We start from the raw sequence: 137,816 nt of genomic DNA on the forward strand, positions 1-137,816 counted from the left end.
AGGGTTTCAAACTAGGGTTAGGGTTTCATATTAGGGTTTCAAACTAGGGTTAGGGTTTCAAATTAGGGTTTCAAACTAGGGTTAGGGTTTCATATTAGGGTTTCAAACTAGGGTTAGGGTTTCATATTAGGGTTTCAAACTAGGGTTAGGGTTTCATATTAGGGTTTCAAACTAGGGTTAGGGTTTCATATTAGGGTTTCAAACTAGGGTTTGGGTTTCATATTAGGGTTTCAAACTAGGGTTTGGGTTTCATATTAGGGTTTTTAAACTAGGGCTAGGGTTTCAAATTAAGGTTTCAAACTAGGGCTAGGGTTTCAAATTAGGGTTTAAAACTAATTTGAAACCCTAGCCCTAGTTTGAAACCCTAATATGAAACCCTAGATGACACTAAATTTCTACACATTAAAAAGTTACGTGTTTTTTTTGGTGTTTTTTTGTAAAAATTTCTGTAAAAATGATTTTTTTTCTTGGAAAACCTAAAAATATCCTGAAAATTTACTTTTTTCCACAAAATATTTTTTTTCTCATGAAAAAGTATGATTTTCTTCCTTGCAAGTTCAGAATTTAAAATATATATATATTTCATTTTTCTGTTTTTCTCCTTTTTCATGCAATGTCATTTTCTTGATAAAGATTTGACTTTTGATAAATGTACACGTTTTCCACTTACCAAGGGAAATTTCTGGTCATTAAAACAAAAAAAATTCCAGCAGTAGATTTTTTTCAAATCCACTGATATGACATTTATGAAAGATACAGAGAGAGAGCAGATCATGTTGTCATAAGAATCTTTATTTGCAACGTTCATGAACTAAAATAATATCGTCAGCGGCGGAAATCAATCCATGTACAAGGCACGGCTGGGCATGGAAAACACACAAATACACTTGCTGATGGATTAATAGCTAATAATCATAACGCGCTTATGACAGGAAAGATGGTAAATGTTTTGGCACTGTGTGTCCACGAGCACATGCAAAAAAAAAAAACACGTGTCATTGTGATATAGGCGGATGATATAATTTAAAATGTCGGCTATGGAAATAGTTTTTTTCTTTTTAAATACAAAAATAAACTGGACAATTTGTGACACTGAAAAGCATTCGCGTCGAACCAAAACAACAACAGTCCGTCTTTCCAGAACCAAAACCAACACAACTTTCTCGTACTCATCCTTTAAGGCCCGGCCTCGCTCGCTAGCTTGCTCCACTTCTCCATCTTGTACTTGCCAGTCCACTTTGGAAAAAAAAGAAAAGAAAAAGAGAAGCAGGAAGGTGTGGCCCATGGATGGAGGTGGCGCCCCCTACAGGTCGTCGCTCTCCACGAGGGAGCCGGGTGGCAGAGGGCTGCTGTCGGGGAAGAAGGCCGCCTTCACGTCCAGGCCGCGCTCCGTCAGGGCGGCGTAGCGGCTGCTGGACGGGCGCAGCGGCTTCGCCTTACGCGCGCTCGCCGGATGCTGCCACTGGCCTGAACACGCCCACGACGGCGCCCGCGATCAGGACGGATGAGATAATGCGCAGACAGCAAGGCACAGGACACAACAAGACAACTTAACTTGCAACTTAAAAACGTTAAAAAATCCCAATACAATACTATGTGCGACTTTTAGACGTGGGATAATATGACTTTTTCTCTTGAAATGTTATGAAATTACTTTGAAAAATTACAACTTTATTGAACAATGAAAACAAAAAATGTAAAAATTTGCTGAAAAAAATATATTATTTGAAAATGTTAGCTGCTTTCCATAGATCATTCATCCATGCATTAATTTTTTCATGATTTTTTCCCCAAAACCTTTTTGCAGAGTACCAAACTTCTGTTGAGGGGGGGAAAAAACATTCGTAACTTTCTATAATGATATTTTTCTGAAAAATTGCAACTTCTTTCATGCAAGATAATGACTTTTTTTTTTATTGAAAATCTTGTTTTCTAGTTATTAGCTTGTTTGTTTGCTTGTTTTTAGAGTTTTTTTAGTATTTTTCTGAAGAAACAAAAAAAAATTGTGTGAAATAATTTTTTCTTATGAAAATATTTTTAGAATTTTTAAAAATTAATTAAAATAATTCATCTTTTTTCACATGAAAATGTTGAACTTTGTCATAAAGTGTGACTTTTTTTCTTGAAAAATGTATTTTTTTTTTTTTTTTATGGAATACATTGACTTTTTCTTCCTAAATAAACAATCAACTTTTTTTTTGTAATATAAAATTTTCCTTGCAACAATATGATTTTTTTCTTTAAGATTTTTGAAAGAATACAATCTTTTTTCTTTTTTTCTAATATTAAAAATTGCTTGCATAAGGGTAAAAAAAAAGTGACGCGTCGATATATTTTTTAGTTTCTTACCGTACACGTCGAGGCGCGCGGTGCTGGAGACGATGCCCGCCTCGTTCTTGGCCGACACGGTGTACCAACCGGCGTCCTCTTTGCTGGCCGGCTGGATGATCATGCACAGGTAGCCGCAGTTGTCCTGGTGCATGCTGGGTGACCCCCAAAATGCAAAACAACACAGTGAGAAGGGCAAGACAAATAAAAAAATTAAAAAATAATTTTCTTTGTTTTTCTTTTCGAGGCGCACACCTGATTCTGTCGGTGTTGTGCGTGAGCGACTCATTCTCGCGCTTCCAGAAGATCTGCGGGTACGGGACGCCGCTGACGCGACATTCCATACGCACGGGGTGCCCCTCGGCCACGCTCGTGTTCTGCAGCTTCTCCGTGAACGACGGAGCTTTGTGCAACTCTTTGGCTGCACGGGGATACGCAGAAAAACAAAACTAAATCCTGTTAGTTCCTAACTATTTTGTCCTGTCTGACATTTATATGGGGTGTAATTTCACAGTTTACCACTAGATGACCCCACACTAGTTTGACCCTGTACATTTGACGTACAAAGAAGACTGAAACGAGCGTTAAATATTTTTGGGGCTTTTTTATGGCTTTAAATAATATTTTTCCTGAAAAATTACAATTTGTTTTCAGAGAATATTGCAACTTTCTTCCGTTAACAGTTCAAAAAATTTCTTCAAAAATGAGAATTTTTTTCACAAAATAATAACACATTTTTCTGTTAATATTAAGACTTTTCTTGAAACATTGTGACATTTTCTTGAAAAAAAAATCTACGGAAATTTATTTTTGCATTATTCTGATTCATCCCTTTTGAAAAATTTAAATGTTTAAAAATTTCTTTGACAGGCTATTATGGCATTTCTTGGAATTTTTCTTCTTCTTTTTCTTAAGTTTGTTTTCCCCAAAAAAAGAAGTCTTGTGTTTTGATTTTGGACTTTTTTTTTTAACTTTTTTTTTCTTGAACTTTTTTTTTCTTTGAACTTTTTTTTTCTTGAACTTTTTTTTTCTTGAACTTTTTTTCTTAAAAAAAACGTTTTCAGTGTAATACTAAAATTATTTTCTTGAAATGTTTTTCTTCCCTGAAAAACGAAAATGTTCCCTTCTTTGTACAGATTATTATCCTGCATTTTTACAAAATCTGAAAAAAACAAACACTTTTTTTGAAAAATTACAAATCTTTAAAAGCAACTTTTTTTTTACAGGTTTTACATGACTTTTTTTTTTGTCTTTTTTTAAAAACTTTTTTATGGAAATACTTTTTTTCCCCTTGAACTTCCTGTTGTAGTTTGAGTTTTGAGAACTAATTTCCCGTTCAATGTCTATCATTATCCTACCTTCCTAAAAGCCAAAGAAAAAGCAGAACACACTTATGAGTGTTTGATTTTTCGCGGGCATTTCCCGAAAATGTTGCGGTCGCGCGCAGGTTTCGACATTTGTGATTCTTTTTTTTTTACCCGCAACGATGAGCTCGAGGTTGAAGGAGTTCTGCCCGGCGCGGTTGCTGGCGATGCACGTGTAGATGCCGGCGTCGCGGGCGCCCACGGGTTCGATGACCAGCGAGTGAACACCGTTCTCACGCACCAACATCTTGTGGGCCGAGTCGGGTCGGATGGTCTGACCGTTGAGCTGCCAAATCAGGTCCGGGGTGGGAAGGCCGCTCACCTGCAATCAAGACAACACTTTTGACTTTTGGCTCTTAATCACGCTGCTGCTCTTCACGTATAGCTCAGTGCTGCCAAATATGTTGTGGCACAACATGGTACTGCAACATTAAATTAAAACAATTTCCAAAAAGGTTTGTGATCTCGTGGGAGTTTTGTGTGAGTGAGTGTGTGTGCGTGACTCTGGCTGACTTTGTGCCATCTGGAATTTTCTCTGGAAAGTTTTGGCTGCCTCGGCACGGCGTGGAAATAAATAAAAGTGTGCTATAAATAGCGTTGACATTCAGACGCTGGGCTGGAATCACAGCAGGAAGACGATTTGTTTTATTACCTTTTGACATTTTCCAAAAGAATTTCTGAAGGCGAGACTGCCAGACGACACGAGAGTGGAAAACAAGGAAGAAAAACAACAAATGAAAACAAACAAACAAACAAACAAAAGTCCCATTGGCATGAGAACCAGTTAAGACGCAAGCAAGAGTTTATATTTTCATCTTGGTGTTATTGGGACATTTATTTTTTATTTTTTACTTATATTTTTAAAATGACACTATTTTCGTACACTGTTTATTAATTGATGGAGTTTTATTATTTAACCAAAGGGTTATTTTGATAATATAATGATCTTTATTATTTAGTCTTATATTTTATTTTGGAAAGATTTTTCATTTGAATAGAATTTTTGGGATTAATATTAGGGATTTTTTTTCCAGCAGATTAGACTTCAATTAATTTATTTATTTGATTATTTTTATTTATTTATTAATATTATTTAATTATAGTAGGCTGGTAATACTGCTATTTGTTTGCATTTTTTTTTTCCAGGTAAAAACCAATTTCCCTATGGATGGCGTCGCAGAAGGTTTTTGTGGAAAGTCGGCTTGTATTTGTTTATTTTTATTGCTATATTGTTTTGTTTTTAGGGTGAGCGGTGGAGGTGATACCTTGCAATCCATGCGACACAGTCGTCCCTCCTGCACGATGAGGTCGCCGGGCGCCTGCAGGAAGTGCGGGCGGAAGTGCCGCTCCTGGATGTTGTCGTTCTCGTCGCCGCTGTCTCGGGACCGCGACCTCGGCCTGGCGGTCCACCAAAAGAACACATCTTCACTTTTCACACACAATCTTTTCACTTTATTCACGTAGTGTTTATTATTACGAGCTAATGTTGTACTGTGAATATTTAGCTGATTTGTACACTTGATCTGATATGCTGTGTTGTGATTATTGTCAACTTCCTTAACATTTTAACTGGATTTCATCATCATCATCATCATCATCATCATCATCATCATCATCATTCTGTCAACAACCACTTATTCAAGAGAGCAAAACACAAGTGCCCTCTCATTAGCACAACAGGTCCACAAAAGAAGTGTGACGCAAGTCGCTGCAGGCCCTGACACGTGTGCACGTGCGCACGTGCGCACGCGCGTGTGTGGTGTGTGCGTGTTGTTGTCTGACTTGTCTCGAACCTGCGCATGTGTCCCGGCGCCGAGCGCTGGCTGCGACCTCGCTGGTTGACCGCCTGCACCATCATCCTGCCCGTGCAGCTCACTCGGCCCTGTGTGTAATACAGGCAGCAGTCACCAGACGGCGCTAGCGAGCAAATAGCAAAAATCCGCGATAGAGGGAGAGCAGAGAAATAACGCCGTTTATCGTGGATGTGCTGCAGGGTTAGAATAGTTTGGGATTTTTCATTATAGCTATTTTTTTTTATAGCTAGGTTTTTTTGGGGGTTTGTTACTTTTCATTAGTTGAGCTTTTATTCGTTTTATTTTATTTATTTAAAAATAATAATTGGTAGGCTGCTACGCAAGCACTTCCAAATATGGACATGTAAACAGAGCAGTCACACATTCACACCTATGGACCATTTAGTTTTAGTTTGTCATATCTTTAGACAGCTAATATTGATATTTTTTTCTTTTAGGAATATGCATCAACAGTTTTCTTTTTATGAAAGAGCAACATTGACAGATTCGTCTTCCTTTTAAGAAAGTGCAACAATATTTGTTTTCCTTTTAGAAAAGCACCACGTCAACAGTTTGCAATTTTTCAGAAAATTGCTGCATGAATATTTTTTTCTCTTTAGGAAAATGTAACAATGTTTTTGTTGTTTTGATTTTCTTCTTTTCGGGATTGTCATGTTTGGTCTTCTTTTTACGATAGTGTAGTTAGTAGAGGTGGGAATCTTTGAATGTCTCACGATCCGATTTTTGGGTGTGCGATCCCATTCAGAATCGATTTTCGATTAAGAACGATTTTTGATTCAAAAGGATTTGATCGACAATGATTTTTGCTTCAATTTATAGATGTTCAAGAAATTGTAATGATCTACTCCAGTCGGACTCGCTAATGCTAATTAGCGCGCTACTCGCGGCACTTTTATCACTCAAAAGAACGGCTCCACGCTGCAAAAAACAACTTTTATTGAAATCACTTGATCGTGACTTTTTCCTTCTACTCTCTAATGTGGCTACAACTTAACAGTGTATCAGACCGCGTGGAACCACACTGCCCCCAAGTGGCCAAATCGGGTACAACATGAACAGCGCTCCCAAGGCACACATAAACAAAGGGAAGACAGTATAAAATAATTTAAATAAAATCGATTTTGGGACATTTAAAATCGATTCTGAATCGTACTAAATCAGAATCGTGATTCTTATGAGAAACGATTTTTGTGCAAACCCCTAGTAGTTAGGTGTTATGTTTAAGAAAATGGGGCACTTTTTTTCTTTTTAGGAAAGTGAGAGAGCTCATCCTTGGTCCGTCTTCTTTTTAGGAAAGTGCACATTCACGCCTCCAGAAAAATCACACCTGGATTCGAACGTTGAACCTCACGAGTGTGAGGCGCACACGCTAACCACTACACATCACGACACCCTGCCGGGAAACACGTGCGGAAAGTACTCCCGTGGTGAAATGACGAGGCGCGTTTTTATCCTCCCACCTCGGGGTTTCCCGCCATGATGGTGTAGTTGCCGTCGTCATCGAGGGAGGCGGCGGCCGTGTGCAGCGTGCACGTGCCGTCAGCGGCGCGGCCGATGCGGTAGTGCTCGCTGCGCTTGGAGATCTGCTTGCCGTCTTTGAACCAGTACACCTGCAACACGCGCCGCGTCACGTACATTTCAAGAAATACCAATATTGGACGTTCATCTCCGGTTGACGTTTCCTTTTTGCCTGTGCTGACCTTTGGTTTGGGCTCTCCGTGCACCTTGCAGCTGAAGGTGACGGGCATGCCTTCAAACACTTTGTAGTGTTTGAGCTTGTTGTGGAAGGACGGCGGCGTCCCGTGGCCGGCCGCGTGCTCCTCGTCGTGCTGCACGTCGTCGTCCGACTCCTCCACCGGCGAACGCTCCAGCCGGAACTCGATCTCGCTGATCAGGCGCTGCTCGAAGCTGGACACCTTGTACTCCTGACGCACGCGCACACACACACGCGGGAAAAAAAAAAGTTGAGTTAGCTCGATGACTCATTAGCGCCATGCTAGCGTAGCGACATGCTTGGACCTCAAAAAGCGCCCGTCGCGACTTCCCGTCAAGCAAAGCGCTGAGCGTTCTCGGTGCGAAAGAAGCAGGAAGAGCGGTTACTTTGTTAGAGGTTCGAATGGATCGATCAGGGACAATGAAAGCTTTCACGTGACAGGGTTGTGATGAATACACAAACCGGAGGCTGTTTGGCGCCTATGAATGAACAAGACCCGTTTGCCGGAGGTGACACATTTGCATCAACAGGCCACTTGACGGAGGCCTCCGCTCCATTTTAAAATGTGTATGCGCTACACACACGCACACACGTGTCCAGAGTTCATACACCTCATCAATGGTCAAATTGAAATACGCACATACGCACGCAAAATGCTGTGCAAAAGTATTGGGACACCTCCACAGGAAGTGTAAATGGGAGAAAACGCTGAGGAGGAAACCGTAAAGACACGGAACATACACTATATGCAACGTGCAAAAGTATTGGGACATCAACAGGAAGTTAAAATGGAAGAAAACAAGATGGCAGACACCCTAAACGTACACTTGCTGCACTATGCAAAAGTATTTGGACACCAATGGACATACAATATATTGACTGGAAACAAGTATTGGGACACCTACAGGAAGTAAAAATTCAAAAATATTGATGAAAATATGCAATTTGTACAGTTTGCTAATACGCAAAAAAACCAAAACTGGGACACCAACAAAAAGTGAATCATGTACTTTTCAAAAATATTGGGACACCTACAGGAAGTGAAAATGTGGCATCGGACTGTATACTATTGTAGAGGTAGTGGGACACCAAGAAGAATTAAATTGCGCACTACAAGTACTGTGCAAAAGTATTGGGACACATACTCACATGAAAATGGCACAAAAAATGGCATGGGGCACCAATAAAACAATTAAATGCACAATAGGTGTACTGAGCAAAAGTATTGAGACACCGACAGGAAATGAAAATGTTAGAAAGCGTGGAAACTGATGATTGTGCAAAAGTATTGGGACAAGATCAGGAAGGGAAAATGGAGTGAGAAAGTCCCCACGCGATCCCTGCGTCGTCGATTCAACTAACGTGTATGAGTACCTGCGTGACGGGCTCCTCCTCAGCGTCCTGCGCCTTTAAGACGGTGGCGGCGTTGTCGGCGCCCAGCAGCCTGCGAGCCATCTTTTCCTCGTAGGTTAGCCTCTGCAAGCATGGATGCATTTGAGGGGTCAGCGCGGGTTAGTGCGTAAGTAGCGCCGCGCAAACACACACACTGAGTTTAACACTGTTAGTAGCCGGATGTTAAGGAGGCCCTGCTGCTGTAGAGTGGGCGTGGCCACACGCACACACGCACACACACACACGCACACACACCTGTTGGCCATTGCTGACGCGCTCCTCTTTGAAACGCAACTTCCTCTCCAGGTCTTGGATGACGGCGTCCTTGGAGCCTTGGATGTCCGAATCGGAGGCCATGCGAGGGGTGCGAGGGGCCGGAGACTTCTTGGGGAAGGCTTTGCTGCAGACATAAACACATTTGCTTAAGCAATCTTATTAAAATTCAAAGAAAATTAAGTCTACTAGACTAAAAATAATATTAGTAAATCCACAAATATACTTGGCTACTAAGCGTGCATTTTTTAAATTTAATTTTAATTTTAGAGGGAGGCCAGAACTCTTTTGTGCTCGTTAATCGTTAAACGTTAATCTAGCCATTGTACAGGACTGGTACACACATTTGTTAATGGAAAAAAATATATAGAAATGTTTACATATTAAACTATAATTTATCTTGCTGCTGTATTTCCTTGTTTGAAAAGCATGCAAATAAAAATGTACTATCATAAAAATCCATTTAAATAAAGGCAAAAAAAAAGCATTAGTTGTAAATTATTATTATTATTATTATATGTATTTTTTATTATTTTATTATTTAAGTATCTTGCTCGTAAAAAAAAAAATCAAGTAAGCTTATAGTTTAAGCCATTTAAATACAGACAAAAATTACAACAACAAAAACAACAACAACATAATTTTAGCAGATATTATCTGTATTATTCTTTATTATTGCTATTTTTATTCAATTTAAAATATTGCTAATAAAATCGTTTTTTAAACACAATTAGCAAGTAGGCTTATATCTTAAGCCATTTAAATACAGGCAAAAATTATTTTAAAAAAACAATGTAATTTTCGGTATTATCTATATTATTCTTTAATATTATTATTATTATTTAGAATCATGCAAGTAAACTTACTCTCAACTGAAAATTAACAAGTAGGCTTGCTGTTTAAGTAAATTAAAAATAGACAGTACTTTATTTTTTAAAGTTGCAATATTATAATTCATGAGTGTTTCCTCGCAGCCTCATTATTTTGTGGATTTTTTTGGGTGCAATTTTCAATGATTTTTCTTTATACTATTGTACAATGTATTATTATAATTTTTTTTATCTATATAGGCTATTGAACAGTGAGAAAATATTAATGCCTGTATAAAGTGTTTGGTGAGCCTTTTAATAAATGTAAAAAAAAAAATAATCTGACTACTTGGCAGATTTCATCTATTGCAGGTACTTTTTGGAACGCAACCCCAGCAATAAACGAGGCCAAAAAAAAAATCATGCTTTTTTGTAGGATGAGTAAATTAGACTACTTTATCTGAGTCCGCACAATTAGGCCCGATCTATCCGCCCACTAACTGGCTTTTATCAGCTCCAACATTCCAAAGCGGGTCGTCTTATCTCTGGCAGGCCAAAGCAGGAATGCCAGGATGAAGGGAAGGAAGGGAACTGATGAATATTTACTGCCATAAATTGTTGGAAGTGCATAAATAAAATAGTTCACAGCAAAGGAATGTAGGCCATTTTAGAGCAATCTACCAAATGAAAGAGGAGAAATAATGATTCTGCCTTTTTCCATTCTTTTATAATGAGTAGTAGAAAAAAGTCGCTTGCTCAAAATGCTGCCATCTACTGGCGGTTGTGCATCCACGGAGTCGATCCCACCCCCAGTTGTGACCACATCAACGAAACGCATTTGGGAACTCACACAGTGCCGTTTCCTTTGGGGAGGCCCAGCGCGTTGACTGTGGGGCTACCCGGCATGGTGGGCGTGGCCGGCAACACCGAGGACAGGAAGCTGGAAGCCGGAGACGGCGGGACGGAGGAGAATGGCGAGGATGCGTCCGAGAGGGCGGGGGACACGCACGCGGGCGGGGGAGGAGGGAGCGGCGGGGGAGGCGGAGGAGGAGGGAAGTCCTGGGCGCCGCCCGAAGGCGAAGGTAGGTTAGCGGCGAAGAAGGGCGGCGGCGGGGGCGGGAACGAGGGAGAGCCGGGGGAGTCCACGGCCTTGGAGAACGGCGGCGCGGCCATCTTGCCGAAGGCTTTATGCGAGGTGGGTGGGGACAAAGGGGACGACAGGCTGGAGCCCGAGGACCCCGAGGAGTGGGGGGCGTACCCGCCGCCGACCCCGCCGGGGTTCTGGGCGGCGATAAACTGCTTGGGCCGTGCGTAGTTGAAGGTGCTGGCCTGCATGGTGGTGCTGCTCTCCAGCTCCTGGAAGGAGGGGGGAGGAGGGAGGGGCGGAGACGGCGAGTCGGACGGGGGCACTTCCTGCGGGGGAGGCGGGACTTCCTGGCTGTGCTGCTGCCAAATGGCGGCTTCCTGCTGCTCCAATAGAATCTGCTCCTGAAGCTGCTTCAGCTGCGACGCGTTCCTGCATGTAAACAAACGGAAAACATACCTTCATCAGAATTGGCAGAATTCAAATAGCTTTATTGACACATCTGTCCAGAACAGAACAGGAGTCTGCCAGGTTGACTCTTACGGCATCAGGTTTTCACAATTTAAAAGAAAAACAATAAGGGGGAGGGGAAAAACAACCCTAAAATATTATAATATAACACTCATTAAATTCTTGACGATAATGTGTTCTATGCAGCCCGACCAGTCTAAAAATGGAATTTGGCCAAATATTGCATTAGTGGAATGTGAGTGAAGCAGCAAAATCCAGCAGATTTTATCATTATCAAAGGGCGGCCATTTTGCCACTTGCTGTGGAGTGAAAACAACCATTAACAGCTCAGCTTCAGAAAACAGGGAAGCTGTGATTGGTCGTTGCCTGAGCCCTGAGCAACTGTGATGTCATCTTCAGTCGACAGCAAGTGGCAAAATGGCCGCCCTCCGGATTTTGCTGCATAACTCATATTCCACAAATGTAATATTAATCAGAATGTCATGTTTCGACTAGTGAGGTGACATATAACATATTATTGTCAAGAAATGTTTAAAGTCGACTTTAATTAAAGCATACAGTGAAAACAACAATACAGAAGCACGGCACTGTATTAGCATTTGTGCTATCATTCTTCATTCAAAAGACTTTTGCCGTTGCGTATAAGACAAGCAAACAGACTCACAAAGTTACATCGCCAACTACTGGCCTGGCATGCGCAGTGCAGCGTACAGAGGTGGCAAATGCAGGTCCAGGAAGTAAAAACCCTGCCACAGTTTGGCTTGAGCCCCTAGTGCTAGGTAGCTAGCTAGCTCCCTAGCAGGTAAACGAGCACCACGGGAGCTAGCTAGGGAGCTAGCTAACTAGCACCAGCCAAACTGTGGCAGGGTTTTTACTTTCTGGACCTGGATTTGGCACCTCTGGCAGCGTATTTGATCATTTCGACAGTTTAATTGCAAACAAATCCCACAGGTCCTCGTCATCATGACGCAGCCAGTCAACTACGCTCAAGAGGTTGCAAAGCTTCACCATCGGGGCCCAAAACACACTTAAACAATTAGAGACCAAACATCAGCAGTGACACACGAGTGGCAAACAACAGGAAGCGCTGGGGCGACGCTCATCCCCTCCGTGCATTGTCAACACGTTTTTAGCCGCTCTTTTGTGGACAGCGGCAGGCTGATAAGATAGCAGCGCTGCGCCGGCCTTTCCTTCGCCGTCCCACACGCAGACGAGGACATTCGAACCGTACTACTTCATCTGCTCCAGCCTCCCCCCAAAACAAACGCAAATTACTGTATTTTTATAAATAAGAAAAATAGTAATAACATATTTAAATGGAATGTAAAGAAATTAAACCATTTTTGTCACTTTTTTTTTTTTTTGCTTCATTTCTGCAGTGACATTATTTGCTCTTTGTAGGACATAAAGAATAAACGCCCGTGGGAATTGTTGAATTGTCTGTCTACATGTGTTGCTCTACTGCAGGGGTGGCCAAGTTGGGTCCTCGAGAGCCACTATCCAACCTGGCTGGATAGGGGCTCTCGAAGGACCTAACTTGGCCACCCCTGCTCTCCTGTGTTCAAATATGCATTGCTTAAAGGGCAGTGTTGGGAACGTTACTTTGAAAAAGTAATTATAGTTACTCATTACTATTTTAAAAAGGTAACTGAGATAGTAATTGAATTACTTTATAATAAAAGTAACTTGTTACCACGAAAAATAACTATTTTCACTACTTACATTTTTTTTTATCAAATAATTTTGACTTTTAAAAAATATATATATTATTATTACGATTACAATAACAGTGTTTCAAATATGGGTAATAATTAGTTAGATTAGTCCGTTTATGAATTCCCAACACTGTTAAAGGATCATAACACCAATGCTATTTGTTAGCCTGTATATGGCATTTCCCATTATATGTTAGCATTAAGATAGCGGACTTTCTCGAGCGAAAGGTATGTTCTCTTTTGACGATGGGCTCATATTTCCAAAGACTTGCAAATTGGATTTGAATTGTGTTTTGTTTTTTTGTATTTCTATCAATTATTCTTACTTTTTGTTCATGGTGGCGATTATCATGAAAAAAAAAACTGGTCAAGAAACATCTCAAAACATACTAAATGTGCGTGAATATGCCAGTGTATATTATTTTTTGACTGTGAATTATTTCTAGTCGTCGTCGTCGATTATTTCGTTTATGTGTTTAGCATGAATAACCAGCGAGCCGAGCAACTGCTTCAGTTGTAAGTGAACACAAGAGGATTTATGACAATAAACATGAATGTAGGTCAGTTTAAAGTTGGAACTTTCAAACTAAGATAAGTGTCTGTTGAGTACAAGGCACATCCCAGAGGTAAAGATAATCAGGAGTCCCCCAGGGTTGCGTTCACGTGCCCCTCTAAATCTTTTCCAGATGTCCGACAATCACAACCGCAAAATCCTGCAACCCTGAAAATTATTTTTCTAACAATCCTGCATCCCAATCTTTTTTTTTTTTTTTAAACCACACGCTCGCGTCCATCCAGCATGTATATACATTAGCTCCTTGCATTCCCCAAAGAGCGAAAGAGTGCTTTTACTGGAATCGTTTGGCAGCTGGCGGGCGTTCTGCAGCAACTCCATTTCCTTTTTTGGCTGTGCGCGAGCGTCGTCAACACTCGAGCACCAGCGGAGAGGAAACTTTTTCATCGCGGCCTCGTCTCGCCCGACGCTCCACATTCAACACAGAAAACACATTCAGCAACTACGTCCATCCATTCGTCAATCTGTCCATCCATCCAAGCATGCCACATCCGTCCGTCATATAAGACGAGGAAAAGCTATTGATCCAAAGCGTGTCACATCATTTGCCCGAAGGCAAGGAAAAGCTCACGATCCAAAGCATACCACATCAAAAAACATGAAAGGAAGAAAATAAATGGGTTTATTGTAAGCTTTTCAATAGTTTAGAAAACCCATAAAAGCCATTACAAAAACAAAACAAAGCCGCCGTGTGTGATTATAAGGTCCGCGCTGCTCACACGTCCCGAGGCCTCAACTCAAGGCAAGTGTTCCTCCGTCGCCACTGGCGACGCAGCTGTGTTTGCGCTCTGGGGCCGGGCAAGTCGCTTTGAAGGCGCTGCCCTCTGCCTGCTCCTCATTCCAGCTGTGACACCGCATTTCGGTCTCGCTCGGCTTTCAGTATAAATAGCTGCCGCCGCATCGGCGCAGCTGGCCGCCTCTTTTTACAAGCCAGCTGATGACAGGAAATGTTGGGGAGGGGGGGGGGGGGGGGCAGGTAGTTGATAAGTGTGCACGACCGCTAATGAGGCCGTGCTGGATGTTTGCAAACAAAGCCGGTCACGCCAGAGGCACGAGACAAGTGGTGCATTCGGGGGTTATAGGAAATGTGAGTGTTCACTAGCAACAGACTCTCGAATGTGAGTCAGGCGTCGCTAAAATGCTGCCGCAGCTGATTCGGGCCTCGGGCAGGAAACGCGTCATCATTTCCCAACAGCATTTTGACACCAATCGCATCCGTCACTCCCAAAGACTTTTGCGTACGTACGTCCAGTCATGACGCCTCATGATTAACGCAGAGAGCCTTGCGACTTTTGGCAGCCAATCAACAAACAAAGTAAAAGTTGCGGTTCAATATTATGGAAAATAAAGTGTATTAAGTAACTGTACAAGTAAGCAATGTATTAAAAAAAAAAAAAACAGCAACATAATTTTAATAAAAATAAAATTGAAAAACATCAAATCAAAAAGAACATGAAACACGAAATACAAAAATAATTTAAAATATAAATACATAAAAAAAAAATGCAATTTTATTTTGTAAAAATAATAGGAAAATTAAATAAAAAAGGAGGTAAAGATGCAAAAAATGTACTTATAAAAAGAAAAAAACTATAAAATAAGTAGGAAATATCGGCAATACAAATAAAACAATATATATTAATAAGTAAACGTAAAAAATCTATAAAATATTTAAAAATAAATTTAAATGTAAATACAAATAAAACAAATAATAATATACTATACAGCAAAAACATAAATACAATGGAAACCCAAATTAAAACATCCATCCAACAATTCATCCATCTAAAATACAATGAAAACAATAAATAAATACAAAATAAAAAAAATAAAAAAAGAATACAAATTAAATATTCGAATTAAAAACACAGAATACTTAAGTAAAAAAGTAAACAAAACAAAAACAAAAAAGTAAAATAATAAAAACAAAATGTTTTTTTAAACAAAAATATATATGTATAAAAAAAATAAAACAATTAGTTATGCCGTAAGTGATACAATACAAATACAAACAACTATTTTTAAAAAGGGGGGGACTATAATAAAATAGTTGTGATCAATTCAAAGCCCTGACAATCAAATGACCTGAATGAATGAGAACGCAGTAACCAAAAGCATATCATAAAATAAATATTCATACTAATAATAAAGGGTGCATGGTTTCATAACCCCCCACCAATCCACCCCCGAGCCAGCACTGCTTAAGCTCCCAAATATGGTTCCATGTCTCATTCAATGACAAATTTGACCCTGAAAATAACGGCTGCAACTTTTATTGTTTTTTTTTATTAAAAGGAACGCTTATGTAATGAAGTCATAACTCATCTGAAAGTGGGACTTTCAAGCCTCACCGACAGCTTTGGCAAGAACTCTGCTGATAGGAATGTTCCGGGACAATCTTGGCTGACCGTTGCCCTCCTAAACATGGGACGCTCAAGATGACACACATTTGATCAAACACAAAAGTTTGATTTCTCACTTGCCTGCCTTGTCAGCTGACTTGGAAAAGACTTTCTCTACCGAGGCCCATTTCCAAAAAAACACCCCCCCCCCCCCCCCACCACCATTCCCTTCAAAACCGCCCCTTGGCTCTCTGCGGCCTCTAATTGCACACACACACACGCGCGCGCACACACACATTAAATAGAACCAGACTGTTTTCCTTTCAAAGGCAGCACAGAAAGCCTTTTTCTTCCTTTTACGTCTCACATTTCACGTCCACCGCCATCCTTCTGCACCTTCATCCATCCTCCACCTCTCTCCCTCAATCACACAAGGAATGCCCGACACATTCTTGTCCGGATTGCAACGGGACAGCATCTCCATCAAATGGGATTAGCAGCAGCAGCAGCAGCAGGAGAAGGAGGAGGAGGAGGAGGAAGCACTTAACAGAGTTTGTTATGAGAAGGAAAGCAAACAAAGCGGGGACGCTAACTTTTATCTAATCCAAAACACGCAAACACAGGAAACGATTTCAACTTCATCAAAGTCCAAATAAAGGCACGTCAGCAGGAAGCACAACTCGACCCGCAACTTTCAGTCCAAAGCAAACGATCGGGATGGCTTTACCTTGGGAGCGTTTGGCGTCCTTTCCGTGCAGGAGCGTGCAGACGTCTGCGGCCCTGTCAGGTAGGAGCGACCTATATAGAGAGCGCTCGGCGGCCCAGACGCTGACAGACGCGCTCTGGCTCCCTCCCTCCCTCCCTCTCTTTCTCTTTCTCGCTCTCTCACCCTCCCGCCCTCCGCATGAGTCAGGCTGTCTGCCAGGCAGGCCCTCTTCATCCCTCGGCCTTCACAATAAAAGAACATTTAAGAGTAAAACATATTCCCTGACACGTCTCTTGACTATCTTTTTTTCCTGCATAAAAGAGCGCAAATGGTTCAACATCTATCGATCTATGGAAAGCAAACGATCATAATCCAAAGCATCCCACATCGCATTCTACTCCTCTAATCACAACAAAGCACGTTCAGAGTAAATAATCTTTCCTGCGAAGCCTCCAATCACTTCACCGTCTTTGTCCTTAAAACGGAGCTCAAATGCGCTCGAGTTTGACGCGTGACAGCGTCATAATGGAAGACGGATTGAAGGCGTCGGTCTCAAAAGTCTCATGTGACACGGGGCACGAATGCAAAGACGCACGAGTCCTCCTTACGGTCCATTGAGGGTGATTTGTGTATGAAACATCATGGTTTTGTGTGACCCGCGCTGCAGTTTGAGCCAAGTGTCACTTTCATTGACGAGAAGCACGAAAAGTGGATGGAAATTTCTAAAGTATAACTAAAGAATCTATTGCTGTCTTTAAGAGGAGACACTCGTGATCCAAAGCACACCACATCATACGTGCAACATTTATACAAACAAAAACATCTAATCCAGAGTGAAAGTCTGCGAGCTTCGGTGTGCATTCAACAAGAAATACACGATGTACGTAAAACATAGTGTGGGACAAATACTACACGATGTCCACCGTGCTTCATGTGTTCAGAATTCAGTTTCTCAATTTTTTTTTTTTTTAAACAATACCTTTAGGAGTGACTCATTTCTATTTTTGGCTCCCAATAACAGCCCCCCCCCCGCTTTCAGTGTTTTCCAGCCTGTTGATGAATCAGTGTTGAAGGACCCCGATAGGAGTGGGGGTCTGTGTGTGTCTGTGTGTATGTTAAGGGGGGCGGTGTCAATATGTCAAGTAACATGGGGGGGGGGGGGTCTCTGAGTCATTGCTATTGTTGACTCACTACAGTAGGCAAGAAGCCAGTCAAAGCGTAAAACAACACACGTTCATCAGACCAGCAGCTGCGACCAGGCGTGACACAAGAATACAGTTTGAGATGTGAATCGGGAGCAGCGATATAAGGACTAAAACAGGATTCAGGGTCCAACTTGTTCTAATCAAGACAAGAAACACGATTCCGATTTGAGAGGAGGGTTATCAAGGAGATTTGTAACAGGAGGAGGGGCAGGAACTAGGTTGAGATTTGTGGTCAGGATTAGAGTCAGATTTAAGATTTGGATCAGATTCAGACCACGGAGCGCACAAGTGATCAGGAATCAGATCAAGGAGCAAAACAGATTTGAATTGGTGCGAGGATCAGAATTAAGATTGCAAATCAGAATGAGCGTCGGAATAAGAATGCTGTTTCACAAAATGAGAATCCGGATTAGTATTGGGCTCGAAATGAGTTGCATTAATGAGAATTGAGGATCAAAATTGAGATCAGGATCAGAATCAGGATTAAGACTGACATCCAAATTGAAACCTGGAGGGGTTACAGATAGGGATTGGGATCAGGAACAGGATCAAGACTGAGATCAGAATTGGGACAAGTATCGTGATTTACATTCAGACTATGATCAGAATGGGTATCCAGACTAAAATCAGAACTAGGACAAGAATCCAGATGAAGACCAACATCAATTTCAGAAATAGGATTTAGACTAGATTGACTTCAGAATTGGAACCAGGATCAAATCCAGATTGTGGTCAAGATGAGGACAAAGATTCAGATCAGATTCACATCCATTGTCAGGATTAAGATTGAGCTCATGATCAGAACCAGGATTAAAATATCATGGCGCCCGCAACTATCCTTGCACCTTTTGTTTACAAATATTATGAATTGGTCTATAATCCTAATTTGGATCAAATGAGATTCCTTTTATCTGTGTGTTACCGGAATGTTCTTTCCGGGGAACCGCGGCGTCCGCTGTCTGTGAGCAGACCGTTTAGTTTCCATGCTGTCAACTCGCAAACATACGAGTCCACCGAGGTCTTCCGTGACCTGCTTCCATCGTACTTTTCACCAGCCCCCCCTTCTTTCCCCCCATTGCCCCCCCCCCCCTTCTCCGCACAGCGAGGAAGGTCAGCTCCGACAGCTCTCTTCCTTTTTTGGAAACTTTCTCCATTCCACGCAGGTCATTCTAGCCTGACCGACCAATTGCGTGCCGAGTTGGCCTGGCGTCTCAGCCAATCCCGGGCCTCGCATGTCCATTTAAGGACTGCCCATCTCTCGACACAGGAGGCCGATGGGACATGATATGATTTTTCTTGCCTCTCGTTCAGCTTTTCCGCTCCCCTCTCGGGCCTCTTTCTGTTGTCTTCCTCCGAGGAAAAGCGAGCCGCTCTCACTTTCGCTTGCTGGCGAAGCCACAAATCCGAAGCACACATGCTGCTGATTTTGCATACAAAACCACAAGCAACACCTCAGCGAGGGAGCTATTGTTAAGACTTCATTAGGGAGTTGATTACTTCCACTTCCACAAACACGCCGTGAGTCACGACGCAGTTATTCCACCGATGCCTGGCAGCCTCCATCAGCAGCACGACACAAAACAGAGAATCGAATGCTATTGTTTGCAACAAATTTCGGTCCTTGCATAAAGAGGAGATAGGTAATCCGGATAGAATCGGAATTAAGATCAAAAATTGGGATCAGAACACAGGATCAAGATAGAGATCCGGATCAGGATCAGGAATAAGATTGAGATAAGGACAAAGACACGAATCGAGAATAAAATTAAGATCAGGATCACAGCAACTATCAGCATCAATACTAAAACCAAAAATCAGGACCAGAATCAGGATTAAGATTGTGAGAAGAATAAGGATCAGGATTAAACCAGATCTGATAATATGTTGATAAAATTGAATTTTAGGCCCTCATCCATGGATCGGTATATTCTATCCCGGTATTTCAAAACTTTGCTGGATGGGATCAGAATAATCCTAATCCTTTTGGATTGAGATTTCCAAATCAGGGATAATGGAAGTGACACTTAACTATTGATGAGTACATGTGTCACTATAATATAGAATCACACTCTAATACTATGGGTTTAATTCAATGCTGTTTTTCAGGATCAAACTGATCCAGATTTGGGATTTCATTTTTGAAGTACCCAACACAGGCTCAAATCCGGATTCAAAGTAGGATTGGATTTCCAAATCTGGATTAGAATCTTCAAGATTACTTGTGGTTTGAATTTTGGATCAGATCTGGGTTTAATCCGGTTTTTATTTGAAATCTGGGCCCTTTGCTATTAGCAAAAAATCTGCGAGTAATTGATGCCCACCAAAAATGGTTATAATTGCCTATAGATTTCACAGGATGGGCACGTTTTTGAATGAGTAACGGAGGATAAATGACCCCAAAAAGTCTGCAAACTCAAATGTTGAGCGACAACTTTGCGGGGGTTCACTGTAAATACACATGAAGGCGGCATCTGGCAGACTATCCTGGCACACAGAAACATTGTCATGGCAGCGGAATGCTTTTGTTTCCGGGATTCCCCCTCTTTCCGTTTTAACCCTTTCACAACGCTATCAGATCTCCCATCGGCGCCTCCCTGGCGGCGGGTATGATTCCCTTCCCAGCTCACCGCCCTCCCCCCAGGGTGCAGACAAGCAGCGGGGGGGGCAGGTACTCACAGCTTCGGTTTGGGCTTGGTGGGAAGTGGCGGGGCCTCCCTCCCGGGGGATGGAGTCAGCCTTCCAGGGGTGGGGGGTGAGTCTGATGCGACCCGGATTGGAGTGTGGTCAGATCGCGGCGGAGGAGGAGGAGGAGGAGGAGGCGGAGGCGGGGGTGCGGGTTCTGCAGGTGGAGACGGTGGAGACGGTGGAGAGGCGGGCTGGCCATTGGGCACGCAGCTCATCTCCTCGTGCCTTTCCTCGCCTACCGGAGGCCACAGCTCCACTTGCTGAGGCGGCATCTTGGGTGGCAATTCCAGCAGGCTGATCTCGGTGGGCGGGGGCGGGGGCGGGGGCGGCGGCGGCGGGGGGAAGGACGCCCCATCCTCCAGTGCCGAGCTATCTCCAGACACGCCGTTACTGGAGGAGGAGTCCTCGGCTCCTGAGGGGAAATAAACAGCAGGGAGAACGGGAATATTTCCTTTATTCCCCCTCTCATTCTGGCTTTCATCTAACGCAGTGTCTGTGTATCATCTCATCTGAAGCGGCCCCCACTCCAAGATCAGGCACTTCCTGTTTAGTCAAACCTCCCTCTGACTGTGTGACGCACTCACTTTTGCACAAAATGACCCCAACATCGGGTACACGTAATGATCCAAAGGGGTGGAAAATTTCCCTTACAGTCCCTCAGAATTCTGATCTCAGTCTTGATCCAGGTCATGATCCTAACCTCAATCCGGATTCTGATCCAGATTAGGATGTAAACTTTAATCCTCATTGTGATCCTAATTCTGATCTCAATCTTGCTCCTCAATCTTTGGTCTTGGTTCCAATGTTCCAATGTCCTGGTTCTAAGGTTTTAAACAGATTTTGCATTCTAATTCTGATTTCAATGTAAACCCTTTCCTAATCCTGCTCTCAATCTGATCCATATTCTGATGTCAATCTTAACCCTGATTCTGATCTTAATTCAATTTTCAGTCTGGATCCCAGTCCTGATTCTGATCAAATGGGATTTGTTTGATGGAGGTTATGGTTCCACTCCAGTCCTGTAAGCCGTACTAATGGAGGTCAAAGACCGCACCAGGCCTCAATGCAAGCGGTCCGTAACGGTGACAAATGGAAAATACAGGTACCTCTATCGTCACCTTCACCCGCCTCTGCTATGCCTTTAGCTATGCAAAAGGGCCAAAATATTAGGGAAAACCCAGCATACGATGCAGTACACTACAAACTACAATCAGAATAATAAAAAGATTGTTCAGTTACTACTTCTACAACTTTAAATGAAAAGGGAACATTTTCATCTTTGTAAAGACCCAATGTTTTTGAACAGTTGTCATAAAACAGGTGTATTTAATGAAGGGTCCCACGTCACCCTCCCACACAAGCCCGCATTGAACTACCACAACGACAGACTCGAAAACGATGGACGTACCTGCTGTTACAGTGAGTTGGGCGGAGCTGTTCACTGAACCGTACGCGTTGGAGGCGGTGCAGCAGAACAGGCCTCCGTCTTCCGGAAAGGCCTCGGCGATAACCAGGGTGCAAATCTCATCTGAGGAAAACAAAACATTAGAATAATATCAAGAATGTTAAACAGCTGGAAGAAATGTACTGTGGATCCAAGTAGATGTTGCGGGGTCCCACAGGGATCATTATTAGGGCATCTAATGTTCTCGATATACATTTATACCTAAGTTTTTCTCTTTTCTGTGCTTACTGAGCTGAACCCTGAGATCCTTTTAGGTTGGCTACGTTTCATCCCCTTTTTCTAAACTACAAATCTTTCACTGCACCACTTGACTGTGTGGAGTGTAATTGTCGCCCTCAGGGCTAAAGCAGTAAAATGGAAACGAGACACCGACTGCAACGCTGACACGCTATTTCTTTGCGAATGAGACATGACAGACACATGAGACGTGTGGTATTGGAGGTCGGCAGCTTCTGTCGTTTGCACATGGCTGAGTCAAAACAAGTGTCCGTGCAGGTGAGTCACAGTCTGAAGCGCAAACACCTGAACACCGAAGAGTGTGCCTTGTGGTGATTCAGAGTATTTACATCGTCTGGCTACACCTTGGGACATTAAGCCAGACAGACGATCATTGGACGTACCTGACTCCGCTGCAGATCGAGGCTCTGATGCACATTTCATACCAAGAAAAAAAGAAAATATTTTTTATTGGTCAAGTATGTTAAAACACACAAGGAATCATATGTGGAAAAAAAAGCTGTTTTAACTGACTTGTGATCAATGAAAAACAAAAGACATGCTGAATGATTAGTGTAGAATTAGCATTAGCATTGTTAGCGTTCAAAGGTAAAAGTTACATACTTTTCTGGAGAATCCGAAAATCCGGGGAGTCCATGATCTCCTCGCCTTGGCGGTACCACTTGACCTGCAGAGGCGGGCCCCCACGGACCCTGCACTCCAAAACCACCACCTGACCTTCGGACGCCTGCGCGTCCTGCAGCAGCTGGATGAAAACAAACACAAGTCATCACATTGTAGATTCATTATGATAGGTTCAGAACACCAAATAATTACAAACTAAAAATTCAACGGCAAAATGACAAACATCAGAAAAAAAATCTCATAAAAATGAAAAAAAATTATAATTTTTTTTAAACAGACAAAAACAATAACCCACAAATCTAATGACGATGATGATGGCAAGAAATTAAATGTAATCTGAACATTAAAAAAAAGTCTAAAAAGACTAAAGAGAAACTTTTAAAAAGGTGGGTGGGAAAAAAAGAAAAAAGACAAAAATAATTTTTAAAAAACTGACAAAATCAAAGAAAAATCTGGAAAAAAAGACAATTTAGGATCGCGAACAAAATAATCAAAGACCCAAAATATAAAACCTGCCAAAAAATGGACAAAAACTGATAAAAATTTTACAAACAAACAAATACATTACCAAAAAAAGTAACAAAGATTCTTACAAAATCTGTCCAAAAAAATAATAATTCCAATTAAACGTAGGAATAGGAATAGGAATTTGAGTTACATTGTTAGCGTTATAAGAACAGCACTCTTAGTAGTCTTTTTTGGCTGCCAATTTACGACGACAAGGTAAATAAAAAAGTGATGTATTTCGACTTACTTTTGTGAACGTAGGCGGACCTGAGCCATCGCCGCCGTACAGTGACGACACCGGACTCTGCGTCTAAAGGGACCAAACGCAAACACACAAAATATCTGACAGCGTGGGCCCTGAATCGCCATTTTGTAACCCGGCGCTGATGGATGACACTCACCCGCTGCGCAGGCTGCGACAGTGACTGGACCAGCGTGGAGCGATGAGGGAGCACCTCCGGGGTTTTGGGGGACGACGAGCGTATCGTCAGGGACATGGAAGTCGTTTTCTTCTGCAGTCTAAAAAAGAAAAGGGATGACCTTTTTTTTTTCTTTTTTTTTTGAATAAAACATGAAGAGTAAAACATATCTAAAATGCGGTTATGTTTTGATGCAGATGGAATGCAAATTTGACCCAAACAGTTTTAAGAGCCGGGGTTCATAGCAGCGTGATGATCTGACGTACACAGGCATGCTTGCCGATCTGGACTTGGACGGCGAGCCTTCTCCGTCTGAGTCTGATGATGACGCTCCTAAAATGAGACGAGAACAACGTTCGATTTGTGTTTTTATTATCATTATTTCCTCCATCATTAAACAGTTTTCAAAAGTTCAATGCACCACTGCACTCTAACATTCCATCAATTTCATTTTTTTCCCATGCAAATGAAGGCAGCAAGTGACCTTCGATGTAAACCTCCGCCGAGGTGTTGTCGGCCCCGAGGCTGTTGGATGCCACGCAGGTGTAGCGTCCCGTGTCGTCCTCAAAGGCCTCGGCGATCACCAGCGTGTGAAGCTCGCCATCTCGCCAGATGTGGATGTCGGGGGAGTTATGCAGCTCGCGACCCTCGCAGAACCACCTGGGCCATAAACGTAACGTCATCAAAACATTCAGCATTTAGTAATAAACTTGATTGTGTGAATGCTGGAAACGTTCACACAACCCATTTCAATGTATCGTATTTCAATCCCATTGACACTTTTAACATCATAGATTTATATCATTCCCAAAGGGATACTTGACTCATTGAGCCATTTTCAGCAGTAAAAGTTCATATTTTGTCCAGAATAAAATTTTCATGTATAGTTAATACCTTTAAAAAAAAAAATCCCACTTGCCGTCGACTGAAGATGACATCACCTGTGCTGAGGAAGCAGGTAACGACCAATCACGGCTCACCTGTTTTCGGGGTTTGGTTAGCAAACTGAGCCATGATTGGTCATTACCAATGTCATCTTCAGTCGACGGCAAGTGGCAAAATTAGTTTTTAAACGTATTATTTGTTCATGAAAAATATTCAAGTTATCACATTAACTCATTTGCTCCCCAAAACTTATAAAAACATTATATTTTGGAATATTGTCCCCAAAAACGATTTATACGTTTTTTAATGGTTTTTTTATGCTAGAGCAACAGACGGCTTTGATGCAGACTCTGAGCTGAAGAGAACGCTTGAAGCAATGGTAGTTATTACAAAAACGGCCAGCAGGGGGCAGCAGAGTATAAGAGATCAACCAGGGCCATGTTGCAAAAAGCTCTTTTTGTTTTAAATAAATTTGTGAATAATGATGAAACTTAGCTATATTCTAATGCTAATTGCTACAAAGTAAACAGATAAAAATTTACTTTTTTTCCTGATGAAAGAAGAGACTCTAATCTTTGTTTTGGTAGGTTCCATGTTTTTATAGCAATAGAACACAATATTCTGTGGGCCTTGCAAAATCGGTCAAAATCCAGTAAAACAGCCAGGAGCGAAGGGGGTTGCTTCAGTGAAAATGGCTGCGAGGGAATGAGTTAATTATAGAGAAAATATGATCTTCTTATTGTTGAAAATGGCAGTGAGTCAAGTATCCCTTTATACACGTACGAAAATGTCCATATTTTTCACCAATACCATTCAATTTCATTCACTGTCATGCCACATGATTTCATCATTTATATCACAAGTATGTGGGCAAGGCGAGCCACAGTCGCCGAACACAAAATGAAAACGTTCAAAATGAGTTTTCTGCACGCCACAACTCACACCCACGGCCGACCTGACTCCAGTCCAATCACGTCACTCGCTGGGCCACGCCCAATAAAGTCACACATCTAAACACACCAATACTACAGCACACACATGAAAACAAACACCGGATCCGAAGACAGAGGCCTGTCAGTCTGATAACTCAATCACATCCTTCACATACACACACACACACACGTACACACACACACACACCTGCCCACGCTCGTCTGAGAGTCAAGTGGCAAACGCCGGCAACGCCCGAGGCGGAAGCGCATTTGCGGGAAGCAGATACGCCCTTTCTCCCGTTCCCTCCAACCTTATTATAGGTTGATTTATGCGCCCGTGAGTGTAAATCACTTTGATCAATGTATGGGTTATTTAAAGGGACAGTGTGCAACCCTCATTCACCTTGTTTTACTGTAGGTACTTTTGGTTATAAAGCAGCCATACACAAAAAAAAAGGTGTTGTTTATTATTTTCATCAATCAAGCTAACTAACTATTCAATCATTCAATTGGAGCCCATTTCTTGTAATATCTTGACCCAACCCCCTTTTCGAGTTTGGACCAACAAAATAGTCAGACGACACTTCACACTGCGGGACTGACACCTAACAGCGTGGGGGGGAGAAAGTAGCCGTGGTGAATTAGTCAGGCGGCGAGAAAGGAAAAATGTGGAAATGATGATGACAGGTGGAGCAGAACACGGCTGGGCGTGTTGCGCCGTCTAATCGCGACAGGAAGTGCTTAGACTTGGCCGACGGTCTCATTTTAACACGTCAGGCTGCGTGTTAACACAATAGGGAGCAGAAGTGTGAGGTGTTTTCATATGAATGGGCAAAAAACGGGAGTGACAGAAACCATTTGCATTACTTTTTGTTTTTTTTGTTTTTTCCATTTTCGTTTGTGAATCAATACAGAAAACCCTGCTGATATGTAATTGATTTTTCGACAATTTATTAGCCGAAAAAGTCACCTTTTCGTGAGATCCAAATCATAGCATTTTTGTCACAGAAAAATGGTCGATAAAAACCTTGGTTCCTCCATTAATATGAATTGAAACATAAAACTAGAAAACAAATAATTGCCATCCTGCCTTTTGATCACATGCGAAGAGTGCATGCTAGCATGAGAAGCTAACGCTACGTCTTCTTCACTCGCAAACAGAACTCAAAAAGTTGATCAGCACTCACTCCAGCTGAGAATCCACATTTTTCCACATCTGAGAGCTACTTCTTGGCAACTGATTAGTGCGAAGGGCGGCCATTTTGATACACACTGCTCAAATTATATTCCATCATATTAGGGCTAGGGGACACCAATCGGCTAACTCCGCTAAGTCGACCACAAACGTTGGTGGACACGAAAATTCCTGTCGATGGAATAATCGATAAAATAAGATTTTTTTGTGACAGCCTTAGTTTATGTGAAGACTTTGATCAGTTATACAACATTCTTAGAAAATCACAATTAATGCCCCATCATTAGTGATCTATTTTTCAAACAGGCTCTCGGGCTACCCATGCTGTTGACCTCTGCTCTACTGTATTACTTTTTTCAAGTGACAAGTGTATGCTAGCTCAAGAAGCTAATGTAGCAATCGACATAAAAGGTTGGACTCAAACAAACGGAACCAGACGCAAAACAATCCAAATTAAAGTCAGTTTGCCAAAAAAGCTAAATGTGTGCACTCGGACAACTCTTCGAACGCGACGGGCTAGACGTCGACAGCTGAACTGCCGCAACGCAGCCAACAATAACGTCCCGGATTAATCAACTTTAATGGTCCGGCATCATCGCAGATAATTACTCAACTAAAGTCTGCGAGAAACAGATGTTGGCTTTTATTTCCGTATGGCGTGAGGCAGTAAACCATCTATCAAAAAAAAGAAAGAAAAGGAGGCTCATTTGTAGAGGAAGGGAGGGTGCGTGAAAGTAAAGGTGGAGATTCTTTTCTTGGCCCCGGTGTAGCCTTACCACCCATTTCCTGTGCACACAAATGCCATTTTGAAAGCTATTATTCAAGACATGGTGAGTGAAGGGCCTTTCTCCCCCACATTGGTGAAACACACACGCAAACGTGGAGGCCATCTTGTTCATCCAACATCCTGTCAACATGCACACAAACAAGTAATGTTCCAAACCAAACTTCTGTGCTCAAAGGCCACATTGGATTTTCCAACCCAAACACGTGGGTATTTGTAGATGAGCTATATTAAAAACAAACGTTATTACGTGGATGTAAAATATGGCAAATTGTGCCGTGTAATTAACTGGAGTGGCCCGGATTGGATCGTGTGATCAAAAATCATGGTTGAGCACGTGATTTTCAGCTGATGGCTGAAAAACTAATTGAACTAATATTTTTTATTCTATTGTTTACAATAAGAAAATAAAAAAAAATCACAAGCATTTTTTAAAGGTATTGAAAGTTATTGTTCAAGACACAGTAAGTGAAGGGCTTTTTCCCTCCACATAAAAAAAAAAGGTTAGCAAATGTTAACAGTTTTTATGAGTAAAATTACATTATCATCAAAAGTCTCTAATATGTTTTTAATTATTTTTAATTAATAAATTAACCAATCATTCACCCTTTAATAACTAAATATACATATTAGTAAAAAAAATATTCATGCATTCATTATTTATTTATAAATGATAAAGGGATAAATGAGGATTTTTTTTACATAAAATAATAACTAGCAGTAAAATAGCAGGTTTTTTTACTTCAAATAATTGATTTTTTTATAATTAAATACATTTAAAGTAATACAATAAGAAATATGTGCGTAACCATGTGCATATTTTTATTTGATCATCATACTTTAGTAAAATAGATATATTTAATTTATTTTATTGGCTAACTTAATTAAAATTAATTATTAATAATATAATTGTATTATTATAATTTTTAAATAAACAATTGTGAGGTTTAACGTGCACTTTGTAACTCTTTTTTGTTAGGACATCGTCTCGGTATGACCTTGCCGATCCGTCCATTTAAAAATTAAATGTGGCCCTTGAGGGAAAAAAAAAAAGTTTACCCACCATCTAAACCAAAACTATCTAAAAACGGTTGAAATAAAATACGTTTTTGTGCACTGGCCTTCCGAGTGCGTGCAAAGAGCCACCTTGGCCTGCACTCACCATGCTTTTATTTTTGCCGCCGCTAACGGAAAATCCGCCGGAGCGGCTCTCTTCTTTCACCGCAAACCTAAAAAGCATCCTGTGCCAGAATGTGGTGATGAGATCTGGACAGGAAGCGTGGGAGAACGTTCACAAGCAAACACACTTCACATAATCAATGAAGGATGCAAAAAAAAAATAATTCTGGGACGAAGAGTTATCCGTGTTTGTCTGTTGTTACGCCAGCGTTGTGAAGCGCAGCTAACCGCGCAAGTTCAAGCAGAGTGCAACTGGACCTGCAGAGCTCGTCTTTAGACTTAATTACAAACTACAATAGAGACGTCCAAAGAGAGAGAGCGAGAGAGCGCGTGAGAGAGAGAGACTCGGTTTCTACTTTCCACCACACTCAAGTAGGCTACAGTGGGACTTTGGTTTTCCTCATATTTGTATCAGTTTTCAACGTTTTTTTTCCAATCTGAATTTTGAACCCGATTTTTGTACATCCGTTTGGTTTTAAATGGTTCAAGTTGGCAAGGCACGTTTTTATTAACAAGGCAATAACCCTTCCTATCTGCTCGTTAACACTCGGGAAACGTCGGCATAACACATTCTGTCAAATGTCTGAACTTTCAAAATAAAAGCACATAGTATAAAAAACAGTTTCACAGTACTTGGACCAAAGAGTGGCTTATTAAACCCAATAATACTCATTAAACAAGCACAAAACTGCTCGTTCTTTTATTTTGAAGGCCTGAATTTTGACAGGATGTCACACCAATGTTGCCCCAACTTGTGCAAGTGTTGCCAAGCAGACCAGGAGCCTTTTTGTTACCTTGAGTTGTTAATTAAGGCTCACATTGTGTGGTACGTCTTGCCCTATATTGAACCCTAAGTTTACACAATACAACATAAAAGTTCCAAATAATAGTAAAAGTGAGGTAAAATGTTGATTTATCCACTTGATTATTCATGTATGTAATGCTATCCGGCCGCTAATCCTAACTAGCTAATCAATCCGTCACTGACCGACAGCTGTTTTTCTGGCGATGATGGAAACTTTGAAAAACTGATGGAGTAAGCAGCAACGGAATTGCCTGGATTCCACTTTTACAGATTACCTGGTACTTTATTTATATAGCGCTTTTTCCTTTATGAGAAGCGTATAAGACTTTTACCATTTGGTCAAAAGTGCCAAAAAAAGATGCTAGCACGACAAGCTAACGTAGCAGGCTCTATCTGAGAATCCACTACTAATGAAAATGAAGCCTTACAAACTTTAACCCAGCGATATTTCACTACCTTTTGATCTCAAGTGACAACAACTAATGTCAGGTTAAACACTACAAGATAAACACCTTTAACACTGTTACTGTTTACTAACAAGTAACAAGCAGATGCTAGCGCAAGAAGCTAACATGCCGGTACTTTTCTGCGTCGTTACTCTGCGCTCCTTTTTGTCAAATGGCGCAAACAGCTGATTCAGATTAAACTCCTTTATTTACAGAAAGATGGCAAGTTTTTGATCACATGTGACAAGCAAATGGCGGCTAGCGTGATATGCTAACATAGCAGTCTGACGTTTTTATTCCATGATCCTTGCCATCAAACGGCACAAACAGATGGACTCAAATGCATCGTACTAAACCTGTCACAACAAAACTGTCATTTGTCTACAAAAATCTGCTCAAATAGCAACAAAGAAAGCAACATTTGCGTCTCTGATCTTCAGCTAACATGCTAGGCTCATTAACTTGAAAGTAACGTATCACAGATTTTTCGGCACTGTCTGTAATTATTCTAATAAGGACAATCACAACTTGTGCGTCACAGCGGGAAAAAACGGACGCCAGCCAGAGATGATAAATGCAGGAATGCAGCACAGTAAAACAGAAGAAGACGTTTCATGACAGACGGAACGCATGCAGCGAGGGGTTCGGAGGTCAGGCGGAATATTCTGGACTTGGAGGACAGCTGCGGAATGACGAACTGGGATGCGTATGCATTGGATCAAGCGGCGCTAAATCGGAATTGGCTGCTAAGACCTGAAGATTCATGCAATATCCATGGGGAAAATCAAGGACCCAACAAATAATGCTCGCATTCTGGCAAAATTAATGAATCCAAAGTCAAATGTATTAACATCCATCGATCCATTTTCCGAACCGCTTATTTACAATTTAGCAAAGCAAAACAATTTGTAAAAAAAAAAAAAAAAAGTAAAAATAAAAAACATCTCAAAAATATCAACTGAAGGTTAAAATTATTATTTTTTAAATAATAATGCTGGACAAAAAACACTGGAATATTATACAACAATGATGCTAAATTATTTGGGAAAAATACCCCCCCAAAAAAATATTATATATATATATATATTTTTATGTTTTTTTGTTTTAATCTAAACATATCGGACAAAAATCCTAAAATGAAATGGATGAAAAATACAGACAACAAAAATATTTGATTAAGATAATGGAAAAAATACGATATTATTAGAAAATATGAAGACATTAGATGAAAAAATGTAAAAAAATTGAAAATCAAAAATATTATGCAAACTAAAAGCAAAAAATAAGTTCGTTTTTTTTATACAAAAATATAGCGTTTGACAGACCAAAAAAAAAAAAGCACAAAAATATTAGACAAGAAAAATTATAAAAATGGTAAAAATTAATACACAAATACAATGTTAAAAAATACTATTAGCCAAATCAGCCAAAAACCACACAAATATCAGATGAAAACTACAAAAACGTTAGTCAAACAAAACGATAATGACAATTTGAAAAGGTAATATGAACCATCTGAAACATTATCATAGTTTGTGTGTGGGTGTGCGTGCATGCGTGTGTGTGTGCGTGTTCGTCTGCGTGCACCTACATTTGTGAGCGTGGAACGCGCACACTACTAAAATAGTGACAGACATATGCAGCTGATCTACACACACGCGCACACTCGTGTTGCCAGGCCCCATCGCACACAAATACGCACGCACGCACGCATACGCACACGTACATACACGCCAATAACACTAACATTCCAATATGTGAACCTGCAAATCTTTGCATTTAAACTTGGAAACAGGCCTTCCAGTTTAATCTAAAAGCGCCACCATAGTACAGTTACTCATTCATTCATTTGCTTGAATAGCAATGATGACTGTTAAGAATTCAAGCGGCCAATATGATCAATATAGAAATTAAATACTCAAAATATCAAGTATTCTGCCGAAATGTGACATACCTGAGCTGCAGTGCTGCTCCCTAAGTCAAATTCACAGACTCGCAACCACACACACACACAAAACACAAAACACACATTGAGAGTGACACATGCCCGGACTGACTGCATGGGTGAGGAGGGCGGGCAAGGGAGACCCCCCCCCCCCCCCACACACACACACACCCCACCCCCGCCTTATCCCCATCCGCCTCACCCCGAGTCGCCAAATTCCACACGGGATGAAAGAAGGGTTGCCGGAAAAGATTTGTACAATATCAAAGAGAATAAATCCAATTTTGGATAATGTTCTGGGAAAAATATGCATCAAAAATCAAAGTCAGAGTTCAAGCCATCACCACAAGCTGGCAAATCGCATGAGAGTTTCAATTTGTTAACTCCACTTTCTTCTTTTGCTTCTCTTTGGACAAACCTTTAGGTACACTTGCATAAATTAATAAGGGCAGATATATAAAACAATCTCTAAAACAAAATTAAAATTATTTATAATACAAAAGTCCTGGGAGAAAAAAATACCAAAATAATAATAATTTATAAAAAGCTAGGAAAAATTATTAAAAATACTGTAGAACAAATATATAAAAATATGAAAATGGTAGGAAAAATGTATTAATAATTTAGTGAGTGACAAAAGAGTTATTAAAAATAACATCTAAAATAAAATATAAATACTTTTAGAAATACAAAATAAATTGCAAAAATACCAAAAATATTGAGAAGAACCGATGGGGGGGGGGGGGGGGACGGGGTTATTATAAAAATAAAAAAATTAAAATAAAAAAATTAAAAATATACAATTGGTAGAAAATTTATTTTTGAAAACATTTAAATTATTTTTAATATAAAATATTGGAAGAATAGAAAAACAGAAAATAACAGAATTTTTTTTTTTACAAAAATACCATCATATAATAAAAACATACAAATATTAGAAACAAATAGAAAATTAAAAAACTAATAATGTAGCAAAAACAGCCAATACAATAAAAAGCAATATCTAAAATTAAATTAAAAATATTTTTCAAGAACAACAAAAATATATTTTAAAAATAATGTACAATATTTGACAAATAAAAAATACGGTATGTATAACTACATACATTAAAATCCATCCATCCCCTTTCTTGTGCTTATCAGGTCTTACAAATATTTTGAAAATATTGTATATACATAAATATACAAATACACAAATATAAATAGTTCTCATTGTCAACCATCTTCTGAGGTTAGTGATGACCATCGAACAGGAAATGCCATTAATTGCAACACAGCGGAATCTGGCTGCGTACGAGCAATACAACTGACCACGAAACGTACAAGAGGACACGCCAGCGTCCGTCCTGCAAATGTGTCAAATCCCGCAGGCCACAAGGAGACAGTCCTCTTAAGGACGCCACCGAAATAGATCCCGGGATCAGGCCCCATCTAAAAAGACCACTTTGGCGGGGCGGCACCTGGCAAAAACTGGACAGATGGCTGCGGCCGTGCTGCTTCTCCACATCAACACGTTCGCATTCACACTCCTGCTCTGTGTGCGCACACACAAGACCATCGAGTGATCCTAAAAACCATCTAAAAGTGAACTCTCTTCAGTCAGCACATAGAAAATCGTTTTGGTGGTTTGTGTGCTGCTCTCTGGTTCTCTTTCTGTCTGTAGAGGATTACATCCATTCACACACAAGTGCGGCGACTTCTATTTCGCTCAGGGGAGACCCCCCACAGCGGGATTATTTGTGGAACTTGTTACTAGGAGGGGCCACACTCACAGCCGTGTATCTGTGGAGTAGTTTGAGGTGCTAAAAATAAGACTCGGGGGGTTCCCGGAGTGCAGTCGAATTGTCTGGATGAGTTTTCTTTCTTTTGGGATTTTCGTAGGCGTGCGCAGTTAGGAATTTGCATTTGCGCCGTTGTGGGAGTGAACACAGCCAGGTGGTTTTCCGGCCAATCGAAGCGGCTCGTCTCATTTCCCATTCCCTTTAAATTATATATATATATATATATATATATATATATATATATATATATATATATATATATATATATGTATATATATGAACTACAAGAAAACAATCGATCGTCTTGACACTGAGCGCCTGCAAGCTAAACAGACCGCGGGGGAATCGATTTGTGGTCGCGCCAATGCTGGGAGTTCTTTACAGAGGATCGTTTGGAGAACTCGCCAACTTGTTTATAAACATCTCAGGTTGCGTTTTCCAGATTCCCAGGCGGTCGCTATACATTCATGCTTGGATCCAACTACAAGCGGAGGAATTCTTGTGTCAGCGGGATGACACTGTTGATGTGTCCACTGGCTACGTACTAGTGCTCTGACCAAAACTGGTCTCAAGAACACATTTTGTGGGTCTTGGTTTTTTACCTTGTAGTCAACCCCAAAAGTCTTGGTCTCGATCTTGGACTCTGGATTTTTTTGTTGACCAGCAGTGATCTGCTATTCTTCAATTTAGGAGACGTGCTAGCTAACATGTTATATTTTGGTTGTATTTTGAGCTAAATCCACAACACTGGCAATTATTTTTCATTTTTAAATACGATATTTTTGGGATAAGTCGCACCAGTCATGAAGAAGAAGAAGAATATCTGAGTTGCTCCAGAGCAGGGGTGCTCAAGTTCGATACTCGAGAGCCCCTACCCTGTTTTCCTTGTTTCCCTCCTGCAGCACAGCTGAATCTAATGATCGGCTAATCTGCAAGCTTTGCAGAAGCCTGATAACGATCCTGATCATGAATCAGGTGTGTTAGTGGAGAGAAACATGGAAAACAGGCTGGATAGTGGCTCTTGAGGACCAAACTTGAGCACCCCTGCTCCAGAGTATGTCACATGTTTTGGGGAAATGTATTCTACAAAAACCGAGAACAGTGGAGCTCGGACTGGCACCCAAAATAACCGTTCCCTAATCATGTTGACGGGAGAGAACAAGTTCTGGTTGGATTCAAAACTTCCGCTTCTAAATATAGAAAATATTTCCTTTTTAGCTTAAAATGGCTTACATTAGAAAAATCCCGCGTCGCATTGTGGCCAAAGGTAGAATCCTGGTCGGTTATTTCGTCTTTTGGTGCTTAAATCGTAAATCCTTGTGGCCAGTGCCGCATGCTACATAAATGTCTTCTTCTACTTTTGTTTGCCACAAGCTAAAGAAAGTGGCAGGAAATAGTAATGCACCAAAATACTAGAAAAGTTCACATTTATATTTTCCGTTTCTTTCTTTGCAAGACTTTTTCAATAAAATTTGATTTATTTCCAAAGTCGCCTGTTAACTGCCTAATTTATACCCTAGTGACCCAAAATAAAAACAATCTGTAAAAACACAATTAAAAAAAGAATGCATTTTACAGATTTCACAAAATGTGCTTTTTCCATTTGAACACTTGATTTTTTTTTTTTATTATGAAGAAAATTGCTTCAAAATGTGTGTTGAGCATTCGAGGTTGCATTGTATTACAATAGCCGCTAAGCTTGGCCTTGGCGGAGGTCGTTCTTAATGCGGCTCTGGACTGCCAATGTGGAGCGTTCACACACATCTTCATCTGCTCATAAAACATGCACAGACCCAGCATTTTTTTTTTTTTTTTTTTTTTTTTTTTTTTTTACGGCTGTATAAAAGATGTCGAGACACAAAAGGCAAAGTGGCAACGCGGCTCCACATCAAACGCCGTCCTCCCGGCAGCCGGCACCCAGGAAAAAAAAAAAAAAATCAAACAAGTCATCAAAGGGCGCATTACTGTAAGCTGAATGGACGTAAAGTCACGCAACAGGTGAGTGCGAGCAGATGTGGAGTGAAGCCGAGTTCAACGGCACAAAAGCGAAGACGTCACGTTGGCCAAGTTCGCCGCTTCAACTGTCAACTGTCATGTGGCTTCCATTCTTCTTGTAACCAGCAAGTGGCTGCTTGACGCTTCATAGGCCCAGACTTGCTTTTCGTGCTGCTTTGTCATCGCGCGGTCACAATTAGCGCTCAAAGTCTCCTTTCAAGTTTACGACGTTTAAGCCTCAAAGCGTTTCGTGTCACTCTCATGTCCGCCATCCGTTTGCTGGGCGTGAGCTATGTCTTTTTGGTTCGGGGGTTGCAATTTGTCAGCATCTGCGACAGCCACAGCGAGACGCCGTTAACGTTGGAGATTCATTCGATCGCTGTCAAAGTTCAAATGCAGTTAACTTTGGAGCTTTAACGCTTTAAAGTCAACCTTAAACATTTCGTGACAATTATATGTTATATGTGACCTCGCTAGTCTAAATATGACATTCTGATTAATATTACATTTTGTGAAATTTGAGTTATGAAGCAAAAATCCAGCCATTTTTCTCCTTCTCAGGGCGGCGGCCATTTTGCCATTTCCTGTTGACTGAAGATGACGTCGATGTTGCTCAGGGCTCAGGCAACAACCAATCACAGCGCACCTGTTTTCTGAAGCTGTGCTGTGATTGGTTGTATATTTAAACACCAACATTTTTAACCGAACCGTATACTAGCTTAATGCTAACATATAATTCAAAATGGCTAACAGAAATTAGCATGGATCAGTGGCGTCAAACTAATTTTGCGATTCACCTCGTCAGGCTGTTATGACTGTGAAAATTATATAGCTACAGTGAATACAAAAGAGAGAAGCAGGAGAAGTCTCGCCTCGTTGGGCGAAACTTCGCACCCCGTCTCCAGGCGACCTCGGGGGAGACGCGACTCGAGTCTATAGGACGGAACGGATTCCACCGTCACGACTGCTGTTAACATGTCGGCGCGAAATAGCGATGGGCGAGCATCCGAGTTTTTGTTTTTTACTGCCGCTATCTTTACGCACATCAGTTATCGCGGTGGTGAGACGTAAACAATACGTCAAAGTGACAGGCTCGCATCCACTCGCTAAATATTGGCGGATTCTATATTTGACAAAAAGTCGTGCGATTACATCTTTCCACGATCGTGCAATGAATAGATAAAGCCTTGTTTTGTTTTGTTTTGAATAATCGGCCAATTAATCCGTTCTCGTCCTATAAGAATCCGTATTGGTCTGGCCCTGGCATGAACTGTCTTCCAATTGGGAGTGCGAGCGAAGCATGGAAGCACTCACTCACTACTTGGACGTCAAAAGCCAAATGACATCAGGGCTTGCTCTGATTTCCTTTTTTTTTAAGAGGCAAATTCTTTGTGTTTCCTCCTGTAGACATGAGAAGGAGTTCAAGTGAAGACGTTTTTTGGGGGGGGGGGGGGGTCGTTAAACGAGTCAGCATTACAAAGGGGCTGCGTCATGAGTCAGCAGCCGGTCACCTGCTATGACTTCATTCCTCCGTTCCACTTCTCACTGCTTGAGGCCATCTGCTCGTCACAACACATGGCTCTCGTCTGTGTGGAAGCAAATGCGCGGATGAAGAAAAAAAACAAAAAAAAAACAGTCATCCATACACTCCGAGTGAATAAATGCTTTTTTTCTAATTTAATTAAAGCCGCTGATGCGTAGAATCCATTCGGGATCTAACGCCGGTGGCATTTCGCGGAAGCGTCTCTTCCAAAAGGTCATCCTCGCTTCAATGGGAGTCAATGGACGGCGAGGCGGAGATGACAAGTTGACAACGTACCCCGTCACCCCCTCGCCGCCCCTCCCATGTTGTGTTTGCGTTGCGTTTAGCGTAATGGCACGGAAGAGCATCAGACTGAAGGAAAAATAGCAACCTGAGTGCACTATAATTGAGCAAACTGGATTTTCTGTCTGCTCGGCAAAATATGCTAAATCAGTCAGCAAACAACCGCAGAGTAGACCACACACAGAGTAGAGGTTGAACAGATAGTCGACTTTTGCCAATTAATCGTAAAAATCTGTCACTTCAGTCTGCTTCATTGATTTAAAAGTCCTCTATTTCTGAATACGTAGTTTTGACATATTTTTTTACTATCAGTGTACTGTAGTGCAAACATGCTGTTGTATTGTTGTGCTTTTATTTTGAAGGTCTGACTTTACAGGAAGTTTACACTGATGATGGCCGAGTGTTGCCGAGCAGAGTTGTTGTTTGCCTGTGGTTGTGAATTAAATACCATTTTAATGAATGAGGACAGGCTTCCCCGTTTGGCCAAGTGAATTACAAAAATGGAATTACAAAAACACACATCTTGCATTGCACAATGAATGGGAAAAAAAAATCTGCAGAGATGAAAATTCCCCATATGAACAGCAATGGACATGTCCTTACACAATAGGATGTATGCCTCACGCTGGCTGACTTCATATTCTGACTAATGACCGCTTCGACTTTTGTTAGGTTTGCGGTTGTGGGGGCTATTTCTTGTGAACAACCACTGTGCATGCTGCTTTGCTCTATGGCGGTTGGTTGTTCCCCCTTCCAAGAAAATACAGCAAATTACCATTGAGCTTATCCAGGTCTGCTAGATATTATTTTGACTGTAACAAAGGGAGACAAACTGTGGCTGACCAAATGAAGGCCACGCCCAGGAGCCTCTTTCAGTGACTTTTTCAAAGCTGCCATCCACTCCTTCCTTTTGGATGTAACAGAAACGGCACTCGCTCACGCCACAACATAATAACTATCATTTGCTGAATACTACTAATTGAAGTAAGATCTCACTCCGCTGCCAATATAAAATATATTATTAGTGTGTGCTTTTATAGAAGAAAAGTGAGACAAAAGCACTCTGAAGATGTCGTTCGTTCGAGGAAATTGCTGCACACGCTAGCAGACGGACACATTATAGTTTGCTGCCCTCTAGCGGTCATAATGCGGACGTGCACTCCAATAGATTGACATGAGCTCCTCCTTTCCATAGACAGACAGACAGATAGATAGATAGATAGATAGATAGATAGATAGATAGATAGATAGATAGATAGATAGATAGATAGATAGATAGATAGATAGATAGATAGATAGATAGATAGATAGATAGATAGATAGATAGATAGATAGATAGATAGATAGATAGATAGATAGATAGATAGATAGATAGATAGATAGATAGATAGATAGATAGATAGATAGATAAATAGATAGATAGATAGATAGGAGCAAACTTATTTTAGATGATGTCACATAAGATTTAGGTTTGAAATAAAACATCTTGGGAGGAGCTGGAGCAGCTACTATGACAGTTTTATATCCATAGATATCAGTTGGACATATGATGTGGTATACTTTGGATCATGAAATGTACCTTTCCATATATAGATGGATATCGGACATACTGTATGATGTGATATGCTTTGAGTCACAAGCTGTTCTTTTGCAGATAGAGAGATAGCTGATGGACATCATGATGTGGTATGCATTGGATCATGAGTTGTTTTTTTCTTCTCACTTTAAGGAAAAATGAGTTAAAACTAAAAAAAAACTATTTTCAAGTTTTGGGATCTGATCTAGATGTAAATAACTAGAATTAAAAGGTAAAATAGTGATCACAATTGCTTGTTTTTCACCCGGGGTCATCCCTGGTTTTCATGTTGGTCACACTTCTGACAAGTATAAATATCTTCACAAGGCAAAACACACATCTGTGTGTGTGTTGGGGTGGGCTGACATGTCTGGAAACAAGAGTGCAGTCTATTTTTAGCGTGCTGTGAATAACTGGGGTGGGGGGGTGTGTGTGTGTTTGACGAGTCGTTGGTTCATACGTCTGTATGCGAGTGTGAGTGTCCTCAAAAATGGAACCAAATCCAAAACATAAATTACACGTGTGCATTTCTTAACTGGATCCGGTACCAACGATACTGTACCGTTGATAGAAATAGCGAGCGAGCGAGCGAGCGAGCGAGCGAGCGAGCGAGTCCGTGGACACGAACACTTTCTGGCTCGGCCTTATCGCTGTTGGACGGCGCAACGTTTAGTCTGGACTGTATCACTGATACCGGCATGCTCGCTTGGCGGGCGGGCCGAAAAACGTCTGCGAGCACATTCTCATGTCACTGAATTGTGATTGAAGTCCAGTAAAAAAAGAGTTACACCTGAAAAATCGAATAGTTTAAATAAATAAGTCAGAAAAGCATTGATTTTACGTGATTCACATTTAAGTGTTACAGTACTTGTTTTTTTGCCAAATAGTGAACCCACATTCAACTGCTTGCAATGAAACCACAGTAAACTGCTCTGTGTTGCTTCTTTTCAAATAATGAACTCAAATGCTTAAAAAATAGTGACCCGGCAGTTGAGTGTACAATTTTGCTTTCTGCCAAATAATGAACCTGCATTTAACTGCATTGCTCTGCTTCATGCCAAACAATGAAACTGCTCATTGAAATGCTTCCACTTATTTGCTCTTTTCAGCCATTTACTGAACACCAGGAGAACTGCAAAAACACAAACACAATAAGCGCACTGATTCAAAAGCTGATGTTGGCCACAGCTCACGCCAAATCAGCCACATTCCACACTATCCCTGGCCAATAATGGCATTTAACTGTCTTTGCTAATTGTCAAATAGTGAACCATTTTTAAACTGAACATATTTGCTAGTTGTCAAATAGTAAATCTACACTGAACCACTTGCCAAATAGTGAACTCACATTTAACTAAATATCTTTGCTAATTGCCAGATAATGAACCCTCCTTCAACTGAACATCTTTGCTAGTTGTCAAATAGTGAATCTACACTGAACCACTTGCCAAATAGTGAACCCACAGTTAACGCTTGTGTTACAACTCCCGGCAAAAAAAAGATGTTGAACTTGTGTACCTGATGAGTGGGAGTGGATTTCCACTGACTCTGCATTCCAGACGAATGGGGCTGCCCTCCGCCACTTCCTGACTCTTAAGCTTCTGCACGAAGCACGGCGGTGACAGGGGTCCCGATACGGCTGGTACCCCCCCAGCGTGTGGGTTTTCGGGAGCGGCCGGCGCCCCCTCTGGAGGGCCCGCTTGCTGCGTCCGTTCCGTCTGGCAGGAGGCGGCGGGCACAGCCGGGGCCCCCTGAGGGCCCGGCCGCTGGTTCCCGGGTGATAGATATCCGCTATCCGGGGAGGACGACTCCCCCTCCCCCCCATGCTCCAGGTGAGAGGAACCTTTAAAGATGGATGACAGCTCCTCGATGAAAGTAGCGGCGCGGCTGCAAAACTCCGAGGCCGAAGACGCGCGGTCGTTTAACTCCAAGCCTTCGTGGAGCAGCCGAGGTTTATCCTGCTTGTAGACCGGCGGGACCGGCTTGAGGCGGCCCCCCTTCTCGGGCGAGGACGCCTGACTAACAGTTGGGCTGGTGTCATCCGTGCTGGAGGTTTTAGTTTCCTGGACAACTTCACTGGGGGTCTTTTGGGGGTCCAGATGCAGATCCTCAGCCGTTTCCTCAAAAGCCTCCCAGGCCAGGTCCAGACTGCGGTTGATCTCCTCGGCGCTCAAGAAGGCGGTGACGTCGGGGAAGTCTCCGTCGCCGGTGTCCATCTCTGCCCGGAGGGCGGCATCCCCCTCCAGGGCGGTGGCGGGAACACCTTCCGCAGAGTCCTTGAGCAACAAAGAGATTGGGGGGAGTGGCTGGTTCCAACTCCCGTCCTGCATCCTGCAAAACGGCAAATCTGTTAGAATTGCAAGTTGGTATCATTACTGAACACATTTCTGCCACTACAGTGTGGCGCTAGCTAGCTAGCTAGCAATGCCCAAAAATGCATCTTCTCAAGTCCCAGAAGCGTATTAGGTCGTGAGCTAGCTACTAGCTAGCCTAGCTATTGGCTAGCTCCTCTCACCGCGGCGTGGAAAATCACCTGACAACATTGTGGGATTTTTTTCAAGCCACTGGAGGCTTTAAGCAGATATTTTTCCTGGCTCAAAAATTTTGGATTGTGTAGGCTTAAGAAAGATGCTAGAAAATGAAATGTAGCATCCATTTTTTTCAGCGGCACTTGGAAAGTATTCTAAAGCTTCCATTTTATATGTTGGCTTAAAACACTGAAACTAAAAACATGTAGACCACGTGTGGGCAAATAATTTTGCATTGGGGCCATGAAAATGAAAGGTTGCCAAGGGTCAAGCTAACATGCTAACGGACCGTTAGCATGTTAGCAGCTAACCTCAACCATATCTTATTATTTGTCATGTATTCAGAAAAAGCAAATTGTCTCCTTTCACGAAATTGTTACGTGTGTAAAAATACACTTTCTTTTAAATGTTATGAACTTATATCTTACACTTTGAAAATGATAACATTCATTTTGTGCACCAACCGCAAACTCATATTAGCCGTTATTAGTCATTTATAATGATACAGTATGACTTCTAGTACACCTAATATGTACAGTATATGAAACTGTAAATTGGTTTACAGTATTACCAGGCAAACATTACGACCACTGTTGTCATTTTTGACTAGCCTCTTTTTAGGAAAAATATTTTCTAGTTTCTGAACATATCAACTGTATGAAAAAAGTTGCCATGTTGTAAATGGAGGTCAGTGCTTCTGATCGAGGGAAGGCTTCGCTGACCCTGAGCCGTATGAAAGGTTTCGACTGCTCCAACACATCAACATTAACATCTTATTTATACACCGAGATGTTACTTCAAAGATGGCCTATATAGATTTCTTTGCACTTTTTGGCAACCGTTTGAACGCGTGGGGTGTTAGGAAACAACCGCGGACGTCTCGCTCCGTGCTCGGGTAGCCTCGTGGCGTCCCGAGGAGCAGCTGGTGTTATTTTTAAACCCGCCGGGGCCGTGCCACAGGCACCGTGACGCCCGCCTCGGACCGTGGGCCAAGCCAGGGGAAGGGGGGGCGGGGTGGTCCTTGAACTTCACATGGAAAGTAAAAAAAAGTGGCGATGGTGTTTTTGAAGGCATAATGCAATCGCTATTGAACGCAGCATCCGTGAGATGGAGGACAGCATTAAATATGAATGTGGAAACTTTCACACGACACCACATGAAACCTGCCGGACCTCCAGCTATCAATGGCGAAAACGGGCTTCTGACATATAGAAAAACAAAAACATTCATTATTATTTTCACTTTTTTTACTGGCAGGATTTCCATAGGAAAGGCTTTTGATAGCAGAATAATCATTTATGTACACATATTCGTCTGTGACGTTCGGCACTCAGCACATGAACTGTCACTTTCACGGCCTACCACAACACATACTCCGTTTACATGTACATACCCTGTGACCCATAATCGATGCGGCAAGCCGGGCGAGACCGTCTTGCATGCTTACCCGTTAAAAAGTGTACTTGACGAATATATTCGTCAATGGTAGTGAACGAGTTAAGAGTAGGTCTCGATTAAAAAATAAAAAAAATTCGATATTGAATCGATTTTCCTTTTTGATCCTGATATCGATTCATAAAATCATAAATCAATTATTTTAATTTCCTTTTCTCATAAATTTATAAGAAAATTTAGTTTTTTGTTGTATTTTACTGTTTTCTTGACATTTACTGTTCACGTGAATTTAAAAGTATTTTCTTACATTTATGAAAGACCTGACTAATTGTATTTTAGGACAATTCAGAATCTTTTTAATTTATATTGGCAATTATAGAATTTGAATTATGAAAATATTTTCTTCTCATCCTTGCTAATGCCAATGTTTGTGTAACATTTAAGTCATTATACCACTAATTCATTTAACCAGTTACTTTCTCCACAAAATTGAATTTGGAATTTAATGTTTGCGGCGTTTTTATTATGTGCTTGATATTTAAGAAGACTTGATGCTCCATAAGTAATCAATATCGGATTGAAGTGAAGTAAATCGAATCGAACTGATCTCTTGTGAATCGATTGAGGGAATTAGAATCAATATACAGTCCTAGTAAATTCAAGGTTTAGTCACTAAAATTCCATGGAAAGCGGCCAATTAAAATTTTTTAAAAATTATTATGTGATATAGAGTAATTGGGGAAAAAATGTGTTCTTGAACATTTTGCATGTGGAACAATTAAAGTAATAATAAAGCTGTAATGTTATACCATGAGAGTTGCCTCTTTTTTTTTTTTTCATCCCAGCCCTTAGACTAAAAAAAATAAACCTTGCCTGACCAAAATGTTAAAAATATGAATAATCCCAATATAACACACACTCGCCTTCAAGTGAGCTTCTCGTCCAAACTTCCTTCTTTTCTTGCGTTTTGTCCTTCCAGTTTCGTCTCGGGAATGAGAGCCCAAAAAGGAAGAAGCGTCCCTGTCCTTATTGGTCTGTATTGCCAGCTAGCGAGACCACCTCTTGGGTTCGGGGTCCGACGTGTCTCTGCGGTCGCCGGCTGGATCTGCTCGCTGAGTGTGTGCGTGTGTGTGCGTGTGTGTGTGTGGTGGGGGGGCTAAATTTGGCTTCCCCCGGCTCAGGTTTCACTGCCGGGCTACTGGCAAGGAGGGAGTGCGGCGTTAAGGTATTGCACCTGACAGATGATTGCAATGTGTCACGTAAACAAAACACAACCGGTGTACTCGCATCAGCGGACAAGTGAGAACGCAATTCAAGTGACGACACCATCCGTTATGTCACAGTGTTAGTGTAGTGGTTACGGGGTTGCCTAATGCTTTGTTTAGCGTCTAGCTAGCCACACGCTCCACTGTGTTTCATCTGTAAATGGGCATGGGGGGGAATTTTTAGAAACCGTGCCGTCAAGCTCAAATCCAGATTAGGCCCAAAAAAAAAAAATATATATATATTTTGGTCATAATGTACAGGGTGACCCGGAAGTCACGTGTACAATTTGGAGTAATAAAGCTTTACCCGTGCGGGTTATATAGCTTCAAGCGCAAGATTATCATACTTAGCATCCCGAAACGTAAATTGTACGACACTTATGAGCAGTGTGGCTGCCGGAAAGCTGCCGTCAGGGCACGAAAAACTGCTTGCCAGGCAGCCATTTTGCAACTCTTTGGCTATAATTTCGGGCCAATATGTTAACAAAAATAGTGAAGCCTAAAATGTAAAATGCCGATGACAAAATGGGGGGGTGGGGGGTTCTAGAGCTATTTTTGGAACACCCTAAAGATCTGACATACGCATGAAATGTTATAATGTGGCCACAATATACGTACAATACATACCAATTTGTGTATAATCGAGTATAATCCGGTTAATCGTCATCACACTATAATGCAGATTTTTTTTAAATTGGCTTTATACGAGCAAGTTCCAAATTTAAAGTTAGACTAAAGTGCAATTCACAGTGTGTATGTGAATAATAGGTTATTTTTTGTTTTTTCACAAACGGGACGCCGACATACGGAGAAGTTCACGGCTGGCCTCGAAGAACCGATCACCAATTTTGCCAATTGATACCCATTGAGAGGTCCAGTAAAAGACTCAAGGCTGACTGAAATTATTCTCGGCCTGTTCTCAAAACGATTATTTTGGATTCTTATGTTAATGCTGCCGGACGCTGGAGTCGTCTCCATGGCAACGAGACGATGTGTCCTGGCATGCCGGCTGGGACCGAGCACACAAGACTCCCCCGCAGTGATAGTCCATGTGGATTCAGGTTGCCTTGAAAGGCATCTAAGAGAATCTGGGTAATGTTTGTGACTAAACAGATTTCAACGTTCTGTCTCCCTCTGTTGGTCATTGTTTTTTTTTTGTCATCAACAAATTGTAGCTGTTAAGTGAATTCCGTTGCACTGATTCCATTTTCGTACAAGATGGATGAGTAAATTAACGGATGATAGAAAACTAATAGTCTCAAACATTTCTTTATTGAGTGGCAGGCTTAGCTGGGGGAACCCCGCCCCCACCCCCCGTCTTAGTCCAATCCAAACGCTGATCCGCAGCACCGGTCGAGGGGCTTCTACGCTTGGCTGCGGGGCAACTGTGCCCATATGAGGAGCATCCCGGGCCTCAGAAAGACGACTTTTGGAGCGCGTCCAGCGACACAACAGCTCGGGGGGTGGGGGGGGGGGGGCTCGCTTCTCGTCTATTTGTGGGGGCCACGCTATCACATTTGGTGCTCTTGCTAAGCTATTCCCGGTTCTCCGTCAACCTGCTGATTACACTGGAGTGGGCTCGAGATAGGCCCAGGAGGAATTTCCTGTGTTAAACACGCACGCATTAAAAACGTGTCTACTCGTCATCGTGCCACAAGAGTGTCAAACGGTTAACGTTTTAAAATAGACGCATGAGTTCACTAGAACGTGCATAGCCGTTAGCTTACTTTATCTGCGCGGGTGTAAGAATAGTGCAAGAATATTTCTATTCTTACACTACATATCGACAGCATGACCTCCGGGGTCACAGATTGTCTTGACATGTACATAACGTACGTACACAAGGGCTCTCGGATGAAATTTCAGGAGAAAACAAAATGCGCATTTAAACTGAAAAATGATGTCAAGTATACATTGAAAAATAGCACTCAATAATGTCGTCAATTTTTTTTTAAATATACAGTAAGGACAATTAATATGTCAAAGAATTAAACCGCTTTGCCACATTTTTGCTTCAACATTGTTAGCATCCAGCTAAACTGACTTATCTAAAGCATAGCGACGTGACTATACTTCAACTTCTTCTTTTTTTCTTTTTTTTTTAAGAATTGCTTGTTGTGAAGTGAGTTGAGTTTACTGCCACCTTGTAGTGCTAGAAGCAAAAAAATGTTTTGCTCACAAGTCAAAGCAAAAAAAAATAAAAAATCAACTGAACAATGCTGGTATCTCAAAAATTCGGTTCACTTGTATGGCAAGGTATTAAATAAATATTGCCATAGATTTTTTAGTGCAATTTCAAAACAAAAACATTCCAAAATCACGTTAAAGCGAAATCATTCCATGCGGAAACGGCTCACCATCATGAAACCTTTATTTGAAAACCGCGCAAGCCACTTTCTAACATTACCAACTGCCATAAAAGCGAAGGTTAGCCGCCGCGTCATAAAACTAAAAGCGAGTCACGCTGACAAGAAAGATGTCAATTCTGTCACAAAGTGTTGGTTATAAACAAAAAAGGGACGCCGCAATCCGTGATGCTCTGTTTGTGAGTTGTTAAAGGACATGTTAGAGAAAATGTACCTCGTAAATACTTATATATAAATATACTAAAATAATAAATTACACAACCAAGTCAGTCTTCAGTCTGCCTGTTTATGAAAATGAGGTTAGTACTGCATATCGTTAAATGAGCCGGTGGTGATCTTTGAGCAAGCGCCATTCATTTGCAATCTGGACGGAAAGTTGATTAGACTGGCGCAAAAATAATAATAATAATAATAATTTGAGTGCCAAAGATATTTTAATGGTGTCTGGGCTGCTGAAGCCCAAAATGACATCCGCTTCTTTGAATTGGCTCTTGTTTTTGAGGTAGCAACATTTTTTATTATCTTTTATCTCTTGTCGCTTTCATTTGATGTTTAATTTTGTTCGTATGTTTGTTTGAATAATTTTTTCTATCTTCTCACAAGTTCACTTAGAATGCGTTTCCCTTCATTTAATACACGCTTAAAGAAACATTGATATGCTTTGACAGTTTACAAAATGTACTTTGATTTATCATTCCTAAAAATAGTGTTTCACGTCACCTGTTTTTGCATTTGTTTACTATTAATATTGGCTTATTTTCTGAATGTTTGCTTGATTTTCAAGTGAAACAATCTGCATATAGAACGATTGCTGTCTTTCACAATATTGCATCAAAAAAGATCCCCCCCCCCATTTCCGACATGTTATGAACCAAACTAGCCAATTAATGTTTTCTGCATTGTTAAATAATGTGCTGTTTTTTTATTATTATAAAATTGGTTCCTTTTATCCAATTTATTGATTAATCAGAAAAAAATACATTAACAATATTTGTTAGTCTCTCAGCCCAAGTTTGTGTGTCAGAAATTCCTTGCCACCAATGACTACTTTCCTATTTGCCAGAGCTTTGGCGCCATCTAGTGGTGATTACCGAAAGAGCACAAAAACACACAAACAGGTGTTAAATGTTGAATTTTTCAGCGTAGAGTTGTTGAGTTCATCCGGAGAACGTTAGAGATCTTTTTAAAACACTTTTGAAATTGTTGAAATAAAAATAATTGATGTGATTGAATTAAATTCCCGCCGAGTCTTTCCTGCTGTTTTTCTGCCCGGCACACACGTGGCTGTTCACTTGCGTCTTAAAAGTGAATCTCTTCTGACAGACGTCGCAGCTGAAGAGTCTCTCGCCGGTGTGCGTCCTCATGTGCATGGTGATGTACGCTTTGGTGGAGAAGCCTTTATTGCACACGGGGCAGGTGAAGGGTTTCTCTCCGGTGTGCGTCCTCATGTGCGTCCTGACGTCCCGCTTGCAGAAGAAGCAGCGGCCGCACACCTCGCAGCTGAAGGGTTTCTCCCCCGTGTGCGTCCTCATGTGCGTCTTCAGGTGCGCTTTGGTGAAGAAGCGTTTGGCGCACACGGTGCAGCTGAAAGGCTTGTCGGCAAAGTGCCGCTTCATGTGGATCTTCAAGTACTGCTTGAGGGAGAAGCTCTCGCCGCAGATGGTGCAGCCAAAGGGTTTCTCGCCGGAGTGCGTCTCCACGTGTGTCTTCATGTCCGACTTGGTGGAGAAGCTTTTGCCGCACACGGCGCAGCTGAAGGGTTTCTCTCCGGTGTGCGTGCGCATGTGTCGCTTCAGCGTTCCCTTCAGGCTGAAGGTTTTGCCGCATTCGGCGCAGATGAACTGCGCGTTGTCGGCGGGCTGCGTCGGGTCGGCGGGCTGCGTCGGGTCGGCTCTTGGGGGCTTGCGGGTCGGCTCAATCTCGGAGGAGTGCGACGCGGCATCGTCGGCGTCCGCTTGCGATGAGCCGCATAGCTCGCCGTCGCCGTGCGCTTCCAGCTCGGCTTTGGTGGAGAAACTTTTGGCGCAGGCCGAGCAAGCGAAAGGTTTTTCCAGAGAGTGTGTTCTCATGTGAATCATCAAATATTTCTTTACGGGGAATTTTTTAGCGCAGATGTCACAGTTGAATGGTTTCTCACCCGTGTGTTTGGCCTGCACGTGCACCTTTAAATCTGACTTCCTGGTGAAGCTCTTGCTGCAAAACGAGCACGCAAACGGTTTCTCTCCGCTGTGCGTTCGCATGTGCCTGTTTAAATTCCCCCTCTGGATAAACGTTTTGCCGCATTCGGTGCAAATTAACGGGTTGTTGTCACCTTTAGGGTCCAAAGGTTCTTTGGTGTCGTCGCTGTGCTCCGTGTCGGAAGATGTGGACATCGGGTCATCTGATAGTGGGGTGTCTGCTTGTCGTCTATCATCTTTCGCTTCAGTTCCCGAGCTTGTGCCGCCTCGGTTCGCCTCGCCCCGGCGAGCGCTCTCCTCCTCACTTTTCACAGCAGAGCTGGTCCACTCGTCATCCTCATCCTTATCTTCTTCTTTAACATAGGGTGGCGCTGTTGGCTCCTCCTGCTGCTCTTCTTCACTTTCCACCAACACCTGCTGGATGTCTGAAGGACACAAAGGACATGTTAGCACTTTGGAGGGCTTTTATTTTGGAAATCACAAATTGCTACGTACTTGGTCATAGTCTGGGTTTGGCTTCTGTCTTTGATATAGTAAAGGATTGAACCTTATCACCAATAGCAGAAAGAAAAAAGAAAGTGTGTTACAGATGCTGCGGTGTATTTTTTTTCATTGTTTTGTAGATCTTTTAGTCTTTTATAATAACTGTTTGAGCTTATAGTAGGGCCAACCAATTAATCGGTTAGATGATTTAAACAGCCAGTATCAGACAGCTATTAAAAAAAATCTAAAATCTGCCAATTTTTGCTGACATATAAAAAAAAAATTTTTTAAAGTCAATTTGTCTCTGTTGTAAAGTTAAACTAATTAGTTTAGTATATTAGTTTGAGTGCATTTTCAAAACAAATAATGCGATGGTGAGGGACTCCTTCAAAAGTGATTTGTTTGTTTGTTCTATACTTTTGCGATTTTTTTATGTTGTATTGTTATGGAGTGTTGTGTGTTCAATTTTAAACAAATAAAATAATTTATTCGGGGGGGGGGTGTTCGAATTAGGCTGTCATAAGTATAAATGTATTAAGATAAAACATACTGTACTTGTATAATGACGTCAGTTAAGGCGACAATGAAATTACCGTAATGCACACACGCAAACCAAAATTGTGGCCGCAAAGTGCAACAAATTACTCAAAGTAAAAATTAAAAATAAATACAGGCAATGCAGCGGAAGTGTTACGATTGGACAATAAGAGGACGAACTAGAGAACAAACCCGACGCGTGTAATCCAACTTGTGGCTTGAGAACGGCGTCAAGTAGTTCGCGTTGTCGTTCGTTTTCCTCTTTGGTTCGGCAAAGTTCCTCCTCGTAGTCCGCGATTGTTCTCTCGAACAGCTGGAAGATCTCCTCCACGGCCACGTTAAGCCGCTGCTTCACCAGCTCTCGCAACATCCTGACTTTACACATATTCACGGTTCTAAAGGCGTTAGCTAGCCAACCCAGCGCTGTTTTGACAACTTCCGCCTTTTCTTCTTCGGTGGTGGATTTATGCTGTAGACCGCGTTGCTGCCGTCTCAGGTTCTTTTCATTTCCAGTTTTTATTTAGTGTACAGTATTAATTTTTTTTAATGTTCAATGTCGATTTATCTAAGGCATTTTGTTTGAGCTGGAGTCGTTTTAAGTGGTCTATGAATGAAGTCGAACTGTGGTTTGTATTATATTTGTCATTGTTTCTCATTTTTTTAATGTTCGATTTTGTTTTGGGGAGTGGCTTTAAAATATATACAAATTTATTTTTGTCAACTTTTAATCAGTTTTTGCCACGTTTTTTGAAATATCTTCCTGCTTTTTGTGTGTTAGTTTTTTTTTTTTTATCATTTTTTTCCCTGTCTTGTCCATTTTTTGCCATTGTCAGATTTTTGTAATGTTTTTGCAATGTTTAAAAAAAATACATGGTAAATGGACTGCTTTTTATATAGCCCTTTAACTACACCCTATGGCGCCCAAAGCACTTTACAATGACTCCCATTCACACACACCAGTGGCCGACTGTGATTATTGTATTTTTCTATGCTTTTTAAAAATATTTTATGTTGTTGTTCTTACTTTTTATGGCACTTAACTTCAGAAAATAGCTCATTGCATGGCATCCATAAACCTGTAAAATAGTTTTGTCTCCATCTAAATAATATTAGTGGTGGGAAAAAAATGTCGCAATAAGTCTCACACAAACACACGAAGATGAACATGTAATTATTAAACAAAACAGCATTTTTTTTTTAAATTTCTTTAATTTGTTCCAGGCTGCGAGCGTCATAAAACATAAACTGCACAGATAACGTTTTAAGTCACACTCTAACACTCCTGGCAGTCACACAAGTATAAATAGAAGTTAGTCAGTATAAAATAAAACTTTAAAAAAAAAGCAAGTTAAACCACTCACGTTTTTTTTTTAAAGGCGCCTGACGCGTGTTGCACGTAACAGCACATCATTAGTCATTAATGTTTGCTGAAGCTACACTTTGTGATTACAGTATGTTGACAATGGAATAGTCATCCAGGATACAAAAGAACTCATGACGACGTGATTATGATGTACGCTTAATACAAACACAAAGAGTTGTAAATGCACATGAACCATTCATCGATATTCTATTGCGCTTATCTTTGTTGGGGTGGCAGGTGAGAGGCGGGTTACAACATCCTGGACTCGTCGCTGGACACATATTGCACTTAAAAAAAAAAAAATCAGTCCTACTTCATTCAGAGTTGTGATTTTCCAACCATTGTGTCAGTGATTGTCACGTGTTGTTGAAGTTTTTGTCTGCTTTTTAAAAATCTTAATTTTAGTCTGTCGTTTGCTGCTTCTTGTTCAGTTTTTGTAGTTTTGGTTGTATTTGTCAGATATTTAAATTTGCTGCCTGCTTTTTAAAGACCATCTAGTTTTTGTTCCAATTTGTATGTTTTTGTCATTTTTGGTCAAATTTTCAGCCTTTAGTCATTGTGTCTTTTTTTGGTACATTTTGTAAGTCTAAAAAATTAGTTTTTTGTCACATTTTTCATATTTGTGCCCCTTTGTTCTTCTTGCCTGATTTTTGTTTGCTTTTGTCATTTTTAATGATTTATTTAAAAAAAAAAATTTTTTTTAATTATGACATTTTTATCCATATTTGTCACGCTTAGCAATTTTTTTTTAAAGTCTACTTTGGTTGAGTTTTTGCCCAACTTGTGGCAAGTTTGTGAGCATTTTTCATATTTTTGTTTAGTAATTTCCCCCCTCATTTTATTTATTAATTTTTTTACATTTTTGTCTACTACTGTCCATATTTTCATAGTTTGTAAGGGTTGACTGTCCAGACAACCAGTCCAGGGTGTACTCCACCTTTCACCCATAGTTCAACAAATATATACAAAACACTAGCACTTAAAACAGATTGACAGTCCGTCTGAATGACCATTTAAACTCCTGCAGTGTCGTTAGTGTTGTTTTTGTATCCGGTGCATACGTGACTGTAGACTTGCGTCTTAAACGTGAATCTTTTATGACAGGCGTCGCAGCTGAAGAGTCTCTCGCCGGTGTGCGTCCTCATGTGCATGGAGACGTACGTCTTGGTGGAGAAGCCTTTATTGCACACGGGGCAAGTGAAAGGTTTCTCTCCGGTGTGAGTCCTCATGTGCGTCCTGACGTCCCGCTTGCAGAAGAAGCAGCGGCCGCACACCTCGCAGCTGAAGGGTTTCTCCCCCGTGTGTCTCTTCATGTGCGTCTTCAAATGCGCCTTGGTGTTGAAGCGTTTGGCGCAGACGGAGCAAGCGAATGGCTTGTCGGCAAAGTGCCGCTTCATGTGCACGCTCAAGTAGTGCTTGAGGGAGAAGGACTCGCTGCACAGCGTGCAGTTGAACGGTTTTTCCGCCGAGTGCGTTCTCATGTGGATGGTCAAGTCGCCGTTTCGCGAGAAGCGTTTGCCGCAAACTGCACAGCCAAAGGGTTTCTCTCCAGTGTGGATTCGCATGTGTCGGTTCAAGGTGGCCTTCTGGACGAAGGACTTGCCGCATTCGGAGCAGATGAAGCCAGTGTGTTGTGCCGCGGCGTCGCGTTTGGAGTCCTTTCTGAGGTCCGCTTCCGAAGAGTGCGCCGTTGTTTCGTCCGCCTGCGATCCCCCGCATTCTGCGTCCGTGGCGGCGTGCGTTTCCAGTTCTTCTTTTGCGGCGAAAGCCTTCCCGCACGCCTCGCAGCTGAACGGAAGATGGGTGTCGTGCTTCCTCATGTGTGTGATCAAATATCTCTTGACAGGGAAGTTTTTGGCACAGACGCTGCATTCAAAAGGCTTGTCGCCCGTGTGCTTTACCTGCACGTGCACCTTCAGATCCGACTTGCGGGTGAAGCATTTGGCGCAGAACGAACAGCCAAAAGGTTTCTCCCCAGTGTGCGTTATCATGTGTCTGTTTAAATGGCCCTTGTGGTAAAAGGTTTTCCCGCATTCGGAGCAGACAAAGTTATTATTGTCGCCGTCCCCGTCTGGCTTCTTATCCGCCTCTTTGGCGTCGTCGCTGTGCTCCGTATCAGAAGAACGAGACATCACGTCATCGTCGTCCAGATCAGAAAGTGGAGCAAAATTGCTGACAACTTGTGACTGGACCTGCCCGGAGCTGCTGGTGGCTTTTTCATTCTCCGTGTGCGTCGTCATGTGCAACGCGAGACATTCCCGACTGGAGAATCGTTTCATACAAAGCGAGCAGGCAAACGGTTTCTCGGAGACGTGCGTCCTCATGTGGTTGATGAGTTTGTACTTATCTCGGAAGCCTTTGGTGCAAACCGAGCAGGAGTAGGGATGCTCCCCTGTGTGGATTCGCATGTGTCGGTTCATGTGATGCTTCAAATAGAAGGTTTTGGAACAAAAGGAGCAAGCGAAGTGTTTCTCTCCCGTGTGCGTGATCATGTGGATTTTTAAGCTTCCTTTGTGTGCAAACCTTTTGCCGCATTCGGAGCACTTGAATTGTTTGTTGTCTACGTGATGTGTTGCATCGTCTTGGGAAGTTTTTTCCAAAGTTTCTTTGGCGCGCTCGCTGTGGTCCGTGTCGGACGAATGTGACATCACGTCGTCCATGTCTGACGGTGGAACGTCAGCTTCTCTGTTCTGCTCACGTTGACCCTGATGAAGCCTCTGGGCTTCATCGTCGTCGTCTTCGCTCTTCACAGGCACACCGCCGGGCAGCGTGAACGAGGTAATGTCAGCCTCCTCATCCGGCCTTTTTAGCTGCTCCCCATCCTGACCGCTCCACGCTTCCTCCTTAATGTGAGGGGGCTCTGAAGGCTCCTCCTCCTCCTCCCCAGCTTTGGAGCGCCACTTCTGTTGCGCGGAGGGAGCCTCTTCCTGACTCTCCACCAACGCCTGCTGGATGTCTGCACCGCACCAGAGACACAGCAATTAGCAATTAGAGTTGAGGGTTTTCTCACTCTCATCACACCTTGTCTGGGTTACTCTAACAGTCTCATCGTGAAGAAAACTTCAATACAATGGTATGTTGAAACTAAGACAATTAAGAATTAAAAATTGAGAACATCACATTAGTCAACAGCAAGTGACAGTAATAGGCAAAATGGCTGCCCCTGAGACTGATAAAAACGTGTGGATTTGTATGCTTAATTCATATTGCACATAGGAAATATTAATCCGACTACTGTGTTTAGACCATAGGGTTGCATAGAACATATTATTGTGAATACTTTTTTTTTTTACTTCCCTTCCCCTTTAACTAAATATTTGTAATTAATCAACATTACTATATGTTGTCTATGGTATCAATCTGTTAAAAATAGGACAACAATTAAGAAAGGTCACACTAAATTTCTACCTCCATTGACTTTGCGTTGAGATGTTGGCCAGAAATTGCATTTACACTGCTTAACAGTAATAACTTTCTTAGGATTTGTCACAGGTAAAATGACACTTGTATCACTGAGATCGTCTTGATCAATTAAGCTTTGAAATGTTACCCACATAGCCAAATAACGTGAGATTTCGCACGTCTCTGTCGTAAATTAGCACATCATACCTTCCGATGCTGTAAAAGCACGTATCCAAAATGGCGGACTGGAACTAACCACTCCAATCCGCCCTTAAAGCAAGATTTAAAGGCTATGTGGTAAGAAAATAAGTTAGCTAGCTATTTAACACGTGAGGTGAAAATGTCAAGCAAACCTGTTGCGTGAACTCCAACTTGAGGTTTGAGAACTGCGTCCAGTAGTTCGCGTTGTTGCACGTTCTCCGCTTTCGTTCGACAGATTTCCTCTTCGTACTCCGCGAGGGTTTGGTCGAACAGTTCAAATATCTCCTCGATGGCCACGTTTAGTCGCTGCTTCACCAGCTCGCGTAGCATTCTGACTTTACACATTTTCCACACCGTCCAAATCCCGCTAGCTGTCCGCCGTTTAGCTATGTGATGCTAACTTCCGTCTTTTTCTTCTTCGGTGGTGGTTTGTACGGCAGTTAACATTCATGGCGGCACGTTGCTGCCCCCCCCTTTTTTAATTTATTTCATTTTTTAATAACAGATTGTTTGACGAATTAATCTGTGATATAAACGATTGTTACATAAGTAACTTTAAGTTTTTGAATAAAGACACTCATCAACTGTTCTTTTCCTCTGTAATAGCTAACAGTTCTTAGTGTCTAAACTTAAAGTTAAACTATAACGATTCTTTGTATGCACCACTACAGTATATCATTATTTGTGTGTTTACTAGCATGTACATTTTATTTAATTAACAATATAGTAACCAATTGTATGAGATTAAAACAGTGCATTATTTAAAATACTCACCCTTGGATTACATGAAATAAAATTAATAGAAACTAAATTAAAAATATCTCTAAGAAAACACGCATAACAGAAACAAAAGGTGAGCTACACAAATAGTCACAAAGCACTTTTAATAAAAACGAAATGGCACACACACTAATCACAAAAGGGCATGTACAAAAAAAACAATAGATTAAATAAAGTTGCAAGCGGTGACGACTGGTCCCTTTCACCCACTTTCTCATGGTGAATCCTCTGAATGATCTTTAAACACCACTTTGATCATCAAACACATCAGACACCACTTTGTCAAAATGCGAAATCTTGATGAAGACGGCTGTTTAAATATCAATTTTATTGGAATAAGGAAATGCTTTGGTGCATTCACCTGCACTACAAATTTAAAATGGCAGGAAAACAAGTGGCTGACGGTCAGTGATGTATGATTTATTTTTTTGCAAGTGAGACATGACAATAAGGTGCCTTTGAGATTTTTCAAAATGGCCGCGGCATCCATTACTGGTGTTTGTCCCGCAAGTACCAAATGCTTGTGTCATCACATTCTTTTTATATTGGTGAATCTTTTATCGTCACCCCGGTTGAAACTTCTCAGGAAAACCGGAGCAGGTGAAGAGTTTCTCCCCACCGTGCGTCATCATGTGCCTGCTCAACGTCGCGTTACCGACAAACGTTTTGCCGCACACCGAGCAGCTCGCGCGGTTTCCGTCACCTTCTGTTGCCTCGTGTTGTCTCGCGTGCAACACGAGACATTGCGCGCTGGAGAATCTTTTAGCGCAAAGCGAGCAGGTGAAAGGTTTCTGGGAGGCGTGCGTTTTCATGTGTATCATCAAGTATTTCTTTAGAGTGAAGCCTTTGGCGCAAACCACACAACTGAAAGGCTTCTCGTCCGTATGCGTGGCCATGTGGGTCTTCAAGTCGCACTTTCTCAAGAATCGTTTAGCGCAGAACGAACACGCAAAATGTTTCTCCCCCGTGTGTATGATCATGTGCGTTTTCAGCGACTTCTTATAGGCGAACGTCCTCCCGCACTCGGTGCAAACGAAGCGCTTTTTGCCGCCCTTAACGTTTGAAGATTCTTTGGCGCCATCTCTGCGATCCATGTCGGACAACGGTGACATCATGCCAGGCATGTCCGACAACGGAGGGAAGTTGTTGTTGTTGTTGGGCGAGTGTCCATTTCCAGCGGCTTCTCTGTCGTCCTCATTTTGACTGGCATGAAGCTGTGACGATTGATCTTCGTCCTCTTCTCTCTTCACACGGACGCCGTCGCCGGCGGGCCATGTGAGCTGGCTGACGTCAGCCTCTTCCTCCAGCCTTTGAAGCGGCTCCCCATCACCTTGACTACTCCACACGTCCTGCTCTTCTTTTTTAATCAGGGAGGGCTCTGCTGGCTCCTCCTGGTCCACGCCAGGAACCTCTTCTTCACTCTCCACCAACACCTGTTGCATGTCTGCACCACACAAGGGAAGCACACGCACGTTTGGACAAATATTACAAAAGATTGGCTCCGGAGAATCTTGAATGATTGATTGAACTTTTCATTTCCAAGAAGCACAACACCAAAGAGGAAGAAAATATATGACGTAGGTGACGTTTTGACAGCTGAGCTACTTGTATTTACATAAAACACGAATGATAGAAATGTGACGGAAAAGGTCAAGTAAACAAAGGTAAGGTCGCCAAACCTTCTCTGTGTAGTCGAACATGAGGCTTGAGAAGAGCGTCCAGGAGTTCGCGTTGTCGTTCTTTCTCCTCTTTGGTTCGACAAAGTTCCTCCTCGTACTCTGCTATCGTCCTTTCAAACAGTTCAAATATCTCTTCGACGGCCAAGTTTAGCCGCTGCTTCACCAACGTTCTCAGGATTCGGACTTTACACATTTTTGTACACAATCACAGACCCCGATCGTGTGTTTATGTTGCTAACGCCAACGTCTGCAGTCTGGCTAACATAGGGCGGCAACCTAGGCGCTGACCTATGACGTCACGTGTATGCGACACAGACGAAAGGACAACATTGCCTGTGGCAATCCCCAACCATTTACCAGCTGGATTGGATAAGGGTTACAGTCAGATATGTTTTGCCTCGTCAAAAACTACATTTGGTATATTCTTAAAAACATTCTTCCTATTCATAATTTGCATTTCATTGAAGATCTGGAATTCACTAGGGGGGCATTGAATAATAGATATCTGATTGGTAAACGTGACCTCATTTATTCGAGGCAAAATGACGTTGGAAATAATCTGTAATGCAATTTTAACTCAGGAAACCTGAATTACAATATATCTCTATGTTGCTTCACCAGTCACAATTGTTACAGACATCTTGAATGAAAATTCAAACTATTAAAAATGTAATAACACTAGTCAGAAGGATGTTGAAATGTACATTTCAGACGATATTTCTTGTAGCAGAATTTGTTTCTAATATAATTGCTGAATTTATTGTTTTAGTTCAAGTAATTTTGCTGGAAGAACTAGTACTTTCCATATTAATATTTTCAATTTACACTGATTTAAAAAAATAAATAATATATTGTCAGTTACAATCAGGAATTAAGTACTTCACAGAATGCTTACATACACCATTAATATACATACACGACTTCTTTACTTGAGTAATATTCAAAAGTAACAGTAATTTGGTACTTGAATAAAAACATTTGCTTCTGCACTCCTAGTAATTGGTTTATAAGTAAGAATAGTCATAAACAATTTAACATGTATGTTGATATTTTCAGAGAAGCACAAAGACGTTATGCGATTGTCAACTTATAAGTGAAATTTAATCATTTCCCAGCACTGTGGTTGGTAATCACTGACAATGTGGTCGATCGTGTATTTGTAGTTAATGGTGGAATGTAGCCATTTATGCACATTGCACAACCCAGACAGAAAATGAGAAAGAGGAAGGTAAAAATTTCGTAGAATCGTTTTTATTATACATCAACAATGGATACATTTGTCTTAAAATGATAAAAACATTGATATATAATTTCCAGCTTCAGCTAAATCGAGTTCACGTCATAGCAAAACATGTTTATTCATCATTAGAAATATTTTGGCACAGAGTGAAACATAATTCTCCTTAAGCAACTTACAGTAATCCCCGCCTATTTGCAGTTCACTCGTCACAAATTCACCTGTTTGAAATTGTTTTTCTGCAGAAGCAACACCCAGTAATTCCCTGCAAAGCTCACCTTGTTGTGCTTTTTGTAACACCCAAAGATGCCACAAGATGTCACCAAAGCCTTGTTTAAATAAGAATAGATTTCAACAAAGTATGTTGAAGTGATACATCTCGACTAATGTACAAGTTTTATATGTCGGCCAGTTTTAGCCCGGGTGGTTACAGCGAGTCTTCTCCACATTTACATGGACACTTGTAGTTATTTTTCAAATAATTTGTAATCCATTTATTTGTTAAGGCTTCTAAGAGTAATGTTGTAAGATGAGTTTTGTGGTGTATGGTGGTAACTATAAACTAATTCACTCGCAGACATTTTCACTGAAGCAACCCCCTTCGCTCCCGGCTGTTTTACTGGATTTTGATTGAAATTGCAAGGCCTACAGAATATTGTGTTCTATTGCTATATAAACATGGAACCTACCAAAAGAAAGATGAGAGTCTCTTCTTTCATCAGGAAAAAAAAGTATATTTGTATCTGTTTCCGTTTTGCAGCAATTAGCATTAGAATATAGCTAAGCTTCATCATTATTCACAAATCTGTTTAAAACAGTGGGGAAAAGACACTGGCTGATCTCTTATACTCTGCTGCCACCTGCTGGCCGTTTTTTGTAATAACTACCATTGCTTTAAGCGCCCTCTTCAGGTCAGAAGCTGTATCAAAGCCTTCTGTATGCTCTCGCATAAAAAAAACATAAACAATGTATAAATACGTTTTTGGGACCATATTATATTTATATTTTTCCCAGAGCAAATGATTTATTATAAGCATTTTTTTCCTTAATTTTTTTTGAGGGTACCAAAACCAACCTGTGAGAGGCAGCATTGCGCCAGAGTCACTGTTGGCTGTCAGTGTGACGTTTAATGTGTACGGTGAGCGTTTCCTGACGGGAGAAACATTTGCTACAAATAGGGCAGACGAAAGGCTTCTCCCCCGTGTGTTGTCTGAGGTGGACGCTAAAAGACGAACTGCCGGAGAAACCTTTGCCGCAAACGGGACATGTAAAGGGTTTCTCCTCGGTGTGTAATCTCATGTGAATCCGCAGCGACGAGTTACAAGATAAACCTTTGCTGCAAATCGGACACGAGTAAGGTTTCTGGCCGGTGTGTTTGCTCATGTGACTTCTCAGGCCGAACTTATCTCGGAATCCTTTCCCGCAAACCGAGCAGGAATAGGGATGCTCGCCTGTGTGGATTCTCATGTGTCTGTTCACGTGATGCTTTAAGGAGAATCTTTTATTGCAAACGGAGCACGCGAAAGGTTTCTCTCCCGTGTGCGTGACCATGTGATTTTTCAAAACGCTTTTGTTGACAAACGTTTTGCCACATTCGGAGCAGGTGAAGAGTTTTTTGTCACCTTTGGAGTCCGAAGGTTCTTTGGCGTTGTCGGTATCCGAGGACTGTGAAATGTCATCCACATCCGATAGCGGCGCCAGGTTGTTTGCTCGCGAGTGGAGGTCTTCGCCGTGTTCTCCATCAGCGTCTGCTGTGGAGCGCCGACTCGAGCCGCCGCCCCCGTTTTCCTCATTTTGACACCACGAGGACTGAGCGCCGTCGTCTTCGGTCTTCACGTGGACAGCAGACAGCGTGACCGTCGTGATGTCATCCTCCCTCCACACATCCTCTTCTTCCTCTTTAATGTGGAGGTGCTCTACCCGCTTCTCCGAGGGAACGTCGTCATCTTGACTCTCCACCAACACCTGCTGCACATCTGCACCACATATGGAAAGCACAACAATGTGTTAGTTGGGGGATATACTTTTTTTTTTTTGTTATATAGTGTCTATTAGATAAGTTGAGAACTTAAGTGCAGTCCACACCTTTACATACCAATGTTTCATGATACACTTAAGAGTTGAAGTGATAAAGCCACAGATTTGTTTGTATTATTGTTCAAATCTGTATTATGACTACTGTTTACGTCACACTTGTTTGGTAGAAAATGAACCAGGAAATGCATTCATATTTATAATGTAAAATATGTAAAATGATGACGCGCTGTATTTTTGTCGTAATGCTGATTATAAACAAGCAAGTCAAAATGGTGGCTGCTTAACAGGCAATTGCAATGGCGGACTGGCCAACTTCTCAATCAAATATAAACTATATGATTGTGTGAGGTGCATTTGTAAACGAACAAACCCGCTTCGTGCAGTCCGGTTTGATGGTTGAAAACATTGTCGAGAAGCTCGCGTTGCCGCTCGTTCTCCTCTTTTGTCCGACAAAGTTCTTCCTCGTACTCGGCGATGGTTCTTTCGAACAGTCCGAATATCTCTTCGACGGCCACGTTAAGCCGCTGCTTCACCAACGCTCTCAACATTTTCACTTTACACATTTTCACACACTTGCAGTGGCTCTCTGATTCGCGATGGGGTACAAAATGTGCCCTTTTTTCTCGTCTTCGGGTAGAATTGTGTTGTTTATGTGGGTTGTGGTGTTGACCCAAAACGCCCACGTAGGCAGTTCCGCCCAAAAAGCAATACTGCGCATGCGTACATTGGGCCGCCATCTTTGGCAGAACTACGGTACGCTACTGGGGGTAAAACACAAATTTGCGATTCTCACACATATTCATATGAAAATGTATTTAGGTTAGGTTAAAAGTAAAACATTTTAATATCTGTCTATGTGTATCACCTTTACCATCGTTCTGCAAATTATTGTCAACGTTCATACTTTGTTTTATATATCAAATCAAACATGCCAGATTTGATGCATTCATACCATTTTTTAATACTAAAATTGGTCAACTTAAAAGTTTTTCTATTCATTGCCAATTTGGTTCCATCATTAAATAAATGTTTGTTTCTATTTTAGAAATTGTAGATTAAGTATTTGTTGACTAAACAGCTTAATATTTTTTATGTCTAGTTAATTGTTGTAATTTAACCACAAATAAAAACGAGAATATTAAAAAAAAATTACAATCTCACACAAATAACAAGAAGAGTACACCTTGCTAGAAAGGCAGAAATAAGAGGTAAGACAATACAGAAGTCTTTCCAGGCAAATGTATTCAATTTATGACAAATACAACCAAGAAATTATAACCAGAAAAAGAAATAACAAAAAAGTGTTGTGATGGAATTATCCAATGGTCCGAAAATGACAATTTATTTACTACAAATAACGTGTCTTTGTTTATCTTCCATGCCAGCAACGTCTACAAACAAGCAGAACAATTAAAGTTTTTTTCCACTAGATGGCAGAAGTTACATGATGAACTCGAGCCCTCGACTGTGATGTCGAAAGCAGGTGAAAAATGGCCGCCCTGAGAGAAACGGGTGGATTTTGCTGCTCAATTCATATTCCACAAACACAATATTAATCAGAATACTGTGTGTATACTCGTGTGGGCACATAGAACATAGAGTAGAGAAATGTTTTGACTATAAATAAAAAAAAAAAATATGGATTCATCTACATTGTTTTAACCTCAACTCATCACCACGTTTGAATGTACGGACATGGCGTCCGCATCCACGCCGCCGCACCGATGTTTGTCCAGCTGATACTTGTAGGAGAACCTCTGAGCGCACACGTCGCAACTGAAGGCCTTCTCCCCGGTGTGCGTCCGCATGTGTATCATCACGTTCTTGTTGCTGGAAAACCTTTTGGGACAAAGCGTGCAGGTGAAGGGCTTGAGGCCCGCGTGCTTGACCTGCACGTGGAGCTTCATGGCGGACTTGCGGGCGAACCCCTGAGAGCAAACGGAGCAGGTGAAGGGCCTCTCGCCTGTGTGTTTGACGCGGACGTGTATCTTCATGTTGGACTTGATGGGGAATCGTTGAGGACAGAAGGAACATGCAAACGGTTTCTCCCCGGTGTGCGTGCGCATGTGTATCTTGATATCGGAGTTTGTGGAGAATGTTTTAGCGCAAACCGCGCAGCTGAACGGCTTCTCTCCGGTGTGCGTCCTCGTGTGTCTGTTCAAAGTTCCCCTGTGGAGGAAAATTTTCCCACATTCGGAGCAGATGAACTGTTTGTTGTTATCGTGACGCGTGATAGGACCTTTGGGGTTTTTAGAAGTCTTCAGAGGTTCTTTTGGGTGGTCGCTGGGATCAGAGTCTGAGGTGAGTGACATCATGTCATCCATGTTTGTTAGTGGAGCAAAGTTGAGTGCTTGCGAGTGTTCTCCATCGGATTCTCGTGTGAGCCCACCGCCTCGGTTCTTCTGTTTTCGACTGTGACGAGGCTGTGGGGACCGACTTTTGTCGAATTCACTCTTCAGGTGGACACCGGTGAGCGCAAACGTGTTGACATCAGCCTCCTCCTCCAACGCTTGAAGCCGCTCCCCATCTTGACTGCTCCACATGTCCTCTTCTTCCTCTTTAATGCGGGCAGGCTCTGCTGGCTCCTCTTCTTGACTCTCTACTAACACTTGCTGCACATCTGCAACACACAAGGAAACAGATGGATTAAGGTTTTGTTAACGGTTCAAAAATATTATCCTGGATGCGGAGATGATTTTCCCAAGGTTCAAATTTACTCATTTTTTCCCATACCCTCATTTTCGGACCTCTTGGCATATTTTGTTTCTCACAGAGAAATATGTAACATCCAAATAAATATATCAGTGCATCATGAATTAAACATACTTTAATTATTCTTAATATCTTAATTTTTTTTTACACATTAACAGTTGAATGCTCACATTTTTTTGTCTCAAAGAGTCTGAACATAAAACTAACCAAACGCACAATGAATTATATTCTATTCTATTCTATTAATGTGGGATCGCTAAGCCATTCATCTAAGAACATTTCCCCATTATTGACAATTCTGATCTTACGCCACAAGTCAAAACGGAAGAAAGCTCTCCGCTCATTGGAAAGCATTGGACTTTAGATCGTTGTAATTTGATTTGGGAAGATTATTTTGATTTCAAAATGTGATAAAAATGTCGTTTGACTACTATAACAATCTAGCAATACAATACGCCGTTTGATTTCACAATGTATAGCAAACATTTACATTGCGGAAATATTAGAAATGCCCGGATGTTTTGTCAATTAGCGTGTTGGAAGTGAAACCACCTGAAATCGTCCATCTTGTTGAAAGTTAAGTGTTTGAGAGTGAAACGTGTCTTTGTACTTGTGGTTCTTGGGCAATTCACGGCAAAAAATAGTGGCGAGTTGCCGGTTATGGCAAAATAACCCCTTATTTGACCCACCATGAAAGCATACCACATCATATGTCAACATCTACCTATGGAAAGTAAATACTCATCTTTATAACATATTAGTCAACAAACCTGCTTGGTGTGATGGAACTTGAGGCTTGAGAACCGCGTCCGATAGTTCGCGTTGTCGCCGCTCGTTTATATTTATGGCTCGACCAAATTCCTCCTCGTACTCCGCTATGGTTCTCTCAAACAGTTCAAAAATCTCCTCGACAGCCACGTTTAGTCGCTGCTTCACCAACGTTTTCAGCATTTTAACTTTACACATTTTCACACGATAACACGAACTATCTATCATGTGTTAAATATATGCCTTTTTTCGCCTTGTGGTTTGTGACAACTCAACCGAGGTGAAAACGATTTCCGCCAACAAGCCACACTGCGCATGCGTACACCCCACCGCCACTACGGCATGCCCTGTGAGACAAAAATAAAAATAAAAAATAATAATAAAGTAATTGACTTGAATTAGAGCTAAATTATATTAATGGCATTGGTAAATGAGGGCCAAACTGAAGAGAAGAAAAAAATTACAAACTACTGTATCATATTCTTCATCGCTCATGAGATAGAGTTGAAAATTTAAAGAATGTCTAATATTTTCAGGAAATTAAGTCATGTTATACATAAACAAAGTTGTTTATTTCAATATTAAAGTAAGACACTTTTCATTTTGGCTCAGCAACATAACATTATTTATGAATTTATAATGTTTTTTTTTTTTTTAACCATGTAAGTTTTTATCTTAATGTGTCTTCTCAACAACAAACAGAGACTTTTTTACTGCCCCCAAAATTAGCAACCTTATTTTTGCATAATTGCAACTTTAATATCTAATTGTCATGTTTTTTTAGTGTGGTCCAAATAATGTTGAAATTATTTTTAAATTTGGGCACATCAATTCTGATTAGTTTGCTGTCATGAACCAACTTTTTAAATCACATTTTACTGTACACAACTTTATTCTTATAAATTACATGTAAAAAAAAATCAACACAATCATAATTCTTTTTGACTACTTTTTTTCCTCAAAAATATTCTACTTTATTCTCTTACTTTATGATTTTTATATAAAATATGAAATCAATGTTTTTCCATTTTGGAAGAAATGTTATTTAATTAAAAAAAACATTTTACTTCACAATATACTTTAAATACATTACAGTATGAATGTACTTTTTTAGGGAGAAAACTTTATAACTTTATTTTCGCATTCTTACAAAATTGACCACAAAATGCTATTTAAACATATTTGTTGGTGACATACATATATTAGAATGTGGATAATCTATTTTAGCCACTCTGCAATCAGCACGTTAGTGTTTAATGATAGCAAATTAATTTTATATACACTACCACCATATGTTAAACATTTGTCATATGTAGATTAACTCAGCAATTTTGTGATAATACAAATGCTTTCAGATTTTCAGGTAATGCACTTGGGTCTGCACCAGACATTGTATATATATTTTTTCATTTAAAACATGCAAAAATTTAACCGTCAATAATTGCATACAATGTGAAAACGATTTCTTAAGGTCCGGCATCTTCATGTGTCTCCTCATGTGCAAGGTCATATACTTCTTGTCGGCGAAGCCTTGGTTGCAGACGAGGCAAACGAAGGGCTTCTCGCCCGTGTGCTTGACGCGGATGTGGATCTTCATGTCCGACTTTCGGGAGAAGACTTTGGCGCAGAGGGAGCAGCTGAATGGTCTCTTCCTCGTGTGTGTGTTTTCAGGTGGCGGATGAAGTGGGACCTGTGCTGGAAGGTTTGGGCGCACTGGAAGCAGTGGAGCCGCTCGGGGTCGTCGTGCGTTTTTGGGGGTTCTTTGGTGTCTGTCTCAGGAGAGAGCGGCATTTTGTCGACGTTGCCGACTTCTTGCGACTCAGCTTCTGTTGCTGGATGAATGTTCTCTCGTGTGTAATATAAGCGACGCCAAACTGGAGCAGCTCTTCGTACATACCATGCAGGTGAAATGCTTCCCGCCCGAGTGTTTCTTCAGATGCCTTATCAAACCGGCCCTGTAGCGAAAGCGCATGGTGCAAACCGAGCAGGGGAACGGTTTCTCCCCTGTGTGCACCATCATGTGCTTGATCATTTCCGACTTATCCCGGAATCTCTTGGTGCAAACGGGGCAAGCGAAAGGTTTCTCCCCGGTGTGTATTCGCATGTGACGGTTCAAATTGCCCTTCTGCACGAACGATTTGCCGCACTCGAAGCAGATGAACGCATTGCCGTGGTTGCTGTTGCTTTCCACGGGTTCTTTCGGGAGACCGTTGCCGTCTGCCGGCCGACTCGCTCTCTCGCCTGTGTGCGTGGTGATGTGCAATATGAGACATTCCCTGCTGGAGAAGTTTTTCTTACAAATGTAGCAGGTGAAGGGTTTGACGGCCGTGTGCGTTCTCGTGTGCATGATCAGTTTGTACTTATCGGTGAAGCCTTTGGTGCACACCGAGCAGGGGAAGGGATTCTCTCCCGTGTGGATTCTCATGTGCCGTTGCATGTGATGCTTCAAGGAGAATCTTTTGGCGCAAAAAGAACAAGCAAACGGTCTCTCTCCGGTGTGCGTGATCATGTGGATTTTCAAGCTGCCCTTGTGGGCGAACGTCTTCCCACATTGCGGGCACTTAAAATCTTGGTTGTTGTTATGATGCTTTGTATCACTTTTAGACTTCTTTTTAGCCTTGGCAGGTTTAGCGTCGCTGCTGCGTTCAGCATCAAAAGGCATCGCCTCGTCCATGTTGGACAGTGGAGCAAATGAGCTGGCGCTCGGAGGCTCCGTCCCACTTTGACTGCGTACGCCATCCTGTTCGCGCTTGACAGGGGCAGCCGTCATCATTAACGTGGTGATGCCGGCCTCCTTCGGACCCTGGCTCCACTCGTCCTCCTCCTCCTTTTTAACGCAGGGGGGCTCTGCTGGGTCCTCCTGCTGCTTCTGCTCAGAGTCACATGGAAGCTCTTCTTGACTCTTCACCAGCACCTGCTGGACGTCTGCCATGGTTTAAAAAAAATAAGACCAAGATAAATAATTTCAAAACTTTTGCCACCATTATATAACCTGTACAACAAATTTTTTTTTTTAATAAAAATCTTTTAGACAGGGGAGGAAGCATATTTTACAGAATTTTACCCAAATGTCGACTATAAACATGCAAGTTAAAATTGTGAATGGCATGACTGACTGCAACGAAGCAGTCATATGAAACAAACGATACATACACACACATCTAACAAACGTGAGATGAAATTTCGCTAGTAAACAAACCTGTTGCGTGCAGTCCAGTTTGATGCTTGAAAACATTGTCGAGCATCTCACGTTGTCGCTCGTTCTCCTCTTTTGTCCGACAAAGTTCCTCTTCGTACTCCGCGATGGTTCTCTCGAAGAGTCCGAATATCTCTTCGACCGCCACATTTAGTCGCTGCTTAACCAACTCTCTCAGAATTCGGACTTTACACATGTTTACATTCAAACTGGTAGTGCTGTTGTACGCAGCAACTCACTAGCTTAGCGACGTCGTGTTTTTAGCTAGCTAAGAAGCTAATTTGAGTCCGTTTATGTTATCAAAGACGATTTAACACGTCGTCTCCGGTAAACTCCATACATTTATATACGGGGGGAAAGGAGAGGCACTGTTTAAAAAAGTAAAAAGGTTCTGATGGCTCCAACATAACACAACTGTGGTTACCCAGACTGCATCTGCCAATAAGCCACAATGCGCATGCGTACAATACCGCCGTCTTGAACTATAGCAACGGTGCGCATTTAGGGACAAATAAAGTGAATACAATGAATTAAAATGTATTATACATTTGTCTAAATCTTATTTTACACCTCCTAATAATAAACATCAATGTCAGTAGTCAAATGTTTATAAAATTGAAGAAAAAAATTAATTGTCAGGTCTTGCCATGGCGTCAGATTTACGGGCTTTATCTTCTTCGCCCGCCATTTATGACAGAAATTAGAAAACATTCAGCGACACTACATAGACGCTATCTTCAGGAAATTCACATGAAAACCGAAAATCCTCCATGATATCAACATTCCCAGCAATACTGCAATAATTTGTATTTTTCTGACATTACAGAAAAAGTTATTTACATAATAATCAATTAATAACGAATTTTTCAATTTGGAGCTTTGAACAAATCTGTGGGGTGGGATGCTTGATAGTTTATCCCATTTCCTCTTCTTCTAACAGTTTATTCTTTGTTTTTTTCCCATCAGTTTGTGGCACCATGCTGCCTCTTTGGTCAATCCTGGTATTACGGCAGACTAGTCTGAGGGACGAGACTCGCAATAACAATCAAAATTGGGTAAGATCAGAATGTGTGTACCACGTTTTCGTTACTTTGCGTCATTGTGTTCCCCAGGACACTTGTGCTTGTTAACATGGCACTTCCGAGTGAATTGTTTGTCGCACACGTTGCAACTAAACGGTTTCTCCCCCGTGTGCGTCCGCCTGTGTCTCATCATGTCCCCCTTGATCGTGAAGCCCTTGTCGCAAAATGAGCAGGTGAAAGGTTTCTCCCCCGTGTGCCCCCTCATGTGCGTCATCATGTTCCCCTTGCTGGAGAACCTTTTGGCGCACACAGAGCAGGCAAAATGTTTCTCCCCGGCGTGCATGCACTTGTGGGCGACCATTTCCTTCCTGCAGGAGAAGGCAGCCGGACAGGCGGCGCAGGAGAAGGGCGGGGCCCTGCTGTGTTTCTTCAAGTGCGTCAACATGTTCTCCTTCAGGGAAAATCTCTGGTCGCACACCGAGCATGCAAAAGGCTTCTCTCCAGTATGCGTCCGGGCGTGCCGCGTCAAGTGCGTCTTTGTGGAGAACGTCCCGCCACACACGGCGCAAGAAAACGGCTTCTCGCCCGTGTGGGTTCGCATGTGCAGCAACACGTTACTCTTCGTGGTGAAGCGTTTACTGCACACGGAGCAAATGAAGCGTTTCTCTCCGGTGTGCATTTGGGCGTGCCGTGTCAAATGCGCCTTGGTGGAGAACGCACCGCCGCACACCGAGCAGCCAAAGGGTTTCTCGCCGATGTGACATCTCAGGTGAGAGAGCAAGTTCTGTCGGTGGCGGAAGGTTTGAGTACAAACCAAGCAGTTGAAGGGTTTCTCCTCGGCGTGGCAGCGCATGTGTAAGAGCAGGCAGTCCCGACGGCTGAATGTTTTGCCGCATGCCGAACAAGCAAAAGGTTTTTCCCCCGTGTGGCATTTTATGTGGCGGTTTAAAATACCACGGTCGCCAAACACTTTCCCGCATTCGGAGCAGCTGAAGAGTTTTTTTGTTATGTCATTCGCCTTGGGAGGTTCTTTACCGCCATCGCTGTGATCCGTGATGTCATCAGACGAGTGTGACACCACATCGTCCATGTCTGACAGTAGAGCAACGCTGTCTGGTTGTGATCCTCCTCCCCCATCTTCCAATCCTCTGCTGCTTTTCTTCTCCTCACTCGCGCTGCGACCAGCTTTGTCGTCGTCCTCACTCTTCACAAGCACAATAGTCAAAGGAAAAATGGTGTTGTCAGACACCTCCTCTTCTTCTTCTTCTTTAACGCTGTTTTTTTTTGTCTCACCTTGACTCGCCATCGTCAAGGGCTGGAAACCTGCATGACACACGGAAATCAAACTGCTGGTTAGAAACGGGTAGTAACAAGCTGTATTCACAATAGTTGAGTCAAACTAAGGTAGCAGTACTAGTTTTATAGTATTACTTGAATACTATTTTTGACTGCTGTAGCCACCGCTGGCCCTCAGTGTAAAACAGAGTTCATTTTGTATTTTGGGACTTTTTTTTTTTGTAACATAATTGTATTGTTTTGATATTATTACCTGACATACAGTATAGGCACCAAGTTTGTGAGTGTTTCTTCCTCATTTGCCTGATTTTGTCACGTGTATGTATTTTGTTAGATTTTTGTCAAATGTTGTTGCGTGTGTGACTTTCGGCGCTAGTATTTTACAGAAAGACTTATTTTCTTTCAATTTATTATAATGTCTAATTGCAATACAGAGCTATTTTTTCATTAAGAGAAATTAAACCAAAAAAATGTGTGGTAGTTCCTTGGGGGATAATACTAGATAATTATTTGAAATTTCAAGTCATTTCAATTTGATAAAATTATTGGTCAGAACAGAACTCCAATTGCAGCGACGTAACCTAAACGTGTACGTAAATCGAAAACGCACATCTCGTAGTAAAGTCCTGACTGAAACGGTTTGTAATTTATTGGGTCACATTACGGGAAAGAATGATCGTGATAGTTTTCCCTACACAATCTCAAACACAAACTGACCGCATGGATTTATGTAAGGTCGTGCATATACTAAAATAAGTCTCTGTTTGCAGCTAGCATGCTAAGTTAACCGGAATGCCTACCAAGTGTAAGAAAGCAAAGCTTGCATAAACCATTATTTTCCTCCTCGTATGTGTGTGCCGAGTGGACAAACAAACACAACAACAATAATTCAAAAATATTAATAAAAGTAGTACAGACGTTACGGCGGTGTCTCTGTTTGGAAGATGTGTTGCCAACTTCCGGGTTATTCTTCTTCGGTGGTGGCATTTACATCATGGTACGTCGCCGCCATATTGAAGAGGTACAGTACTCGTTAGGATGTATGGATAATATAAAATATAATATAACACTGTATAATAAAACTCAAACACAAAAGCAAATATGTCTTTATTTTAAGCCAACAATTGCTGTATTTTTCAATTTCATGTAAAAAAAAAAAAAAAACAAGTAACAAAACTAAGTAAACCAGTCATTTGTATTTGACTCAATCTACAGTTCAGACGTTTCCTCCGACTCCAAATGCTCTTCAGTTTTCCCCGCTTGGTCATTTCTAGCTTCGACACTCTCGTCTCCCTGGCTGGTCATGGTGGCGTCAAGTGTGTCCTGCTCAGCAGTGTCATTCTGAGGCTCGGCGCCCTCATCATCCTCGTCTTCTACGTCCATCTCAAAGACACGGAGGTGACTCAGATTTTCGCTCAGCTGCAAGGCGGAGGTGAACAGAATGAAAGACAAGTCACCAAAGGTGTTAGGATTCAGTTTGTGGGCAGTAATCCCTGAATATTAGTGAAAGAAATAGCAAAAAATACATATTCACGATTTTTGGCATTCCCAATTTTGGCATTCCCAAATTTGCGGATTCATAATAAGAGTAGGTCAATTTGAATTGTGAAACCCCAGTCTGCGGAGTATCACTGTCGCCACTCTACGCGAGGTTGGCGCTTACCACGCAGGCTACTTCTCGGATGCCGTTGACTGCGACAAACTGAGCCTTCATGCCCTCCAGTTCCCGCCACTGATTTCCCAGCACCAGACTTTGGCAGGGAATGCTGTCGCTCTGCTGGTCCAACCTGAACACGCAAGTAGGAAATGTTACATCTGAGCATTGATAATACGACAACGTCAAACCCTAACCCTTTGAGATAGCGGTTGGCATTAAAGGGGCAGCACACCTCAAATTGGGCGTCCACTTGAATTCACTCTCACAGTTCAGGGTTGAAGAGAGCGGAACCTGCGCCAGGACACTGCGACTGTTGTCTTCTTCTGTTCCCTGAAGGATGACAGTCAACATCTCGTCGCTATAGAAACGAGCATCCAGGCAGCGGTAGACGTCGTGCGGCCTGGAAGAGACGACCAAAAAGTATAAATCGGAAGAAATGACGGCCATCGCGCTGGGTCGGGATATCACCTCTCTCTCGGACACTCACCGGGGCTCTGCGCTCTCGCCTTCTGAGGCGTCGAGATGGTGGCTCAGGTCGAGAGACGCGACACTGTTGGGGATGTGTCTGCGAAAAAACACTTTTTGTAAGTAGGACGGTTACATTTCATACTGTAAGTCCGGTTGGTCTTCACATGTCGAGCGTCTGCCTACAGCAGCTCCTTGCAAGTTTTTTTCCCCATCATTTGTCAAATAAACAAATCAATAAAATCGACCAATCACAAGCCTGAATGTCTAAAGTTGGGTACTTGCACTGTAAGTCAAACTACCATTTGATATTGGAAAATAAAAACGCTACCTGTTTGGGTCGCTTCCTTTGCGTAACAAGTAGAGCTTGTGCGGCAAAACGTGCGGCATGCAGAACACCACACAGTGCATTTTGGCCTTCTTGTCATTCCACCTTTGGAACACACACACAATCACATTACCAAACACAGATTATTATAACAGCTTTTATTCAAATTTAGCCATTTTCAATGTGAGCAAAAGTATAGGAGAAAGTGTACATTAATGAATGTCTATGCACAATATCAGATTTTTTTCCCCAAGATAGCATTTATACTATTTAGATGTGTAAAAAGAGATTTAATTAAATATGATCACACACTCTTATTAATCACAACAATTTTTTTTAATTTTGCAATTATTTTTTGATATATAAAATACAGATGAAACTTAAAGGCTAATAAAAAAAAAAGGAAAAATTCTAAATAAAATCCAGCAATGTTGTTGATTGGGTGTGTCACATTTTAAGCCTTATGAAGAGTAAATTTAGGGATTAAGTGTGATTATTAAGACTTTATTTTTAGAAAATGTTGTGTAAATCTTAAAGAATCCGCAGATACCCGGTTTATGGACCCTCCCCCTGAAAAAAAATCCCAATTTATAAAAATTATATTTTACAATTTCCATTCAAATGTATTGTGAGTAAAACTATATATGCATTGAACATTTTACTTACAAGGATGGAAGCTCAAAAAGTCGCTGCATGTTTTCAGAGCTAAGGGTTAAAAAAAAAAAAAAAAAAAGACAACATTTTAGATATTTAATCATAAATAATATTTGGAATAATGGATCGCGTTCACGTGGCGAGAGAGCCTACCGCTGCGGCGCTGAATACAGCGGCAGAAAAGCAGCCTGTTTCACAGACTTCCCAATAACTTCCTGCACAGAAAACCACAAAAGTGTCATTCTCATTTTGTCCCGCAAGACGATCGTCAAGCGAGCAAGAATCAGTCAGTGGTCTCACCGCAGGTTTCTGCAGACAGAGCTCGATTACATTCTCCATCATCCTTTTGACAAAATGCAAAGACTTTTTGGGAAAGGAAGGAAACAGCAGGGGGCTCGCTGAAGAAAAAAAATGATCACAATGTGAGCTTTTTGCAAATGGGGAAACAAAAGAAAGAATGCAAACAATATGTAGAAAATCACTCTTCAGGTGCGTGCTGTCCTGTAGAAACTTGAGCCACTGGTTGCCCTTGGTGCTGGGTGGAGATACGAGGTCCTCGTCCTCATCCTTCAGGTACTACCAAATGTCAGGAATCAAGCAAAACTCATTTCCGGGGCAGAAAACACTGACGAATCCCTTGTCTTAGGCTATGACGTCATCTTCATGCGAAGGGATGTTGACAACATGTCGCAAAGCTACTTACCTGACCGACCCGCTCTACATTGAAGTACTTCCCTTTCCGATCAAAGAGCTGTTCGTTCTGTGGGGAGAACGTGACACTCAAAAAACTTGAACATGAATTACCCGCAAACTTTTTTTTTTTTTGTTTGTGCCGCCACCTCGCTGAAATGCTCCGAGAGGAAATCGGCGACAAAGGCAATGTCCTTCTGCGTCATCTGAGGGCGCACAATAAAAATAGTATGAAATTAAAGACGAGGCCAATGAGTCGTCAAACTAAAATACGTATATCTCACCTTGTTGAGTTCTGGAGGGACGTGCTCATCGCACATTCTTAGCATCGCTGCCGAGAGAAAGAATAACTTCAGTGTGAGAAATAAAAAAATACAGATCTCCAGAAAGATGAATTGCTCTTCTCGGAGGATAAAGAAAATGCACCTGTGAATATTGTAATATGTCTGCATGTGCGCCACTGTTTTTTTTTTCAAATACCTGTTGCTAAACGGTTATAAACGTAGATGCCACTTGCTAGCCCGTCTATGGCATTTCCCATTATGTGTTAGCATTAAGCCCTTTGTTTTATGTTTAGTTTGAGTGTAAACGTCAACCATGAGGCAATAAACAGCTTGAAGCCTCTTTTTTGAAGACTTGTTCACTTTCTGACAATAAAAATAAAAAAAATCACATATCTCGAAAAAGTCAGGTCACTCGTACCTCAAAAATGTTGGATACAAATAATACAAATAAAAATACAAAAATCTACATACCCACATACAGCCAACGGAAAAAGGCTTTAAAGTTCTTCATGCTCTTGTCGATCACTCTGCATGTCAAAAATGGATCATCGAAAGCGTTGAAGCTTCAAATGAGAGTTTAAAAACTCGATTATTAGGAAAACAACCAAGGAACTTACTGCAGGAGTTCGCTGGTTTTTAAGGAAAAGGAGCCCACGGCCGTGATGGCACCTTGAAGCAAAACATTGAAACTGTGTGAAACAAACATTTGCGCTCATTTGCTGCGTGAATGTGGCATGCCACCTTCTATGGCGGCCGAATCCAGGCCGAGGGGTTCGAACTTCTTCTTCCACAGGGACATGCCTTTCACCTCGCTCAGGTGGTAGAGCAGCGCCTCGGAGCCGCTGCCAGAGAAGCAAGCGAGGGGTTTGCTGGATGCTGTGAAATCGGAAAAGGGGGGGGGGGCACTCCTACCTTTGGAGGTGGCTGATCACCAGCTTCTGGATGCTGGAGTAAGATGACTCGATGGTCTGGCCGAGCTTCTTCAGGCCCTGCAGTGGAAATGGGGGGGGGGGGGGGGCAAACTTGTCTACTCATGTAACAGGATGCACCAAAAAAAATTCTCAAGATGTACTTTGGTGCCAGGAAATTTGACAAAAACATGATATGAATCGGGGGAAAAAAAAAATACAAAAAATAATTGAGCAGGATGCTGGGTTTTTTTTTTGCAGCTTTTCCTAGTATATCTTTTTTTGTCCTACCTTTTTGCTGACCCAAAAAATTTAAATTATCTAGCAAAAATATGACAAAAAAAAAACTTGTCAATTCAGCAATAGGATTGTAACAGACTACACAGCATTATCCGACTTAAAAAATGAATCATTAATGACAGAAAATTACAATTATGTGGCGAAAGAAATTGACTACAGGACAGATATTCCATGAAAGAAAATCTGACTAAAACATTTTAATAAATCTCATAAAAAGTGACGAGAATCTGACAAGACAATATTATAATATTATTAAGAGAAAAAAAAGACAAAAAGCCATCATACTCTCGTACAGATTTGAGTCAGGCAAAACGATAAAAAAAAAATAATAATAAGGCAAACAAAAAAATCTCACAGAATCTGGACATCTGTTTTAAAATCTGATTTAATAATCTGATTTTTTTTTTTTAAATACAAATACGTGAGTGATTTTGGCATGATTTATGGACAACTTCAGACAAAAAAAATAAAAATACGGATCAAAATATTTAGCATGCCATGTCTCCTGATACGGCAACATGTTTAAAAAAAAGAAAAAGAAGAGAAAAAAAACAGCAACCAATGGCACCAAAGCAGCACTTTTCCTGCATGATAGGTAACCTACTTTTTCCCGCCCATAGGACCTCTCTTACACTCACCTTGACAGTCAGCTGGTTCATGAGAAGAGCCTGCAATTCAGGACTGGAAAGTAAAAGTAGCATGTTAGCATTCTACCTAGCACTTGAGTGTACTACAAGAAGGAACTTAACTGTCCTCACCTGGACTGTCCCCAGAGAAGAAGCTCCAGGAACTCGTCTTGCACCTGCGTGCTTGTGTTCTTTTCCTACAGTTAAAAACAAACATAACAGGAGTTCTTTCCGTGGCATAACGAAACGGGGGGGGGCTCAGCCTGAGCCGACCTGCACAAACTTGGTCAGTCGGAGGTCCATCTGCATGAGGATTTCCTCCCAGGCCTCGCACATGCACGTGAGCGACAGGTGCAGGTACTGCAGCAGCGTGGAGATGTGGGTGAACTTGCGCGCCATCCTGGTGAGCTCGGGAAGGCAGTCGGACAGCAGGCCCGTGTCCAGCTAATCAATATTGTGGTGATCATCATCATTAACAAGAATGATTTGCCCAAAAACAATTTTCAATGCAACATGACACTTTAAAACGAATGGAATGTTGTTTTTCGAAAAAAAAAAAAATTTTTAATCCAATTCATCCATGAATTACAAATGCCACCTGAAAACTGCCTCACCTGAACAAAGCAAATCTCCGCCTGGTCCTCTGCAGACTTCACCTCGGTGATGACGGCCAGAGACTTGAGGTCACTGGCCAGACTCAACGTGCGGCAGCTTCCTGAAACCTGCAAATCAAAGATGAGGTTAAAACTGATTTTCTCGTTATAAAACTCTCGTAATGATAAATGGGGCCATCTTCAAAGAGTTAAGAGTTGAAGTTCTAGTTGAAGTTCATTCCAGCACAAACGTCTTACTCCGGCTAACGTTGCAATCTTGTACATCCCGTAGGCGTAAAGTTCCACGTGGCCGGCGTGTCCTCCGAGGACGAGTATGTTCAGCCTACATTGGAGGCAAAAAGAGGCTTAAAAAACCAACAACAAAACAACAACAGCACTACGCTTTGTTGTTGGAACATAAACGCATAGAGTTACCGGACTTCTCCAAGGAGGTTCATGATCTCGTCAGACTTCTCCTCACTGCAAAAAAAAAACCACATTCATAATAACATGACTGCATATGAATATTTCAATTCGGCTTGAAAAACAAGTGTCAAAAAATGGGTTTACCTGAAGAGCTTTGATGTTGTGCTGTAGCTGGAGGAACAAAAAAAGAGATGTTAAGTGAACCTGAGGAGATGTTTGTAATCAGTTTGTCTTACCTCTTGGGAAGGGAGGCTAATTTGGGCAGAAACAGCTTGGATTCATCCTCTGACTGATAAAAGGATCCGAGTGCACTGGAGCACATTGACAAGAATGCAAAACGTTAATATCGTCGAATTCTTGAATGTCTCTAAATGTACTCCCCCCTTTTGGATACCTTCAAGGCAAAGCTGCCTACCTGCTTTCCTCCGTCACCTCCATCCAGTGCATGCAGCTGACGGGGTTCTGCATGTGGAACACATGCAGGATCTCCGCTTTCTCCACACCGCACAACACCACCTGATTCGTGTCTCCAAGGCTGAAGGCCAGAACTGACCGATCAGGAGAAGCGGAGAAGGAGAGAAGCGGGAATTCATCATGTTCACTGTAAATTGACACAAGCGTTGCTCACTTTTGCCGTCAGGTCTCCAGGCAAGTGCGGTGATCTCCTTCCCGATGTGCTCGCTGGGGGCCAAGCTCCAAACCCGCTGGAAATTGGTCAAGCGGTGCAGCAGCAACTACAATACAACAAAATAACAATAAATAGAGAGAGTGAGGGGTGCAAAACGGTATAACACATCCATACCGGTCATTCTTAAGAGTACCTCTCCAGTCGTGCTGGCCAGAGCGATCAGATCTCTTTTGGGGGACCATGCCATACACAGCACGGGATTGGGAAGCTGCTTCTTTCCGACTTGCCGGAAGGCAGGCATCGTTTGTGCTACATGATGCAAAACAATACAAGAAAAGCATTACGTGATTACTTCTCTTATATTAGTTGTAAGACTAAACCCGGTTGTTATGCTGATATCTTAGATCTTACCTTTATTGTCCTCCAACGTTACGCACAGAGTAAGTTTTGATTGACGGACTTATATGAAAGAAGAAACGTCGATTTTAGTTTTCTGTTATTAACGCAACTCGCTTATTTTTGCTGCTCCGCGGGCAGCGCCATGTTCTTTACCCTTTGACCAATCATCGTACGGCAACGGTAAGCGGGAAGGGACATGTTTGCTCATGAGCAAAAACGCAAAATTGTGGAAGGTATTGGTTTAAGGTTAGAAGCCGTTAACTAAATACTTCAGTAACTAAAATCCAAAACATAGTCTTGTTTTTTAAACACAAATCTATGATATTTGACGATAGGGATAAGGCTATTATAGGAACTTGGACTCGGTACCGTGTGTGACGTCATATTTGTGCGACACATGACTACCACTCACAGAAAAAACAAGGGTGCTGGGTTACTCCGACGTTAAAAATGTGTAAAGTCCGAATGTTGAGAACGTTGGTGAAGCAGCGACTAAACGTGGCCGTCGAAGAGATATTTGAACTATTTGAAAGGACGATAGCGGAGTACGAGGAGGAACTGTGTCGAAGCAAAGAGGAGAACGAGCGACAACGCGAACTACTGGACGCTGTTAACAAGTCTCGGGTTGGACTTCATGGAGCAGGTTTGTTTACTATCGAAAGCAACCGGTTGCTCATATTAGCTGTTTCTTCATCATTGAACAATGATTGCTTTGACAAATTAGACCCAACACTTATTGTTAAGATTCTTATACACTATTTGTGCTTATGTCTGTGCCTGTAGACATCCAGCAGGTGTTGGTGGAGAGTCAAGACGAGGTTCCTTTTGACCATGCGCAGCAAGAAAGGGGCTCCAATGTGCATGTTAAAGAAGAAGAGGAAGATGTGCGGCTCAGACCGGATGCGCAGCAAGAAAGGGGCTCCAATGTGCATGTTAAAGAAGAAGAGGAAGATGTGCGGCTCAGACCGGATGCGCAGCAAGAAAGGGGCTCCAATGTGCATGTTAAAGAAGAAGAGGAAGGTGTGCGGCTCAGACCGGATGGGGGGGCTGACATCACATTGACTGAGGTCCCTGTGAAGAGTGAAGATGACGACGCTCCATCCTCACTGCTTCATCACAGAGAGGAGAACACAAGCAGCAGCTCAAGTCGACACTGTGGAGGATCACAACCACACAACTCTGCTGCAGCTTTGGACAACACAACGTCACACTCTTCTGACACTGATCTTGGCGATGACACCAAAAAGACGGATAAGAGCTCTCCCGGTGATGTCAGTCCGTTTATCTGCTCCGAATGCGGCAAAACGTTTGTCCAAAAATTCACTTTGAAAAGACACATGAGGATCCACACAGGGGAAAAACCTTTCAGCTGCACTGTTTGCACTCTGAGCTTCTCGAGGAAGTCGGAAATGACCACTCACGTGTTATCGCACACGGGAGAGAAACCTTTCAAGTGCGCCGTGTGCGACAAAACATTCTCTGTGAAGAAATACATGATGGCACACACGAGGACGCACTCCAGAGAGAAACCTTTCACCTGCGCGATTTGCGCAAAAGGTTTCTCGGCAAAAGCGCATTTGAAGATACACACCAGGACACACACTGGGGAAAAACCTTTCAGCTGCGAAGTTTGCGACAGAAACTTCACGAGGAAGCCGGAAATGATAACGCACATGGCGACGCACACGGGCGAGAAGCCATTCGACTGTTCCATCTGCGGCAAAAGTTTCTCGGCCAGGAAATATTTGATGAGGCACATGAAAAGACACACAGCGGGGAAACCTTTTACTTGCGCAGTATGCGCTAAAAACTTCTCCAGTAAAGCATATGTTATGATACACATGAGGACGCACACGGAGGAGCTGTGACACTTGTGATAAAACATTCACATTTAGGACCCAGGTCAACAACCATGTGTGTACTGGGGACAAAAATAGCAAGAATAACAATGCAGGACGTCACGTACAGTTGCATGTCAATTAAGTCATATCTTGACTACTTACAAGTAGGGCTGAATGATTTCGGGAAAATAATCTAATCTGGATTTTTTTTGTCCTCAATATTGCAATTTAATTTGCAATATTTTTTTCAACATCCTTTTCCCATGTAATTATTTAACACAAGCAATACATGAATCTGTATTAAAATATAATTATTAAGTTTTCATCTCTTAGGTTAGGTTTACTCTAAAGTAAAGGCAAATGAACCATGAATTAATAAAAGACAATTTATGTACTTCAATTAGAGTTGTTGGTAAACATTTTGACTTGCAGTAGATTACAACAATAATGCAATCAATTGAACTATTCAGAAGTAATAAAATAAAAATAAAAACAATATATTGCATCCACAATACAGTGATATTTCTTTTTAATCACTGTGTTGTGGATCAAATAAATCCAAGTGTGTGTAAGAGTGTTTTTAGAAACTTGTGTTGTAACAGCGACACAAGAAGATGGACTGATATATTTAATTAATCTCAGTATTTCTGTGATCAGTCAGAAAAGCGAATTAAATTGTACGTTAGAGCCAAGAAAGTCCGTGCCGCTGCCGCCAGGTGGCAGTGCTGAACTACATTGGCGCAGAGAAACCTTAGATGGTGAGGACATGCCGACGTAGCCGCCATCTTTAACCGGGAGACTGATTTCGACTCGGTTTGGTTAACATCAGCTAGGTGAGGCAGTTATGATACCAGGTGGGTAACTTAGAACTGACGCTTTCGTAAAGTTACGTCACCACCTTAAAAACGGAGGAGACCCTTTGAGATGCTTTTATGTGCCACCAGACGATGGCAGCATTGTAGCACAGTAACCATTAGCTTGCTACCTCCACCACCGAAGAAAAAATAACCGGAAAGTAGCAACACGTCGCTATGCTGAGAGCTAGCGTCCCTGTAGAAAACAAAAATGTGTAAAGTGGAAATGTTACGAGAGTTGGTGAAGCAGCGACTAAACGAGGCTGCGGAAAAGATATTCGACCTTTTTGAAAAGACGATCGCGGAGTACGAGGAGGAACTTTGTCGCTCGAAAGAGGAGAACGAGCGGCAACGCGAACTATTGGACGCTGTTTTCACGCCTCAATCTGGGCTAGACAAATCAGGTTTGTTTAATTCTTGTCTTTTTTCGGGCTCTCGTTATATTTCTATTTGATCATTTAATACACTGGCAGCGATTTCTCATTGTTTGCGTGGGCGGCCAGCAGAGCGAGCCGAAGTCGAGTACTTACGCTCTAATTGTATGTTGCATTAATTTAACAAACATGTAATCTACTCTCACTTCTCCAAACTAGTCATTACTGACATTAAAATGACGTAAAGCGAATAGTAACAAATAAATACAAAAATCATTCTTATTTTACATCCTCTTTAACTTGTCAACAGTACACGTTGTTGACGGACCAAGTCAATGTGACTGATCGAGTGAAAATCTCATTCTATTAAACACAGGTTTTATAATGGGACTACTTCATGCCTTTTGTCCTTTTACGGCCAAAGGTTCGCTTGTATCTATGCCAGCGGCATATAGACACAGAACAATTAAATGCTCATCCAGAATAAACAGATTACAAATGCCCACATTTAAAAAAAAATAATTCAAGTTAAGAGAAGTTGCTTTTTTTATTTTTTATTTTTTTCCGTTTTGTTTTGTTTTTGCTTTGTGTCGTTATCGTCTCAAATCTCGATACTGCTACCTAATATCGGCTTGATACTCACAATCTTTCTATTCTGTAGACACACAACATCCGGAAGAGGTTCCCCCTGAGCCACAGCTGGGGTGGAGCTCCCTTGTGGAGCAGGAGGAGCCAGCAGAGCACCCCCACATTAAAGAAGAAGAGGAGGACGTGTGGAGCAATCAGGATGGCGAGCAGCTTCCAAGCCCAAAGGAGGCAGATGTCAGCAGTTTACCGCTGGCTGGTCGTCCTATGAAACATGAAGACAATGAAAACGGAGCTCACTCCTCCCAGCTTCACCACAGTCAAAGTGAAGGGAACAGATACTCCGGCAGAAGAAAACAAGCACACGCTCCACTGTCCGATATGGACGATCACGACGTCACGTCATCCGAGACGGATCGCAGCGACGACGCCAAAGAACGTCCGAAGCGCTCTATTGGCGGCAAAGGCGACACCGCGCATCGCGCCAACAACCGATTCTTCAACTGCTCCGAATGCGGCAAGACATTCAGCCGGAAGGGAACTTTGAACCGACACATGAGGACGCACACCGGAGAGAAACCTTTCGCTTGCTCGTTTTGCTCTAAAATCTTCTCTCTAAAGCATCACAGGGACCGTCACATGCGAATACACACCGGGGAGAAACCGTTTTCCTGTTTATTTTGCCCTAAAAGATTCCGAGACAGGTCCAAAATGATGACGCACATGAGAACGCACGCGCCTGAGTTGCCGATTTCCTCCAGTCCATCCGCAACAACAGAAGCTGACAAAAAGCACTTCCAAGCTCCTCACTCACTTTCAGACAACCTAGCTCCACTATCAGACCTGGACGACGCCATGTCAAACTCTTCCGGGAGCGAGCACGGTGTCGGTGACGACGGCGACGAAACTGACAAGAACTCCAAAAAGTACATGTGTTCCGAATGCGGCAAAATGTTCGGCCGCATGGGAAGTTTGAACCGACACATGGCTACGCACACCGGAGAGAAACCTTTCCCTTGCTCAACTTGCGCGAAAAGCTTCACTTCTAAGGAACACATGAAAAGACACTTGATGATCCACACGGGGGAGACACCCTTCCCCTGCGCCGTGTGCGCGAAAAGATTTCGAGATAAGTGCGAAATGATACTGCACATGAGAACGCACACGGGCGAGAAACCCTTCATGTGCTCGGTTTGTCGCAAGTGTTTCTCTCGGAAGGCCGATCTGGTGTTACACATGAGAATGCACACGGGCGGACATTTCACCTGCTCGGTTTGCCATAAGAGATTCTCCAGTAAAAAGTATGTGATGATACACATGAGGACACACACAGGGGAGAAGCCGTTCGGTTGCGACGCGTGCGACAAGAGGTTCACGTATAAGTACCAGGTGACCAGACACAAGTGCGTGAGTTCAGACGCATCGGAGGCGACGTCACAATCAATTTTGTTGACCGACGATTAGCTGGGATGATGTACAACGCTCACATGAAGAAAGTTTCCTTGCAGATTCAAAGCAGTTATGATGTTCATAATTATATACAATTCCTTGGGAATGCACCCATACCACTTGTTTTTGTCCAATTACTTGCATATCGATACTGGCAATCATGATGAAAAGTTTCTTGTTGTTTTTTTTTAAAGCAAATTTTGTATATATATTTAAAAAAAAAACATGGCATAAGTTATTCTCATAGCACTTTTTAGAATAGCAACTTGTCATTACTGATATTTTTAACATCCGACAGCATGTTTAGCTAACAATCTGGCCACATGGTCTCAATCGGACCACTAGGGGGAACTAAAGAGTACATAAGACAAAAAAGACCGTGAAGTCTGGTGGGTATAAACTATGGACTTACATATGACTTGACTGTCATTAGGACCCTGCGGCTCGAGCCAAAGGGTAGCCATCTTACTTTGCCACGTTTACTGACAGTTTCCATATATTTTTCACTGATTTTTTAGTTTTTTTTTTATCAGTGTGTGTTTTACGCTAGCATCCCTGTATGGGGTTATGAGAGCCTTGGAAAGAGCAAACTCAAACTTTGCATCGACCATTCAGAGTAGTATGGTCGGTATATTATCTCAATATTGTGAATTGAATTGCGAATTGCAACAAGTAGGAAAATGGATGCTATGTAACCTCTGAGTGACCAGTGGCCACTACAAAATAAAATGTGTGTTGGGGGGGGGGGGGGGGGGGACTATAATAAAACTCCTTCTTGAGAATACTCCAAGTTATCTGCCTAAGGAGAGTAGAATTTGCAGTTGGCTTAAACTGTTGCTACCTGTGTCTATCTTCAACAAGCTCCTCCTATCCATAAGCATCGGCATATGTCGGGTTGATGAAGTGGTATCGGTATGTAGTAGCTGCATGTTTACAAATACTGGATTGATATACAGTATCGGTACCGATACTGGTATTGGTCGCCTATCGGTGCATCCCTACGATTTCTTCAACCGTGATTGTACTTAATGAATATCATAATTTCTCATGTTATGGTTTTAAATTAAAAATACAAATGTGAAACAGTGTGTGTGTATGTAATACTTTAATCTGTGTGTCACTTTTTGTGAAAGGTGTTAACATAAGTTAGTAAGTATGTTTTGTACCACTTTTCACAGAGTATATGAAATAAAGAATCACAACAGTCTACAGTAAATCCAAGAAAAACCAAAATTAGAAATAACGTTTGACATTTTCCCATACTTTGACTTATGATTGTTTTACATCATCTGCAAGTGACTGTATAGCACAATTAAGTAACTATTAAGAGTAAGAATACGTATAATGTGTGTGACAGTCACGTCAATAAAATCAGTACTTTAATAACTGTGTTTTGTCCCCAAAAGGATACCGTAGATACTTCTCAAATATGGCGACCGCTCAACGCATGCGCACTGGTAATGAGGACCTTCGAAGCTAAACTTGGCCGCACGTTGCTCAAGTGAAGCCTGAAAAATGTGTAAAGTTCAAATTCTGAAAACGTTGGTGACACAACGACTAAATGTGGCCGTCGAGGAGATATTTAAATTATTTGAGAAAACGATAGCGGACTACGAGGAGGACCTTCGTCGTGCAAAGGAGGAGAACGAACGGCAACGCCAACTACTAAACATCGTTTACACGCCTCACGTTGTCTCACTCCAAGCAGGTTAGCGCACGTGTGTAGGTTTAAAATAATAAGTTAACAAGTGAATAATGTTAACGCTCACGCCTTATTAATATTACTGAAGCTTTTTTTTTTTTTTTTTTTTTTAACAATGTAGTTTGTCGAAGTGGACTTTCCGTACAATTTTTGAATGACAGTCCCAAATCTGATTGGTTCGCCACAGTTGCATGTGATTCTCGATGCGTTAAAATTGTTTTAAAGCGTAGGTATTTTTTTGTAGACGAAAAGTAGATATACTTTTAAAAAATAATTGTATTACATTTATATATATTCATTAATTATTGCTATTACATTAATGTTTAGTTACTCAAAAAAATCCATTCTTTTGATGCCTTCCTCCATCCCTAATGTCCTTGTTGTGGATACAGCCTTCATCCTTCTATTCTTCCTTCCTTTCTACCTCCCTTTTCCTCCATCTTATTTTTTACTTTAAAAAAAAGTACTTATTTACAAATGTCACATTTGTCAATCATGTTCTTCTTGTCATGCAGAGAGGCAGGTGGTGCCAGTGGAGCATCAAGAAGTAGAAGCTGTTCCCTCGAAGCAGCAGGAGGAGCCAGCGGAGCCGCCCCACATTAAAAAGGAGGAGGACATGTGGAGCAGTCAGCATGGGGAGCAGCTTCAAGCGCTGGAGGAGAATGATGTCCCCACGTTCACTTTGACTGGTGTCCATTTTAAGAGCGAAGACGATGAAGGTCAGTCCTCACAACTTCATCACGGTCAAAATGAGGAGACGTTAGATCAACACGTCACAACAGAAGAACACTATGGAGGCCTAAACTCACAAACAAATGAATTAGCTCCACTGTCCGATTTGGACAATATGATGTCACAGTCATCTGACATTGATCATAGCGACCGCACCGAAGAAACTCTGAAAACTAAAAAGAAATCTGATGGTGATAGGACGCATCACACTGACAACAAGAACTTCGAGTGTTCCGAATGTGGGAAAAGGTTTTTACACAAAGGAGCTTTGAACCGACACATGACAACGCACAGCGGAGAAAAGCCTTTCATCTGTACCGTTTGCGCCAAAGGCTTCGCCTTGAAGGCCAACTTGAAAAGACACATGCCGGTCCATTACGATACGAGCAGCAGCTCGACTTGGGACGCGACGAGCGTTCCGCTCAGCTGCTCGGAATGCGGCAAAACGTTCGGCCAGAAGTGCAACCTGATCACGCACATGAGAACGCACACCGGGGAGAAACCTTTCGCATGTTCATACTGCGACAGAAGATTCCACACGAAGCTTCACGTGAAGAGACACACGGCCATTCACACCGGGGAGAAACCGTTTTCCTGTTCGTTTTGCGGGAAAAGATTCCGAGAGAAGTACGACATGAGGAATCACACGAGGATGCACACCGGTGAGAAACCTTTCAACTGCTCCACGTGCGCCAAATGTTTCTCTCGCAGGTCGTATCTCAGAATACACATGAGAACTCACGCCGAGGAGAAAGCTTAGCGCTGCAGTAGCTCCAGTCAACGCGAGACAATAGAAGCTGATGGAGAACAATGCGAAGATCTCCACTCGCAACAAAAGAAACTTTGCTCTACTTATGCATATGGATGACAAGATGTCACGTCAGCAAAATTAGCAGAATCCAAAGTGACTAACGATAATATATTTGCTGCCAACAAGTGTTATGTAATGAAGTCTGTGATTGTTCATTCAAAATTATTAGAGATTGGCGAGTACCTACCGACACAAGGTATCTATATCAGGTCTATACCGGCCTTATTTTAAGGTATCAGGTACTCATGGAGGCTGTCAATACCATCCACTGATACTTAAGGCAAAAAAAAAGAAGTAATTGGCGAATCATCATCTGTCAGTAAGAAAGAGGTCTTTTGTTCGCAATTTTTTGTCATTATGTTAAGCATAATTTTATATTACCAGAAGTACTAGGGGTATTGGTGAGTACTCCAAGAGTGAATACATATTCATACAAAAATTAGTTAGAAAAACAGGTATAGCACATCCCTATTGTTGGAGGATGCTTTTTCTTCGTTTGTTTAATTTCGGGTAGTGAGAATGTTGGTTATCTGAATACAGGCTGGAGACGATGAACAGTTCCTTCAAAGCTTTTATTTCTGCAGAATATTCCGGGCACAAATGAGTTACAGACAATGGCTGTAGCAGCTCACAAGTGCGAAGTTTACAGAGGACTTACAACATTCTTATACTATCTTGAAGGGCGGTACCGCAACGTTTCCAGTAAACAGTTCATCAAAGTTAACTGATAAGCCGGACGTGCAGAGATACGCGATAACACTTAAGGACACATTCGGCCACAGAACAGAGCTCAACTGAGGAAATGAGGAAGTTATACAGTCATGACTAAATCTGGGCAGAAGACACACCTCACTATGCATAATAAATGACCACATACTCATCTGACGTAGCAGTAATGTGATGTGTGCTGTGCTCAACATAAAGGAGCTCACCCAATTACATTTGTCAGAAATTCTCCACTTTCCTTTTAGAATTGATGTTTTCTATGTTGCAAAATACTCCCACAAATTTAACACAGTGTTCATCGTGTGTGCACTGAAAAATGTATTTTACCTTTTACCTTTTTTTTTGTGTGCTTTACTGTATCGTTGAGAATTAAAGAGATCTGTGTGATAAATGTTCTGGCTAAAGTCCTGTGTTTGCTTTCAATCCGAGCTGTAACATTAACAAACGTAAAACAAGGATGCCATTTACGCACCGTGTTAACAGAAACCAGCCAAGTGCGATATTGCTTTCGGCACAATCGGGGGCAACGTGAAACTTCACACCCGTTTCGACCTTTTGTCATTCCCTTACACGCAGGTGCTGTTTAGTACTACTACTAATAATAATGCATTCGATTTATATCGCGCTTTTTGGACACTCAAAGACGCTTTACAGTGGAATGCGTTATTCATGCATTCACACGTTCACACTCTGGTGGCGTTAAACTACTTAAGTAGCCACAGCAGATCCCTGGTAAAGCTTTTGGTGGAGCACGTGAAGCAGGATGTGATTTCACACAATTCCAGAGATTTATAGAAGACCTGTGTGAAGACCGTGTGAGACGCCACCCACACCAGGAGACATGAAAAGTACTCTGAAACTTAATTAGAAGTAAATACTTTGCAGTAAGGAGTAGAAAGCACAGGTAATCTGCTTTCAAATGAAGGGAGTAAAAGTAATCCGTAAAATCAACCCTCCATAAAAGCAGGCGTGAAAAATCTACTTGGGTAAAGTAATGCAGTACAGTATATGCCAGGAACCTTCTTCCTTTGTTGAGCAGCCGACTCGCTTCCTATCCAGTGGAAGTGGAACAGCCAAAGGGGCGATATGGGGGTCGCTGATGACGACACCAAGGTGCGAAGTTTCACATGTACACCCACTTCTCCCACCCGGTTGTGTTGGAAGCATTTATTGCTGTCAGTCGGAGGAGGCCGGAACACTTTCACGTTGGAGGTTTTTGAAAGGGGGTCCAGGGAAGCCAATTAAACATAAATACCATGCGCATGCCCCTAAATGCCAATACGAATTAAAGGCTTGCCTGTTTTAAAAATTGTTATCTTCACAAGAACAAAGATAGATTTTGTCAAGGTAAAAGGCACAATATTTTGAGAATAGTCATTTTTCTATGATGAAGTCATAATATATGATATTAGTCAAAGTGCAAGTAGGGACACAAGTAATTTTTTTAGTGAATACAAATATATATATTTAAAATTAAAACAAATGACTAGTAAAGCTAACCTAACTTTGCTACCTAGCGTGGTGACGTCAGAGTGAAGGGGCGGGATCGTAGACGCAAGTAGGAAGTATCCTGAACAAACCGCCCCCTTTTATATCGAACTTGCTGAAGTTTAGCAGAGACGTAGTGTGGTCGTGTGAAAAAAACGTGCAGCAAATATGTGCAAGATGAGAATCCTGAGAGCGTTGGTGAAGCAACGACTCAACTTGGCCGCGGAGGAGATATTCGGACTGTTTGAGAGAACCATAGCGGAGTACGAGGTGGAACTTTGTCGAACCAGAGAGGAGAATGAACATCAACGTGTGCTGCTGGGAGCCGTTGCATCCACTTTGCATCAAGTGGGGCGACGCGCGGAAGGTTTGTTCTTTTTTTTTAAATGGATTATTATTATTATTTAAAAAAAAAAGAATAACTTTCAGCCACCTTAACATTTCCACAGTAAGGAATCTTGCTGAAATTGCTTGGGAGGAGTTGTTTTCTATTTATTATTTTTTAATTTGTTTTTATTATATGCTGCTTTTTAACCCATTATAGCACTTTGAGATTTGATTTAAAATGTAAAGTGCTTTACAAATAATAATAATAATAATATTACCACCCTTGCTCGTCTTCTCACGTAGACTAATAGAAATAGGAAGTATAGTGTAATGTAAACTGTAAAGTATTAGTAAGTGTAAAGCATCATAGTAAGAAGAATGTGAGTGTATTTAAGTGTGAACTCGAACCACTGGAAACATTCGATCTTCCACCATAACTGAGCCGCTGTGGTTTAACACTGGAACGTGGGCACTGCAGTAAAATTTAAATATTTTTATTTAATTAGACCAAAATAGTGTGACTTTGAACATGCGATGTATTGCATATCTGGAGCCTCAAAATGTTTCTTGTTGAGAACAGTTCACATTCCCACACATTTATTTATTCATCAAGTAGAAGATGTGAACAAAAGCATTTGAGCTGATTTTGTTGTTGTTATTGTTCACGTCCGTCATTTCTGTTTGCTTTCTTTATGTCACGCCAGACGTCCAGCACGAGTTGGTGGAAACCGCGAACGAGGTTCCCTCAGAGCATCAGGAACGCAGCTCCAAGGTGAAACAGGAAGAGCCAGCAGAGCTCCCCTGCATTAAAGAAGAGGATGTGTGGAGCACTCAGGATGGCGAGGCTGATATCGCCACGTTCACAGTGAGCAGTGAAAATGCCGAAGCTCAGTCGTCACAGCTTCACGAGGTCAACCAAGTGGCAGCAGGCAGCAGCTCCTCCAGTCAACACACGTCAAGCGTCCACTTCAGCTGCTCCGAATGCGGCAAAACGTTCAGCCAGAAGGGCAATCTGGTCATCCACATGAGGACGCACACCGGAGAGAAACCATTCGCGTGTTCTTACTGCGACCAAAGATTCTACACGAAGCATCACGTGAAGAGACACACCACCATTCACACGGGCGAGAAGCCCTTTTCCTGTCCGTTCTGCGGCAAACGATTCCGGGATAAGTTTGAGATGATAAAACACACGAGAACGCACACGGGCGAGAAGCCGTTCATCTGCTCGGTTTGCGCTAAAGGCTTCTCTCGGAGATCGTCGCTACGGTTACACGTGCAACAACACTCTGAGGAGGATCGCCTGACGCAAAACGTCACCTCAGAAGCCGATGGAGGAAAGGATTCGGACCACGGGCTGGTGCACTCTTCCAAAACTGATCACAGTGTCTCCGCTAAAAATGATTCTAACGGTGATTTGATATACATCATCAACAACAATCAACTGAATTGCCCTATATGTGGGAAAACATTTGGCCAGAAGTGTAGCTTGATAAGACATATGAGAATACACACGGGGGAGAAACCCTTCTCCTGTTCGGTTTGCGGCAAAAGCTTCCGGGACAGGTTCGAAATGCTGAAGCACATGAGAACGCACACCGGTGAGACGCCGTTCGATTGCGGCGTGTGTAAGAAGAGATTTAATTTTAAGGTGCAGGTCAAGAGACACAAGTGTACTGGAGCCAGTGACAATGCAGGAGGGATTGGGACTTTCTGACAAGCTCCGATAGTTTGATTAGGTTTGTTCACACTTTTCTAACTTGTATGGACCTTTTCATGATGGAATAAAAATTATTGTTGTTGCATAAGTACAGAGCTATGACATTCATGTTACTTCAACGCTTCCCAAAGACATAAAAAAGAACGGCTACAATAATCGCTAGTTTGGCAACAGACCGTCAATAATTTCAGTCATCCTTGAGTCTTTCACTTGAGCTCTCAATGGCCAAATTGGTGATAAATTCTTCGAGACGAGCCACCAACTTTTCCACCTTGGTATCCAATATTAGAACAGTGTCTCAGAAGTCTCATCAAACTGCCATTGAGTTCACTCGTCGCCTGAGTCTGAGTGTTGACCTCACGCCATATGATGACGTCATAGAAGGGCTGGGCGATTATGGAAATGTTTTAATTCATATTAAAATATCGATTAAAAAACATGATTATTCATTGCTTCAAACTCAACTTTAACTGTAAAATTACAGAAGCGTATTTCATTCATTTGAGATGTGTTTTTTTTTCGAGTATTTTTTTGTGTGCAATTATTGCAAAGCAATAGGTGGAGGTAGTGAGCTATTAAGTCTGTAAACCGCCGTTAAACTCAAAGAGGAAAAAGACGAGGAGGAAGAGCAAGCAGTACACCATGAGTTTTGTTTTGTTTTATTTAGTGGACAGTGGGACGGGGTTGGTATACTTGGGGCCGTGGGAGAGGGGGATAAGATCAGTGTGTGAAGGAAGCAATTTAAAAAAAAAAATTCTGGGGGGGCGACTAAGCTGATTTGTAGAGGTGGAGACGTGAGTGCTATTGCCACACACACACGCACACTGTACAATAGGGGGCGGTATGCACCTGAGCGTTGCTTGCAATCCGCCAATAATTGAAACTAAAAGAAGAATAAGATCAGGCAGACTTCTTGGCTGTGCTCAACCGTTGCTGTATTTCTAGCTAGCTTACCTTCACCGTTGCCAAAGAAGAGACATAACTTTACGCGAAACATGTGTAAAGTCACAAAGCTAAGAGAATTGGTGAAGCGGAAGCTAGCCGTAGCTGTCGAAGAGATATTCGAGCTGTTCGAGAGGACAATTGCGGAATACGAGGAAGAAGTCCGTCGAAACAAAGAGACGAACGAGCAACGGCTTCTTGAGCAACTACAAGATGTTATCAAGCATCGTGTTCAACCGCGAAGAGGTACCTAGCTTGTCACTCTTTCTATTTTCTAATTTTCATACTGTAAGGTTTATTGAGCGAGCTAATTTGTCGTTATTCGTGAAAATATACAGGGCGATTATTTTTTTTTTCAAAAGTATCGTGATATTTCCAAAAAAACAATATAAATCTATAGCTTGGACACATGTGTTGTGTATGTACCTTCAAGTTTTTATAAAAAATTTTTTTTACAAGTGCTCAAATGTAGCAACCACCGTCAGCACGGACAACATCAAGACGATATGAGATTTCCTCCCACATTGCGTTATCGGTGGTGGCCGCATTGACTACTGATGAGTTATTAACATTATTTTTCAGTTTCAATTTATATTTTAGCCGTTTTGGATTTAGTTATAGCAGTATGGCTCAATGAATGGGATTGTCTATTGTATCTGTCTCACACTCCTGAGAAAATAAGGGAGTTTATGTGTCTGGTATCTGTCTCTTTCGGAAGAGACAGGCTGATGTATGATTGTTTTTCTCTAATCTGATTTATAGCTATGGGAACTTGCAGAAGGGAGGAGAGAGGAATTCTCTTGTTTTTACTGAGTTGCAAACAAATGTACTGTGGGCTGATGGGAGGAGACTTTTCGTATTCTCCCACTTTTGAATAAGTATTGATGCCCCACGTTGGACGGGACAGACAACCTGATAGAACACGGCTTCAGTGTCATCAGCCTTTTGTCATCAGAAGCTTCTGATAATTATTTACTTCTTCACCAGGATCTTACCATTCAGTTAATTGAACACGCAAAGAGTACAATACTTAATATTGTCTACTCTAACACTACTTGTAAAACTTGTGGGGAAAAAACCCCTCAAAGGTGCGTACAACACGGTTCTAAGCTAGACTTTTTCATTTTTTAATTATCCCGTAATGATTTTGGTGCATTCTTTTTGAATCACTTGTTAAAATGAGGACGTGAAAAAGGGTGTTTGAAGTTGTTGGAGGATGCTTTTTCCTCAGCGTGTTCGTTTAATTTCGGGTAGTGAGAATGTTGGTTATCCGAATACAGGCTGGAGACTGTTAGAAAACGATCTTTGTTTTCCGCGTGCTCCCTAAAGTTGTTTTCAGAATCAGAGTTGAGATCATGTGAACAGTTTTTCCTTCGAAGGTTTTATTATCAGAAATTTCTGAGACACAGCCAAGCTCACTCAATCAGTGATTTCCCTCAGTGTGTGTCTTTACAGCGGACTCACAGCATTCTTATACAATATTGAAAAAGTAGTACAAGCCTCCTACAGGAGACAGCTCCCCCCTCCCTTAATCTCCCAGTCCTGTGAATAATGGAAGGGAGACAGGAGAAAACAGATAAGACTTTGACAGCCTCATATTTCTGAGTTCAACCCCAGATCTGTCCTTTAGACCTTAGACCTGATGACCTGTTGAGCAGAAACTCTTGACAGCACTTAAACATACACATCCTCAGATTAAACACAGGAAACCTTTTAACACATTCCTTTTCCCAGTTAAGAGGAAGGAAGAATCTTCACTCATCAAGCTTTACTGAGTTAACACAGTTATAGCTAAAATCTACACAGCTATAACTAAAATCAAAACAGTTAAAATTTAAATTGAAACCGTAAAATGTTAACAAGACTGAAGAGGGTCTTCTGCCAGATTTAGTCATAACTGTTTTAATTTCCTTATTTCCTCAGTAGAGCTTTGTTCTGCGGATGTATCTTTGTGAGTGTTATCGCAATTTCTGCCAGGTGCCGTCATGACTGAAAAACCTCCTCTATTCCTCAAATGGGCCATTGTCTGTGTTTGAATGATGTGTTTGAATGATGTATTTGAAGTCAAGGTGTTTGAATGATGTCTTTGAAGTCAATGTGTTTGAATGATGTCTTTGAAGTCTTATCTCATGTCCGGTGAACTCCAGGTGGGCTGTTTGCTGGGGGCTTTGTGGTGCTGCCCTTCAAGATAGTATAAGAATGTTGTAGGTCCTCTGTAATCTTCGCACTTGTGAGAGGCTGCAGCCATTGTCTGTAACTCACTTGTGCCCGGAATATTCTGTAGAAATAAAAGCTTCGAAGTAACTGTTCATCGCTCTCCAGCCTGTATTCGGATAACCAACATTCTCACTACCCGAAAGAAAACGAACACGCGGAGGAAAAGATCTGCCTCCACAACAAGACGATGAACAGTTCCTTCAAAGCTTTTATTTGCAGAATATTCCGGGCACAAATGAGTTACAGACAATGGCTGTAGCAGATCACAAGTGCGAAGTTACAGAGGACTTACAACATTCTTATACTATCAGAAGGGCGGTACCACAAAGTTTCCAGTAAACAGTTCAACAGAGTTAACCGGGCATGAGATAAGACTGCACGATAACATTCAAGGATACTATTCAGACACAGAACAAAACAACTCTTTTGAGGAATAGAGGAAGTTATGCAGTCATGACTACACCTGGCAGAGATAGCGATATCATTCAAGGATATATCCGCAGAACAAAGCTCTATTGAGGAAATTAGGAAATTAAAACAGCTATGACTAAATCTGGGCAGCAGACACACTTCAGTAGTGAGAATGTTGGTTATCTGAATACAGGCTGGAGACGATGAACAGTTCCTTCAAAGCTTTTATTTGCAGAATATCACATATAGAGCACTTTAAAACCACCCCCGCTGTTTTTTTAAGATGGAACCCATGGGCAGCAGATAAAATGAAAAACAGCAGAGGCCCCAAAATTGAACCCTTTGGAAACCATATGTTCCGTGTTGCGTGTTCAATTAACTGAATGGTGAGATTCTGGTGAAGAAGTCCCTTTGCAAAGGTATCATTATAACAGAAGCTTCTGATCACACAAATGAAGTCACCCAAGCAGTGTTCTGTTCAAAAGTGTGTCCTTCCTTCTCCTGCACATCATTATTTATTGAAAAGTGGGTGAATACGAAAAGCCTCCTCCCCTTCACAAAAAGGCAGAAGTTCTGCTCCCTCTTTCCCAGGAATACAAATCAGATTAGACCTAAACAAGAATAAATCAGCCTGTCCTTGGACTCGACCGACTGAGACTGGTACAAACTCCCAGGCAAGACAGACAGATAAGAATACAATAGACAATACTATTCATTGAGCTACACAGCTATAACTAAATCCAAAACGGCTAAAATATAAATTGAAACTGAAAAACAATGTTAATAATTCAACATCCGTTATACATGTCAATCCATATTACACATATTCGTCCGATGACTTTCTTTTTTGGGGTGACATAGTTTGTGGGTGTATCATCACAAATCATTTGAGTCGGATGACCTCTGCCGAACCACTCAGACTGACTCACCAAACCCATGTTAGGAGCCACTGCATTAAAGGGACAGTGTATAGAATTTAGTGCCATCTACTGGTGAACTAATAGACCGCCAAAATTTAGAGAGGCCACACTTTGCAAGACTACCGCTAATTACTACTGTTGGAAAATTAATTATTTGTTTTCCCGTGTTCATAATGTTGATTATCAAACTCAGACAATGAGATCGGTGAAATCAGGATTTATTTTTACATAAGCTTATGGACACATGAGATCGGCTGAACTCCGCCATTGTTCTCCCCATGTGTGTTATTCCTCCCCCGAGCAAGTCACTAGTATCCATCCGTGACTCTTCAAACCCCTCCTCCGTCTTCTTCGGCCAATCCTCTCCTTCTCAGACAGTCACATGATACATCAATACAAACGAACTGCTCCCCCTTTCACAATGATGTTATTACAGAGATCAGATAAGAGTTGAGTTGTTCTTCAGAGCAGACCTGCTGGCGCCTAGTATAAACAAAGGGATCTAATTAACACATTCGCTCTGCAAACCCCCCTGACCACATTTAAATTCTCACACAAAACTATACTGAGTAAATCAAAGCAATTTTGTCCACTTCTAAATAGTAATATTATAAATCAAACAGTTATAATTAAATTAATTCACTTCACTACTCTGGCGAAGTTCTTCCATTTCAGAAAGATGGCAGCGAAACATGGCAGCCTCCTGTAAGGTGCGGCGCAACTGATGTAATATATTTAGTGGTGACTGGACCTACATTTTATATTCAATCTACATACACGTGATTGGGATGAACATTGACACTTACGTATATGATAGGTCTGTATGATGTCAGCGCTAAAAAATTACCCCCTTAAAAAACTCAGTAGTGATTTAATGCGCTTTATTTTACTACGTTTCACACATCTTAATGTCGTCATTAAAACGGAAAGCATAAATCGTTACAAGCCTATGTGTGTGCGATGCCGATAAGAAATAAGGGTGTATGTAGTTGTCGATTGTAGTGATCTTGGAAAGGGACAGCATGCGGCCACCATGTTTGAATATCTCTCACCACTAAGTTCCCTCCAAAAGGAAATTATTCCATCCTAACATCATCCACCCCATTTCCAAAGAGACAACATAAATCTTGTGAAGAAGGTGTGCGGTTCGAAAATATTTTTTTCAAGCTTCTCTTCTCTTCCAGTGTATTTTCTAAACACAAGCAATAAATGAATCTGTATTATGATAAACAAAATTATTTTTATGCATAAATGTTTTGGTCTTATAGGTTAATCTTACAGTGAAGGCAAATGGAACCATGAATTAATATGAAAAACGGTGTATTTATTGACTTAAATTAGAGTAGTTGATTACAGTCTTTACAAAATACACACAAGTCCACCAAAAATAGCACCGAGTGTGTTGTGACTGTAACGAGATGGCCATTAAACCTGCTGGAGTGGCGAGTGGGATCAATACTGTTTGAGCCATTGATGCCTCTGATAACACCAAGATCGCTTTCCAAATTGAAACATTGATTCGCAGAGGTGGGCTTTCCGTCAAATGCTGCCAGGTCACATAAAGTCTGTCAATGGACTGACTATATGCCACGGAGGAGGCGGGACTTCCAACTTCCGGGTTTTCACGCATCAACTTTGTTTCCGTTTCCGGTTTACGACGTGTGGGCCGCGTCCCAGTACTTGCGCTTCCGCCTTTGTGCCCCTCGGTTGCGCGTTCCCGTCGACGGGTGCGAGGCTGCGAGTGTGTAGTGTCTGTCTGTGTCTGAAGCATTTCAGAGAGCCGAGACGCCCTCCCGCCGATGGGCGGGGAGCTCGCGGTTGGGGGGCGCAGGGGTGGGGATGCGAGTGTCGGAACGCGGCCAGCAGTGGCTGGAAACGGTGCTGATGTGTAAAACCCGGAAGTCAGAAGTCCGTGGCATCTACCCCATTTGTCACTGACGGACACGCCCAATTTGCTGACGAATGATGGGGAACTTTGAAAAACTGACGCACTAAGAACCGACTGAAATGGTTTTCGTCTCCACTCACCGGCTCATTAACGACGGACCTTCTCAGTTCGTCACTGACTGGTTCCCGTTTCGCTCACGACTAGCAAACGCGTACCGCATATCTTGCGTTTTTGTTCTCGGGTGTGAATACACCGTGCTTCAAGCGTAGAACAGGAAGAAATAACGCTTGAATGTCGTGAGTCAACCCTACCTGTGTTTGTGTTGGCTGCTAACTAAATCTCGGTTCCCATTCTCCAAGCTGCTCCTTTTTAGGTCGTCACGGCCGTTAAAGGAAGCTGGCTGTGTGTTTTTTTTTCTTCTAATTTTATTTGGCTGTGTCTCTCCTGTGCTCCGCCCGCATGACATAGTTAGTACGTTAGCGACGCCAATTGGCTGTCGCCAAGACAAAGACAAAGATGATGATGACGCAGAAGATGATGATGACGACGATGAAGATGACGACGATGAAGATGGCGAAGAAGAAGAGGAGGACGATGAAGATTACGAAGAAGAAGGTTTGTCGGTCCTGAAATAGTGGTGACGAACTGTAATTTAGCAATAATGGACGCGTGGTCAAAATATCGATGACAGAGAGACGGACTTGTTGACAGCCCTAAAATAGTGGTGAGGAACTGTAATTTAGTGATGACGAGAACGCGGCTAAAATAAGCATGACAGAGTGACGACAAATTGGCGGCGACGGACGGGTGGCCCGGAAGTTGGCGAATGACTGACCGGCAAAATTTACTGACGCGCCAACCTCTGCTGACTTATGTTTATACGACACTTGTTTAGTAGAATTGTTTTTTGTTTTTTTAGGTTGTAGTGAACTTGTAAGACTACAAGTCAAAGTGTTTAAATAGATATTTAAAAAATATATTTGATATTCATGCTTCACTTGCCTTTATTTGAGCATAAACCTTTCCCAAGTGGAGGAGTTCATAAACCTAACCTATACCAAAATATTTATTTAATGTATTTTCAAAAATAATTAATAATTAATAAATAATGTATGAAAAAATAAGCGGGGGAGAAAATCACAGTTGGATTGTTTTTCAAAATTGCTCGGTGACCCGCTTCAGCAAACGGGGAGGAGGGAACCCTAAACTCTGTTGAACCATCATCACATTTTCATTTTGCCACCAAAAGCATTTGAGAAATAACATCCGTCCATGATGTTATCAATAAACTTACTTGTCACAGGCCACACCAAATTGCAAATAATCTTTTAATTCACACAAAATTATTAAATCAAATTTCCCACTGCTGTATTATCTGAAGTGAATCTTCTGTTTCAATTTAATTATAACGGTTTTGATTTAGTTATAACTGTTTAAATATGGACACAACTACTTTAATTTACTCAGTAGAGCTGGGTGAGAATTTAAATTATGTGAGGGGGGGGGAGCTGCTCTGCTCACACATTCCTGAGTCATTGTTTGGGGGGAGCAAATGTGTTTTACAACCGGTTGAGTAGATGTTTTCCAACAGATCTCATTTCAACAAGAAAAAAACAAAAGGAGCAACAATAAAATAACCAAACTTTGGCTGATGCCTCAGAAAATGAATTGCAAGCTGAATGTGATCTTCAAAGTTGAGGCTGTTTTCATCTGTTGAGAGGTGAAACTTCCAAAACTTTTAAAGGGTTCAAATCTTGGACGATGGCCAAACAGTTCCAGAAAATTTCAGGTTCATATCTTTTTTTCTAAGGTACTGGTTGCTATGGACATTTGAAAGCGTACCAAAACTTTAAACCCCTTTTTCTCAAAACTAGGGATTTCAACATTACAATTGCTGAAACTGAATTAAGTGCAGAATTCGAATATACCAATATCTTAATTTTGATTTTTTTGTTGGGGCAGGACCCTTTTGCCAGAAACGTCATTCATTCATTTTGCATTCATTCATGTCATGTAGGTGCACGGCATGCGAGGAAGGATAGAGAAGACGAGGTTTCCTCTGAGGAGCAGGAGGAGCCCCCGGCAAAAAAGAAGAAGGCCGAGGGGAGGACGGGACTCAGGTCAAGTCAACGCAAGAAAACAAAAGCTGGTGGAGGATGCAGAGAAGATCTCCAGTCTCCAGCAGGCTACTTGGCGCCAATATCTGACACGGATTACATGACTTCAAACTGTGACAGTGACAATGCCAAAGAACCTTTGGAGAGGAAGCAGAAGCTGAAGTGCTCTGAATGTGGTGATCTGTTTGCCCACAAGGACGATTTGGATAGACACGCCAAGACACACACTGGAGAGAAACCGTTGGATTCCGCAGTGGTCGGGAAACCGTCAAATACTGTCAAATCTTTTACCTGTTCAGTTTGCATGAAAAGCTTCCCGAGTAGGGATATTCTCATATCTCACATAAGAGCACACACCCAGGAGAAGCAGTCGGCCGCCGCCAGCTCGAGTCAACAGGTGACAACAGAAGCTGGTAAACACAGTAAAGATCTTGACTCGCAACCAGACCTCTTGGCTCCGGTCTCTGATATGGACGACGTGACAGCCGATTCTTCCGACTCTGATCACGGCGGTAACGGCAAAGAACCTTTGGAAACAAATAAGAAGTTGAAGTGCTCGGAATGTGATGAAATGTTTGTCCACAAAGGAGATTTGGATAGACACGCGACAACACACGCTGGAAAGAAAGCTTTGAATAGCGCGGGTGCCCCTAAACCATCCGGCGCCGTGAAAACGTTCGATTGCTCAGTTTGTAAGAAAATCTTCACGAGTCGAGACATTCTCAAGTCGCACATGCGAGTACACGCCGAGGAGAAACCGGTGGCCTCCACCAGTCAACAAGTGGTGACGGAAGGTAAAAGTCTTCACTCCCAACCAGGGAAGTTGGCCCCAGCCACGAAACCATCCGTCACCGTGAAAACGTTCGATTGCTCAGTTTGTAAGAAAATCTTCATGAGTCGAGACATTCTCAAGTCGCACATGCGAGTACACGCCGAGGAGAAACCGGTGGCCTCCACGAGTCAACAAGTGGTGACGGAAGGTAAACCTCTTCACTCACAGCCGGGGAAGTTGGCTCCAGCCACGAAACCATCCGTCACCGCGAAAACGTTCGATTGCTCAGTTTGTAAGAAAATCTTCACGAGTCGAGACATTCTCAAGTCGCACATGCGAGTACACACCGAGGAGAAAGCGGGGACCTCCACAAATCAAAATGTGGTGACGGAAGGTAAAAGTCTTCACTCCCAACCAGACAAGTCATCACCAGTCGCGAAATCAACCAGCACTGTTAAATATCTCAACTGCTCAGTTTGTACGAAAAGCTTCACGAGTAACAACTTTCTCGTGTCGCACGTGCGACGAGTACACGGCAAGGAGACACCGGTGACCTCCACGAGTCAAAATGTGGTGGCAGAAGGTAGAAATCTTCCTTCACAAGCAGACAAGTCATCAGCAGCCACTAAACCATCCGGCGCTGTTACAAGTTTCGTCTGCTCAGTTTGTAAGAGAAGCTTCTCTAGCAGCGACTTTCTCACGTCGCACATGCGACTTGTACACGCTCTCGAGAACCCGGCGGCCTCCACTAGCTCAAGTCCAAATGTGGATGTGACAAACGGTGAAAATCTCCACTCACAACAAGGCAAGTCATCGCCGGCCACTAAACCATCCAGCGCCGTGAAAGCTTTCGTCTGCTCCGTTTTTAAGAAAAGCTTCACGAGCGGCGAGTGCACGTCGCACATGCGAATACACGCCCCAGAGAAACCGGCGGCCTCCACGAGCCAACAGGTGGTGACGGAAGTTAAAAATCTTCCCTCACAATTGGACAAGGACGGCGTGACGTCAGACTCATCTGATGCCGATGACGACGCCAAACACGCTTCGGAGACTAACAGCAAGTTGAAGTGCTCAGAATGCAGTGAGATGTTTGCCCACCAGGAAGACTTGGATGGACACACGAGAACGCACGTTGGGAAGAAACCTCCGAATTCCGTAGGTGTTACGAAACTCTTCTACACGGTTAAATCTTTTACATGTGCCATTTGTATGAAAATCTTCACGAGTAATGACGCGCTCGTAACGCACATGAGCATACACACGGGCAAGGAAGAGTCGACCTCCGCCAGCTCGAGTAAGCCCGTGACGGTTGAAGTGAACGGAAAACACGACCTGCCGTCTGAACCCGAGAGTCTCTTCGCTCCACTGTCCTATTCGGACATGACGGACTCGTCCGGAGATGACCCTGATGGTAACAGCAGTGTATCGCTGGCGACGACCAAAACCTCTGAAGGTGAAGCGCACTGCAACAAAGAATCGAAAGAGACAGTGAAACCGTTTGCTTGCTCGGTTTGTGATAGAAGCTACTCCAACAAGGGCAACTTTATGCGACACGCGAGAGTCCACGGAGAGGAGAAATCAAAAGCCGGCGAAGGATCACAAGCGTGCAACGACGCTGCAGCTCGTTTGAAGACCAAGAAGTCTAAACGGCATGTGAAACACTTGAAGTGTGGACATTGTCAAAAAGGATTTGGCCGTATTAGTCATTTGACTCAACACTTGGAAGTGCACAGTCTGGAGAAACCTTTCGCTTGCCAGTTTTGCGATGAAAAGTTCAGTTTTCCTGAGACGATGAGGATGCATGTTCAGAACCAACACCAAGGACAAGGTGCGTGCTAGAAAATTCCGAGACAGGACCCGACGGGATTTTGGGAAGCGTTCCATTACAAAATGTATGTCAGACATTATATTTTTTGTACATGTTCTTATTGACATTTTATTTTTATGTATGTAGAATATGCACTTGTTTTAACTTGGGGTTATGAAGTAGCCTTGATTTTTTTTTTTTTTTTTTTTTTTTTTTTTTTTTTTTTTTTGAACTTGACTAGTTGTGATTAGTGTGTATGTCTTTCACTGTCACTGGCTATAGATTCATTTTTCACTGCCTATATGTGACTTGTGCTTACGTGTTCCTAGCCTCTCACTTTGACATTTCAAATAGGCGCAATTGCAACCCTAAGAAGGCGCAAAACACCAAATTCTGTGACTCCGTACGTACATAAGCCGCCCTCGCTGCGCCCCATACGCAAGTTGTTTTTACGTTGCATGTGAACTTAAAACGCGTGGTTTTAAGTTTCAACTCCGTATTGGAGAGCAAAATCTGTACCAGTAAAAAATAAAAAAATAGATTTCGTTTAGATTGGCTGGTCCGTCTCCCTGGCAACGGCCAAGACTGGATCTATTTTGATTTGGATAGTTGACACCTAAAAGCAATTCGAACCTCTGCCTCTCTTTCGAATGTGAATCCTGAAAAAGGAGTTAGGGTTAGCTTAATTACAAATTACACAATTTGTGGGGCATAAATTTAGCACAAAAAAATCTCAAGATGTTGCATGGAATCTAGCTTTTACATTTCATTCCCATCCGTCCTACGCAGTATGTTTCTTGTATTCCACTGTTTTATATCCTTCACGCATGCGTTTTGTCGTCAATAAAGTCTTACTTTCTAAAGTACCATGTTTTGGGTTTGGTGAAAAAAAAATATTGTCTCTGTACACTGGGTTAAACAAACAATTTTTAGGTAGCAGCCTTTGAGACCAAACGAAGTTTCCCTGTTTTTAATCAAATTCGGGTGAATTTAAAGCGGCTGAACGGAGAAAATTTTATTTTGAATTGCTACGAAAAAATGAATTACAGGATGAATAGTCCAATAAAAAGGCTATAATTGTAAAGATATTTTGGGGCAAATTGTTACTAAGAGCAGCGATAGACCCGCTTGTTGTTTTTAAAGAGTTTGATTGCAAGTTACTTTTTTTTGGGGGGAGTTTCTATAAAAATTTGTGAGCCAGTGTTTCTCTTCACTCTTTGTCTAACATCTTTTTTTTTTTTAAGTGCATACTGTAGTATGAAATAAAAGTAGTTGCACGTTAAGTGAATTTTAAAATGTTATTCCCTCTATCTTGTATTCAGGAAAATTCACTTTTATTCTTAGAAAATCCACACACACCCAACAGCATCTGCACTTTGAAGAAGGTTTACGAGATCACCAAAGAAAAATCCCGCTGCTCCAAACTACGCGGCTGAATCCTGATTTGATTAGCCAACAATATTAGCGCGTTTTTTTCTCTCCTGGCCAATATTTAGCCGGTTGTCTTTTTAACACAACACAAAAGACAAACGTGCTAAAGAAAAGATGATGACATTGACGTGAAGTGTGGTAGGTCTTTGGTTGTAAAATAAATTGCCCCCATGCAGTTCAAGACCTTTTCGGCGAAACCTTGCATTTTTCACAAAACTCAGTACACAGATGCGTGCGTTGTTAACATTTTTTTTTTATTCACAAGACAGCAGACGGAACAGAAAAGCAGCCTGCGACTCTACCGCTTCTACCTGGACTGACTTGGGAAATTTACATGAGTAAACTTTGTACAAGATAAAAAGGGTTGTGGTGCAATGGAGCAGAAATGTCACGTGCTGGGGTTTATTATGATCTAGAAATGTCTGACGCGAGTGAGAGGCAAAAGTTTCAAAAATACAAAAACACCTCAAGGAAAATGGTGTCACCCACTGACGGTTTGATTATTAAATATGTTCTAGCATCAACTAATGGCAAAACCCACTTTGGTGTAAACTACACAGAATTAAAGATAATATGAAGCAGCAACTTACAACCAAAGTCCCTTGGTTTTTTTCTCTGTTTTTGTACTCGTGTCACCTTCAAGACACCAACGCGTTAACTTTTCCAGCGTGGGGCCGCTAATCCCCAAACCGCCATGCTTTATTTTATCCTTCTGCAAAAGTGCCGTTGTCTTAAAAGTCTTATTAGGGGGGGGGGGGGGGGGGGGGGGTACGTTTTTGTGTGTGGATGTAGACTACTGCACTGTCCTGCCTTCTCAGAGCCACCAGAAGCGCACGTAGACGATGAGCATGATGAAGAAAACGCCGCCGGCCGCCAGCTTGGCGTACGTGGAGCGCGTGTTCAGGTATTTGGCGTCGCTGCGGTACTTCTTGGACAGGCTGGACAAGTTGCTGGCCTTGGAGTCCAACGCTGGGGGGGGAGGAGGAAGAAGAAGGCACAAGAGGCACATTTCTCAAGTTTCTTATTAAGTGGTGCCTTAAGACATAAGTGAGCTCACTAGCTTTTTTTCCCTTTTTTTTTTTTTTTTAACTATGGTAATGTTATATACCAATGAGTATCTTTTAGGAAATATTTCCCTTCATTGCTTTGATTGTTGGCTTCCTGGAATTGTTTTTATCCTGAGATTATAAAAAGTACGTGTTGAGTGATGTAACAACAGATTTTGGTCCTTCGCTGGCTTATCTATTTTTTATTTTTATTTTTTTACCTGAGAGCGCCTCTCCTCTCTGCAGCACCTCTTCGATGTTGGCCACCATGATCCTTTGCACATCCTGCAGCTCCGTGTTGATGCTCCCGAGGTTCCGCCGCGCTCGGCTGTCAATGTAGGTCTTCTTGGTCTTTTGGATGTACGTATCTGCCACGCGCACAGTATGCGTCATTACTCGAGTGGGTACGTGACAGAAATGTATCTTAAGTTTGTTCGCACAGTTGTACTTTTATATGAAACTGTTTGTTTTCAAACATTTATTGATGCACATTTAATGTTTAACTTATCTGCATTGCATTTTACTTTTTAGAGCAGTATTAATGTTCAAACTGTACATAATGCTTAAAATATATTTTTTAGTAATCAAACCAAGTGTTTCTGCAATATTATCCAAATAATAAGGTGGCAAGGATATCATGACCTGGGGGGGGGGGGGGGGGCAATTGTCCAATTAGATGCCGGATTTTGCCACCCATATATTTATAATAAAATTTAAAATAGTTTCATTATAAATAAATAAGATAATTCATGCATCATGCATTTTTAAAATCGTTTTTAGAATTGGAATTAACCACCTGTTTAATTTATAAAATGTACAATAGCTTATTTTAATAATAAAATATGCAATTTCTTCAACAATTGTGGGATACTTAAATAAAGTATGCATTTTTCTTCATGTAAAATATTCTCATTTTGAATAAATAATTCATGCCTATTTTTATTCTATTTACAATGAATTTAATTAAATCCTTAACGGCTTCGTTGAAAATGTACAAAAATATTCGCACACATTCTTTGCATTATTTTTCCACCATATTGAATGTTTAATTTATAAAATAATGCATATTCTTTTATTTGTAACTCATTTAATTGTAATCATTTAACCACTTATTTTAAGTTTAAAAAAAATCTTACAAATGTGTAGGTTATTCATGTTTAATTGTAATCAATTAAACAATGTAAATGTGTTTTTTTTGTAACTATTCTGCTTTTTTTTTTTTTTTTTTCTTTACTATTAATACATTAGCTAATTATTTAATAGCATGTACATTTGTTTATTTGACTAATCTTTTTTTAGTTTATGATTGGCATTTTTATTAATTTTTTATGATTCACAATACGATCAACCAATTATTTAATGAGACGAATGTTTAAAAAAAAAAAAATGGGCGGGACAGTTGGCTATGAAGAGTTGAGAACACAGACCAATGAGTGGTCCCGAAAACGCCAGCATTGAAAGTGTTTCGCTTACCAAACTCGATGAAGGAGTACGGCCGGGAGACGGTGGGCACCCTCTTGCCGTGCTGCTCGTGGAACTCGGCCTGCAGGTCCTCCAGGTAGGCGAAGGCCAACTTCTTGGGGAAGCTGGCTTCGCAAAGCACCAGGTAGCACACGCCTTTTTCCAGGACGTAGCTGCCGGCAAAACAACAACCATCGTGACATCAAGTAACCAATTGCAAATACTTTGGATACGGTTGTTGTTTTCCTGGTGGCGACTCACTGGAAGGACATGGATCCGGCCTCTAAGGTGCAGCGCGTGGGGCTTTGCTCGTTGAGTTTCCTGAAGAGCTGCTTGGCTTGACTCTGGTACTGCTGCAGGTCCCGGCCCAACTGCAACATACAGCGCACACACACATGCTTGGCGGCCTTGAATGCATCACAGTAACCTCCTTGTCAACACGAACTGGAATGCGGCGCGTGTTCAACTCTCGCTGATGGTTCGCTTTTGTTCTGTCGGAGTGTCCTTGAACATGTCACAGAAGCGCCACATAAAGGATTCTGTGGGCGTCTTTAACTGTCTACTACTTTAATCCCAGTATTTTGCATTTGGGCTGTCGGAGCATTTTTGAATGCGTACGATGTTAACACAAAAAGGATCGTTTAGAGAATTATAAAACAAACAAAAATATTAGTTTACTTCCGTTTTTTTTATTATTGTTGTTTTGCTATTTGTTGATGTGACAGATTACACCAATAAACTAATCATAACCACTTTGTTTGTATATGTACTGTTTTGAAATGATTCATCACTAAAATAATCATTAGTTGCAGGCCTGCAAGCCCTGATGTGTAGGCTATGCTACATCTTTTTTTTATTTTTATTATTATCACTTTTGTGTGTGTGTGCTTACGGTATGTCCGAACATCCTTGAACGCATCACAGTAGCAGCACAAATAATACTTCCTGTACTCTTTTGGGAAATATTTTCATGCATTTGGTCAGTCCCAATGACTTTAAAAGCATCACAGTAGCAGCACGTACACAAAAGATGCTGTCTGTGTGAGCATTATTTTTTTTTTTTTAACAGTCTGCTTTTGGTGTTTTTTTGGGGTGTCCTTGACACATCACAGTAGCACAGCATAAACACAAATAGGCTGCTTAGTGCGCTTGGCTTTTTAATAACCATTAAATGGGTTACAGTCCGCTGTTGGGAGCGTCCTTGAATGCATCACAGTAGCCCCACACATAAACACAGAGGATGCCGTGTGTGTGCGCGTAATTGACATTACTCTGGTCTAGAACACAACTTTTCAATGACGTGTGTACAGTCTTTCAAGATGATGTCACATAGGATTGGCCTGAGAGATGCGAGGGAAAAAGCACTTCTTTTATCCTGATTTTTTTTTAACCTGATGTATGTAACTAATCTTTAGTCGGCATTTGGTCTTTTGGAGTGCCCTTGAAAGCATCACAGCACATCAACACAAAAAAAGGATGCTGGGACACAAAGCACACAACAACAACAAACCTTTTCGCTTCCCTTGTTGATAGCAAGTGAGAGAGCAGGGAGAGAATGTTAGACTTCAGTTACAGTATACCAATTCAAATATACAGAATTAGCCTACATAATTTGATGGTCATGGTTAGGAGCGGTAGTGGAAGAAAGCAAGTAATAGATTTTAAAAGGAGCTAATATTTTACGGTGCATGACACTTCCCCCCCCCCCCCCTAACAATAATGATTTTTACATTTTTTATTATTATTGTTAATCACAAGACTGAAATTAATTATTCTTATTTGGATAAATGTGTCATATCTGCTTATTTAATATTTGCCGAGAAACCCACTGGAAGCATTTTTATCTAATACAAAAATATTGTCTCCAAATCAATTGAAGAAAAATCTGATAAACATTTACAATATAAATACAATGATAATTGTTATAGACATTTGCTAGAAAATGATTAATGTCGTTTTAACAGTCTATTTGTTTTAATGATGCACACAAAATGGTAACAAAACTCGAATAAAGATCATTATAAAGATACAACCTCTATATAATATTTTCTCAAGGCTAATGTATTCTACTACAAATCCTAATTATGAATTATGTCATATACAGTTTGATTCTGATAGAAATCAGATCGTTTTGACAATATGTAAATAAACAATCTCCTTGTCCACTGCACAGGCCTGCATCAAGAGGACATAAACGGCGTCCTTGCTGCACACGTGGAAATAATGCAGCTCCCACTAGAACTGGACAAAACCGCAGAGGCGTTTTGCGACACTCAAACCCAAAACCCAAAAGAGATACATAAACATGCGGCGTCGTGTAGAACCTGCTCGTCTTCCTGCATCGAGGCGGCAAGCGGCAGGCCGTCGGCCAGCCGCGCGATCATCGTCAGCAGCACCATCTTCTCCGGCGACGTCACACGACCTTTTGGATTTTGTTGCTTTTGACAGCCTGGAGGGAGCCCGAGTGGAAAAGGGAGCACCAGGACCACCAGGAGGGATGACGTGACGACGCTGAGCTGGCCGGAAGCGCGTCACCACAGCGTTCGAGTCCGTCAATTTAACACTTCCGGTAATGCCGCCAGGCGGAACCTTTTCCATCCTGAGAAAGGTTCCGTCCAGTATTTCTCGTGTTTAACTGTAGAAAACAAACTTGCTTCGCTTGTAATTTGTTTACATTTCTCACTCATATCGTTACAGCGACCGCTTTATTGTAAGTGAAGAAATGATTGCTTTCTAATCCTATTATTATTATTGTCAAATTAATCGGGACAACAAACGCTTAATATTCCCTTTATGGAATATATTAAGCAGCAAAATCCTGTTGATGATTGTTAGAGTAGACAATATTTATATTCTACTCTTTGCGTGTTCAATTAACTGAACGGTGAGATTCTGGTAAAGAAGTCCCTTTGCAAAGGTATCATTATAACAGAAGCTTCTGATCACACAAATGAAGTCACCCAAGCAGTGTTCTGTTCAAAAGTGTGTCCTTCCTTCTCCTGCACATCATTATTTATTGAAAAGTGGGTGAATACGAAAAGTCTCCTCCCATCAGCAAGTTCAGCAAGTTCCCAGGAATACAAATCAGATTAGAGAAAAACAATAATACATCAGCCTGTCTCTTCCGACCGGCTGAGACCGGTACTAGACTATACTCCCTAGATAACAGTGGAAGAGAAACCAGTTGCCCTTCTTTTCTCATGAGAGGGACAGATAAGAATACAATTCTATTCATTGAGCTACACAGCTATAACTAAATCCAAAACGGCTAAAATATAAATTGAAACTGAAAAACAATGTTAATAACTCATCATGATCCAACTCATCTCAAACGTCGCCCGAGCTGCTCACAACTCTAGTTACCTGGATATTGTTAGAAAACGATGATGTTTTCTGCGTGTTCGTAAAATTGTTTAACAATCAGAGTTGAGATCATGTGAACAGTTTTTTCCTTCGAAGGTTTTATTATAAGAAATTTCTGAGACACAGCCGAGCTCACTCAATCAGTGATTTCTCTCAATGTCTTCACAGCAAACTCACAGCATTTTTATACAATAATGAGAAAGTAGTACAAACCTCCCACAGGATGCACCCCACCCCCACCCTAATCCCTCACCGTGTGAATCATGGACGGAAGACGGAGAGAGCAGATAAGACAGCACCATATTTTAGTTCAACCCGAGAAGGAAGGTCAACAAGACCTTGACAGCACTTAATCACAAAAATCCTCAGATATACACAGGAAACCTCCCTACACATTCCTTTTTCCCACATAATTAGAGGGACGAATCTTCACTTATCAATCTTTCCTGAGTTTACACCGTTCCGACTAAATCTAAACAGTTATAATTAAATTGAAACAGAAGATTGTTTTCAATATCAAAAACATCCAATAAATCAATGCACAAACGGTTTTTCCATAGCAGGCAGCTTGCTTCCTGCTGCAAAATGTGCATTTTTTTCAAATGGTCAACAGGGGGAGACATTGTCAAGTTTAAACAGGCAGCAAATTGAACATGAACTGACGATTGAATTTATCATACATATTGGAAGACGACCTTCAAAAGCACACCAATTTATATTTAATGACAAAACACGTGATAGTAACACACAATTGCAATTAGTACAGTAAAAGAAGAGATCCCTTTATTCCTACAACAGTATGCGTGTGAAAGGGTGGGTTTCTGTGAAGACAGATGCAGTCGGTAAATGCGGAGAAGAAGGAGCGCTGCGGTGACATCAGTGCATCGAGAAGAGATGCTGGTACTTCTGCTTGATGGATACGGCGTGCTCTTGGGGACACGGCATGACGGGGAGGCGCGGAGGGCCCAGCTGCAGGCCCGATACCTCGTTCATCAACTGCTTGTTCACGCCCACGTCGAATCCTGACAATCATGAGGGAACATTTTCAAGGAGGTAGACAGCTATTGAGAAATAAATGAGAATCACCCTCCCCTTTGACCTTTGCTGTTACAATGACATTTTATCACACTTCAAACTTATTTGAACACAAACTGCTCGTTGCTCTCCTTTTTCTACGAGATGACATTACAGTAACTAAACTGTGTAACGAATATTGCCACTTTTATGGTCTGGTCTATCCACAGGAATTAGCCCTGTGTTTTTGGAAACAACGCCCCATGGAAGTTATACGGTAACAACAGTGCCCTCTAGCGGCCTCTATCGATATTATCCTCAAGAATCCTGCCGCTCGTAATTAATCTGAAGTCCACATAATTCGGGACATAAACGGACTCTATGTACTTGACTGACATCCAGTGACTTCTGTTGTTTATCTCTGTACACAACCTGTATGTCTATCTCAAATGAATGTTTAGCTGATTAGTTAGCTTAGCGGATTCAATAACTTTATGATCGCGGTAATGTTTGAAATGTGTTCAGAATGATAAATGAAGCATCTGGCTTGTCAATTCTGATCAAAATTTCTGAGGTTGCTGGGGCAATTGCAACTCCCCTCAGTGCCGTCTAAATTATGGCAAGCCAAATAATCGCTACAACTGTTTAAAAAAATAAAAAAATCCCACTCACCAACTTTAACAGCATGCCTTATGAGCTCTTGCATCTTGAACTGCTCGAAAGGAAACAGAAAATAGGACAAAGAGATTAGTATTTTTAACGCAAATCTATTGCAGGGGTTCTCTGATTTTTGGGCTCCAGGGTCTTACAGAGAAGAAGAAAATCTTTTTTTTGGTTACATGTTTGTAATGAAAATTTAAAAAGCACTGTATTGCATGCAAATGGAATGGGAATGTTGTGTAAATACTGCACATACTGTAGTATTCATGTGTTGGACGTGTGCCTTTACAGGGTGTGGCCTACTGAGCGACATCAGGAGCGAGAATCAGGTTGACCATTTTTGTTCAGTGTGAGTATCTGGACGCGAGTAGTGGCCCACAACAGCTTCTTGTGAATGTTCTGTTTCTCTATTTATGTGTTTGACTGTTGACAAGGACGGCTAGTTTGAGAAGCACAAGTGGATGGGAAAAAAAAATTGTACCTGAAGGCTCCGAGCCTGTGCGAGGTTGCCGCTCTCAAACTCAGACAACAGCTTGTTCATGTGACTTCCCAGGTAGTTGTAAGTGCTGCGGGTAGAGCGATGAATGCGTGTGAATTAGGGCTGAGCAATAAATGGGATCCAAGTTCATCTTTCCCCATTGAAATGAATAGAAATGCAATTAATCCGTTTCAGCCCCCCTATAAAACGTCAACTAAAATTGTGTAACGTGTATTTTAATGATGAAAATATTGTAGTTCATAAAAACTTACAGTGATAAAAAAAAATGAATAGAATGTAAATCATTTTTTAACAGGTTGTGAATCATAATTTCATGCTTTAATACACCGTGCTGCTCCGACTGGCTGTTCGAACACAGCAAATTTTCAAAGTTGCACACGTGTGATCAAAAATTAAGTTCATCTGTAATGTTTATAGTGTGTTTAAGGTTCATCCTAAATTTCACAGGAAATCTTTTTTTTTTTTTTTTTTTTTTTTTTTTTTTTGCAAGTACCGATTCCGAATGGTGTAAAAACGAACCTGCCAACTGCTCCGTGGGCTCCCAAGACGAGGGCTGCCAGCAGTTGCTGTGTGACAGGACAAGAGGACGTGATTAGTGACAACGCAGGCGACGGTGCGGTTATGCGGCGTTAGCGCAGCGGACCTCGTCCACGCCGTAGAGGACGGACCAGTCGGGTTGAATGTGGCTGATGCACTGGCCAAAATCCAGCAGGTCGCTCCCGGAGAATTTCACCCCTCGGAAGGAGGGAATCAGCGTCTCGATGCCGTCGAGCAGGTCGCTTGCGGGCACTGAGAGAAGACGAGACGCATTCAAGGGGATTTTTGCTGAGGTGAGGTCACATATGCTAATGCATTATGGAGTTTTTTTTTTTTGTATGAGTGAGCAAAAAGCAACAAAAAAAGAAACAAAGAAAAAGTAATATGGAAGTAGACTTTGGGACTGAATAGTGGATAAATTGTAAGTAATGAACGCAATAAATGCCAAAAACGACTTAAAAAGTCTATTTGAATCAAGATATTCAGTGCCAAGGTCGAGTTTTGTTGTTTTTTTACGTACATTTTTTTTTTTTCATTGGGAAAGGAGTTCTGATGCGATGGCCCTTTAAATTGCAAGCAGTTTGAAGAGCGGTAATGAGCTAAACCGCCAGACCCAAGTCCGATATCCTGATATTTTGTGAGAAGTGTATACAAAATATAAACAAGACTCACCATTAACACCGGTTAGAGCTGGAAGGTGGTAGTAGTAGAAAGGCACAGTCGGGGCTACGGCGGCAACCTGCTGGAGGTACGCCCTCAGCGACTCTGAGAAGGGAAAAGATGCACGTCTGTGTCGTTTTCTGCTTTTCACGTGCGGCCACACTTGAATGCGTTTTCTCCGCTTAAAGTCGCGCATGCCTGCAGAACGAGGTTTGAAGAAGGAGGGGGCGATGACTGCTATGCCGTCAGCTTGGATCTCCACTGCATGGCGAGCCTGGACAAACAGTCAGAAGAACTGACTAATATTTACAATATTAAATTCTACAATTTGTCCCAAGAAAGTTTATTCATTTATTCCTAACTATGGCTGTTCTACTCACTTCATAGAATTTCTCTTGACTGCACTGCTTGCTTTTTTTTTTGTCCAGTCAGATTTCCGTCTCTATGTGCCTAATTAGTCTAATTATTTAATTTAAGTAATCTTTCGATGGTTATTTTAAAATGCTCTTGTGTTGAGTTTTGCAATACTTTGTTCTTTTGTATTAATTTAAAAAATATATTTAATTTCAATATTTAATTAAAAAACATTTTATTCTTAAAATGTTTTAATTACTTTTTTTAAATTAAAATTTTAATTTCATTTTTTATTTAGAAAATTGGCCAAAAAAATGGCAGATTTTTTTCTGATTTTAAAAGAGCTAACATAACAGACGATTAATCGGCCGGGCCCAAGCAACGAAATGGAGACATTCCAGTAATTGTTGCACAGACATGATCTCATCTCATGTGTGATCTCATGTGAATTATTTGCAGTTGTTGTACTCATTTAACTGTGCAGGTGTGCGGTTATCTTGAAACACTAATAAGAGGAACTCACCAGCTCTTGGGAATCTTTCAGACTGGTGCAGCCAACGTGCACGATCACCTGCTCCATTCTGTATTTAAAACACACACACACACACACACACAGAAGAAACAGTTAGAAACTTAAAGTTTTTTTTGTTTTTATTTGCTTCAATGTCATTAATAAAGACTAACAATTCAATTGTGAAATGAATAAATAAGCAACATATTTCGATTGTGATGTTTTTGGACTAAAGTCTGTTTGACTTCCTTTTTTAGCAAAGGGGAGCTCAACGGAAACATTTGCTAAGTACAGTATTCTTATTAACATTGCGTTCGTGGAATAACAAGCACAAAACCCACCCATTTTTTAATCCATCTCAAGGGGGCGGCCATTTTGTCATCTACTGAAATTGACGTCTAAGTGCCCTTGGGCTCAGGTTGCGGACGTCAATGGTTTAACAGTTTTCTGGGTTTGGGCGAGCCCAATGGGCACTAAGACGTCGGTTTCAGTGAACAGCAGGTGGCAGTAAATTCATAGTGTGGCAGTGTGCTTTTTGCCCATCCGGGGCAGTAGACTATATTCATGTTTATATATGAAGAATATGGTCACAACCAGTGTTACCCAAGTTACCTTGAAAAAGTAACTTACTGATTACTTTAATTAAAAAATTACTTAATTACTTTTATTAATTATTTGATTTTAAAAGTAACTAAATTATATTACAAGTTATTTTCCATCAGAAAGTATGAAGCACAAAAGGTAAAAATACATTTTGTTACGTGTCAAAGCAGATGAATTAACAATCAATTAATTGACAAAAATATTAAATGAAATGAATGTCACTTTCACGCATTTTTCTCTTTTGGGCCAGTGTTATAAAGAAAAATGTCTCCATCTCTCGCCATCTCTCTCCCTCCCTTTCCCTCCTCTCCCTCCCTATGTTTTGAACTCCCGCATCCATGCCAAGACTTACTTTCCTTTAGCTTTCCGACACCAGTCCTCCGCCAGTAACTTCCTCTCGGCGACGCTGAGAGACATGCCCTCTCCGGTGGTGCCGTTCACTGCGAGCAAGTACCGTCTTGTTAATTTTTTTACGCGGGATTCAGGTCTAAACAGGTGAAAAGTCACTGTTTAACAAATAGAGGAAACCACTTGCTTAACCACTAGGGGGCGCCCCAAGAGCGTTAATTGCCCAGTCAACCAGAGATGGGTTGTAACAACAAGCTACATTTGCTTAATTACATTTACTGAAATGTTTGGATAACAACTCTCTGTCTGAGTAGTTTTAATGCAACTATTCTTTACTTACTTTACTTTTAAGGATGATTCCTCCATTACATTGCGCTCTACTGTATTCTATCTACAGGGATTTATTGTTGCTTGCGCAATCTCTTGTGGTTCGTCATTCAGTGACGTGTCACGTGACTGCGGCCTCAAAGTTCCTCGTTTATGTGAAACGCAGCAGAAATCTATATTGACTTTACAGATGCCGCCAGTAAGGCAACGGATGAGTGGCTGGGCTACGAAAACAGCAGCTCAACCAAACGCTGTGATTTGTGTCTGCCGACAAATCTCAGCACTTCAGCCTACAAAAACTACAATTGGAACTGGGGACACATACAAGCCTCATTGTGCGTTTATAAAATGTAATACTCTGTTGCCCTTTTGTCTAACTTTACAAAAGACAGGAGAAAAAAAAGGGCAAAAAATCAGTAGATTTGTTTTAAAAAGGGTTTCTTATGTTGTAATGTGCCACAAAAATCTAATATTATTAATCATGTTATGCAACAGAGACCCTAAGCAGCAAAAATACAAACAAATGTAAGATGATGTGATACTAAAGACGAACCACAGAATTTTTATCCACAAGAAAATGATGAGTGGTCTTGTTCATTGCAGGATGCTTGATTTCAACATCACAGCTAATATGTTTCCTGTTGGGAAGTGGCGGGCTGTGTATTTGGCACATTCAGACGAGACGTATCCAAATTAATCCACCTGTTGACGCCACTGCTATCAGAATTAAAAGGTGGAATAAGTCCTCACTAGAAGTCCTAGGTACCAAATACATATTTGGCTGCTGCCTTTAAAGACAGTTTAAGAAACAAAATTGGACAAACTGAGAGAACAGGTTATGCTAATATGGTTAGCAGAGATGTGACAACATGGCTGACTGAGGTGGGAACAAAACACACATACCTGAAAGAAACAATGTATGCATAAACTTACCAAAGACGCTATTTACACCTTGCTTCTCTGTCAAGTAGTCGATATAAGGTCCAATCTCTGATAGGTTGACTTCACTGTTATGAGAAAACACATCCAACCCCAACATTTGACATAACAACATCTACAAGATGGCGCCAATTTACGAACACAAACGGGCGACAAATGAACAACTCATCTGCTATTTGGAGTCGAAATTCTCCCAAACAACTTCTATTCTCACATGACCAACTTCTCTCTTAGCTTGCGAATATCAGTGCTGACATCCTCTTTCTAACTTGCTTATTTTTCTTTCTTTTTTTCCCCCCCCCCACCCTGTAGTTTTGTCATCCAACCGTATCTCATCATGTGTCCCAAAAGTCCCGATACATTTGTTTCAGGTGTCATTCGGACAGACGTGAGGCCATCAGCATTTAAAAGCTTCACCTTGCAGTCAGCACATCATTCCCTTGCCACGACTTGCCATTTAACACGGCTGCTGCCTGGCAATACGTTTTTTTTTTCCCTGTTAGCTGCGGTGTGAGCAACGTGTAGAACAATCTCATCTAATTAAGGCAAGTTTTTCAAAACAGGATCTGTTGTTGGAAAAAATCACGTTGCAGAAGGCCTCTTACGTCCACCACTAATCGAAAACGCTGAACTTCTAGAGCAGGCGATGGCGAAAAGACGGGAGCGTCTATTCCGAGGTAACCCATGGGCAAGAAGGGAATGATTGATTTACAAAAACTACAAAACCTAAACTGCCAAATGTTGATGGCCTCATGTATTTATGAATTATACCTCAAGTGGAATAGGAAATTGGAAGTGTATGGTGACTTTGGGGGCACCCTCTATATTCAAAATATGTACAGTATATATCATTTTTATTATTATTATTATTTTAAATACATACCCTTGGGAGGTGAAAGGAGTGAATGTGGCCGCAACCAGGCCAGTCAATTTCAATGTCTTCCCCGCAGATTGAGCCATGGCTGACGGGTCCACGTTTACATGCAAAAATAACATTTAAAATACAAAAACAATTATACAAAAACACACGCAAACCTGTAACATATGTAAATATGTATACAATGTAACATAATAGTGTACCACCACTGCCATTAACTTAAAATTCAACTGAATTCAAATGCAAATCGCAATGTACGCGATACTGTAAACTCAAAGTCTTGCGAATGTGAAGATGTCGAAAAGTGGAAGTCAATTTTCTCGAGTGCTCGCTACTACCTACCTGTTAAAACTCGTCCCTTCCCCTTGCGAGTGTGAGTCAAGTACTGCACTTTTGGGGAAGCCGGGTGCGGATAACAATCATGTTGGATGTTTTGGCTCGGGAGTATGTTGATGTGCCTTCTCACGTGAACGCGCCAAGTGAGCGCAAAGTATTGTGGGAAAAGTAGTTTTGACTTCTGAGGGCTAAACAAAACACGCTACAAACGACCTATAATCCAACTGTGAGGCGGTTACCACTCATAATGTTACATAATCTAATTAAAGTTTGACTTATTGAAATTCCGGTATTTAAAATGTACTAAATGTCGATTTAGGCAAGGGCCGAGCGACATTTAGGTTGTACGGGAAATACTATGGACTGTTTGTTCTATGGCTTTGGTAACGGGTAGCAGGACTGGTTGTCTCCATTACATTTTACGTTTTTGTAGCGTTAAAGTATAATTTAGTGTGAACTGTTTCTATATTTAGAACAAAAGCGTTACTTCGCGATATGAAAACAACGACCCAATTATGAGGAAACTTGATGTAGTTATTTTACCGATTTTTGGGGAAGTGACACTAAAGGCATCATAAACTCTTTAAAAAAAAACTGGTCTGACAGGCTTCGCATCTTTGTACATGCCGGTGAAAATCGAGACGAACGACCTAATTTTAAATAAAATGTTTAACAATGAGCACATACAAAATAAAATGACGCGTACTTTATCTTTGTTAGAGATTTGCCATGAAAAAATGTTCACGATTTCAACCTGAGAGTCATAATTCGGGTAATACACACCTTCCAGGAAGCGGAAGTCGTCGAGTCTTTTTAAGATGGCAGCAGCAGGCTAACCCAAAGAAAAAAAGCAACAGAAGACGGCTAATTTGATTTCCAGTTTCTTACGCCACTGTAACGGACTTTACACATAACGCCGCTAGTGTACTCGTTACACCAAATGGAATAATTTTTAATTGTTTTCCTGTGACATTTTCTTTTGCCGTATCCACGGCGAGTTAGCATATCGGCTAGTGACAAGCTAGCTGGACTAATTAAACTATGGCAAGTGCAAGAGTCTTCGGGCAGGGATGACGAAACCAGTTAGTCAAGATCTGGGAACTAATTTTACGATCGACCGGTAGGTTGCTGATGATTTGAAGCGCCATGAAGAGCTGCTTAGGAAGGACTGCAGTTATTTGCCCCAATTTAATAATTGGAAAGTGAGTGGGCCTTTTGAATGTTACTGTACAGGAAGTAAACAACCTCTTTCGTGTGAGTGTGTGTGTGTGTGTACAATAAGTGACAGTGGATTTGAATTGCTTTCCGTGCAAGTTGTCACACCCAGGAATTCTACAATTGTTTAATTAATTACAAAATAATAACACACGTCCCTTGTATTTGGGCTACGTGGCACACATCCTGCTTCCAGTAGATCCGGGTGATAGCATGGAAAAGTAAACAAGAATTACCTGTAACCAGTGAAATGGCACCTATACAACATTGTATAGGGAGATGGCGTGTAAGTGCCTGAAGCTTCACTGTGTAGTAGTTATAGTTTCTAGTTGCTATTTTAACAAAATGCCAAGAGTCTAATCGAGAGTCAAGTCAAGTTATATACATTGCTGCACATCTGGCCACAATGCCATATGCACTGTTCATATTGATGCTGCTTGCGGCATTATGTAGCCTGGGACGTGCCATGTCACGGGATGAGAAGCTAAAGTTGAGGTGAGTGCAAGAAAAAAAAGTAGAATTTAATCATGATAAAAATCGGCAACTGGACCTAAAGATGCACATCTGTTCTTTCCTCACCAAGGAATCAAGTGGTAGAGATGTTTGACCACGCGTACCAGAATTACATGGTAAGTCATAGCTTTTAATTTCTCAGATGTCAAAACAAAAATTCCCATCTTTCTCAGTCAGACTGTGGCTATCAGGAAAGCATACTTAACTTAAAAGTTATCTGACTTACACCAGAAGCAGCAGCACAGTGACTGAATCATGATACACAAACTATTTTTTAATTTTATTTTGTAGGACAATTTTCTTAAAACACATTCCAAATGTTTTTGTGGATTAATGACATTTTCATTCATTCCAATAGGGAAAGATGATTTGATGTTGAGTGTTACGTGTTATCAGCGTGGTCAAGGAATGAATTGGATGGGAAATTAGCACAAAAATAAAATCTGAAGAAAAGTGTCAGATGAGAAGAATCCAAACATGATTGTCATTGTCCATTTTCCCAAGGACCATGCTTACCCAGCTGACGAGCTGATGCCGCTAACGTGCAGAGGAAGAGTACGTGGACTGGAACCCAGTCGGGGTGATGTGGACGATGCGCTTGGAAAGTAAAAACGGAAGAATACAATACAGTATATTCATTGGTCCAGAATTGGACAATCTACGCACCAACATTTTTGAAAACGGGACAATTTATTTTAGATGTTTTTTTTTTTATGTAGGAAAAAACTGGTCAAATGTATTATCTTATTTGATTCGTCTATCTCAGGCTGCTCAGCTTTCAATGGTACGCTTTTATGACATTTTGTCATGTGCTGTGTTTGCTCCAGCTGTTTTCCCAATACACGGGCACCTAAAAAAATGTTATTTGAATGCTAATATATGTTCAGTATTACATCTTAATTACGTTAACACGTTTGCAATTCTAATCTAATGTTTGAGTTTTCACTTGAACATGCTAGCTGTGTTAGCTTCTATGCTAAGTGGTCAGGAACAAACTTAGCTGTTTAAAAAAAAAAGGTATTTTCCTGATCATATAACAGGGTTGGATTTTTTTTTGAGTGATACACTTTATTGCGGATGAAAAAGTTGAAAAATAATCTTATAAAAATAAAAGCATATTTACAATTTTGAAGAAAAAAAAAGCACTACAATCAATTGCTGTGTTACTTCAGTATTTCAATGCATGTCCTTTCATGTGTTAACGCTTGATTGTCTCCTGTAGGTTTTCGTTGACCCTCATAGACACTCTGGATACGCTTGTGGTGAGCATTTCAATGGGATAAAATTTCACAAGGACGCGTTCCGTTTCATATGTTCCTTAAAAGACATGCACATGACAGTATTGCATCACGAATACTCCTAAATCAGCAGTCCCCAACTTTTTTTGCACCACCATCCAAACATTGGCCAATATGTCCGTCGCGGTGCCTTTTAACACCAATTATTGTTTTTTTTCCGTCCGCCAGCTTTTGAACAAAACGGTGGAGTTTGAGGCTGCGGTCAGAAGAGTCCTGTCGGACGTCAGGTTGGACAATGACATCGTGGTGTCTGTATTTGAAACCAACATTCGAGTCCTCGGGTAAGGATAATAGTCCTTTCAGTGCATGTATTGTCTTACTGCGCTGCATCAGGAAAAAAAAAATGTGACATAAGTCCTGAAAGTGCTCTCTGAAGTTTCTTAGCTATGATTACTATTATTGATGCTGTTAAGGGGTTTGTTGGGCGGCCACTCCATGGCTGTGATGCTGAAAGAAGAAGGACAACATATGCGCTGGTACCAGGACGAGTTGCTGCACATGGCCAAAGACCTGGGCCTCCGTCTGCTGCCAGCATTCAACACCAGCAGTGGCCTTCCTTACCCCAGGGTGAGAAAGGATGCCTGGAAAAACCGGGGTTTTTTTTTTTTTTTTTTTTTTAATTTGGCCACTATGTTGATTAGAGAAAAGGCAAGTTTTTGAGATTGTTTTTTTTCACAGGTGAACTTGAAGTACGGCGTCAGGGGTCCTGAGTCGCGGACGGGCACAGAAACGGACACCTGTACGGCATGCGCGGGAACCATCATCCTGGAATTTGCTGCCTTAAGTCGCTTCACGGGGGATCCTGTGTTTGAGGTTGGGCCCACATCGGCAAATTCAAGCCTTCGTCTTATCGAATTGGTGGCTTTGTTCTGTTGTTATGAAGCAGAATTCCAGCCTAGGCGACAATAGAATTTGCAGTAGTTTGAACAGCAAGTAGCCGTTTAGCACATATTGAACAAATCTTCAAAACCAAAAAAAAGACACTGCACTATTCCTGTTTGAAGTTTAGTGTCAAATTAAAAATAAAACAAAGAGGATACACATGTATATGAAAGGGGAAGTCAAGTAAAAATCCACTCGTTTTTATCCATCGCACAGGGGGCGGCCATTTTGTCTTGGACAGCCATTTGCTGTAGACTGAAAATGACATCGCAGTGCTTATGAGCTCAGAATAACGACCATCAAGGCCTACCGGTTCCCTAGGTTTTGGTCTTTAGCTGAGCCCTAATGCTGCATTCGAGGAAGGTGGGGGATGTCTGACTTTTCCGACCTCATACCTGGAAGTGTGCACTGGAGCGCTCAGCGACCTGAGGTGCGAAGTTGGAAAAAAAAGGCGCCCGACTTCACCAAATGGCTTCACGCTGACATCATTTGACAATGGCGACCCCCGTAGAGAGACAGACCATTAATGGCAATACACAATTTACACAGTTATGAACATATTTATGTCTTTATATATATTATAGCATTAATTTAGTTATTTGACATAAGTAACTGCACATAACACAACGTGATTTGGGTTAACCAGAACAACAAACAACTTATCAAAATCAGCCATCTATTTTGTTTACATTCGCTTTGAACGTTTTGAAGTCGCAATTGGGACAATGCAGGTGGGTAAAAATCCGACTTCCCACCTTCCTCGAAAGCAGCATGTGATGTCATTTTCAGCAAGTGGCAAAATGGCTGCTCCCCTGAGAGGGATTAAAAACGGTTGGATTTTGCTGCTTAATTCATATTCAGTCAGAATGGCGTGTTTAGACCAGTAGGTCAACATAGAACATATTATTGTCAAGAACATTTTTAGAAAGACATTTAGCGTAATGTTAACAAACAATGCAAAATGCCACAGACATGCTAATGAATAGCATCCACGTGGTAGCATTATTTAGAATGCTTCTAGCATTGAACATTTGAACACAAATGTATAACAACAATACTCACAGGCACATATTTTTGATCCTCTGCGGAAAAACCAAACCTTCCTCTCGCTTGCAGGCCCACGCCCGGAGAGCCCTGGACTTTCTTTGGGAGAAGAGGCAGCGGAACAGCAATCTGGTGGGAACCACCATCAACATCCACTCAGGAGAGTGGGTCCGCCGGGGTGAGAGGAGCACACGGTAGTAGATGAGGTGGGAAGTAGCTGGTGGCAGAATTAAGGACACGAGATGGGAAGATTCGATTGTGCGAAGGCCGGAGGAGTTGGAAAAAAAAAAAAAAAGCATTGTATTTGTGCGATGACTCACATTAAGATGCATCCTTTGTTTCTAGACAGCGGAGTTGGAGCGGGAATTGACTCATACTATGAATACCTACTCAAGGCCTACGTTCTTCTGGGAGATGACCAGTTTCTTCAGCGGTTCAATATTGTGAGTGCATGACACACAAACTCACAGGATATAATTCAATAGACTGTATTGCATGTTTTCAATGGTTTGTAGTTTGTTTTGTATACGCCATTTCCGTAAATAGTGGCCAGGGGTGTTAAGTTACTCCCCCCCCCCCCCCAATTTTCTTATATATGTCACAAGGTGGCAGAAAATCACTTTTTACAAATTTCTCAAATCTCACAATTTTAACAGTAGAAGTCAATAATAGGTACTACATGTTTTTTCTTTTTGAAGGATTAAAGGTTGTTTACTCTCCCGAATTTAATGATGCCCGGCCACTTTTTGAGGAAATATGTTGCCCATGTTTATGTAATTTGTTCCTTTTTTTGTGGGGGGGAAATAAGACTGTTCTATCATTCCACTCAGCACTATGCATCCATCATGAAATACATAAGCCAGCCCCCCCTGCTGTTGGACGTGCACATCCACAAACCTCTGCTTCCCGCTCGCACCTGGATGGACTCCCTGCTGGCGTTCTTCCCTGGTCTGCAGGTCAGATTGGATCATGTGGAATGGATTTTATATATATATATATTTTTTTGCAATTTCATTCATTGTTTCCTCTTTTGACTTCCCAGGTGTTGAAGGGAGACATCCGTCCAGCCATTGAAACTCATGAAATGTTGTATCAAGTTACCAAAAAACACAACTTCCTACCAGAGGTAGGGGTGGGAATCTTTGAATGTCTCAATATTCGATTCGATTCCGATTTTTGGGCCTGTGATTCGATTAAGAAAGATTTTTGATTCAAAATAATCTGATTGACAATTTTTGCTTCAATTTATAGATGTTCAAGAAATCGTAATGATCTACTCCAGTCTGACTCGCTAATGCTAATTAGCGCGCTACTCGCGGCACTTTTATCACTCAAAAGAACGGCTCCACACTGCAAAAAAACCCCAACTTTTATTGGAATAACTTGATCGGGACTATTTCCTTCTACTCTCTAATGTGGCTACAACTTAACAGTGTATTAGACCGCGTGGAACCACATTGCCCCTAAGTGGCCAAACCGGGTACAACATGAACAGCGCTCCAAATAAAGGCACACACAGACAAAGGCAAGACAGTATAAAATAATTTAAATAAAATCGATTTTGGGACATTTAAAATCGATTCTGAATCGTACTAAATGAGAATCGTGATTCTTATGAGAATCGATTTTTTGGCACACCCCTAGTACCCAGTCAGACTTAAATTGCGATCATTACTTGTAAACAAGACAAACCGGTGCATCTTCTTTGTTAGAAAGCGCTGTCAAATACAGTCTAAATCAATTTTTTAAAACAAAGTCAAACTGCAAAATCCTCTCATAGGAAACGAATGTAAACTGAATTAATTTGTTCCAAGTGCAAACTGACATAATTGTAAACCTTAGTTATTGTAACTCTACATGTCATTTTTGTCACACTTATACATTAAACAATAGCATTTATTCTGGCACATCTTCTCATTTATTTTAGACTACTTTCAAAAGCAAGAGTGTTTATTTATCCGTTGCTAAATGTATGCAACAGCTGTGTAAAACGATGAGGCCAAATGACACTTACAACTAGCCCAGAAAGGAACGCCCTGAAATGTTCATGTGTGTACTGTACATTCATGGGAACGATACACCAGCCAGCCTGAGGCTTTTTGGCGCGTTCCAGCTCAATCTATTCGAGTTCCACTTTAAGATGCTGCAATGGTGCACTGACTCTTTCTCCTCTCTTCTCCCCAGGCCTTCACTACTGATTTCAGGGTACACTGGGCCCAGCATCCTCTGAGGCCAGAATTTGCTGAGAGCACCTATTTCCTTTACAAGGTAAAAAAAAAAAAAAAAAAAAGTCAATTTTCCTTTACAAGGTAAAAAAAAAGGGGAAAAAAAGTCAATGCAGATGTCTTGTCTTCAGAGTACACGTCTACTGTTTTGAATTTTTGTTATTTGTGATAGCTCACATAAAATCACCATGAATGTGAATCTTACATGTGAGGGCTATTTTTTTATTTTTTTTACTCTTCTGATTGGCTATTAAAAAGGAAAATGTTATCATTTGTAAGCGTTTGAAATCAAATTATGTTATCATTGAACTTTTGCTTCATATGGAATAAGCATACAAATGTGCTGCTAAAATACTGGCGAACGCTCTCTTTTGCGCCAGGCCACGGGAGACCCGTACTATCTTGAAGCGGGTCGCACCATCATGGACAACCTCAACCGCTTTGCTCGGGTCCCGTGCGGATTCGCTGCCATGAAGGACGTGCGCACCGGCAGCCACGAGGACCGGTGAGCATTGATGGTGACACCAAATTGTTGGTGATGCTAAATTGAGTGCTGGTAAATTCGATTATTATTTATTTTATTGTTTTTGTTTGCAGATGGGTACAGTTCACACGTGCAGAAATATGCACATTATCATTAATCCCTCCGTTAGAATTTTTCCCCTCTAAAAAAAGGAAAGGAAAAAAAAGTACAAAAATACAAATGAATTAAAACAATATAAACATCAGTGAGCGACTAGCATTGTTTTCAAATGATCCTAATTCAAACTTCAATTGGGCTTTTTGATTTTAAAGCTACTGAATGTAGAATATTCCATTTCGAATCGCTACTGCCACCTGCTGACGAAAAATGAAACTGCACACACCCTCCTTCACCTACACAACCCGCACACGATGTCACATCCGCAGACAGAGCGCGGGAAATTGGAACCCGAATCCAGTCTGAAAACAATTGGCCAGAGGCTTGCAGGAGTACCCATTGTGAACAGCTAAGGTGTTAATCTACTAATTAGAAGACATTTCAGTCATAAATGGTCAAATAAAAAGACTACTGTAAAGATATTTTTGGGGAAAAAGTTCCATATTGCAGCTTTAATGTACCTTAACCATTTTTCCCAACAAGTCTCAAACCAACCGTGATTCCGATTTACAAATGCTGTTATGTCTTCCATTTTTAAATTATTTTTTTTTACTCTACGCTATAAATGGCGCTTGATTCAAAATTGTGCTGCTATGGAGCCTGCCAATGACTTGCAAGCTCACGATTGCATATTACAGATGCAAATGATATTTTCTCCTCATAGAATGGACTCTTTCTTCCTCGCCGAGATGTTCAAGTACCTTTTCCTGCTTTTCGCCGATCCGGAGGACCTACGCTTCGACGTGGAGGACTACATCTTCACGACCGAAGCACATCTGTTGCCTCTGTCGCTCTCCACGACGCCTCACGTCTCATCTGCTCGCCCGAATCAAACGGTAATTGTCGTCATTGGCAAAACACATTCAAACGAGGCACTTTCTTTTTTTTTTTTTTTTTTTTTTTTTTTTTTTTTTTTTTTTTCTTTTAAAAGAGCTCAGTATTGTTCATTCGGAAATGTCATCATCATTGCTCTTTTATTTTATTTTTTTTTTTTATTTTTTTTTTTTTAAATATATATATATATATATATATACACATATATACATACATATATACATATATACATACATACATACATACTTTTTTTTTTTTTTTTTTTTTGTGTGTGTGTGGGTGAGTATGTGTGTGTGCGTGCGTGCGTGCGTGTGTTTGTTAGCTCACCAGAAAACCTATTAGAAAAAAAAAAATCTTATACCGTTCACCTAAATCGAACACCAGGAGACCCGAGGGGACCGAAGAAAACCAAGGAAGGTGAAATCCAGCACCGACCAGACACCCCCCACCAGAACTCCTCCCCAGCCCAAGAAACATCCAGACCCCAACAAATCCAAAAAACATAAAGTCAGGGAGGCCTCAAGAGACCAACGGAGAGACCGAGAAAAGGAAGGAAGGACAGACGAAGCCGCGTGAGATCCGAGACACCAGCCTCCACCGATTCAATAACCTGAGGAGGAAACAGATTGTGTCTGAGTTTCGGTAGATGCTGGTGTGGTGGATCTGGCATGCATGAAAATCTCCACCAAAGAGGGGAGCCGTCGACCCCCGCCGGAACAGAGCAAGCGCAACACCTCAGGGCCCCCCAGGCCGCGGCAGCGCCAAAGGACGACCCCCGGGCCCCACCAGGGCCACCGGCCGGAGAGCAAACCCAGGAGCAGGAGCGCCCCCCGCCCCAACACGGCCCGCGCCCCCGGCCCAACGCAGCAGGACGGGGCACTGCAGGCCCACCAGGCACCCCACCGGCCCCCAACCCCCGCCCCCCCACCACCCCCCGCCCCCCATCCACCCCCCGCCACCCACCCCAACCCAGCCCCAGCCGCCCCCATGCCCCCAATCCCCCAGACACCCCCCACCCCCAGCACCCCCCCACCCCGCAACCCCCACCACCGCCCCCCCCAACAAAGCCGCCCCCCCCCCCCGACCCCACCCCGACCAACCGGCAGCCCCCCAACCCCCGACCCCCAGCCCCCGGGGACCACCCGCACCCAGGCACCGGCGCCGAAGAGGGGCCGGACAGCGGAGCGGAGAGGGCAGCCGCGCCCACCCCACCCCCCGCCGTGTGGAAGGACGGAACACCGGGGGCAGAAGGGGGAGATGGGGGCACCGGAGGGCGGCCGACACCCCCGAACCCCAGGCCCAGCGGGGGAAGGCCCCGGTCGTCACCCCAGCGTTCTTTGTGAAAATTAACCCCTGTTACTGAGTCCGCCAGCTCGCGGACTGGCGAACTCTACCCCTAAACCGTGAATGTGACCCCACCCAGTGTATATACAAGTGTGTGTGTGTGGTGCATTAAAATTAGGAGCAGGTGAACCGGAGCCGATGGAAATGATATTCCCACGCTCCGATCCACCCGCCACCCAAGCATGTTGCTGAGTGTATGTGGTGCATTAAAAAAAATAGATAGGGCGGGGGGGGGGGGTTGGTGGCGACACGGACAGGGGACCGCAGCACTGCTCTATACTGCGGCCCCCAACCGATGGCACCCCCACAGGCCCCCAAGCCCCCCCCCCACCCACAAGTTGTGTGGTGTATTAAAATTGGAGGGGAGTTGTAGGGTGAAGACGGTGTTTCCACCCTACCCCACCCCCCAAAGTGTGTTATGTGCCCTATATGTCTATAAAAGTGTATTGTGCAAACCTAGTGTAGTGAGTTAAGAGGTGTGACCAGCAAACGAGGCACTTTCTAATGCAAGGCTATTATGTGGTCAAGATACCTCAAGTGGAGCAGGAGCTGGACGACTCCAACTTTGACTGGACCTGCCCCAACACGCGTCTCCTGTTCCCTGATCCGGCCTTCCCGCGGAACCTGAGGGAACCAATTCGGAGCGCCGTGGACAAGAGCTGCCCGCGGCCTGCTCCTCACAGGTTATTATTTCTTGATACAGTGGGTAACATGGCTTCCGGGTTCCGTCACTTGTAGGGCTGGGTATCGATTCTAATTTGCTCAATTGACTCGATTTTGATTCTCAAGAGTTCGGTTCGATTCAATTTTGAATTTGTCCGATTCGATTCTCTTCAATTCCATCCGATATGGATTATTTATGGAACATCAATTCTTTTTAAGTATCAAGGACATTTATGATCACTTAAGTGTTCCACAAACATTGACATCAGCAAGGATGAGATGAATATATTTTCATTATTCTAATTGAATAACTGTGGAGATAAATGAAAAAGATTCTGAATTGTCTTAAAGTGTAATTAAAGTCAGGTCTTTCATAAATGTAAGAAAATACTTTTTAAATTCATGTAAATTTCAAGAAAACAGTAAGATCCCCCAAAAAATGAATTTATAGGAAAAGAGATATTAAAATAATTGATTCATTGTTTTATGAATCAATATCAGGCTTTTGGGCTATTTTACAAGATAAAACGAGAGGTGTGCGCAAGTTTTGGATACGCCCAAAAATGGAATAGAAAATAGGAAAAAAATTGAGTAGTTAAGGTTGAACATTTTTGAAAAATCTACATTTTCTTTCCCTTGAATATTGAGATTGCCGTTTCAAGGTCCCCTTCCCATGTGTTTTTTAATAAACACAATCAATCCATAATTCTCCTGAATTTGATTAATTGTTCAGCCCGACCAAGTACACAGTATTCACTTTTAAAACAACAACATAGTCGCAGGGATGCATAAAAGCAACCATAAATGGCATTTTTTTCAAATGAGCAGGCGTGCCTCATTGCATTGACGTCATCCTCCTGATTTGAATCCCGCTCGTTTATTCCTCCATTGCAGGGAACCCGGCATGGGAGCCCCTCCTCTGAGAGCCCAGGACTTCATGGCGAACAACCCGGAACATCTGGAGCTGCTGAGGCGGATGGGCGTCAGCCTCATCCACTTGAAGGATGGCAGGGTGCAGCTGGTGCAGCATGCCACGCAGGTACACAAAAGAAACGCTGTCATGCGAGAGGCGTACGATGTCGTTCCGGGCATTGCTATGAGTCATGATTCACTGATAGCCTTTACTAAGGATGGGAAGGATTCGTCATGTTTTTTTTTTAGTACCGCACAGGGAAGGAGAATCAAGTCATGATATCATCATCAAACCTTTATGAACCGTAAAGGTTTGATGATGGCACCTTTTCTCTCACATCGCCCCCCCCCCCTTCTTGACATGTAGGCGGTGAGCCCCATAGCCGCCGAGGACGGCGTCCGCTTCATGCAGGAGATGATGGAGCTTTCCAGCCAGCAGCAGAAGGAGCAGCTGCCTCCCCGAGCCATTCAGATCGTCTCGCATCCGTTCTTCGGCCGCGTCGTGCTGACCGCCGGCCCGGCGCAGTTCGGCACGGATTTGTACAAAAGCGCCACGGGGGTGAGCTGCCACGGAGTAGAAGTATAGACCGCAAATTTGGACAATTTGGAGTTAAACAATTTGATCATTAATTAGTTGTCAATCGTCGTAGCACCTGTAATTAATTTTTTCAATTTGTGAGCCGTAAACTCTCATCAAAACGTTCGGAGTAGTTTGGTGCTTAACTAAATCCTAAAGATACAAAGATTAATTAAGATTTAGTAAGTAGAAAAAATAAGAGTCTATAAAAGGGCTTGTGCTGCACTATGGAATATTTCTGAAATCAATTAAGCTATCCGATCATTCAATCAATTAATCAGATTCGTTTTAATTTAGCGTGTATTACAAAAGCTTCGTATTTGTATAGTGACTAAAAAAATGGGTGATAGACGTTTCATTCACTATGTTCGGTCATTGTTTTCCAAAGTAAAAACCGATGTTTACAAATGTCTTATTTTGATTAAGATAATCAGGCTTCTTTCATGAAGGGCTACAGAAATCAGTGAACAATTACTGTGGATATCCTGAAATTAGCATTTGGACAATTTCACATAAAAAAATGGCTCCAAACGATTACTCGATTATTAACTCATTCACTCGCAGCCATTTTCACTGAAGCAACCCCATTCGCTCCCGGCTGTTTTACTGGATTTTGACAGATTTTGCAAGGCGCACAGAATATTGTGTCATATTGCTATAAAAACATGGAGATTAGAGTCTCTTCTTTCATCAGGAAAAAAAGTACATTTCTATCTGTTTCCGTTTTGCAGCAATTAGCATTAGAATATAGCTAAGTTTCATCATTATTCACAAATCTATTTAGAACTGTGGGGAAATCAGATTGTTTTCAACAATGGCCCTGGTTGATCTCTTATACTCTGCTGCCACCAGCTGGCCGTTTTTTAAATTACTACCATTGCTTCACCCATTCTTTGAAGTTCAGAGGCTGCATCAAAGCCTTCTATATCCTCTAGCATACCCCCCCCCCCCCATAAACGTATAAATATGTCTTTGGGACACAAACGTTTAAAATAGAACATATTTATACGTTTTGGGGAGCAAATTAGTCAAAATAGTTGTTAATTTGATAATCGATTACTTGTCGATTCATCGTTTAGTTTTGACTGCTCTAAAAAGGGCGCTTTGACCTGAACCTGACCCTTTTTTGCTAGGCTCCTCATTCAAACTAAATGTCTTGACTCCCTCCTGTGCGCAGGTCCGAGGCTTTGTCACCGTGGCCGAGCCGTACACGGGCTGCAGCGAGATCACCAACGGCGAGTATGTGCAAGGCCACATCGCACTGCTGCAGAGGGGCCAGTGCATGTTCGCGGAGAAGGCGCGGCACATCCAGAAGGCCGGCGCCATCGGAGGCATCGTTGTCGGTGAGCGCGCGGGGCCGAGCGGGGCGCGACGAGGAAGATGAACCCGCTGATGAGATTAGCCGGCGATTAAATGGATTACCTCCAAGATAGACAGACAGTCAGATAAGTCGTGTGTGATGAGCCGTTAATTGGCTTTTTCCTGTCTCGTACTTGTGGACAATTATTTTCCACAACAACCACCACCACCACGCTTGTCGTCATGACAAGAAAGTATGAAACGTTAAATTAATCTCACGGAAATCATACAAAATTCTCATCATTTTTAAGACATTAAAAAATGTCCTAAAATGTTACCTGAGTAGTCGATGTAATTATTGGTAGGATAACTGATTCTGAAAAGATTCATTATTGTACAATGTTCAAATCTGCGAAGAATTGACACATTCTCCAAAAGAGGATTGTAATTGCTTATAGATGCCACATGATGGCAGCAAATCACTGAAAAAGGAGATTGGTATGCCATTTGGATTCATATATTCACTGTGGTCTGTAACAACACAAAGAATAATTCTCCTAGTAATATAACGGATTACAGTTACACACATTTTGTAATTAGATTACATAATTTGGTAATTAGTTACTTTAGCGCTAAATAACACGCTAGCACAAACTGACGGGACATCACACACTGGCAAACAAATATTGGCACGTTACACAAAGAATGCAAGTCATAAAATGATTTACACACAAAAATAAATGTTTGAGAATATATTTCAAATGATAACAGAAAATTAGACTACAGCAGCTATTAGTGGCTGTATCGAGAGAAAGAAGCAAAAACATGATTTCATTTTGACTGAGGTGCATTCAAAGACCTTCAACAAACAAATTTGAGAATCCCGACTCTCCACTACAAGCATGAGGGAGTTCACTCATCAGGGCTCAATAACGCAAATGATATTCAAAATGTCTGAAAAAGTTCCCATTTCCTTGTCTTGTCAGACGACAACGAGGGAAGCAGCAGCGACACGGCGCCGCTCTTCCAGATGGCCGGCGACGGCCGCAACACGGACGACATCACGCTGCCCCTCCTCTTCCTCTTCCACAAGGAGGGCAACATCCTGCTGGAGGCGCTGAAGGAGTACCGGCAGGTGGAGGTTCTGCTGAGCGACAAAGCCCGAGACCGAGGTGCGTGCGTGTGTTCCCGCCGCATGTCCCCTTTGTTTGTCTTGTCATCGACGCCGCTCGTCTTCATCACGCCTAACCCGATTCGCTTTGCAAATTCAAGATGAGGCTTCGCCCTTTCCCAGCCGTTTTGAGTTGCATCCGTTTATCGAAATGACCCAACGCTTCCTCTCCCCTCTGCTCGCTCATTTTGCCTTCTCCTCTCTTTTCCCCCTGCCTGAACCTCTCATTTTGTGGACAAACAGCCGCCATATTCAAAGGTAAACCTCTTCCTGGAAGTCTGTTTGAGGGCAGTAAGTATTCCTCTCTGCTTTTCTTCACTCACATCTTTTCATTTTCATATTAGAGTGAACCCTGGTTTGTTGCGGGGGGGGGTACATTACAGACCCACCCGAGTGATATACCTGAATTTATGATTACAATTTTTTTTTTTTACAGTATACCAATTAAGAAGTCAAGTGTGCTTGCTTCGAGCTGTTTGTCACTCCAGGTTGAGGTTTTCCGTTCAAATGAGACGACAAGACAAATGAGAACTAAGCATTTTATATTTTAACATCAAAATGCGCAAACAAACGGTTTCATTTCATCGAGCGAAGGTCCACTAGCTTAATGCTAACATGTACAGTGATGCTTTGAGATACAATGTTTATTTTTCTTGGTCAAATGTTTTATTGAAGGGAATTGTATAACATGAAATGGGGCTGCACGATATTGAAAAAAACATGCAATATAGTTGCTGAATATAGCGATATATGTAACATTTTTATTATCAAAGGAAATAATTGAATTTTTTCATGTGGCAAAAATAAGCAAAGTAAATGCATTGTTAGTTAACTCATTGTAATTACCTCTCGATAATGTTCAACTATTGGATGGCGGTGCACGTTTTAGTTTGCGTCCAGCTGGTCAAATTCAGATAAAAGCATAAAATTCCATATAAAACTTAGTGCGTATCTTTGCGATATGCATTTTGCATGGGCCAATATCGAGAGGGAAACAATTGACCTTTTTATTATTAAAATAAAAAAACACCTTCATTCAGCCATAATACATAAAACAAACATAATTTCTTATTACGTATTTAAAGCAACCACATATAACTTTGCCTTTAAAGTCTTCTATCTTAATGCTAACACATAATGGGAAACGCAATAGCTGAGACCGACTCGATATACAATATTTCCGAATTCACTGAATATTTCCTCCACCTCCACCACCACCACCCGCCCTCTCTTCAGACTGCTCCCTGCCCACACACTCCCAATTGTGTTCTCCAACTGCCTCCTTATATTCGTTTCTCACCATTCACGAGTTCACAAGTTGCAAGTTTGGACGCGGTGCCACTATTAGGCATCATCACAACAGGAACGTACCACGGCGGTTGGACCGATGTAAAAAAAGTCGAGTGTTTTTCCCCTGAAGCGCAAAAAAAAATCTGTAATATAATCAACATCTTAGAAATCTGTGATATCGCTGGAGCGCGAATGATGAACCGTGATACTGTTGGTTTACTGTCGTCTGAATTTGATGTTTAACTTGGCTCGTCTTTTTGTCGACGACCTTGCGTTACTAGTTCAGTGTGTACTCTTGCGTATTTATAGAAAGCACACTTCTGGGGGAATATTAATCCTGCCAGATTTCCCCGCGCAACTTTTTGCCTTCTTTTCTCTCCATTGGGCTATTTCTCTCTCAGCAACATAAGAGGGGGGGAGAAAGATTTCATCCTGTGACTCACTACGGGCGGGCATCGTGCGGCTGTGAGCTGTCAGCCTCTTTGTGAAAAGCGCTCTATTTTTGCACGTCTCACATCTTTTTGCGTCCCCGCCCACCGCTCGCCTTCCTTTTCAGGCGCCGACGTCCACGAGCCAGAGGAGGACTGTCGAACCCAAGCCACCTCGCCGACGGCATCCGCGTCGGAGGCGACGACGGCATCCGCGTCGGAGGCGACGACGGCATCCGCGTCGGAGGCGACGACGACGACATCGGGGGAAGGTGGAGACGCCGGTCCGGCCGGAGGTGAGGACGTTAGGCCGGCGGAGGCCGACGCGCCGAAAGCCAACACCGGGGAGGAAGTGGAGCGGCGGGTTGACGGGGACGGCGCCGGACAACAGTCGGTGAACCAGATGCTGACCGACTGGCGGGATGACTTGGAGGCCTTCCGGCAGATGGAGAAAGACGAGCTTTGACGCTAACGGTCAAATGGTGAACTAGCGGCGCCGGCGTGTTCGCCGCCTCATCTGCGGCCGGCACGCCGTGCCAAGGCGACGCCGGCCACACCGGGCATCGGTGGACCACGATGGAGACCTGCTTGATGATGGATGAGAGAGCCAGGGTGCTTACCTAGGGTTGCAAAATTCCAGGTTTTTAAAAGTTGGAAACTTTCCATGGGAATTGAAAGTAAAAAAAAAAAAAAAAGTCAACTCATCCACTGCCAGCTCAGTTAAAATGGAGAAAACATAACATCATGTTTGTGCTTGAATATGACCTTTTCATGAAATGACACTTTACGCCCTTAAATTCCCATGAAAAGTTTCCAATTTGAAATATTTACCAGAAAATGTCAACCCCTTTGCAACCCAATTCTTACCTCACTGTGTCTGACATTTCTTTACCACAAACGATTATTATCAAGGAGACTGATTTTTTTAATTTAATCTCGACCGGTGTTTCCCAACGTACCCAACCAACCCACGTAAACTACTCACTTCTCAAAGATGTGTATCTTATATCCATCCTGTAGCTCACCACCAAACAAAAAAGCCACAGGTAGTGTATTCTGTACACTTTGTAAAGGGGTTCCGTCTCAATTTACCAAAAAGCTCATATTCAGTTTCTGTGTGAAATTTGAGTGTGTTCAGTTAAACACAGTTATTATTGTGTTGGTTGAATGGCAACAAGTGGATACATGTTAATTATACCTTGCGCCATCTAGTGGAAGAATATCTCATTGTTCTGCCTGCCGCTACAAGTCGCCGGCAAAAATAGATGAACACAGATGAGGTAACTCAGTTTATGTTTATAATCAATTCTCGCCTATGAAATGAAACTTATTTGTTGTACATAATTTTCTGACTATTATGTTGAATTTTGATCATTTTTCCTCAGCGTGGTTGGAAATCATTGATCTAAACCTCCACCAATACAGGAAAAACAATCATTGAATTTTGTCAATGCGTTTTATTGGCTGGGAAATTAAGAAAAATGGAGGGCATCTGTCCACAAAGTTGCATAGAAATCCATTGTTTTCTTGCATTTGCTTAATTTAAATAACATCAGCTCCTTGGTGGAGGTAATGATTTGCGCTGGAGTCCTCTGTGCATTTCAGTTATTTTGTAAAAAATATATATATATATATATCTCCAATGAGTGTCGCCCAGCATCATTTATTCACCAGTGGATCTTAATTTAATGAAAATTTGATTAGAATTTTTTGTTTAAGTTTTGGGGCTTTTGTGTGAAATTTCCAGATTAACCTCAAATGTGCTGTGCTCCGCATCAGTCAGCCCCTCATTATTACGGTGTAATTTTATACACTGAAATTATGATCAGTGCCATTTTTTTTCTTAAAATCCTTTTATTTTTTTTAACGTGTGTTTAGGGGGGCTGGAACGCATTAATTGTATTTCCATTCATTTCAATGTGGAAAGATGATTTGAGATACCAGTGTGGTCACCGAACAAATTAAACACCACTGGATCCCAAAATTTTGTAAGTAATGTATTGGTCAAGTGTTTGACTGAACTAAAAGCTGTTGGCTCACTTTCATGCTCGTAACCAATCAAGCCACAGCAACGTGTCGCGTGATGATGAACGATTAACTTAATAAAACTTGAGACTTTTAAGGAATGTCTTGGTTGTGTTTGAACATGAGATGTGCATAAGAAATGTCAATAGATTGAATGAAGTGTTTTGTTTAGGTTTTAAATTTACTTTTGAGGTTTACAAGCAAATCGAACTCTGCTGCAAATAGCGAAAATCGCACAAAAGAATGAACTAATAATTTCCAATAGAGGCCACAAGATGGCAGCAAAGGACTACTTTTGTCCAAATGAAGCTCCTCAACTCACTTGAAATGTTTTCCTTGGCACACAGATGCCAACAGATATATATTTTCTTCTAAACAACGATTAGAGTGCAGGTTGGAGCCTCGGGCCCAGTGCTACATGACGACCAAATATTAGTTAAAAAAAATAAAAATATTACCTTTTTGTCTAATACAAAAAAAAAATGTTTCACTTCCTCTATGGTGTACATTCATATACAATAATTGACTACACTTTTTAAAAAGACATTTATTAAAATGTTTTTCCAATTGTGTTATTTAACTCTAATTTATGTTTGTACAATTGAAGATATGGTCCAACAGGCGATAAAAAAAAAAGAAGAAAAAAGTGCGGCAAAAGTCATGCAAAGTCACTGTCACATCTTGATTGAAATCGGCTGCCTCTTAAATGATTAATGCTGTATACATTATAAATACACGACCTTTAAAGGCGTGGGGAGTAAGGGGGGGAAATGCCAGTAGCTCATCTTGTTGGATTACTTTCACTGCTGGAAGCACATTAGGAGAGAAAAAAAATACTAACTCTGTTCACTAAAGTTAAGTAGAAGTACAGATACTGACGTACATGTTAGCAGTGAGATTTAAAGAGATGTATGTTAAATATTTGTACGTTGTCACTTCCCAACACTGCAGGAATGTAGGGAGTTAAAATAATAGGAAAAAGTTAAAAGAAAAAGAAAAACACTTAAGTACAGCTGTACAGCGAAATATTTGTACTTGGTTACTGTAGGGAGATGAGTAAAAAGTCAAAATACAAATACAGTATATGAAAAATGCACCACTGTAGTTTTTAAATGTAGAAAGAAAGTAAAAAGTTATCCAAACTATTTGGAAATTCTAATAAATTAATTTTACACAAGTGAAATGTGTTGTCAAATAAAAAGTCTAACGCTAAAAGGTCGTCAGAAAAACGGGGTCTACCGTACACAGCGAAGAACAACAGTACAGTAGTTCGAAAGAGTAACGAAGTATTTATACTCGGTTCCTTGCATAAGAGGGTTGGGCTCCGTCACGTCTCCCGCCGTGATTGGCGGCTTTGCTCCGCGGCAAGATGGCTGCGTTGGCGCCCTCACTCAATAGCGGCATCCTGGTGGAATGACGCAAGCCGCACACTTCGCCTTCAGTCCTCGGAGGCTCGCAGTCACGTCCCCGCCCGACCCACCGCCGCCGCCGCCGCCGCCGCCGCCGCCGCCGCCGCCGCCGCCGAGCCCGGAAGAAGACGGAGCGGCTTCACCTCCCCTTCGAGCCCGGACCGAGCGGAACCGGCGCCTCTTGCCTCGTAAGTACTTTGTTTCCCTCCATGTGCTTCCTTCCTTGTCGCTTTTGTTGTTGTTTCTTCCCCCACGCCGGGGGTGTCTGGTCGTGTAGTTCCTCGCGGTGGAGCCGCTTCGTAGTCTTGTTGTCGACACCCCTCCACCCCTCCACCCTCTCCCCGCCTCGCGAGGCCCCTTTAGCCGGGGAGAAGCACTCAACAGATGGAAGGAAGCCACGGTGCTGCCTGCTGTTCAGTGGAAACGAAAGTGCTGCACTAGACGAGCCTCTCAGGCGTATTTGACATGAGATCAACTCTCAGTGCATCACAACAGAAAAAAATGTCACCAGAAAGTTTTGAAATTCGTTCTGTGACCAAGCTCTTTACTCGGTTTATTTAAGTGGACCATAGTGGGGGGGAAATTGGCGATTGTGTACTACTACTACTGTAACAAGAAAACGGCTGATCTATATCAGGTTTTGAGGCTACGCCTTCAATTAATTGCGCTGTAATATTTTTTTTATTCAACCACGAAAACATGGCGTGATTGTCTGAGAGGCTATTGGTTGTTTGGAGCTCCCCATTACTGACATGTATCAACTGTCAATAAAACCAGATATTAGTTAAACTTAGGTCTCGAAACAATTTATTGATTATCAAAAATGCTTATCGATTGATATGAGAATTGATTAGTTGTCGATTTAATCGTTGCAGCTCTAAGTATATATTTTATTTATTTAGTGTCTATATACGTTCAGCACAGTCTATATTTACTTTCATGAAACATGAACAGCTAAAGTGATTAAGCCACAGATTTGTTTGCACGATTGATAATTAATCCGAGTTTTGTTTACACCTCACTTGTTCGGTAGAATTTTGTGAAGTTGCCGTAAAGCTAACCGATGAGACCAAAACATTTATGATTTATACATCTGATATTGTTTATTCTAATGCAGATGAATATATTGTTTGTGTTTGTTAAAAAAATACAAGGGAAGGGAACTTTAAGAATTGCAATATTGAGAACTAAAAATGTAAATGGGATTATTTTTCAAAATCAACAGATTCCTCAAAAAATGTACTTGAGTGCAGTAACAAAGTATTTGTACTTGATTACTTGGCACCCCTGCTACTTGCACATGAGAACAGCTGACGGCAGGCTGCTGCTGATGCACTTAAGCATGCGGCGTGTTCCCGACATATCCCAACAGCAGATGACAACATCCGCTCGGTGGCTGCGGCGCTAACCCCGCCTGGCGCAAAAGCGAGTTGGCGCGGCGCGGCCCGGGTGCCGTCTTATGCCCTCGTCTGTAAATTTGCCTGCTGATTTATCCCGTCTGTCCGCCTCTCTCGTTCTCTCTCTCTCTCTGACAGGCTGCTTGACCCACCTGCCACCTTTTGGCTGGGGTGTCAAACTCATTTTCATCTCAGTGGCTATCAAGACATGTATAATCACCTCATCATATTATTATCATCTTTTCACTTTTAAACCGTCGCATGTACTTCCGGGTGACAAAAGATTTTATTATAGTAAACAAACGGTGACTATTACACTATCTGCCAGAGTTGATTTGAATTTGCCGTCACCATATAAGGTATGTAAAATTTTTGCCTGTAAGTCAAAGCGGGGGGAAAAAAATCACAGTACCTGAAAAATTGACTTACAGTTTCACAATTGTAGCGAAGGCACAGATGATTAATCCGACTGATATGATTAGCCGTAGATATTAGTAAAATTGTCAAATATTAGCAGATTTTT

At 41.8% G+C, this 137,816-nt stretch overlaps 17 protein-coding genes and 1 pseudogene across 28 annotated transcripts in view; 7 read left to right on the plus strand and 11 right to left on the minus strand.

Annotated features, from left to right (window-relative positions):
• Positions 1 to 771: 771 nt before the first annotated feature.
• On the minus strand, positions 772 to 44,108 carry palld (palladin, cytoskeletal associated protein). The gene is made up of 21 exons (XM_086089753.1): positions 43,923 to 44,108; positions 40,595 to 41,407; positions 24,213 to 24,388; positions 23,995 to 24,061; positions 23,711 to 23,828; positions 23,557 to 23,619; positions 22,782 to 22,923; positions 22,562 to 22,585; positions 21,885 to 22,004; positions 20,468 to 20,888; positions 10,545 to 11,210; positions 8,868 to 9,012; positions 8,595 to 8,696; positions 7,207 to 7,431; positions 6,967 to 7,116; positions 5,486 to 5,574; positions 4,958 to 5,090; positions 3,807 to 4,014; positions 2,584 to 2,749; positions 2,350 to 2,483; positions 772 to 1,467 (listed from the first exon to the last, which is right to left on the minus strand). The coding sequence occupies exons 2-21, from the start codon at positions 41,404 to 41,406 to the stop codon at positions 1,304 to 1,306; spliced, it is 4,125 nt and encodes a 1,374-aa protein (XP_085945879.1). The 5' UTR covers position 41,407; positions 43,923 to 44,108; the 3' UTR covers positions 772 to 1,303.
• Positions 44,109 to 46,313: 2,205 nt separating this feature from the next.
• LOC147166427 (uncharacterized) lies at positions 46,314 to 50,263 on the minus strand. The gene is made up of 2 exons (XM_086089764.1): positions 50,020 to 50,263; positions 46,314 to 49,232 (listed from the first exon to the last, which is right to left on the minus strand). Exons 1-2 carry the CDS (start codon positions 50,210 to 50,212, stop codon positions 47,863 to 47,865), a joined length of 1,563 nt encoding a protein of 520 aa, XP_085945890.1. The 5' UTR covers positions 50,213 to 50,263; the 3' UTR covers positions 46,314 to 47,862.
• A 763-nt stretch (positions 50,264 to 51,026) lies between these two features.
• On the minus strand, positions 51,027 to 55,195 carry LOC147166428 (uncharacterized). Its single transcript, XM_086089761.1, has 2 exons — positions 54,946 to 55,195; positions 51,027 to 54,146 (listed from the first exon to the last, which is right to left on the minus strand). The coding sequence occupies exons 1-2, from the start codon at positions 55,136 to 55,138 to the stop codon at positions 52,204 to 52,206; spliced, it is 2,136 nt and encodes a 711-aa protein (XP_085945887.1). The 5' UTR covers positions 55,139 to 55,195; the 3' UTR covers positions 51,027 to 52,203.
• Positions 55,196 to 55,881: 686 nt separating this feature from the next.
• LOC147166429 (uncharacterized) lies at positions 55,882 to 57,528 on the minus strand. The gene is made up of 2 exons (XM_086089776.1): positions 57,253 to 57,528; positions 55,882 to 57,017 (listed from the first exon to the last, which is right to left on the minus strand). Exons 1-2 carry the CDS (start codon positions 57,443 to 57,445, stop codon positions 56,137 to 56,139), a joined length of 1,074 nt encoding a protein of 357 aa, XP_085945902.1. The 5' UTR covers positions 57,446 to 57,528; the 3' UTR covers positions 55,882 to 56,136.
• Positions 57,529 to 58,483: 955 nt separating this feature from the next.
• On the minus strand, positions 58,484 to 61,196 carry LOC147166430 (uncharacterized). The gene is made up of 2 exons (XM_086089777.1): positions 60,897 to 61,196; positions 58,484 to 60,465 (listed from the first exon to the last, which is right to left on the minus strand). Exons 1-2 carry the CDS (start codon positions 61,087 to 61,089, stop codon positions 59,591 to 59,593), a joined length of 1,068 nt encoding a protein of 355 aa, XP_085945903.1. The 5' UTR covers positions 61,090 to 61,196; the 3' UTR covers positions 58,484 to 59,590.
• Positions 61,197 to 61,751: 555 nt separating this feature from the next.
• Positions 61,752 to 64,294, minus strand: LOC147166431 (uncharacterized). The gene is made up of 2 exons (XM_086089769.1): positions 64,009 to 64,294; positions 61,752 to 63,146 (listed from the first exon to the last, which is right to left on the minus strand). Exons 1-2 carry the CDS (start codon positions 64,232 to 64,234, stop codon positions 62,191 to 62,193), a joined length of 1,182 nt encoding a protein of 393 aa, XP_085945895.1. The 5' UTR covers positions 64,235 to 64,294; the 3' UTR covers positions 61,752 to 62,190.
• Positions 64,295 to 65,126: 832 nt separating this feature from the next.
• On the minus strand, positions 65,127 to 67,714 carry LOC147166432 (uncharacterized; annotated as a pseudogene). The gene is made up of 2 exons (XR_015096521.1): positions 67,206 to 67,714; positions 65,127 to 66,931 (listed from the first exon to the last, which is right to left on the minus strand). The product of XR_015096521.1 is annotated as an uncharacterized LOC147166432 (transcript).
• A 141-nt stretch (positions 67,715 to 67,855) lies between these two features.
• Positions 67,856 to 70,484, minus strand: LOC147166433 (uncharacterized). Of its 4 annotated transcripts, none has more exons than XM_086089767.1 (3): positions 70,439 to 70,482; positions 69,518 to 69,547; positions 67,856 to 69,428 (listed from the first exon to the last, which is right to left on the minus strand). In XM_086089767.1, exon 3 carries the CDS (start codon positions 69,312 to 69,314, stop codon positions 68,289 to 68,291), a length of 1,026 nt encoding a protein of 341 aa, XP_085945893.1. In that variant the 5' UTR covers positions 69,315 to 69,428; positions 69,518 to 69,547; positions 70,439 to 70,482; the 3' UTR covers positions 67,856 to 68,288. The 4 variants fall into 4 exon arrangements, with proteins under 4 accessions (XP_085945893.1, XP_085945894.1, XP_085945891.1 ...); XM_086089768.1 differs by having other exon boundaries at positions 70,321 to 70,460; XM_086089765.1 differs by having other exon boundaries at positions 67,856 to 69,547; positions 70,439 to 70,484.
• A 126-nt stretch (positions 70,485 to 70,610) lies between these two features.
• On the minus strand, positions 70,611 to 77,654 carry anapc4 (anaphase promoting complex subunit 4). Its single transcript, XM_086089147.1, has 28 exons — positions 77,491 to 77,654; positions 77,273 to 77,388; positions 77,080 to 77,185; positions 76,867 to 76,999; positions 76,688 to 76,762; positions 76,596 to 76,622; positions 76,461 to 76,505; positions 76,284 to 76,368; positions 76,047 to 76,154; positions 75,706 to 75,876; positions 75,565 to 75,629; positions 75,445 to 75,487; positions 74,511 to 74,587; positions 74,340 to 74,440; positions 74,216 to 74,267; positions 74,070 to 74,125; positions 73,599 to 73,645; positions 73,464 to 73,520; positions 73,328 to 73,384; positions 73,107 to 73,200; positions 72,925 to 73,022; positions 72,778 to 72,839; positions 72,637 to 72,675; positions 71,974 to 72,075; positions 71,665 to 71,742; positions 71,410 to 71,577; positions 71,184 to 71,307; positions 70,611 to 70,939 (listed from the first exon to the last, which is right to left on the minus strand). Exons 2-28 carry the CDS (start codon positions 77,378 to 77,380, stop codon positions 70,730 to 70,732), a joined length of 2,388 nt encoding a protein of 795 aa, XP_085945273.1. The 5' UTR covers positions 77,381 to 77,388; positions 77,491 to 77,654; the 3' UTR covers positions 70,611 to 70,729.
• A 231-nt stretch (positions 77,655 to 77,885) lies between these two features.
• Positions 77,886 to 79,497, plus strand: LOC147166435 (uncharacterized). Its single transcript, XM_086089242.1, has 2 exons — positions 77,886 to 78,121; positions 78,262 to 79,497. The coding sequence occupies exons 1-2, from the start codon at positions 77,929 to 77,931 to the stop codon at positions 79,344 to 79,346; spliced, it is 1,278 nt and encodes a 425-aa protein (XP_085945368.1). The 5' UTR covers positions 77,886 to 77,928; the 3' UTR covers positions 79,347 to 79,497.
• A 637-nt stretch (positions 79,498 to 80,134) lies between these two features.
• On the plus strand, positions 80,135 to 83,319 carry LOC147166436 (uncharacterized). Its single transcript, XM_086089239.1, has 2 exons — positions 80,135 to 80,577; positions 81,209 to 83,319. Exons 1-2 carry the CDS (start codon positions 80,385 to 80,387, stop codon positions 82,594 to 82,596), a joined length of 1,581 nt encoding a protein of 526 aa, XP_085945365.1. The 5' UTR covers positions 80,135 to 80,384; the 3' UTR covers positions 82,597 to 83,319.
• A 706-nt stretch (positions 83,320 to 84,025) lies between these two features.
• On the plus strand, positions 84,026 to 86,943 carry LOC147166437 (uncharacterized). Its single transcript, XM_086089244.1, has 2 exons — positions 84,026 to 84,289; positions 84,799 to 86,943. The coding sequence occupies exons 1-2, from the start codon at positions 84,097 to 84,099 to the stop codon at positions 85,773 to 85,775; spliced, it is 1,170 nt and encodes a 389-aa protein (XP_085945370.1). The 5' UTR covers positions 84,026 to 84,096; the 3' UTR covers positions 85,776 to 86,943.
• Positions 86,944 to 88,153: 1,210 nt separating this feature from the next.
• On the plus strand, positions 88,154 to 90,151 carry LOC147166438 (uncharacterized). The gene is made up of 2 exons (XM_086089243.1): positions 88,154 to 88,407; positions 89,072 to 90,151. Exons 1-2 carry the CDS (start codon positions 88,209 to 88,211, stop codon positions 90,082 to 90,084), a joined length of 1,212 nt encoding a protein of 403 aa, XP_085945369.1. The 5' UTR covers positions 88,154 to 88,208; the 3' UTR covers positions 90,085 to 90,151.
• Positions 90,152 to 90,828: 677 nt separating this feature from the next.
• On the plus strand, positions 90,829 to 102,027 carry LOC147166439 (uncharacterized). 2 transcript variants are annotated; one of them, XM_086089225.1, is made up of 3 exons: positions 90,829 to 91,275; positions 96,934 to 97,080; positions 98,483 to 102,027. In XM_086089225.1, the coding sequence occupies exons 1-3, from the start codon at positions 91,083 to 91,085 to the stop codon at positions 101,191 to 101,193; spliced, it is 3,051 nt and encodes a 1,016-aa protein (XP_085945351.1). In that variant the 5' UTR covers positions 90,829 to 91,082; the 3' UTR covers positions 101,194 to 102,027. The 2 variants fall into 2 exon arrangements, with proteins under 2 accessions (XP_085945351.1, XP_085945352.1); XM_086089226.1 differs by lacking the exon at positions 96,934 to 97,080.
• Positions 102,028 to 102,825: 798 nt separating this feature from the next.
• Positions 102,826 to 107,648, minus strand: sec22bb (SEC22 homolog B, vesicle trafficking protein b). Its single transcript, XM_086089252.1, has 5 exons — positions 107,424 to 107,648; positions 105,361 to 105,470; positions 105,112 to 105,272; positions 103,860 to 104,006; positions 102,826 to 103,561 (listed from the first exon to the last, which is right to left on the minus strand). The coding sequence occupies exons 1-5, from the start codon at positions 107,496 to 107,498 to the stop codon at positions 103,407 to 103,409; spliced, it is 648 nt and encodes a 215-aa protein (XP_085945378.1). The 5' UTR covers positions 107,499 to 107,648; the 3' UTR covers positions 102,826 to 103,406.
• A 1,575-nt stretch (positions 107,649 to 109,223) lies between these two features.
• npl (N-acetylneuraminate pyruvate lyase (dihydrodipicolinate synthase)) lies at positions 109,224 to 117,165 on the minus strand. Of its 2 annotated transcripts, none has more exons than XM_086089250.1 (12): positions 116,911 to 117,165; positions 115,798 to 115,876; positions 114,909 to 114,982; positions 113,653 to 113,740; positions 112,710 to 112,767; positions 112,031 to 112,106; positions 111,845 to 111,937; positions 111,279 to 111,424; positions 111,155 to 111,201; positions 110,618 to 110,702; positions 110,149 to 110,188; positions 109,224 to 109,484 (listed from the first exon to the last, which is right to left on the minus strand). In XM_086089250.1, the coding sequence occupies exons 2-12, from the start codon at positions 115,872 to 115,874 to the stop codon at positions 109,339 to 109,341; spliced, it is 930 nt and encodes a 309-aa protein (XP_085945376.1). In that variant the 5' UTR covers positions 115,875 to 115,876; positions 116,911 to 117,165; the 3' UTR covers positions 109,224 to 109,338. The 2 variants fall into 2 exon arrangements, with proteins under 2 accessions (XP_085945376.1, XP_085945375.1); XM_086089249.1 differs by lacking the exon at positions 116,911 to 117,165 and adding an exon at positions 116,134 to 116,483.
• On the plus strand, positions 116,899 to 134,584 carry edem3 (ER degradation enhancer, mannosidase alpha-like 3). 4 transcript variants are annotated; one of them, XM_086089227.1, is made up of 21 exons: positions 116,899 to 117,837; positions 117,926 to 117,971; positions 118,360 to 118,460; positions 119,078 to 119,117; positions 119,322 to 119,434; positions 119,567 to 119,720; positions 119,832 to 119,966; positions 121,152 to 121,257; positions 121,425 to 121,522; positions 121,910 to 122,035; positions 122,122 to 122,205; positions 123,264 to 123,347; positions 123,685 to 123,809; positions 124,609 to 124,780; positions 126,651 to 126,805; positions 127,680 to 127,824; positions 128,065 to 128,256; positions 129,452 to 129,617; positions 130,560 to 130,745; positions 130,988 to 131,035; positions 132,591 to 134,584. In XM_086089227.1, the coding sequence occupies exons 1-21, from the start codon at positions 117,749 to 117,751 to the stop codon at positions 132,926 to 132,928; spliced, it is 2,703 nt and encodes a 900-aa protein (XP_085945353.1). In that variant the 5' UTR covers positions 116,899 to 117,748; the 3' UTR covers positions 132,929 to 134,584. The 4 variants fall into 4 exon arrangements, with proteins under 4 accessions (XP_085945353.1, XP_085945354.1, XP_085945355.1 ...); XM_086089228.1 differs by having other exon boundaries at positions 130,988 to 131,002; XM_086089230.1 differs by having other exon boundaries at positions 117,823 to 117,837; positions 118,360 to 118,410.
• A 1,244-nt stretch (positions 134,585 to 135,828) lies between these two features.
• Positions 135,829 to 137,816, plus strand: part of LOC147166443 (uncharacterized protein C1orf21 homolog) — a 25,653-nt gene continuing 23,665 nt past the window's right edge. The window contains exon 1 of one of the 3 annotated variants that reach the window (XM_086089253.1): positions 135,829 to 136,084. The gene's annotated coding sequence lies outside the window, so the exon portion shown is untranslated. The remainder of the gene's footprint in view (positions 136,085 to 137,816) is intronic. The other 2 variants (XM_086089257.1, XM_086089256.1) reach the window with 2 other exon arrangements.

The sequence above is a fragment of the Leptonotus elevatus genome, chromosome 11 (assembly GCF_054856555.1).
Source record: "Leptonotus elevatus isolate MCC_2025b chromosome 11, RoL_Lele_1.0, whole genome shotgun sequence".
Classification (NCBI taxonomy): Eukaryota; Metazoa; Chordata; class Actinopteri; order Syngnathiformes; family Syngnathidae; genus Leptonotus; species Leptonotus elevatus.

What these genes read in the sequence shown, in the direction of transcription:
- palld (XM_086089753.1), bottom strand. Translation starts at nt 41,406, where the DNA reads ATGCAGGACGGGAGTTGGAACCAGCCACTCCCCCCAATCTCTTTGTTG. An exon ending in TCGATCTGCAGCGGAGTCAG is followed by an intron (nt 22,005 to 22,561) that starts GTACGTCCAATG and finishes TGTTTTCCTCAG; the next exon opens with ATGAGATTTGCACCCTGGTT. An exon ending in ACGGAGAGCCCAAACCAAAG is followed by an intron (nt 7,117 to 7,206) that starts GTCAGCACAGGC and finishes CGCGTGTTGCAG; the next exon opens with GTGTACTGGTTCAAAGACGG.
- LOC147166427 (XM_086089764.1), bottom strand. Translation starts at nt 50,212, where the DNA reads ATGTGTAAAGTCAGGATGTTGCGAGAGCTGGTGAAGCAGCGGCTTAAC. An exon ending in AGTTGGATTACACGCGTCGG is followed by an intron (nt 49,233 to 50,019) that starts GTTTGTTCTCTA and finishes TGTGTCCTTCAG; the next exon opens with ACATCCAGCAGGTGTTGGTG.
- LOC147166428 (XM_086089761.1), bottom strand. Translation starts at nt 55,138, where the DNA reads ATGTGTAAAGTCAGAATGCTACGCGAGCTGGTGAAGCAGCGACTAAAC. An exon ending in AGTTGGAGTTCACGCAACAG is followed by an intron (nt 54,147 to 54,945) that starts GTTTGCTTGACA and finishes GGTGCGGTGCAG; the next exon opens with ACATCCAGCAGGCGTTGGTG.
- LOC147166429 (XM_086089776.1), bottom strand. Translation starts at nt 57,445, where the DNA reads ATGTGTAAAGTCCGAATCCTGAGAACGTTGGTGAAGCAGCGGCTAAAC. An exon ending in TGTTCGACTACACAGAGAAG is followed by an intron (nt 57,018 to 57,252) that starts GTTTGGCGACCT and finishes TGTGTGGTGCAG; the next exon opens with ACATGCAACAGGTGTTGGTG.
- LOC147166430 (XM_086089777.1), bottom strand. Translation starts at nt 61,089, where the DNA reads ATGTGTAAAGTGAAAATGTTGAGAGCGTTGGTGAAGCAGCGGCTTAAC. An exon ending in AACCGGACTGCACGAAGCGG is followed by an intron (nt 60,466 to 60,896) that starts GTTTGTTCGTTT and finishes TATGTGGTGCAG; the next exon opens with ATGTGCAGCAGGTGTTGGTG.
- LOC147166431 (XM_086089769.1), bottom strand. Translation starts at nt 64,234, where the DNA reads ATGATAGATAGTTCGTGTTATCGTGTGAAAATGTGTAAAGTTAAAATG. An exon ending in AGTTCCATCACACCAAGCAG is followed by an intron (nt 63,147 to 64,008) that starts GTTTGTTGACTA and finishes TGTGTGTTGCAG; the next exon opens with ATGTGCAGCAAGTGTTAGTA.
- LOC147166433 (XM_086089765.1), bottom strand. Translation starts at nt 69,530, where the DNA reads ATGGCGAGTCAAGGTGAGACAAAAAAAAACAGCGTTAAAGAAGAAGAA.
- anapc4 (XM_086089147.1), bottom strand. Translation starts at nt 77,380, where the DNA reads ATGCCTGCCTTCCGGCAAGTCGGAAAGAAGCAGCTTCCCAATCCCGTG. An exon ending in GAGGTGACGGAGGAAAGCAG is followed by an intron (nt 76,763 to 76,866) that starts GTAGGCAGCTTT and finishes AATGTGCTCCAG; the next exon opens with TGCACTCGGATCCTTTTATC. An exon ending in GACTGACCAAGTTTGTGCAG is followed by an intron (nt 75,630 to 75,705) that starts GTCGGCTCAGGC and finishes TTTTAACTGTAG; the next exon opens with GAAAAGAACACAAGCACGCA.
- LOC147166435 (XM_086089242.1), top strand. Translation starts at nt 77,929, where the DNA reads ATGTGTAAAGTCCGAATGTTGAGAACGTTGGTGAAGCAGCGACTAAAC. An exon ending in GGTTGGACTTCATGGAGCAG is followed by an intron (nt 78,122 to 78,261) that starts GTTTGTTTACTA and finishes CTGTGCCTGTAG; the next exon opens with ACATCCAGCAGGTGTTGGTG.
- LOC147166436 (XM_086089239.1), top strand. Translation starts at nt 80,385, where the DNA reads ATGTGTAAAGTGGAAATGTTACGAGAGTTGGTGAAGCAGCGACTAAAC. An exon ending in ATCTGGGCTAGACAAATCAG is followed by an intron (nt 80,578 to 81,208) that starts GTTTGTTTAATT and finishes TCTATTCTGTAG; the next exon opens with ACACACAACATCCGGAAGAG.
- LOC147166437 (XM_086089244.1), top strand. Translation starts at nt 84,097, where the DNA reads ATGTGTAAAGTTCAAATTCTGAAAACGTTGGTGACACAACGACTAAAT. An exon ending in CGTTGTCTCACTCCAAGCAG is followed by an intron (nt 84,290 to 84,798) that starts GTTAGCGCACGT and finishes CTTGTCATGCAG; the next exon opens with AGAGGCAGGTGGTGCCAGTG.
- LOC147166438 (XM_086089243.1), top strand. Translation starts at nt 88,209, where the DNA reads ATGTGCAAGATGAGAATCCTGAGAGCGTTGGTGAAGCAACGACTCAAC. An exon ending in AGTGGGGCGACGCGCGGAAG is followed by an intron (nt 88,408 to 89,071) that starts GTTTGTTCTTTT and finishes ATGTCACGCCAG; the next exon opens with ACGTCCAGCACGAGTTGGTG.
- LOC147166439 (XM_086089225.1), top strand. Translation starts at nt 91,083, where the DNA reads ATGTGTAAAGTCACAAAGCTAAGAGAATTGGTGAAGCGGAAGCTAGCC. An exon ending in TCGTGTTCAACCGCGAAGAG is followed by an intron (nt 91,276 to 96,933) that starts GTACCTAGCTTG and finishes CGCATGACATAG; the next exon opens with TTAGTACGTTAGCGACGCCA. An exon ending in TGAAGATTACGAAGAAGAAG is followed by an intron (nt 97,081 to 98,482) that starts GTTTGTCGGTCC and finishes CATGTCATGTAG; the next exon opens with GTGCACGGCATGCGAGGAAG.
- sec22bb (XM_086089252.1), bottom strand. Translation starts at nt 107,498, where the DNA reads ATGGTGCTGCTGACGATGATCGCGCGGCTGGCCGACGGCCTGCCGCTT. An exon ending in CGATGCAGGAAGACGAGCAG is followed by an intron (nt 105,471 to 107,423) that starts GTTCTACACGAC and finishes TGTATGTTGCAG; the next exon opens with TTGGGCCGGGACCTGCAGCA. An exon ending in GAGAGGAGAGGCGCTCTCAG is followed by an intron (nt 103,562 to 103,859) that starts GTAAAAAAATAA and finishes CTCCCCCCCCAG; the next exon opens with CGTTGGACTCCAAGGCCAGC.
- npl (XM_086089250.1), bottom strand. Translation starts at nt 115,874, where the DNA reads ATGGCTCAATCTGCGGGGAAGACATTGAAATTGACTGGCCTGGTTGCG. An exon ending in TGAAAGATTCCCAAGAGCTG is followed by an intron (nt 112,107 to 112,709) that starts GTGAGTTCCTCT and finishes CTGTTTGTCCAG; the next exon opens with GCTCGCCATGCAGTGGAGAT. An exon ending in CTTCAAACCTCGTTCTGCAG is followed by an intron (nt 111,938 to 112,030) that starts GCATGCGCGACT and finishes TTCCCTTCTCAG; the next exon opens with AGTCGCTGAGGGCGTACCTC.
- edem3 (XM_086089227.1), top strand. Translation starts at nt 117,749, where the DNA reads ATGCCATATGCACTGTTCATATTGATGCTGCTTGCGGCATTATGTAGC. An exon ending in TGTACAAAAGCGCCACGGGG is followed by an intron (nt 128,257 to 129,451) that starts GTGAGCTGCCAC and finishes TCCTGTGCGCAG; the next exon opens with GTCCGAGGCTTTGTCACCGT. An exon ending in TGGAAGTCTGTTTGAGGGCA is followed by an intron (nt 131,036 to 132,590) that starts GTAAGTATTCCT and finishes CTTCCTTTTCAG; the next exon opens with GCGCCGACGTCCACGAGCCA.